Here is a 115,000-nt window from a genome sequence, read left to right as displayed (position 1 = left end):
ATAAATATAGCTGTAGGCAGCAATACACGGGATCTAGTTTAGTCGTGTCAGGTACGTAAGTATTACGTACCTGACATAGGTTTCTGAGCTTCCCCAAAACACATTGTTTTATATCGCCACCAATTCTGGATTTCCCAATTATTCAATCCTAAATGTTAGAGCTGTTGAACTTTTTGGATATATAATCAAATTAATTGTCTACAAGATTATAGTTTTCAGGGTTTTGTGAAACGCGGCGCGAGTTACAGTTTTCAGAGTTTCCATGAAACGCAGAATCGGCTCGGGTTGTCTGTCTACGCGGAGCAAACACTATAACTATGACAAACACTGACTTATGAGCGACAAAGCTTGGACAAATATAACTTTGGATGATGATGTCACAAAGCTGCCCCCTCCTCAAACTAATCATGTCGTGCCAACGTTCTTCAGTCTCCAGTCAATTTGCAGGTTTTTCACAAATTTCTGCTCAAACTCGAACAACATGTCTGAAACATTCTGGTTTCAACGAGACTGCAACCATGTCTGTGCGTACTGCGGTTGCCGTGTTTCAGATACTTTTACCCCGAAAGATGCCAAAAAGATTAAGAGTAATAAAAATCATTGTTCATCGGCTTTATTGCACACTGTTGTTTGAAGTAAATATACAATATGATCATTTTCAAAAGGGGTTTCACGTAGGTAAATTTAGCACAATATGAGAATAATGACTCAATTTTTCATGTATTCTTCCTCGTGTTTTAAAGATGCAGTGTGTAGAATTTAAGGAACGGACTTGGCAGAAATGGAATATAATATTTATAAGTATGTTTTAATTTGTGTATAATCCCATGAAAATAAGAATTGTTGTGTTGGTGGTACCTTAGAATGAGACGTTTTTTATCTACATGGGGAGTGGGTACGCTTCACAAAGGCTGCCATGTTGCACCGCCATGGTTCTAGAGTAGCCCAGAACGGACAGTCCAAACACTGGCTCGAGAGAGAGAGGGCCTTTAGCGTTTTTTGTAAGTTTGGCGGCCACCGTCTCTTCACGGAGGTTTCCGTGCTGGGGAGGGGTGACGCCAGGGGAGGGGTGACGGCAGAATTTAGTGGCGTCCCGCTCACTGCGAGACACCACTAAATTCTACACACTGCAATAATAAATAATATACAGGTTGTTTTTTTTAAGTAAATAAAAAATGAAAAAAGTTGTTTTTCTATACCAAAATGAAGCATATTTCACATTAAACAATTGATAAAACCAATAGATTTATTACTGTGAGTTATATGAAAAAGTTGGGTGTTTGTGGATATCTAACACCTTTAATCAAGTTCAACACCAGAATATGACACACGAACAGATGATTAATTTATTTGAAAAGTTTTGAGGAAGGCTGCAGTAATTCACCGGCTCCGGTCAGAATAGCAGCTATGCGTTCATCAAAATAAGCTCAAATATCACACTGAAAGTGCAAATTACTTTTAATAATAATGTAGTGTTTTGCAGGATAGTGGTGTGTCTGGGGATTATTTAATTGTGAAAAGTGTGCCATGGCAGAAAAAATGGTTGGGAAACATTAATAAACTCAATCATCCCGTTACCACAGCGATATGGACTGTGTAAAACTATATACCTTGTAATTTGGTTAATCCAGCAGCATGGATCATCAGTCAATGAGATAATACACTTAACTTAAAATAAATAATAATAGATGTGATGTGGGTATTTCTGTGTTTTTTTATGGCCCTGGTATTTTCCAGGTGTATTTTCCAGGTTTTTCTCTCTACTGCCATCATGCAACAATGTCATGGCCACTCAAAATAGAATCCCTGTCTGATCGAAAATAGTCAAAAATAGTCATCTGCACTTTATATGAGGCTACTTTGCCTCCTATTGAACAGAAAATAATTCAAAGGACATTTAAAATATATTTTTATACAGTATGGTGAAAATGCTTTAAGGGGATCTGTTCCGCAAAACTCACTTTTTTCCAGGGCTTTTGCACCTACATTTGATGGGCCTACTAACACACAAGCTGTGAAATAAGACAACCTAGTCAGTTTTTTCGTGGGCAGCGATCTCCATTCTGCTGTGCGATCCCCTGCACATTTCTCCAAATGAAACCAATAAAAACGGTGTGTTTTTATTGTAGATGTAATTATTCCATCGTTTTCCAAATTTAACGAAACAGAAAAAGCCCTGAGCGTAAAGGGGTGATATAGAGAGCCCCCCCAAGAGGTAAGAGCGTCCCTATTACGCACCCCCATTGTTTCGCCTCATATGGAAACGGAATAAAACAAAATAACCTACATCTAAAATACACACACTGTTTTTGCGGGCCTATCGCGGGCACCCAGTCCCTGGCGTGCACATAGTTGGTAAAGCGTCGGAGAGGGAGACAGGTGCGCAGATTGTGCCCAAACGTCATTATTTTATAAACAGGGTTTATTTACTTAGCTTTAAGCCCAGTTCCAATTCAAAAAAACTTGACAGACGTCACTTCCGGTCGTACTGTCGGAGTAGAACATGTCGCATGAGTGAAGAATTTGAGTGCATCCTGGAGCCTCGATCGAATGCGGGAAATTCCGCACCGCAGCGCGTCACAGCTTTTCACATCCGGAGTCCGCCTCTCCATAGGAATGAATGGACTACCGGTTTGCTCCTGTCGTTCGTCATATTTGGCGTGATGCGAGCTTGAGAGTGAAGTCAGGAACCCTCGGGGGAGAAAATCTTCAGCAGATAGGTGGTAAAGCAAAAAATAATTCTATCAAGGACTTAGAAAGTCTTGGTGGAAGACAGGTTGGATGTGAAGAACAGGAGGGAACAGTTTGTGCTGGAGGAGACGTGATAAACCACATTTTCCCACTTCCTGGAGCCACTTCCTGGAGCCACTTCCTGCGCCCGACCCCACTCCCCTACTTTTATGTATATGTATAAAGATAAATTCATAAATTTTCTCTCTCTCTCTCTCTCTCTCTCTCAGGCAGGTGTTCACCTCTCTCCAACTGTTCATCTCCCTGCGCACGTCCTTCTCCTCTCATTTTCTCTCTCTCTCTCTTTCTCGCTCTCTCTCTCTCTCTCTCTCTCTCCCTCTCTCTCTGTCTGCAAAATTAGAAAAAAAAAAAAAAAAATCTACAGCCCCTGAAACACTTCCTAAACGCTGCCTTCCTCTGGAAACGATCGCTCGCAATTACACGTTACCACAAAAATAAATAAGCAGAAGAAAACGGCCCAAGGACACCAGACAACAAGCATCACAATAAGAGGTTGATTCCCCTCTCCTGTCAACGACGCCCCTAGTGCGAGCGGGGCACCTGCTACACCCAAGTTGTTTACGAGGGGACGCCCGCCGAGCTGCCAGGTGCCGCACATCCGCAACAACTCTCTGGATGTGGCATTCACGTACGGGTGAACAAAGATTGTGACAGAATGTGAAAGGTTTTATTTGAAATAAAATAGCTGATCTGCCATGAGTGTTGAACAAACATTTCAAATTCATAATAAAAACGTATTATAGGTCATTTATAATAAGGAGAAAACCCAATTCAAATATGAAAGAACATTCTACAGAATATATATATATATATGTGTGTGTATATATATATATATATACCGTATATACTGTACATATATATATATATATATATATTAGCTGCTTTATAGGTGTTGACCAAAACAACAAGTTGGCCCAAACCAAGTACTTCTCTCTCTGTTGATGAGAGCAGAACGAGTTAAGTTGTGGAGACCACCAGACCCAATAAATCAAGAGAGAACTGAGCTGACTTTCTCATCTGGATACACACACACACACACACACACACACACACACACACACACACACACACACACACACACACACACACACACCACACACATATGCGCGCGCTTGGCAAAACTTCGACTTCCAAGTAAGTTGGAAATCACGGTATGGGGAGACGAGGGCATGGTGTTTTGTCAGTAGAATGGAGGGATGGCGACCTTTCACCCCTGTGTCTGGATCTCCACTCCTGGGGGGTGGGAGGGGGCAGCCCGGCGGGGGCCCCTCATTGGACGAGAATGTTGGACACATCACCCCGCAGGAGATGTGATTGGGCCACGGGCCCGATGGTGAGAGCATTCCAGAGCAGCGTGACGGGAGAGAACAAGAGACGCAAGCCGCCGCTTCAAACAGAGAGAGGGAGGGAGGAAGAGAGAGAGGGAGAGGGAGATCAAGAGTGCAGATGAGAGACAAAAGAGAAGCACAGAGGTAAAGAGGTGGAGAGAGGGAATGTGGGAAAGAGGGGGATAGAAAAAAGAAAGGAGCGAGAAGACAAAAAGTATGTGAGATAGAGGGAGAGATGGAGAGAGAGAGAGAGAGAGAGAGAGAGAGTGTGTGTGTGTGTGTGTGTGTGTGTGTGTGTGTGTGTGTGCGTGTGTGTGTTTGTGCCCGCGCCAAAAAAGAAAAGCCCAGATAGCTGTGTGTCAAGTGCGCTGTCAGTCACTCATCCATCCAGCTGGCTAATTGGCTCCTTACCCTCTCTCCCCCTCTCCCCCTCTCCCCCTCTCCCTCTCTCTCTCCCTCTCTCCTTCTCTCCATCAGGCGTTGCTCCTAACTGCGTGCCGGAGGCCAAAATGCAGATGAGCTCTGCCTCGCGTCAGGGGGAGCTTCTGCTCTGCTTAATTATCTGAGAGAGAGAGAGGGAGAGAGAGCGAGAGAGAGAGAAAGAGAAAGAGAGAGAGTTAGCTTACCCAGCTTACTTGCCCACACACACACACTCATGCCATAGCTACTGCTACTATGCTAAACAGCAAGGCATCCTGGGAATTGCAGTGACAGCTCATTTTCGCAGTCTTGTTTGAAAGCTGCTGAGCTCCCCATATATATATACACACACACACACACACACACACATACAGACACACACACACACACAAACACTGACATACAGACACACACACACACACACACACACAAACGCCCGCCCGCGCGCGCGCGCGCGCGCGGTCGCGCACACACACACACACACACACACTGACATACAAACACATACAGACACACTGACACACACACACACACATACACACTGACATACAAACACACAAACAGACTCATTGACATACACACACACACACACACTGACATACAGACACATTGACACACACACATACACACACACACACACACACACACACACACACACACAGACTCTTTCCCTTTCCACGGTGCTCATGGGAACGGGTCCGGGGCCTGTCACTAAACCTACGCCCCCCCCATCGCCACGGTGACAGGGCTTGTTGACAAACGCCAGCAGTCATCAGGGCACCATGGGAAATCTTCTGCCACCATTTTGTCAGCACAATGACAGAAGCTGTTAATGTCTCGCCTCTTGCCCTGACACGAGACGCTGAGGCTGACAGCTCCTGACGCGCGCCATACACACTCGTGTGCCGAGCTACATGTACGAGCACACACACACACACGCACGTGCACATACACATACACACACACACACACACACACACACACACATATATACACAGTTCGGCTGGCACACATGTACATAAAATGCACACCTGGGTACATACACTCCCTTACACAAATGTCACACTGTACAAAAGACGCAAGTACACAAACACACACACACTTTAAAAACATACACACACACACACACACCGCTGGTGTCCAACAGTGCGCCCCCCCACCTCCACTCCCAACATCACCCCATCTCACTCAACTGAGGCAATCAGTGTTTTGGAGAGAGAGAGTGTGTGTGTCTGTCTGTCTGTCTGTCTGTCTGTCTGTCTGTCTGTCTGTCTGTGTGTGTGTGTGTGTGTGTGTGTGTGTGTGTGTGTGTGTGTGTGCGTGCGTGCGTGCGTGCGTGCGTGTGTGCGTGCGGGTGCGTGTGTGGGTGTCGGACAACCAGATATATATTTAGTGTATGCCGGCGGAGTGTTAACAAGGGTGCGCGTGCGAGTGTGTGCGGCGTCTAATTGCGTGTGTGTGTGTGTCCCAGGTCTCGTTATGGATGCGGCGTCTGTGTTCGATCAATAACATTTACAATCCCGATAGGGGAGCGAGCCTGGCCGACGAGCTCTAACCGGCCGTTATGAGAACATGATGAACTCCGGACAGAACTCGCTCGTAAACACAAACACACGCATACGCAGCACGCGCGCACGCACACGCGCAGCAAACAAACGCACGGGGGAGCTTCTCTGGTCAGCCAATTACCGATGCTCATAATCCACCAGCTCCACACATGCAGCTTCTGCCATCCACGTCCACCTGTGTACCGGCTTGTGTACAACCGACAGACACCGGGAAGCATTTTGGGGTGTGTGTGTGTGTGTGTGTGTGTGTGTGTGTGTGTGTGTGTGTGTGTGTGTGTGTGTGTGTGTGTGTGTGTGTGTGTGTGTGTGTGTGTGTGTGTGTGTTGCACACTCGCAGGCTTCAAGCGGCTTTCATGGAAAAACATCCACGTTCTGTCTAGAATTCGCAAAGCTGCCCGGATCAAATCGCCGTCTGTATTTTTACCCCCATTTCGCCGCATAGGTTAACTCGTACCGTCAAGCGTCTGGTACTTTAATCTGAGCTATAGCCTACCTGCAGGGACATTTGATATAGGATGTCGAGGAAGAAATCGGGCATTCAAAGTAAAGTTGTATCATTTCTGCGATACAAGAAGAATGTCCGTGATGTTTTGTGCATCTGTGCTGAAAGACCGTAAACTTCTAATAATTAGATTAGATTCCACTAATTGTCATTGCACAGAGTACAAGTGCTGAGGCCACAAAATGCAGCTCTCTGCATTTTGCCATCCTAATAACTGACGTGTCTAGGAGCAGTGGGTTGCCATACAGCCACGCCCAAGGAGCAGTGAGGGGGTTAAGTGTCTTGCTCAAGGACACATCAGCACGCCACCAGGACGAACCGGTAATCTTCCCATCACTAGACGACCCGCTCTACCTCCTGAGCCACTGCGGAGATTGCGGGGTTTTTGGGAAGAGGACAGGAAAGCAGGTCCGTAGACCACTAACGACGGTGAAGCCGGAGGACGTCGTGGTGAAGAGCGCCCTGTTTATTTTTTTCGCAAGACCTTTAAAAACATGAATGAACCTCGGCAGGGGCTGAAAATACTGGTTCGATCGGTAATATTCCACTCCGGGATTTCGAGTCAACCCATGTGGTTTTGCTCGTCAACCCACAGTTCCAACTATCGGCTGGATTATTGCCTGGGTGGAGGCAAAACATGGCAGGACTTTCTTTGACTACACCAAGCCATTATGAAGCTTTTCTAATCACATTTTAGTGAAATAACCTCCTAGTGCGAATGTAAAAGGTTAACGTGAAGGCAAACGGATTCCTGTGCCATAACCACAATCTTTGGTCTGAGAAAACGATTCGCGCGCTATCGCGTGACAGACGCCGCGATTTGAAATGAAACTTTCGTCTCTTTATTGAGATTTGGTTCTTGACGAGCAGGTCGTCGACGAGGGGTTCCATGTTCTGGCTCACGGTTGGTGCGATTCAGTCGGCACAAAGCCCCGGCGAGCGAGGGAGAACGATGAACGAGGGTCAGTGGAGTCTGTCGAAATGATTTATTGAAAACGCACGTGAAGTTCCGAAGTGCTAGTGGCTCCGACTGTAGGTGTTGTGTTTCCATGGCGATGGAGCTGGACTCGGCAGGTGGTCCTTCACAAAAAGTACAGCGACGACAGCAGACAGCGTGGGCGTCCGTCTGTGTGGTGTGCATGCGACAGTTGTTCTCATTTGCGTGAATTTAAGGTCCCGTGGTCTTGTAATGTATATTCCATGATGTGTTCAGCCCATCTCAGTGTCTTTTAACAGCCTTCAGGTTTTTTCTTTTTCTTTGCCGCCGCCGTTGGATGTAAACATAAAACACCTGGCACCGCATGATACGTCACCGCGTGTGACGAGAAGGGTTAAAAAGTGTCATTTTAATTATAGCCGCGAAATGTCGCATTTTTCCTTTTAAAATCCATGAATTCTGTTCTTTTCGAGAATTTAGGTTCCGTGAAATTGAACAAAATTGACCTGGAATTGGGTGGGGGTCGAATCGTGACGAATCGGTCGCGAGTCGCCAGCCAGAAAACAGGATCAACAGCCACCATGGATGAAGGTAAATGGAGTGCTTTTATAAATCCACCAAGGCCACTCAAAGTGCTTTACATGTCACACGCCTCACATCCACCCATTCACACACAGTGCTGGCAGTGTCAGCCGTGGAAGGAGAAAACCAGCTCCTTGGGAGCTCAAAGGGGTTGGGTGTCTTGATCAAAGGACACCTCGGGAAATTAGCCGGGAGGAGCCATGGATCGAACCACCAACCAAACACCTAATGAGCCAATTCTACATTAAAAGCCATGCGATTGGGGTAGCTTCCAGGGGGAAGTTGCTTCTGGCAGGTTCATAAATCAGCTTTCACCTTTGGCTGCTGGACACGAGGCTGCAAGGCGGTGCAACCTGCAGGCCTCCATATTGTGCTCCAACCGCCCCTGCAACACCTACGCGCCCAAGTGAACACGCGGTAATCCGCGCACACCTCCGGATGTCGTGCACGCTATTACTTGGGCAAAGTTGGGCGTTCGTCGCGGGAACGTGCGACGGGGCGTGTTAAAACAACTTTGGATGTATTACTGTACAAGTGTCAGTGCACACCCACTAAACGGAGCAGGTGGAGGAGCCGGAGTCAAGTGCAGCTTTCAGCAGGTGTGAGCGGAGGAGGACGAGATGAAAGGGCCGCTCCACACTCTCCCTCTCCCCGACACACACACGCACACACACACACACACACTCTCTCCTCCCTGTGAGCGCGGTGAGGTAGATTTGTAGTGACAGCAGCGGGTGCACGCGCCAGTCACACCCCATGAAAGGCTTGGCGTGATCAAAGCGCCGCTGAGGCGGGAAGTGGCGGGAAGTGGCGCGCAGAGACGCCCGCCACGTCGTTGCGCGTCTGCGCGTCTCGCAGGGCTGAGGCGGTTTGAAGGTTTTTAAAACTCAAAAAAAAAACAAAAAAAAAAACCTGCTATTTACATTTGAGCTCCGTTTTGCCTTGCCGGTAAAACATTGTGTTATTCTTTTTTTTTTCCTACTCCCCCCCCCCCGCCTGTAAGCCCGCCATGACAGGCCGTGGCTGCATTTAATCAGCTCCAACGGCTGCACTCCACGGGGCGCACACCCGCGCACGCGCATGCCGAGTGTCAGGGATTTCACCGGAAGAATTAAATCTTTAAATGCGTTTTAAACGGAAACGTCTCGCTCTGAAGTTATGTTAACAAGCCTCCGCCCGAGAGTCGTGTGTGTGTGTGTGTGTGTGTGTGGGTGTGTGTGTGTGTGTGTGTGTGGCAGGGGGGGATTCCCCAGACAGCGTTGAGGGGGAAAAGCACGCACACCAAAGTGTGTGCGGTTAAGAAAAGAGACAATCTGTTGATATAAATTTACCTATACGGAATAAATTAGGAGCAACACTTTCTGTCAGAGACTCCTACTGGGGGAACAGGAGACAGGTTTCGTTTTTTTATCTTCCACCACACACTCCTCCCTGCATTCATTCAGCTTACCTCCAACCCACTGCCAGGTGTGTGTGTGTGTGTGAGAGAGAGAGAGAGAGAGACAGAGAGAGAGAGAGACAGAGAGAGAGAGAGACAGACTTTTAAGTCCTCTGCCAGTCATTTCCCCAATTTTCCATATTCATGGTTATTCTGATTCCGGGAAGCTTATAGAATTATCCCGCACCTCCTTATTGACGTTCAACAAACTGGAATCCAACAACAGTAGAGAGATAGGAACCAAACGTTATCATCATCATCCACAGCTCACCAAATGGATTTTTCTCTAATTAAACTGAATTACCGCGTCGTGGTCGTGCAGTATGCCTCCACCAACCAGTCAGCACACGTTATGTGTGCTGTATGGGCGGGGTTCTCCCTCTCTCCCTCCCCTGGCTCCTGGATCTCAGCTCATCCTACACCCGCCTTCAATCAGCTCATCACCTCTCCAGTATTTCCTCCCTGGCTCTTCACTGCTCCGTCGCAAGAGCGTTTTCTCAGCTACAGTGGTAAGCAAACCGCCCTAGTCAAGTGTATTTTGAGGACCACGCCTCGTGTTGTTGCCTTGCTTTTTTATTCATCGACTTTCCCCTCGTGCCTCAGGATCACCACTCACCTGCCTGCCTCTCTGCCTTGCAACCCTTGTGCAAATGTCAGCCCGTCCATGCTCTCACCCTCGTCCGTCTGTCCTGCCGAGCCCAGCTCCGCCATCACACATCAACCCCTCTGCCAGCCATCCTCTCCGCCCCGCCCCGCCCCGCCCCGCCCAGCTCCTGGCTGTCGGTGCCTGATTCCCAGTGTTTTGCATCTGGATCTTTGTCTTCCAGGAGCATACTCTACATATCTGGCATACATTCATCCCGGGTATCCCACTCGCTAAGTCAACCATTGGTGGAAGGGTGTGGACCCTGGTGGAACTGGCAGCTCCCAACAAGGAACATTTGTACAGGCTATGTTTCAATGGCTCAATGCTTAAATACTGGGTTGCTAATAAAACATAATTATATAATAATTATTGTGGGAGTAGGTAGTGAAATGTATTAACTTTCTCTACAGCTGGTGAGGAGACACTGCCGTTGCTGCCGCCACCCACTGTCCCATACAGAGGTCACAGTGAAAGCAACCCGTCATACGCTGGCATGTCATCTGTGGATGCTGATCCCGAATGAAATACATCATTTACATTTCTTATTTTCTCCGGTGGAAGCCCAAGATGACCAAGAGACAGTGTATGTATGCTCAGAGAGAGCTTTGGGGGTATGCTTTACCTTTTTCTTTTTGTTAACAATTTCATCCAGATTTCTATTTGCCCATCTTTACACAGATGGTGAGTGTGGACACTTTACTGTGATTGATTTATCTGTAATCACTTGCGAATGGCACATGGGACCAATAACTGCTTCAAGTGCTCTCTATCCAAAAAATGAATCAATTGCTTCCATTGCTATGATGGTATGATTTGGATTTTGCAGGAAGAGGGAAATCGTCCCCTCCCCGAGCCTATGGCATCCACTTCTAGGCCAAGAGGATCCCAAGTGGTAAAGCATTAACCTCCATTTAAACAGGGTAGTCAAAGTGACATTTGCATCTTTCTTCAAGTGAGCCTTGCAAAGGGACAACGCTTAAATGTCAAAGCAACTGCATCATTTGTTTTATTTGTTTCGGGTTGGAGCCGACAACGTGAGGTCTCTCTATACACGAGGACATTAGAACTGAAGATGAACCATTCTCATCAAAAAAAGTGAAGCTCGAGTTGGAGAAACTCGTGTACGAAAAAGACCCTCTCGCCATCCGTGGGGGACCTTCTAGCCATGTGGCGATGCCATTTTCAGAGAGAATTGATTTGTCAGCGGGTGGTGCTTTCATACGTGTTGATCTGTTATCGGCAACAGAACCTGCCCCGGAGCAGGTTAGGTGTAGCTGTAGGTGTGCAGCATAAGTTACCGTGGCGATGTACCCTGGTGAACCACCGTCATGACACTGAAAAGCCACGGTTGAACCTGAACTTCCTACTCCTCACCCCAAATCCTGCTTCGTAGCTGAGGCTTTGTTAAGCTTTGTTGTTCTGCTCTGTCTGTTAGTGTGTAAGTTCATGAAGAACAAACAAAAGAGTCCAATCCCTCCTATGTGTTCACATGCTCGGCCAATAAAACTGATTCTGATAGAACAGTTTAAGCCGTGACAGTAGAAGTCACAAATTGTAAAACATGGCTGCTTCACATCTTCAACCTGGCAGCAGAGAAGATCTACTGTATACAATCAACAGTTTCAAGCTGGTCACCCCAGATTAGTGTCGACAATTCAGTATTTGACCAAATATGAAATATGGTCACTATCTCCCCTTCCCTTCCTGAGTTAAGGCGTTGAATAATGGCCAGAAGTGGTTTTGCACAACGTTATGTCACAGTAAAGTTGACCTTTTGGAAATAAAATGTCATCACTTCATTTTATCCTATTAGACATTGGTGTGAGTTTTTGTCATAATTAGTGTATGGATTTTTGAGTTACAGCCAAAAACGTGTTTTGTGAGAGGACGGTGACCTTGGCCACCAAATTCTAATCAGTTCATCCTTGAGTCCAAGTGGACATTTGTGCCAGATTGATGAAATTCCCTCCAGGCGCTCCTGAGATATCATGTCTACGAGAACAGGACGGAGTACGGATGGACGGACAAGCCGAAAACATAGTGCCTCGGCCACGGCTGTCGCCGGTGCATGGCATATAAAGTGTTCTGATGCTACCTCATCTATTTACTAGTTAAAAAATAAAAAAAAATCTGCATTAATAACAAGCACATAAACAATATTTTATGGTTAGCATTGAACCATTTCATTTCCAACAGATTTGGTAAGGACGAAAAATAATGTTCAACCTTATTTTATTTATTTATAAAACATCATAATTAGCATTCTGCTTTCCAACCCTCCCTCCCTCTATGTTACACTGCAGGCTCTGTGGGATCTAAGATGGCCAATGTTGTGTCCCGCGCCTATAAGAGCAGTCAAAACCAAAAGCCGACGTTACCAGAGAAGCGCTGCGATAATTTACGCTGGGAAAAGTTACAGTCACATACAATCCCTATCACACACACACACACACACACACACACACACACACACACACACACACACACACACACACACACACACACACACACACACACACACACACACACACACACACACACTCTAACTTCATCCCGTCCTCCCTCCCCAAACTCTTCATCAAGGCATAATGGTGCTGGTATGTACAATCCGCTGTATTCATGCCGAAGCGTGTGCAGTCGTGGTGTTGGAGGCCACAGAATGGGCCGGAGGTGTCGACTGCTCCCGGTGCCTTACTGCGGGTAAGCCTCGATCACCATGGCGTGGCCCTGCAGAGCGACAACGAGAGGGAGGTCAACGACGGACTGGGAAACGATCAGGGACAAACACCGTGTGGCCTGTTTGATGGACTGAAGGTTTATTTTGCCGTTATTATTTGTCCCCTACCTGGCCTCCAGCCGCGCACGCCGCCACCAGCCCATACTGCCCGCCCTCCTTCCGCAGCCGGTGCGCTGCCGTGGTAACCAGCCGGCATCCCGTCGCTCCGAAGGGGTGACCCAGGGACAGGGAGCCCCCCCACAGGTTGAACTTCTCCATGGGTGGAGTCCCGACCTGTCGACAGTTTGCAAAACCGACACTATGACTACAAAAAGTACATCGTCGCCCACAAAGCAAAGCCGCTGATAAAAGCTGATTCATACGCAAGAGACACTGCTAACTGGTTCCATTATCATTCCATGAAAAGAGTTCATTAAGGCATAAAACAAGGTATATTTGAGGGCGTTGCCTTGATCGACCGGACTCTCAATTGCGTTCCAACAAGTCAGAGCCGTTTCTGGACCAAACCGCAGCCGGCGTAAATCCAAACTCGAGGCTACAAATCGTCCCTTCAGAACCCGACGGGTGACGTCACCGACGCCGCGTCCATTTTTACTTTTTCACTATAGCCTCTGACTCACCGCGGTGTGGGTCTTTGTGACCAATTAATTAATACGCAAGATGTGTCGTAGCAGTTCTCTCTGCTGGAAACACAACTTGACTGCTCTTCGCTCAAACATGTGACTGTAAGGAAAATAATGAAGACACGTTTCGGACCCGTCAGCAGAATGAAATGTCACCTCCGTCTCCAGTGATGATTGGGAGTCCAAAAAAAAAAAAGACTATTTCGAAACGCATTGCAAAATATTGGGGGAAAGGTCACTTGGCAGCCACCACTGGTTGTTGTTTGGACTTGAAAAAAAAAAAAATGCCTTGTTCACCTGATGACTTCAAATAAATGAGGACGACTTTTCCTATATCAAAACACCAGGAGAAATACGTGTCCTCCGAATGACAAGAAGGACGCGCACAAAATTAATTCCCTCTGCGATCGATGACGATTGGTTCGAGACCACTGCAGCACACCTGTTTCCCAGGTACGAGGTAAGGTTCTGTCGGTTTTTTTCCCCCCACTGAGCATTGTATCACGATGATGAGCATATGGGACCAGCACTTTAATTGTTTAACATGGTATCAGGTCATATTTCCCGACGGCTGCTTTGTTACCATGGTTTGTCCTGTTTTTTGCTTTGTTTCCAGGATTTTGTGAGTTAAAAATATTTGAATTATTTGCTACACGACACTGTTAACATTCATAGTTGTGGCGGAGTGATATAGCCCCAGCACGAATACAAAAAAATCGATAAAAATCTGATTTGGCAATTCTTCCTCCCTCTTTAAAATCACGTGAAACCAGCTCAAATACAACAGGATGTCATGAAATTAAAACACTATAATGTTCACTTGGATCAAGAGTTTTTGGAGATAGATGAAGTTTTTTCTTTTACTTGCAATATATAAACTGAAGACCACAATGCCAGAATTTATATCGAATGAATTATTGTTGACATGGCATGAGCAAGTATTTCATTGCTAACGTTACAATACACGGGACAAATAACTTTGGATTACCTTGAAAACCTGATTTGTTGAGTAAATTCCTTTCTGAGAGAGTAAACAGTTCTGACTTTACAGCATTTCTTGTCACTACTTCAGCAGCCCTGCCCTTCATCTTTCTGCCGCTCTTAACCTCATGATATGGTGTATATTAGGGGAGGGACTCACCAGGGATCCCACGATACGATAATATTGCAATTCTTTATGTTTTGCAATAAACCAAGTACCTCGATACAATACTGCCATATATTATTAATTTCTCCCTCACCTGACTGCAGCTAAAAATTTAAAACGCATAATTTTTCTCCCTTTTGGATTTGTTGAAAACACTGATGTCACGATGTGAACTTGCGCGCCGTCAGTGTGGTCAGAGCGCAGACATCAAATGAGATACGTGTTATGTTTGCATCCAACGACGACCTTTTTAAAATACTCACTCCGTGCGAGATGAGCTCGATGACGCTTTCCCTTTTTCCATCCATTTTCACCAGTCGTGTTGTGAATATTGATATAAAACCAACCTCTTGCAATGGAGGTGCAACCAACAGGTTTATTAATATGTCAACAAACAAACAGCGTGTAGCTGGTAATGAAATTGAAACCTACTCTGTGGCTGTGACAGCTGCTTATATACATAAATGAACAGAGCATATTCCATACATACTCCATTGGGAGGATTGGAAGAGTGCGTATATATATATATATATATATATATATATATATATATATATATATATATATATATATATATATATATATATATATATATATATATATATATATATATATTTTTTATTTTATTTTTTTTTTATTTTTTTTAATTTTAATTTTTTAAATTATTATTATTCTGGTACCAAAAGCTGTAATTCGTTTTTGCAATTTATATAAACTATCGATGCTTGGCGTGTATCACTGTATTAAATACTTGTGTATTTTTTACCTTGGACTTCTTGCCCATGTAGTTCTGAGCGAACCAGTCTGAGTCCATTGCTTTTAGATTAGCCATGATCTGGCCCTGGAAAAAAAACAATAACAACACATTAAAAGCACAGAGCTACCAAATTCCCACAACAAGAGGACGAGATAACAAATGATTTTCTGAAGTGCAAAGAACCACTTTGTAAAGCCGCAATTATCGCTAAAGGAATAAATATCTCCACTTTTCTTGCATATATGGGTTTTAAGCAGGTTATTCACCAATAGTGGACAAACCAATGGCTGTGGTAAACACTGTGTATATAACCTACGATTACGGCTGAGTGACAAAATGATGAATAGGTACATAACACTTAATTACCACACACACCTTCTAACCTCCTGCTAGAAACACCCCATGCTTACTCACAGCAAAAGCCTCATGAAACTCAAAGACATCGATGTCGCTCATGCTGAGGCCAGCGCGCTCCAGGACTTTCGGCGTGCTGTACGTTGGCCTGGAAGGGGTCAAATGGAGGTCAGCTTGTGTGTCAGTGAAAAAAGGATGGATTCAGCAAAGGAAGAATTGCTTTAGTTCCATAATCTAAATGTGAAGTTTATAAGGGAGTGGTGTGATAAGGACTCACCCCAACAGCAGCTGGTCTTTGGGGTCCTGGGACACGTAGACAAAGTCCCTGCGGAGACACACACAAACACACACATCAGCACAGAGACTGTGATAGAATACAGAGTACTGCAGCCAATAAATTAAAATGTGCTTTAGAAAAGGTTGTGGGTTTGTTACCTGAGGTAGGCTTTCGGCTTGTAGCCCATCGCCAGGGCCTTCTCCTCCGACATGACCAGCACGGCCGACGCCCCGTCAGTCTATGGACAAATACAAAGGGTCAAGTGTCGACGTGTCGACACACACACACACACACACACACACACACACACACACACACACACACACACACACACACACACACACACACACACACACACACACACACACACACTTAGTGTTAATAGTGTGTGTGTGTATTCTAACCAGGAAGGAGGAGTTGGCAGCAGTGACTGTGCCATGTGGCTTGATGAAGGCCGGCTTCAGCTTGGACATCTGCGCCATGGTGGACACGCGGATGCCATTGTCCTGAGATACAATGTCACGGCCTGGTAGAGGGTGGGTGGAGAGAAGACGTTAGTGTCTCAATATCTAAGTTTACTTCTTCTGAGGTGTGTCTTTGTTGTGATTTTGAAAATGATCTTTCCATAAAGGGGATATTAAGGCTTAAAGGTCACCACGAGAGATGCACTGATTGATCGGCCGGTGACTGGAATAGGGTTTTTCAGCTTGATCGGCAATGCCCGGTGACCGGCCGATCCGTGTCAGATACATCCGATTCTGTGGCGGTGAAATTTACATGCATATGTACCGCACGATGGTTCATGTCATGCTAGAGCTGGGCGGTATACTGACTTTTTACGGCATATCGATATATTTTCAAACGAGATGTCAGACGAGACAATATGTTCTTATGGATATAGTTTGAGGTTTTGTTAAAATACATAAGCTGTTTCTTCCGTAACACTGTGCCAGTGTTTGCATCTCTCCTCTCTCTCACACTCCGCGTAACCCCACCCGCGTGCAGAGGGAGAGAGTCTGCTTATAATACAATGCTAGGAACAAACTCGCGGGTCGCAGTTTTTGGGCTCGTTTTAAAAAAAATACGGTTGCTTGTTAAATGGTACCTCGCCCGGAATAGGGAAACCGGGGCCCCCTCCTGGAGCCAGACCTGGGAGGGGAGCTCGCTGGCTGTGTTGGAGTTCTCCCCAGTGAACGTGAGGGTCGCCTCTATGCGACTACAAGTTGCTAAGGGGAAAAGTCTGACTGTTGTGTGTGCTTATGCACCGAAAACCAGTTCAGAGTATGCGGCCCTCCTTGTCTCTGGGTGGCGTCCTGGAAGGGGCTCCGTCGAGGGACTCTATAGTCCTTAGACTTCAACGTTCACGTGGGCAACGATGGAGAAACCTGGAAGGGGGTGATTGGGAGGAACGGCCTGCCTGATCTGAATCCGAGTGGTGCTTTGTTATTGGACTTCTGTGCTAGTCATGGATTGGTCGCCATAAACACCATGTTCGAGCATAGGGTGGCTCATAAGTGGACGTGGTACCAGTCCACCTTAGGTCAAAGATCGATGATCGACTTTGTAGTCGTGTCATCAGATCTGCAGTCGCATGTCTTGGACACTCAGGTGAAGAGAGGAGCAGAGCTGTCAACTGATCACCACCTGGTGGTGAGTTTGATCAGATGGTGGGGGAGGCTGACAGACAGACCTGGTAAACCCAAACGTGTAGTGAGGGTGAACTGGGAATGACTGGTGGATGCCCCTGTCCGCGAGGTCTTCAAATCCCACCTGAGGAAGAATTTTTCACGCATCCCGGGGGAGGTTGGGGATATGGAATCCGAGTGGGTCATGTTCAAAACCTCCATTGCAAGAGTGGCTGCTAGGAGCTGTGGTCAGAAGGCAGTCGGTGCCTGTTGTGGCGGTAACCCAAGAACCCGTTGGTGGACACCAACGGTGAAGGAAGCCGTCAAGCTGAAGGAGGCCTTTCGGGCTTGGCTGGCCCAGGGGTCTCCCGAGGCAGCAGACAGGCACCGGCATGCTAGAAGGGATGCGGCTTCGGTGGTCACTGAAGCAAAAACCCGGGTGTGGGAGGAGCTCAGGGAGGCTATGGAGAAGGATTTTCGGTTTGTCCTCAAGGAAGTTCTGGCAAACTGTTCGGCGACTCAGAAAGGGAAAGCAGGGCTTGGCTCAGGCTGTGTTCAGCTGGGGAAGAGAACTGCTGATCTGGACTGGGGATATTGTCGGGCGGTGGAAAGAGCACTTTGAGGAACTCCTGACCCCAATACCTCCTCAGGGGAAGAGGCAGAGTCTGAAGACTTGGGGGAAGTCTCGTCCATATGCCTGGCAGAGGTCTCTGAGGCAGTTAAAAAGCTCCTCGGGGGCAAGGCACCAGGAGTGATGAGATTTGCCCTGAGATGCTCTGGACATTGTTGGGCTGTCTTGGTTGACACACCTCTTCAGTGTCGCGTGGATGTCGGGTACAGTACCTGTGGAATGGCAGACCGGGGTGGTGGTTCCCATTTTTAAAAAGGGGGACCGGAGGGTGTGCTCCAATTATAGGGGTATCACACTAATCAGCCTCCCTGGGGAAGTTTACTCCAGGGTGCTGGAGCAATGCGGATTCCGTCCTGGACGTGGAACAGTGGACCAGCTCTTTACCCTTGCAGGGTTGCTGGGGGGGGTCTTGGGAGTTTGCTCATCCTACATGTGTTTTGTGGACCTGGAGAAGGCTTTCGACTGTGTCCCTTGGGGAATCCTGTGGGGGGTACTGAGGGAGTATGAGGTACCGGGGCCATTGGTACGAGCCATCCAGGCCTTGTACAACCAAAGTGAGAGCTGTATTCGTATTCTCGGCACAAAGTTAAGCACGTTCTCAGTGGGTGTTGGACTCCACTGAGAACGTGGTCCCCGATTCTGTTTGTGATATTCCGAAAGTACAAGATCGCGAATACAAGCTGGCTGGGCTCAGCCTTAGAGATAGGGTAGACCCACAACACGCTGGAGGGATTATATATCCCAGCTGGCCTGGGAACACCTTGGGGTCCCCCAGGAGGAACTGGAAAACGTTGCCCGGAAGAAGGGGGCCTGGAGTTCCTTGCTCAGCCTGCTGCCACCGTGATTGGCCCCAGATAAGCGGAGGAAAATGGATGGATGGATGGTTGCTTGTTCCGAAAATCTGACAAGCGACTTTGTTTTATTACATATGGTCGCTATTTTCCCCAATGCAGAGGTTGCCAGACACCAGGCTGTGGACCAGTGCTGGACCGCAGGGCACAAGAAGCAATCTCAGCTCTGATCACATTGGAGCGCTGGATTTTATTTGTACAAAAAAAAACAAAAAAAAAAACAGCTCTGTCCAGTAACATGGAGCACTTTTCTATTTTGAGATTTGTTGAGTGAGATTGACAGAAGGTCCTGGTGCAGTTTTGGAGAAATTGTAAAAGTTATTTAACAGTCAATGTTATGAATTATTATGAAAATACTAGGCTGTGGGGGTCGTGCAAAATTCCATTCCATTATCCTGCTGAAAGCCCACGCACCCAGCCCACGCACCAATTTGTGCTACAGTAGCTCTTCTGTGGGATCAGACCAAAGGGGCTAGACTTCACTCCCCACGCGCATCAATAAGCCTTGGTCGCCCATAACCCTGTCACCCTGTTCACCAGTTGTCCTTCCTTGGACCACTTTTGGTAGATACTAACCCCTGCGTACCGGGAACACCCCACAAGACCTGTGGTTTTGGAAATGCTCTGACCCAGTTGTCTAGCCATTACAATTTGGCCCTTGTCAAAGTCGCTTAGATCCTTACGCTCGCCTAGTTTTAAGTGGAAAAATTCGAACTCATTTCCGGGTTTTAGGACTCATTGCTACAGCACTCAGGTATATATATATTAGATGTAATTTTCTAGAAAGTTACGGGCATTACTTGCCACAGGATCCACAATAACGTTTACGGTATTAGTTTGTTAGTTGAATATTTATCAGATAAACTCCATCTTATCAACACTCTTAAATAATGGGAGAGTAATGAGAGAATGGGTGGTGATGTCCCAAGAGTGTTTCTTGCGGCTGGTTTTATAGAGATTCACAAGAAGTTTACTGACTTGCCGTGAATCACAGAAGCCATTTCACCTCTGCCCCTGTCCAGCATGTAGCCGGAGTGGGGCGTGGGGAGCAGCAGCTCATTTGCATTTACAGCTACAGACACACAGACAGCTGGTTGAGAAAAGGACTGAAACAGAGGAGTATAGAGGCCTGCTAGAACGGCTGGAATGCATCATCTGAGTGGTATTTTCGGAAAAAAATGTCAAAAGACATGTTTTGGGGACCTCAGATACCTATATTAACTTGTTGAAAAGGAGTATATGTATGATGAACATTAAAGGTATATTTAAGGGTGTTGCCTTGATTGTCCGGACCCTCATTTGCGTTTGAGCAAGGTTAATGTGTTTTCAACCAAGATGGCAGCGAGAGTAAACCCAAACTCGAGGCTTCAAATCGTCTCTTCAGAACCCGATGGGTGATGTCACAGATGCTACGTTCCATTTTTCTTTTTCCACTACAGTCTATGGTGTGTACCTGGCACTTTGAAGGAGATTACGTCCTGGAGCAGGCCAGCGTCTTGGGCCTTCTTGGCCAGGGAGTGTGAGCGCACAGCAAACTCGTCCTGCTCCACCCGCGACACCCCGAAGGCAGCGGCCAGCCGGTCGGCGCTGTGGCCCATGGTCTCTGCTGTAGAGAACTCTGCCACGGCTGGGAGCTACAAAAAGTGCAAAGTACATATTGACAGGGTGCTTAAGGAAACAGCAGATGATCACTCTAGTCAAAAAGGCACAGGCTGTGGTTTTGACATCCAGCTGAAAAGGGTGTCACAGATTTGGTGGGGAACGTTATGGAATATAGTACTGTCTCATGAGGAATGCCATGACACTGTACACCCATCTGGTAGCTGAACTGTTGTATCTTGATGAAAATTCAGTGGCCAACATGGGAAATGAGGGGGCTGAGTTCTAATTGAATGTCTTTTAGTGGTATTGTATCGTAATAAAATGAAGGCATTGTCATATTGTGACGCACTACGTTGTTGTCTTGATTACCATAGATAAGAACTAACATTTGTTTTTCATTTTCAAATCGTACACTATGATATTACCATTTAGTTTAATATAGGGAACCTCAAATTTGATTTGGTTTTAAATTTTTGAAATTTGCGGTAAAATTATGTAATTATGACATAAATTCTTCCATGGTACCTTGCTGAGATTGTCTGAAAATAAACTTGAAGTGGTTATACAAGGTCACCAAAGCATGGAATCTTCCAGAATACTTGGTACTAGGGCTGCACAATTTATTGTATATTGATCGCAATGTCGAAATTGGCCTCCACAATCCATCATCTGCATCGTCTCAGCATTCACAAAAAATTTTTTGCTAATTATATGCCAGCGCAAATACGCCAATAAAGCTTTGCAGTTGAGTGCATTTTGCCAATGTTTTTGGTCTGATCGTCTTTTGTCCGTCTTTCGTTTTCTTGCAAAAAACCTGCAGCTGTAACTGACCTTGTCTGGGATAAATTATTTTTATTTGGTGCCATGTGGTGGCCTACTTTCTTTTAGTAAAATGTCATTTATATACATATAAGGTATGTATAATACATATAATATAGCCTTAAGAAGACTGAATTCATGGGAAGAAAATCTTATTTTGATTCAAAGATTTTAAGTTTATTTATTTATAGGTTTATAAAATACATAAATGTGGTGAAGGCAGTTCTCTGTTGATTTACAAAGTGCAATGAAATAATTGTGTTCCCCAAAATGGAAGAAAAATTGTTATAAATAATTGTGATCACAATATTGAGGAAAATAACCATGACTATCATTTTAGCCATAATCATCAGCCCTATTTGGAACAGCAGCCTGGGTACTGAATTTCAAAATTATTTATTGACAAAATTAAACATTTTTATAGTCAAACCCATGCAGTGGCTCACAGATGCCCCCCTTCTCCCCTCAGTTGAATCCCTGCATGTCCAAGGCATCATCAAGTGGTCAGAACCCCACTATCATCCTGTGTGCCACCTCCTCCAGCTGCTGCCTTCAGGGTGGCACTAGGGGTCACGGCCAGCCACATCATCCCTCTTCAAACAGCAGCTGTTCCCCCACAGTCGCTGAAACCTACTGGCTCCCGACGTTTTTTAATGCCCTGTTTATCAATGCGCGTGACATTCATCAAATCTTAGTGCACGTCTACTTATCATGGATTCAAACTAGAAAATTGTCAATTGAAAATTGTCAATTTATCAAAACATTGCTCCTGAAAGAGTATTGATTTAGGGCCAGTATCAGTGAATACATGAGAGTTCTATGTGTGTGTGTGTGTGTGTGTGTGTGTGTGTGTGTGTGTGTGTGTGTGTGTGTGTGTGTGTGTGTGTGTGAGATTCCGTGCACCCACCTCGGGGGAAAGGTGTGCCAGGCGAATGCTGCCGATAAGGCTGAGCCGCTGGCCCACTGACTTGGCCTTGCTCAGCGACAGCATGGTCTTCCTCATCTTGCGGCTGTGACGGATGGGGACGTCCGACATAAACTCCACCCCCCCGGCTACCACCGCGTCACATTGGCCTGCTGCGATCAGACCCACGGCTTTTTGAGGGGAGGGAGGGGTTTGACAGAGAGGAAAATGGGAGAGAGACAGTCAATAGAAGTTCAAACAGGGGGTAAACATGGAGAGGGCAAAATATTGTGGTATCATTGATATTCAAGGTCTTCGGTCAAAGGCATTGTGATATTTGATGTTGGGAATACTCAAAATGCAGCAAAAAGAAAGGAACAAAGTGTAGAATAAAAGACAAATCAGTACTTTGAGTACACATACATAGAGCTGGGTGACCTTGGCTAAACTAAATATCACAATAACTCTTTAAGAAAACCACAGATGGATGATGTGAATATCAACATTATTGTGCGGAGAATTATTGGTGCTTACATACAAATGTGCTAGGGATGTGTGATACTGCCAAAGAAATAACCCTTTCAATACAAATTGCCAACAAAACAATTCCATGGAATGTATTGTTTGTATTGTATTGTTTCACTCAGCTAGAAAAGTCTACTTGGTTCACAAATTGGACACTCTACTCTAATGCAGCTTTTGTGGACGGTGCTTTTACAATATGCTCCTCCAATTAAACTTGTGAATTACACATATGCTAATATTCTGTGCATATGCTATGTTTTGGGGACGACCAAGCAAGAAACAAAACAGAAAAAGACCCACCTGAGGTCATGGCCTGGTTGGAGGAGATGCAGGCCATGGTGACTGTGTGGGCTGGGATCTTATCTGAGAAGCCTGCACCCAGAGCTGCCTGTAAACACACATGTAAACATCAGTATTATCGTCAATAGAGTGGAGTCCCGGCTTCACTCTGTAACATATGTTACTTAAACAACACCTGCAGTATTACAAAACACAGAATTGACGCTATCTCCTCAATGCCTGAAAGTGTTATACTGTGGCTACTTTTTTCAGGAGCGATTCTGCTCATCACACATTTTGAGTTTTTATTTGATTTGTTTGGAGAAAAGATCGCTAAGATCAGCGCTGTGGAACCCTGCGGTACCGTGCGTAATGCGCCTCCCCCGTACCAAATTAATATATTTGGATATTAAAAATAATAAAGCATACAAATTTGATTGGGATCATAGAGGAATATCTGCAGCCCTAAACAACAATAAGAAAAAGAATAAAGATCTCTGGAATCTGAATAAGTATTGGTATCTGCACATATGTATCGGAATCGGAACTGAAAAACAGTGGATCGGTGTATCTCTACTTAACACTGATGTTAACGGTTTCATATCAATAATGTCAGTGGGAGAATTTCTTTCTCCCAAGAAATGGCCAGGTTTTCCTCATTCAACACTGACTAGGCTTAGCACTGTAAATCACAGCAGGTGAGGTGGAGCTGTCTCTTCCAGACCCAGGAATGGGCTTAGTAGCTTAAGGGTCAAGGCTCAGCAAAAGCGTAACGCTTGTCTGGTAAAGTTAAGCATAGGTTTAACGTTTGAAGGTTGTAAGCCACACTGCTCAATGAATCCATGAGTACACAGTAGTATAACTGTGTGTGTGTGTGTGTGTGTGTGTGTGTGTGTGTGTGTGTGGGTCTATTTATACCTCTCTCGCTACGTTACTTGTTTTGACCTCCTGAATGACCGTGCCGTAGATGATATAGTCCACAGCATCTTTAGGCAGCGATGTCTTGTGGAGAAGACCCCTAGGAATACCCAAAACGAAACACCTTGAAAAAACTTGATTGACACAAATGTTAACTGTTATTACAATAGTAATGGGACTTTATGGTCCTGTAATAATAGTTTTCCATTATAAATTCTCTAAAAACAGAAACACACACACACAAGTTGAAGACTAGATAGGCTGGTTCAAAAAACCCACTTACTGTAGAGCTGCTCTGGCCAGGTCATGGGGCATCAGGTCACTGTATCTGTACCAGAAAAAAAGCAACATGGAGGTCATCAAAGACCAAAGCCTATAAAAAAATAAAAATAAAGTCCCAGTCGGGTGCTGCCAGCATACTGAACCACTTACGTGGTCCCGGAGAGCAGGAATGGGGTGCGGACTCCTTCCACCAGGACGATGTTCTTCATCCCAGGTCGGGCCAGCGACTTCTTGCTCTTGGTCTGGACTGGACAGACGAGAAGAGAGGAGAGGAAATGTCATGAAAACTAGAGTTACACTGAAATTTGGCAAAAGATTGTTCTGATTGGGATTAATCTAGGACTGCATTAGGATTTTGTTATTTTCCTTAAATATTTTTAAGTGGCATTGTATGCAGGTGTTATATTGTGATACGCAACCTTTTGGAGTCTAACTCAACCATGAAAACAATACACAACCTACACTGAGTTTTGATCTGGTATCATACTTTACATAGTCATAATGGAATGTACTTAAGATTAATCCTGAGATAGACTGAAATTCATTTAAATTAAATTCAAATGCAGGCAATTATATAAATGTCCAAAAAAATTCCCGAATATAATGACAATAATTCTTCCACTTCACTCAGCTGTAACTACAAAAGACAAATTGCCATATGGAAGCAAAATTCTGATTTAGACCTCATGAGCTATAATTAAATGACCCCCTATCAACCATACATCAGTTCAAAATCATTATTATCAAAATTCATGACCAGTGGTAAAGAAAGCAAAGGCAGAGAGGTTAAACATAGTTCTAAAAAACTGGAAAGTTATACCTGCAATTTTGCACATAAATAAGGAATGAATGCTGTTATCAGCACCTGATGAAAATGATGACGTAATTATTTACAAAGTAGGGAATCGTATCCACTGTATACCTTCTGGTAAAAGATTCCCACGTGGAATTAGGACTTACCTTGAGCCTGGAGATGAGCTGATGTACTGAGTGAGCGAGCCGCTGTACACCAGGCAAAAAATAATAAATAAAGCATAATTAGATAATAAGGTTAACACTTTAGGCTTTGGCATACTATCGTCATTGATGTTAGTAATGTGTGAAAAGGACCCATACAAATCAACAAATCAATAATCTATGAATTATCGATCATTCATCAATAAACACATTGGAGGAAATAACTGAAAAGCAGCAATGAGAATCATCTGTTGTGTGTTGCATAAGTATACACCAGGCAATAAGGAAATTGAGGAATAATGAGTAAGTATGGAGTGTACTCACCACACTGTGCAGCCCAGGCAGGGCTGACTGGGCAGCTCCGCATTGAGTTCAGCAGCATTGAAGCCATTTTGTTCTACAAAGTAAGAGATCATATTTACTGGAATTATAATTAACTTCATTGTCCCTTGGTGACGCTTAAGCTTGCAGCCGATTCGTAGTATCTGACTTCATGGTGCGTTCAAAACGCACTATTTTTTAGTAACATCCTGTGTCTCTGATAGACATAACTATAGCATATAGAAAAAAACAAAACAAAACAAAAAAAAAAAAAAAAAACACACATTGTAAATGGTTTGTGTTATTCTATTGATATTAAACACAATTTCAAACCTTATTTCAGATTTGTGAAACCTTCATTCTATTTATGAAAACAGGAAAAAGGTGTATTTCATTATACGCCCCCACACTGACCACTTGAGACCAGGTCTAGATAAAAAACCGACTATACTTATGGTAGTCAAACCTGGACGGGATTATAATAGTCACATGAGAATGCAGCCGATACATGCTTACGGTTGTGTCAATAACTTCTATCAATACCGGGAACACCCCACAAGACCTGCCGTTTTAGAGATGCCCTGACCCAGTCGTCTGACCATCACAAATCGGCCCTTGTCACTCAGATCCTTACGCTTGCCCATTTTTCCTGCTTCCAACACATCAACTTCAAGAACTGACCCTTCACTTGCTGCCCAATGTATCCCACCCCCTGACGGGTGCCATTGGAACGAGATGATCAATGTTATTCACCTCACCCGTCAGTGGTTTTACTGTTGTGGAAAATCGGTGTACATATAAAAGTGGTGGCGCATGCTGCGTAAAACGATGGGTCTGGAACTGCTGAGTCTAAAACTAGGGCTCTCCGGCTCTGCAATTGATATTGGAGGTGGGAGGTCAACAAGATAAAAAGGTTCTACTCGTTGAACCTTTTATTTCGTTTATTTTTGAGTCGGTTCAAATATGGGAACCAATGTTCTGACCAAGTCCCGGAGACCCCCGTGGTACAATAAACAAATAAAACCCAGCGAGATCAAAGTTAGTGGAGAAGGATATTTCCGTTATATCGCTTCACGTGAGGACATCAACCAGCCCCGCCTCCTACACCGACTTTGACCCTTCACCCAGATACCGTTCCCGGAGAATGACAAGGGCAAAAACGCAGGAATACCAGGTATGACACAAGAACAGAACCAAACTCGGGTTTGCACATTAGTCCAAATACACTTTCCTTCCATGACGCACAGTTAACAGACCCGACCCAACACGTTATGGCCATGTTTGACGGTCATCTGCCTCTATGGTCGACTAGCTACGTGCCATTAGCTGCACAGCAAGTTACGTATCTGTTTAGCCGGCGTTTCCGCTCCATCTAGGACACCTTTTCTGGGGGAGCGGCACGCATTTCGGACTGCGCGTGTTACGGTCGCCGGAAAACGACCCTTACCTCCGGTTCTGTTGCGCTTCTGTGCGAACTGCTCGCCTGTCAACCGGCACGGCTCTGCCCTACCCAGCAAGTGACTACAAAACCCGCTCTGATTCGCAGGACCCCCCCCCCCCCTGTTTTCTGTTGACTAAAGATATGCCTGACGAGAATACTTAAGCAACTCACCATTTGTATCATAAATATTGTGCTAGATTAAGAAGCAATGCATCCGTTCCATCTATAATATTGTAACAATCAATAAATGCGATAACATATTTGTATGCTTGTGATTCATACAACCTTTGCGTTACGGTGAAATTGGCGCCGCCTCTTCCTGGGGACAAACGCCCGTCGATCGACCCTCTCGCGCCCCCAGCCGTCAGTAGTGCCTTGTCTGAGCGTCTTGGTTTGACATGGCGGCGGTACGTGCAGCCGGTGTTCTTCCCAGATTTGCTGCGAGCAAATACTGCGCCTTGTCGACAGGTACAGTATGTGTATTGTTCTGCGTTTGTTTTCTTTGAAACGGCTATTTTCCTACTCGTTCAGTCGCCCTGCGACCCCTTTCATTGAGTCAAGTGACCAGGCATGAACTTTCCCCCAGATCAGGGCTCAAGTTCCCTCGAGTGGCCGCCTGGTGGCAGCGCTGAGCTGCCTAATGATAGGCTGAAGTGGTTGGCAGAATCTGAGATAATGGGCTTTGCATGATGGATAACCAGCGTACGAGATTTCAGATGTGTTTCTTCTGATTGAGTGTTGAATTTCTTTTGGACGCCAGGCGACGTAGAGTCCCTTGGTTCCTTAAGCCGATGAACCGTTGAGCAGTGTGTCTGTCTGTCGATCGCAACTGAACCTGGCTCACATCTGAGGGTTTGTCATCTTGCACAAGGTCATCCAGGGTCATTGGTCCTCTCTCTCTCCGTAGGCCATGGCAGCCGCAGCCTCTCAGCGTCTTCCTCGATGGCAGCAGGTAAGCGTCACCTGACGATGCAGGCCCACGCGGGTGACACAAACTCAACGGTATCAACTCGATTGATCATTCACGAAGGCGGCGGTTGCCACTTTTCCCGCCTTGGGACCGCAGTGTCATTACTTCATCGCATTCAAAAGTTTTGGAGATTGAAAATATTTATTTGTCACGTATTGCACTGCACAGCATGTGGTGAAATGTTTCCTGGCAACCTCCAGAGGCATAGAACAAATTGAAAATAATAATAATAATAAAAGACTAAAAAAATCTATCAACAAGAGAAAGTATATATATATTAAGGTACATTGTGCAATATTTTGCAGTGTTTGCTGTGAAATGTAGTGCAATGTTTAAGAACTAAAAAAATATAAAGGAATATATTGAAAAAACAAGAAAACAAGTGTTAGGGCAATGAACCCAATAGTATTCTATGTTATGACAGAGTTGAGTGTACTTATGGCCTCTGGGGGAAGAAGCTCTGGTCTTCAAGGCCACAAGACCAAGGCCATAAGGACACTAATCTCTGTCAAAACATAGAGTACTATTGGGTTCATTGCTTTTGGGATGGTGCGGATCCTTAATAATCCTCTTTGGTTCTTCACTGCCTTGTAAGTTCTGTAGGGCGGGTGAGCATGATCGTTAGTGATTTTTATTGGTGTCTCAAAAGCATTTAAGACGGCAGTTTGATGACTTTAATTACTATTATTGGAGAATGAAGCATGCGTCCTGCATTTGCAAGGGCTAAGCTGAGAGAGAGACTGAACCAGGAGCAGATATTGCTGGAAGATCCTACCACACAACCTCACGTAGGTGGATTGAGCAAAGTCATGTCAGTATTTAACCTAACCTATCAAGGCTACTTCATGTTTGATTTTTTACGATTTCTAAGAAAGGAGCTTTTTAAGAACAGCTGGCCAACACAAATATTAACAAATAATAACCGTCATACTGGGAAGTACATCCTTTTTAGCTTAACATTGTTCAAAATGTCAAAATAATATTTTTCTTTCAGAACTGAGTACTCAGATTTGGGTACCTGCAGATACTGAGTACTAATGCAGTTGCAATAATGACTGAGCTTTTAAGACCCTGCGAGTTTATAATTAACAAAAAACTTTTTTTTTTTACTCTAAACAAAATGTAATACAACACGGAACTGTCACAGAGTATGAAAAATAAAATATGTAAGAGGAAGTCAGTGAAACTATGTCAAATACACTTGGTATCTGTTGTAGGTATTGGAAAACAAGAGCTACACACCATAGGCCCTCTTTATTTGTGAATGTCTGTTTTAGTGCTGGGCAATTCGAGTCTCTTTGGTGATTCGTTCTCGAATCAGTAACTTAATATTTTTACATACATGTTTTTTTACGCTTTTATCCAAAGCGACTTACAATTATTCAAACACCGACGGACGCAGCCATCAGGAGCAATTAGGGGTTAAGTGTCTTGCTCAAGGACATTACAGCATGCTAGCAGGAGGAGCCTGGGATCGAACCAGCAACCTTTGGATTACTAGACCACCAGCTCTACCTGCTGAGCTTTTTTTACTTCCCTTGATTCAATTTGTTTTAACAAGGGTTCCCTCCTGCCCCCTCCCCAATCATACACACACACACACACACACACACACACACACACACACACACACACACACACGCACGCACACACTTTGGTGTTATTATATTTTTGGGGGGGACAGGTCTGAGCTAGTTTTTGCCAGATGATATGACGATGCGCCACTGCTGGCCCTTTTCTTCCTCCTGACTCCCTCTCTTCCTTCTCCCCCAATCTCTCCATCAAGCTCGAACACATGTCAGCTACCAGCTCAAGGATGATGTGGCAGTTATACGACTCAACGATCCGACAGCCAAGGTGTGTGTTTGTGTTTTGGATTTGAGTAAGAGACAATATGCGGAAGAGAGACAAGCGACGGAAAATAGAAGTGAAAACATAGTTGGTTGACTGGAGAGAGAGAGAGAGAGAGAGAGAGGGAGAGAGAGAGGGAGAGGGAGAGGGAGAGAGAGAGAGAGAGAGCTATGTTTGTGTCAGAAGGAGAGATTGTTTATTTTTTTCGTTTTTTTAATTCAAGTGACAGTCTTTTGTCTACCTGTCTGTCTTATTTCCTCCCAGTCTGACAGATTTGACATTATTAAACAAAGGGTGTGTGTGTGTGTGTGCGTGCGTGTGTGTGTGTGTGTGTGTGTGTGTGTGTGTGTGTGTGTGTGTGTGTGTGCGTGTGTGTGTGTGCGTGTGTGTGTGTGTAATTTTGCGGTGTGTTGTGTGTGTTTCAGGTGAACACGTTGTCGGTGCAGATGCAGGCTGAGCTCACCGAGGTGATGGGGGAGGTGTGGTCCAACGGAGCGGTGAAAAGCGCAGTGTTCATCTCCACCAAGCCGGGCTGCTTCATAGCCGGGGCCGACATTAAGTAGGGCCCGCAGGGTTGCCAGTGAGATGTTAGGCAGGATAACCTCCTTGTTAGCATCTTAATCGCTTGTCGGGATTGCAGTATCCCGAATCCAAAATCTGTAGCAGGCAACAGGTTGGAAGAGATAATGTAGTAATGTTTTTCTCACAACACATACCATACCATAAATCAAGCGTATTCAAATTGTGGGGCGCACCACCCTAGTGGGCTGTGGAGGAATTGCAGGGGCTGCGAAAAAAAACAAACCCAAAACAAAGTGCGTTTAACCTATATTTGAAGCAGGGAGAGAAAGAGGTTGTATTTTCATCAGTTCATTGAAAATAATACAATTTGTTCATATTTTAACGTATTAAAATGATTTGTTTTTATTATCATTATTTCTTTTTCGTTAGTTATGCACCTTTCTGCCCCTCGTAGCCGGTATGAATAGGCAATAAAAGCCACAAATGAATGTGACTGCTTGACCTGGTTTACTACAAACCATGTTAATTTGCTCATGACACATTTTTTATTGGTACTTTTTGGGAGAGGGGGCAGGGGTAGAGTCCCTGAAATGGGAGGGAGGGGAGGGGGGCTCTGCAAAAATCATTCATGCCACTGCCATAAATGCTTATCATTAACAAACACAATTACCAAACACTAAATTTGCAGTTTGCAAGATTGGAAAAAAAGTAATCTAATTAAAACAGTGGAGTAGAACCTTCTGTGATATCGGCTCCTCTGCTCGTTTCACGTCAGCATGATCCAGGCCTGCAAGAGCAGTGAGGAGGTCACCAGTCTCTCGCGGGAAGGTCAGAAGATGTTTGACAAGATCGAAAAGTCGCCCATCCCCATCGTTGCCGCCATCAATGGCTCCTGTCTTGGCGGAGGCCTGGAAGTGTGTGCGTGTGCGTGTGCGTGTGTGTGTGTGTGTGTGTGTGGGTGGGGGTGGGGGTCTGTGTTTTCTGTGTCATTTGGTGTTCAATTGTGGCTGATTGAATGGATGAACTGTTTATTTTGTAAGAAATGTTTTTTTTAACTTGTGTAGACTTTAAGCATACTTCACACCAAATCCCTCAAACGCCAAGAACAAATCGGAAGCCCATTCATTCAGATTTCACACCTGAAAAGCTGTGAGACGCTGCGGTGCAGAATTTCTGCGGCTCCAGGATGTGTTCAAAATTTTCGACTCATGAAACATTAAAAAAAACTTGACTGATGTCACTTCCAGTCGTAGTGTTGACCAGAAGTGATGTTAATCAGGTTTCTTTCTTCAAATTTCTCCTGAAACTAAGTAAATGAGTCACGTATATAAAATAACGACATTATTAATGTTAATGTTGGATGTGACAGTGACCGGTGTTTTGGGTCTCGTGTCTCGTGTACGCCAAGGGGATTTTTCAGTTTTTTTTATGGAGGTGCAGGTTGTAAGCTTTCAAATGATGTGCCATACATTGCAATTTGAAAATATTTGAAGAAGATATGCTTGATTGAATGTTGGTACACCTAATCTCCTCGAGTAGAGAAAATGCCCCTCAAAGATCCCAAAGTTTTTCACACTTCAGAGGCAGGTAATGGGTGGGAACAATAAATGTTAACTCCACCCCCAACTCCTCTCCCACTAGACTACCTGTCATTGTCAGTGGGTTAAAGTTGTAAAGTGTGTAGAGTATATAAAAATCATACTTAAAAAAATGTATCATACATATCTAATAATCGTAATTATTTATTTTTGTTATTATTTATTTAAATCATTAATTTATAAAACAATATTGAAAAAATGCATAATTCAAGTTAAAAAAATAAAAAATAAATCAGACCCAAATGAATGTGCACAAGCACTGAAAATGTCAGTTTTGCCTAATAGGTCACCTGTAAAACAACGTTCGCACTTTGCAAACACTATATAAAGACAGCTTTAAACTGTCATTCATGGGACATGGTTAATGTCCAGCTGATCCAGCTACAGGAAAAACAAGCTCTCCCATTTTCCTGACATTTTGTGATGCGACACTCAGACGCAGTTCATCTGACGGCCACTAAGTGGCAGGCTCTGACTATCGGATGCGATAACGGATTCAGTGTGAAGTAAGCATAGACTTGTTTGGACTTCTTTGACTTTTGGACTTGACGCTATCAGCTCATCCTGGTGTGTGTGTGTAGTTTGCGATAGCATGCCAGTACCGTGTAGCCACCAAAAGCAAGAAAACCATACTGGGCACACCGGAGGTGATGCTGGGACTGCTGCCTGGAGCTGGGGGGACGCAGAGGCTGCCAAAGATGGTACATGCAGTACACACACCTGCACTCACAGAAATATCTGAGTGGGAATTTCATTAACTTGAAGCCCATACATATCTAGAACCACTGTTGAACTAATTCCCACATCACTGTTCAAGTTATTCCTCAACATTTTCTCGGCTTTGTACTCACACTGAAATTTCAATTTATAAAAGCAGGTGACCTTGCTTAATTGGCTCTTTTTCCATCACTGAATCCATATCAAAAGGAAGAAAATATCAAATTGACAATAAAAACTACATTTTGAGATCCATGCTGCAATCACACTGCAGATGCTCAAGTTCCTTATGATCATTTAGGTTTATGTTTGATTTGTCCAAATATTGAAATAGACAGGAAATGTATTTGTTGCTGGTTATGATTATGATTCTGCTTAGATGTTAAAAAATAATAATTTGTGAATTCAATGCATTGAGTTTGATGTATTTTGCATTTATTAAACAGCAGAATACAAACTATTATATATTTTGTATATATTAATAATATGACTGGAAAACCATTAATAACACTTTTTATCTTCATCATCAATAATTATACATCAGTGATAAAAAAAACCAAACATACATATTGCTAAGAACATGCAGATATGTTTTTACTCAATGATTTATCTTCCCCTAGTGGCTTGTGGGCAGCAGCACACATTATGAATAGTAATATTGTCTGTTTGATTTAAAACCTTTTTCTCGATCAGACTTCAAAAAGCGTACTGGCTTTGACCATAGTGCCTGCAATGCAAAAAATTACATTTTGAACCAGTAAATCTATGTTGAGCTTGGTTTTTCTAGTATACATGTACAGATACACACACACACCTAGACCTACCGTGGTGTGTTAACGGCTGCTACCGAACTGAGCCAATGTACTGGATCGTTTGTGGAGCTGCTTAAGGGCACGTCAGTTACAGTGAGGTGTTGAAGGTACATGCCGGGGTGCAGCCCAACACTCTGCCTTTATGTGTCGGTGTGAAGGTGGGTCTCCCCGGAGCGTTTGACATGATGCTGACAGGCAGGAACATCAGGGCCGACAAAGCCAAGAAGATGGGCCTGGTGCACCAGCTTGTGGACCCTCTGGGTGTGTACAGCGTGTTAAACCACATCGTGTGCTATTGACATCATGACACATTGTAATATCTTGACAGATTATAATGAGGCAATTTTACTCCAGATGAGTAAAGTTGCCGCCGATAAAAATACATTGAGACAAATAAGAGACAAATGCTACTTTTGAATGCAGACAGACTTGTTTTATTAGCACAGCTATTAAAAATACATTATTAATGCGCATAATTAACTGAGTACGTTAGGAGAGGAGAGCTAAATATGGTCGTCCAACAATAACAATGGAGAGGGGTCGATAAAGTGGCATTACATTAACATAATATTGTGCATTGTGCACCCCCGCTAGTATGTTTTCCCCTTTCGAACACGTGTGTGTGTGTGTGTGTGTGTGTGTGTGTGTGTGTGTGTGTGTGTGTGTGTGTGTGTGTGTGTGTGTGTGTGTGTGTGTGTGTGTGTGTGTGTGTGTGTGTGTGTGTGTGTGGCAGGTCCCGGTCTGAAGCCTGCAGAGGAGAGGACCATCGATTACCTGGAGGAGGTGGCGGTGGGTGTCGCCAGAGGGATCGCCAACAAGAAGGTCCCCCTTGCGAAGGAGAAAAGCCTCATGCAGAGTGAGCAACAGTTTTTATTTATTTTACTATAAAGTGATACAGTATATGTCAAACATTGAGAGGCAAAACTTTTTGCTCAGAAAGTGCTGGGTTTATATATATCCACTTAGCTAAAAACAAATGAATAATTACCATATTCACATTGAACACCTCAACTATTCGAATTTGACCAAAGTACTTTGTAGTTTACTGTATAAGCCTGAAAATAGAACCCCTAAGTATCACATGAAATGGTCTGATATATATACCAAGACGTGTGCACGTACACCTAAGGGAGGTAACCTACGTCTGTGACGTGCACTTTTTTTTTTGCACCGCTCAGAGCTGCAGGAAAAGGTGATGAACTTCGGCCCTGTGAGGAACAAAATCTACAAGACGGTCAATGAGAAGGTCCAGAAACAGACCAAGGGACTCTACCCCGCACCCGTCAAAATCATCCAGGTCAGGAACCTAATGGATGGATACAATAATGGAATTCATTTTATTTTCTTCTTCAGCATTTAACGTTTAATTATTTGTTCACATACAACACTGTGTATAAGAAAAATACAATGTGTTTGTGTTCGTGTATGTGTGTGTCTAGAGTGTCCAGGCTGGTGTGGAGAAGGGTGGAGAGGAGGGATATCTAACTGAGTCCGAGGTGAGTGACTTGAAAGCCATTTATAAATAAATAATTCAATTGAAGGAGAGATTATTGTTATTGTTGTTGTTATTATTATTATTGTTTTTGTTTTTTTCTCCCTGTCCCACAGAACTTTGGGAAACTGGCGATGACATCGGAGTCAAAGGCTCTGATCGGCCTCTACCAGGGTCAGGTGGCCTGTAAGAAGAACCACTTCGGGAGCCCACAGAAGAAAGTAGAGTAAGAGCTGCTCAGTTAGTCTGGGGCCCAGACATATATTTGCACTGCGTCTAAAAGAGGAATCCACATGTCAACTCCCACCGATACTGATTTTTTTTGTTGTATGTCGTTGTTTAGGAGACTTGCCATCCTTGGTGCAGGGCTGATGGGGGCAGGCATAGCCCAGGTGTCAGTTGATAAGGGCTTGACCACCATCCTGAAGGACACCACAGCAGGGGGCGTTGGCCGGGGGGAGCAGCAGGTCTACAAAGGGTAAAACTTTATACACACTCACACACGATCTGTGTAGCTGTATTAATAGCGAGAGCTGGACTACACTGTATTATGCTTATTTGTTGTTTCATTGCTAAAATGGTTTAAATGTCAAATGAAACCAAAGTCAACATTAAAAGAGAAGCAGTTGGATCTTTTGGTTCCCAAAACGGGCCAGAGTGTCCCAAAGTTTATCCATTTATTTACTTTCTCCCCCGAAATAAGGAGTGCCCTTCATGTGGAGTGTAGCGAAGTGCCTCTGATGGTCACACGCTTTCACACGAAGTTGCAGTGACAGAGCTTCTCCACTAGAGGCCGCTATTTAGTCACAAATAAAGTCACAAATCCATCGGGGTGAACTTCATTACATTACATTACATTACATTACATTACATTACAACTTCAACCAAGAAAAGTGTAAAGCAATATTACTGGGTATATAAAAAAAGCTGCACGAAAGAGCAGTAAAAAGAAAAAAACATAATCATGTCACAAGTATTTCAATATTGAATAATTAAATGACCAGTTAATAAAATACCCATATATTAGGAGGTGAAGCTTGAAATCTATTATTGACACTCATTATTTTTATCTCATTTTATATTTAGTGCTTGATATTTTGTAATTTTATGAATGGCATACTGGACTATATGTACTAGACCTTAGACTACTATTTCACATTCCTCTTTGTATTTTATTATTTATGCCAACCTACTGCTTCTGCTTACATTGTTGACACAGCACTAGAGGCAAGCATTATATTTCTAGTGGGACATTTACTGTACTGGTATGCACATGACAATAAACTACTTTAAATGTAATATGGTAAAATTAGAACCGCGTACCTTTTTTTTTTTTTTTTTTTTTTTTTTCAATCCTGTGATGGTTCCTCAGCCTCAACGACAAGGTGAAGAAAAAGGCCCTGACGTCGTTCGAGCGCGACGCCACCCTGTCCAACCTGTCAGCCCAGCTTGACTACACTGGGTTCCAGACCGTCGACATGGTGATTGAGGCTGTGTTCGAGGACATCAGCATCAAACACAAGGTCCTCAAGGAGGTGGAGGCGGTGAGTGGGTTCACATTAACTGGATTTTCATGTCTTCAATTAGAACCGCTGTATGTGGTGATACACTATTAAGTGGAAAATCAGACTGTGAGAATTTGATAAAATAATAATGATAAGGATAAGAATAAGAATAATAACAATGTTATTGCATATGTTAAATTTGTTAACTCCAAATGGTGTCCATCTGTCTTTTTATCAAACCACATCTTGTCCTCAGGTGATATCTCCCCACTGCATTTTTGCCTCCAACACCTCGGCTCTGCCCATCAAAGACATTGCTGCTGCCAGCAGCCGCCCTGAGAAGGTCCGTCTGCTTGCCTCACACTCTCACAATTCACAGAAATGCACACAGTTTAAGATTAATATAACTCTCTCTCTCTCTCTCTCTCTCTCTCAAAATAAATGTCTATTTTATCCTTAGTTGTTATTATCGCAATAACCCACTATGGCCACAGGGGGGAGCACCTTCTCTGCCGCATCGTGTTAAGCCCAAAACGATAATAATCATTTATTTCTGAATAAGGCAATGGCCAAACATTGACATTTTTCAATGGAAAAAAAATACCAATTCTTATATGTCATTGATTGTGAATCAATGTTTTGATACCATTTTAAGAATAATATTATTACAATTCCTAAAATCTGTAGATTGTGTCTGTATGGTGCATGGTGCAGCAAATGTCCCACCAGTCACTGAAGCTCATTGTATGGAAATGTATTATTATTATTTTTTTTTTCAGCCTTTCTTAATTGCCTCCACTGTGGTTTTGTGTGCGTTTGTACCTGTGTGTATGTGTGCAGGTGGTCGGCATGCATTACTTTTCACCAGTTGACAAGATGCAGCTGCTGGAGATCATCACCACGGACAAGACATCTAAGGACACCACAGCCGCGGCAGTCAGTGTGGGCCTCAAACAGGGCAAAATCATCATCGTTGTCGGGGTGAGAGGCCCCCATGTTCAACCAACATTTCAGAGTAACTGTTGTAGTTTTAGGTCTAAAGAAAAGGTATAACCTCAACCCATATCCAAAAATATGTCTGAAATGAGGAATTCACTATAAAAGAGAGAGTTTTGTCTTCCAATAACCATATACAGTACTACAACTTATTGAATTGCATCTGGATTCTTTACCATGGAATAGTGAATCAAGCAGACATAGTGATATTTATCAATAATTTGTCAATATTTAGCCATTTTTCCATTCCTCCTATATATAAACACTATGGAACAATGTACAAAAAATTAATTAGGGGCTTTAAAAAAGTTATTTTACAAGACACTATTTTGGGCTCATATTTTACAATTTTTACTTATATTTGTCCATATTTTTTATTCATATATATATATATATATATATATATGTATGTATGTATTTATTTTTTTCATTTACTACATTTTCTGCTGTCTCTGCCAGGATGGGCCAGGATTCTACACCACCCGCTGCTTGGCTCCCATGTTGGCGGAGGCCGTTCGCATTCTCCAGGTGAGACCCATTCCGCAGCTGGGGAAATGCTGTAGTCTGATTGGTTGGAGGGCTTCCTCAATTACATTTTTTTACCCTTTTGCACGTGGACACCTGCTTTACTTTATTTCACTGTTTTATATGAATGCAACATTAAGAGTTCACCTCTCTGTTCCCAGTCGCACACAGGAATATTATCAATGGCTTTTTAAGTAGAGCTACAAGGTAGCCATGGAGGATTATGGGAATTGGTACTGATAAATGTTCATGAATACTGTTCATCTCCAATATCTCAAAATAATCTCATTGGTCGACAACTTGAGCTTTTAATTATATTGTGATGGAAATAGAATACATATCAAATTAATTAGTTAATTAATAAATTATTTTTTTTTGTCCATTTTTCAAACATGGAGTATAAAGGCAGGCCTAACATAGCCAGACACAGATATATACATATTTCACATGGGACTCTTTATCCAGCAGTGAAATAAAAATACTGCAACTGCTCGCAATGTCTTCCGCTTTCAGGAAGGGACAGGACCCAAAAAGCTGGACGCCCTCACAACCGGCTTCGGATTCCCAGTCGGTGCGGCAACGCTGGCGGATGAAGTTGGCGTCGACGTGGCGGCGCACGTGGCCGAGGCGCGTACCTTGACAACATCAGCGTGTCCATGAGAAGTCAAGTGAATGGTCATACATGTATTCAAAACAATATCACAATTATATTTCCCTGCCTCACGTAGGACCTTGGCAAGGCTTTCGGTTCCCGGTTTGGGGGAGGGAACCTGGAGGTTCTGCAGACCATGGTGCAGAAAGGCTTCAAAGGTGAAAAACTGGTTTCAGCTGGTAGATTTGGACCAACTTCCATCGCTGCTCACAGTCAAAACGCAACTCTACTTCCTGTGTGTGCAGGGCGTAAATCGGGGAAGGGCTACTACGTCTATGGAACGGGCAGGAAGGGCAAGAGCGTGAACACCGACGCGGAGGAGATCTTGAAGAAATACAAAATGGCAGCAGATCCCGCAGTGTAAGACCCATTCATACTGTACGATCACTCTCTGATCACTGTACCCCCCAACCCCCCTACATTTTGTGTGTGTGTGTGTGTGGGGGTGTGGGGGTGTGGGGGTGTGGGTGTGTGTGCTGCAGCTCCTCAGACTCTGACATCCAGTACCGACTCGTGTGTCGCTTTGTGAACGAGGCGGTGCTGTGTCTGCAGGAGGGAATTCTGGGAAACCCCGTGGAGGGGGACATCGGGGCGGTGTTTGGCCTGGGCTTCCCTCCCTGCTTGGGAGGTATCTCACTCACACACAAATACACACATTTCGCACATACTGTATACTGATGTCCCAAAAATATTTTCAATAATCCAGTATTGACAGTTATCTCTCTCTGCCCGCAGGTCCCTTCAGGTTTGTGGACTCAATCGGGGCCGAGCGTCTGGTGGGTATGATGAGGCGCTTCGAGGGGGTCTACGGAAACCAGTTCACCCCCTGCCAGCTGCTGCTGGACCACGCCAAAGATTCCAGCAAGAAGTTTCACAATTAGAGCGTCACTCTTACCAAGTATTGATGCTGTTTTGACATTTTGTTTGTTTAATTTTTTTTTATTATCACTACCGCAAAAATAGTGTCTCATGCTGACCAGATAGTGTGGAGACTAATGTCAGTGTCTGACAGTGTCTGGTGGTGTCTGACACATTTGACTATTCATCATCAGTCGCTCATTGGTGTACTACATACTACATTTAGTATGCGAGTAAAAAGAACAATGGGCATTCTACACCGTCATAGAGCCACTCCACTTCCTTTCAGCGCGTTGAGAGCTGATGGCGATGCTGCATAGAAAGATTGCAGTGCCTTGTGGGATACACTTTGTAGTATGCCAACAAGATACTTTTCACATACTACCTTTTGCGTTCTATGGTTTCTGACTTCTAAATAGAATGCTAGACTTGCTAGTACATCGCTTCAGATGGCGCAATTTCATGCGTGTTTGTGCCAACCTGCAGCAAAGACCGGAAGACTTGTGGATTTATACCAAAAGCCATAACTGGGTGGACTGGACTCATGAAATAAAGGGACGTGCTTTGCTTTGGTTGTGAGATCCTATTTAAGTGTCGCAGGACCAAGATGGGACAGTGGAACTCAGAGAAGCCTGGACCCCTGCATGACTTTGTAGTTCACCACTCAAATACCGATGCAGGAGGAAAAAATTATGAAATAAAGTTCACTTCAACTTGGAGGTCATTTAGCTTCTATATATTTCCCTCCGTCTTTTTTTTTTTGTTTTTTGTTTTTTCCTTTTCTTTGCTTATGGTGCCCCTGTGCCCAGATCATGACTATAGTGACTTCACCACCGCCCAGTACAGAGTACACCAGCATTCTATGGATTTATACCCAAGTGGGGTCTCATCAAATAACCTCACATTGCTCACACACAGCGAGAGACCTTGTGATGACGACGAGACTCTCCAGCTTCTTTTGACAAAATGATTTAATGTGTCGACAGTAGCTAGAGCCCCCTTTCTTGAAACCACCGTAAAATCCTGCAAAACAAATTTCCTCACTGACTTCAATGACTCATAGAATTATATTTTTACCTCCGTCATAGCCTGTTGGAGAAATAGGAACATTACAAAAGAAGGTGTTTGCTTCCTGTGCCGTGAGATGTACCCATGCCAAACATGATCACATCAGGCTGTTGACCTAGGTTTGCACTTTATTCCAATCATCAGCACATTACTCATGCGATCAGTCTACACGAGGTTGAACATTTTTAGCTTCCTACAGGATCGTGCCTGGGTGGTGCACCGCTTGTGTCCACTGGAGCATGTGACTCGAAACTCATTTAATCTGACTAAATCGCAGAATTGGTGACCTGAGGTTTATTTTGAGAATATATTTCTGTGGCAGTTTTGAATAATTATATCAGCCCCACGGAAAGCTGCTCGACATCGGGGGTCATGGGTCAGCAAAGAGATGTTCTGCGCTGCCCAGGGAAGTGGATGTTTTTAGCCGTGGAAGGACCGCGTATGTCCTTCAAGGGGAAGGTTCTATGTTGTACTCTAATAGACAATTTGAACTTCTGTCCAAATTATTTACGGTGCGTCTCAAACATAAAGCAACCAAGTGCATCCGCTTCGCCCCGTGGTTCAGACATATCTTCGCACTGTGGTACCGAAAAACAAAGGAACAGACCTCCTATTGTTTCAAGGCGAGCCAGCAACACCTGTTTTGTTTGAGACTGTTTCATACGGATCCAAAAACCCACAACTTTCTTTTTTTGGCCATGATGTGCTTGATGCTCAAGGTGTGTTGTCTCCCTAAACTCATTGTCAGGTAGCACAGGGTAGCAACTCAAAGCACGACTATTCTCCTGTAGTCGTTTGTTAGTAAACAAATCCCCTTTTTCTGACCTCTGCACGGCAGCCACGCTGAGGTACATCCCACCGGGGGGCGTAGTTTCCCCCCATGTGGGAGTCTCTGCTCCAGTCTCCGGGGGCTCAGCGGCCGATGGATCCCAGTAGAAGGCACATTGAGGACGGCTCAGCAGCCAACAGGCACATTATTAAGAAATACATTGTTCAAGAGTGTGTACCTCTATGCACACAGTATTAGTGCATTTGTATGTTTGATTGAAAAAAGTGTGTGTGTGTGTGTGTGTGTGTGTGTGTGTGTGTGTGTGTGTGAGACTGTGACTGTGACTGTGTGTGTTAGATCTTGGGCCTCCAGCCCTGTATGAACTGCGAGATCTTGGTGACATGGAGTCGGCTCAGATGAAAGTCATGTGACAGGATGTCCTCGGTCAACTGCACCAGAAGGCTGCCATCGATACGCTCCTGCTGGAACACGCCGACTGCCCCCTCGGACAGGCCGATGAACCGCAGGCAGGCAGACACCTCCTCCAGCGAGAGCGCCGATAGGTCGGCGGGCGGGCGCCAGGCAGGATCGCCGGCCAGGGTGGAAGCTTCCCCAGCCGTCACCAAAGTCCCGCCCCCTTCTGCGCCTCTGGAGGAATCCGATGGGTGATTGGCCGAGGGCTCGGGGGAAGGGCAGGGTGACTGGCGGTTGAAGGGATTCAGCGCTCCAAAGGGGGCGAAGCGGCTCTGGGGAGGCGGCGCCCTGAGTCGGGGGACAGAGTCGGAGGCCCACGGCTCCGCCCAGGTGGCCTGCGCCGTCTGGGGATTGGACGCGGCGTCCGCGGGGAGGCAGGGGATTGGCTCAGGGCTGGAGTGGGGGGGTGTAGGGACGGGGCAGTCGCCCCAGGAGCAGGGGTAAAAGTACAGGGACGTGTCCGGAGAGGGCGAGCAGCTGGGACAGGAAACAAAATGACAGCAGTTACGTACATTACCTTGCCATTAGGAGGGTGTGTGCGTGTGTGCGTGGGTGCGTGTGTGGCTCACCTGTCATGCAGTCCAGAAGAATAGAAGGACAGGTTTGGTCTTGGGGAGCCGGAGAGCTTAGGGAAGCGAGGTGGGACCGGGGGGCTGGGGGCTGGGCTGGAGACGGAGCCCCCTTTGGAACAGCGAGGGGGCACGGGAGGGGCGATGAGGAACCTACACTCCTCTCTCACCTATATATACACACACATACAATGTACACCAAGTGTGAAACAGAGTGAGTTAACTCTCCAGACACAGAGGTTTCTGTGTGTGTGTGTGTGTGTGTGTGTGTGTGTGTGTGTGTATGTGTGTGTGTGTGTGCGCGGTTGGGTAAATGGCAAACTTCATGGCCTTTACACCTCAAACACATTCCCATACACTCCTTGCTTTTCACATAACCTCCAAAAACACACATGCGCACGCACAACGCACACAAATGAAGAATTCTGGGTCTGACATCTCCACACATCCTTTCTCTCTGCACACACACACACTTGTATCCAACAAGTAAAAGAAAATTATGCCATATGAATGAACCTCTCCAAAGTCTCAACTACCATTGTTGAGCCACACATGAATGAAACTAACCAAAATGATCACACATGGTAATTAGTGTGGTAATGAGGTTCCTCTCAGCATTATGGGACAATAACAAAGGAGGAGGAGAGACTCCCAGGCGGTCAAGTGTTCCAGCATTAAAGACTGCGCTTGGCTCGATGTCTTCAGTTGAGTTCAGTTTCATTAAGTCACAAATATGAAAAATGTGTTCTAATGATGATATATGAATGTTATATGACACCACAAATTCAAACTACTAAGATTAATAACTCCTTTCCTAATTCTGTTTTCCTAGTGCAGTAAACAGCACAGTGTTCCAGCATGTATTTCAAATGACTGTGTGTGTGTGTGTGTGTGTGTGTGTTGTTCATGTGCAATACGCTTCTATAAGTGTGGAAGCAGTTCCAGGAAGTGTGCGTGTGTATTTGTGGTCAGTGAGGTTTAAAAGCTGTAATGTATGAATAATTCAAGCCAGGCATCCTGACTTTTTAACAGCCGGATGCCGTCTGGGGCTGAGACAGACAGATAAGGAGAGACAGAGCAAAGAGAGAGATAGAGAGAAAGAGAGCAGAGACGACTCACAGCATCAGATTTTGGAGGTATGGGTGGAGGCGTGGACACTCTGGTCACCACAGTGCCCAGTGAGCCGTCCAGTGAGGAGGAAGAGTGGAAGGAGATGAGGTTGGGCTCCTTCCCCAGCCCCTCTGCGTTCTGATTGGTCCACAGCTCCTCGTAGGGGATCTCCTCTCCGCCCCTCGTCTCGTCCTCGGCCCACTCGGGCATCACATACTCCCGCTCCTCCCCCGGACCCCCCCCGAGCCCCTCGCTCACCAGCGAGTCCCTGCAGCGCCTCGATAGGCCGTCCGACAGACCGCCACCGCCGCTGCCGCCGCCGCCGCCGCCACCGTATCCGCACAGTGAGAGGCGCTGCAGGGCGGGCGCCAGCGAGTCCGACACCCCCGACACGCAGACCCTGGAGCGGCGGGGGCTCACACACTCCTCGGCCACATACTCCAGCTCGGGCCGCGTCTCTCGCACGGCGCGCGAGTAGGCGTCCGGGTCGAAGGCGTGGCGTAGCAGGAGGCTCTCCAGCCCCGCCGTGTGGACAGAGGCCTCGGCCACGCTGAAGCGGGGCATGCAGCGCAGCAGCAGGAAGTGGGAGGGGGCTACTTCCTGCCGGCGTAGCACGAGGCACAGCACCACTGTCTTGCTGACGATGTTAAGAAGCTTGTAGCGGTGGCCCTCGCGCACGGCGTGCCGGTCGTAGGGGTTGCGGGGCGGCCGCGACGGCACCGACACGTTGACGGGGAGGCGCACCCTCTCGATGATGCTGCGCACTGTGTGCTCGGCTCCCAACATGCCCTGCTCCAGTGGCGAGCGCGTGCAGAAGCGTCCGCGGCAGGCGAAGGGCAGGCTGACACTCTGATTGGTGCGGTGGTTCATGCAGACCAGACAGGGGGTTTTACCTGCATTAGGGTTAAATAGGACACCAGCAATACCAATCAATTAAAACACTATCACACAGTTTACAAGCATTCAATAACCACAACCACATTGAGCTTGCCAACACAACATGAGGCCTCCCACAATGGGGAACTTTTAATTTGAAATATAAATCAGGCTGAAAATAGTAATCATATCTTATTTAACACCTCTTACGGTTTGAATTGTTTCTTTTGCAGCAATCAATTGCTTAGTTCATTGTTGCCCTGAAAACACAGTGTAACATTACATGATCTCAAAAATATTATATCAATTCTGACAGACAATCTCTTTTTATTATGCATCGTTTGAGTTTCTTTTATCCCCACTGGATATAAGAGTAGAACCCAACAGGTGGATGCAGTGGAGGTGGATGGAGCGCAGCAACGCAGCAAGCAAAAAGGCAAAAAGGCACGTAGGGGAGGAGGGGTTGGCTGCTTAAATATGCTCATAATGGCGTGGAAGTGCATGGCGTCATCGAGATGTCTGTCAGAATAAGATACGCCTCATTTATATTGTATTTTTAAATCAAACATACACTTTGATCTGGTTTTATTATGCATATGCTAAGAGTTTCGTTGTATTATTTTTCATCTTTGAAAATGTTTTATGTGTGTTTTCTGTTGGCCCTAGAACCACCGTTAAAGGATAGTTTCACAATGTTTCAACCCAGGCCTCGACATTTAAATTCCCATGATTTTTCACTGTTGAACTGAGATGTGGCCTTCCCAGGCTAAAACTTTGCTCACCAAAGCACGGCAACAGCAAAAAGTATTTTGGCCTTACTTCGGGGAGTCTTCCCAAGGCGCCTCAGGAGCGCGCTCAGTCCACTCTTTTCCCTAGAGGGCGCGGCACAGAGGAGCTCCGCCTTCCCCATGAGTGACAGCTCATCTCCAGCCTGCAGAGTGAAGCTGTACTGCTCACTGTCCTCACTGAACTCCCCCGACACCACCTAATCATACACACACACACACACACACACACACACAGACACACACACACACACACACACACACAAACACACACACACACACACACACACACACACATACAGGTTCCGTGAGTATCCTAAAATATAAAGATCTAGCACCAAGGACCATAAGATATATATTTCTTAATTGCTAAAATGTATGCTTTTGGACAAATAGAAGCATGTTGTGTCTTTAACTCCATCATAAAATGGATTATATTTGATGATCTGTGTTTTTGGATATGGTGTGAAGCCAGCTTAACACGTTTTTTTTGTCAAAGGTACCTTTATTTTGTTGTATTTTGTATTTATTATTTTCATTTGAAAAGGCACCATTAAAAGACCATTGCTTTAACATGGAATTAATTAAATGTTACAAAGGTAGGTTAATAGAAAACAAAAGGGCTAAATAAAAAAATCCCAAAATGTGAGCTATCAAGAAAACAAGGATGATGGGGATAACACAAATGGGGATAATGGAAAATGTGCGTGCTAACTAATCAACAGCCTGCATGATCCTTTTAAACTCAAGATTTTGATGGGTGGAGGAGAGGCCACCTTGACGCTGAAGGTGATGGCCTCCATGACAAAGACGCGGTCGGGGAAGGCTCCAGCCACCTCCTCCACGCTGGAGAAGTACTGGATGGGGTCCCGCACGTCCCGGTCCTCATCCAGCAGCTTGAACCTCCCTGCGGGGAAACCAGAAAGAAAGACGGAGGAGGAGGTGGTTGGACGGTAGGGGTGTTGTTGCCTGTTATTCTTCCTTCTTTCTTTCTTTCTTTCTTTGGTTCTTTCTTTCTTTCTTTCTTTCTCGCTTGCTTGATTGCTTTTAAAGTCTTTCTTTTCCCCCTACTTTCTTTTTTAATTGCCCACTGTGTTGATTTGAAAAGACACACACACACACACACACACACACACACACAGAAGTAGAAAAGAATACAGACACACCTCGGTGACCTGTGACCTGGCTCTTTCTCCTAACCAATCCCGACAGCCCACAGGGTCGACATGGAAACCAGTAAAAGGACCCCTTAATTCTCAAGCAGAGCAGAGGCACATCACCATGGAGACGCCCAGCCATACACACACACACACACACACACACACACACACAGACACACACAGACACACACGCACACACACACATATACACACACATGTAACCCTCTGGTTCTCTCTCTCGTTTCCCCCCCTGTTCATTCCTTCATTCACCCCCTCTCTAAATCTCCCACACTTCTACGCTCCCCTCGTCCTCTCCCTCATCCAAGCGGAAGCAGTCCGGATAAGGGAACAACCGCCATGGCATAACCTCCACACAAACGCACACCACACACACACACACACACACACACACACACACACACACACACGACACACAGCAAATAGTCTCTGTGCAGGGGAGCAATCATTACGTTTTTGGAGGGTTGTTTGGAGGGAGGGAGGAGTTGTTGTTTTGTTTTGGTCTGAGAGGCAGAGCAGAATAACAAGCAAGCCCCCGCAGGGCCTGGACCAGCGTATCCCTGGACCAGGGAAAGCAAATTCTGCCCCCTACACAAGCCCCCAACTCCCACCTCAAATAACACCAGTATAATACAGTGTGGGGGATTCTGAAACTGTTTCACCTCTAAAATCAAGTTAAATTGAGGATAAACCAAAACAAAAGCCCTATTTCATTAGACAGACAGACAGACAGACAGACAGACAGACAGACAGACAGACAGACAGACAGACACAGGAATAATGAATAATAATAATAATAATAATAATAATAATAATAATAATAATAATGTTATATAATATGTAAACATATTTATATATACTATTTTAACAGTAAAATTTCTAATTTCTTATTTTTATTTTAGGTTATTTTCACTGATTTGTTGCAATATTTAAAAATGTTCAGTTTCATTTGTGGTTATATTTTTACCTTATTGTAATCCGTTTGTTTGCTAGAAACGGGTCATTGGGTGAAGGCATCTTTGTTTGAATTCAGACACAGACATCCAATGAGAGAAAGGCAGAGGGGGTGAGAGAGGGAGAGAGGAGAAGGAAACATCCTGTTGTCTGTCCCCAGGAGGGAGAAAAACCTATATTGCTTCTCTTCGTGAGCGTATTTAGACTTCCGCTGTGACATCAGCTCGCAGACATGAGCTCATCCTCGACGGCTGCCGCTTGGCCGCAGGACTCGACCGCCTGGCTCACCCCGAAGCCTTAAATCATGTACAACTAGCAGCATACGCACAGAGAGAAGGTTCGCATAACGCAAAGTTGTGCAAAGTTGTGTGTCAGCAGAGTTTACTTATACTTGACCCACGTATGAGTCAAAGTACTTCTCCAATGAGCAACTTGTGTAAGAACTTATTCAACAGTCAAATAGTGACACAAGTACAAGCTCCTTTCAGCAAATTCAAGCTTATTATATCTTCACATTGTGGAGAAAGATAAGATTAGATAAAATATGATTAGATAAGCTATAACACACACACACACACACACACACACACACATTGGACCCTTAGATCAAGCAAAACTAGACAATCAACACCTCCATCTGAAACAATGGAGATGATTTTGAACATGTCTTCATAGCCAAATATCAAGTCGCAATGTTGAACAATGAACAATTACTTTTATGTCTGAATTATTATCAAGTCCTTGAATAGTTTTGCTTTAGTGGGTTGTTGAATGGACGTTTTACTTCAGTCAGAATAGTGTTTGACCATAATTCTACAGGTGGTGACTCCTATTTTTCATTGGGTATTGCTGAAATAACCACAATTTTCAGTCACGCAGAACCTTTAAGGCTCTGTTACACTGAGACGCGACTGGGTGGATTAGCTCCAAAAGCTGTTAGGGAACCGAGTGACCCAGCCCCAAAGAAATTCTATCAACAAGCAGACCACAGATGTTTTGAAAAGACATTATCCTGGAGTAAAACTGAAAGACTTTGTTCTACAAAGTTCTTTAATGTTGGTCTCCTCCATTGGGCTTGAAAACGAGTTCAACTTTTTTCTTTCAGTTCTTGGGGATTGGGAGCCACAACGAAGGCAGTAGCAAGGGGACATCAGCACAAATGTGTGTGCGTGTGTGTGTGTGTGTGTGTGTGTGTGTGTGTGTGTGTGTGTGTGTGTGTGTGTGTGTGTGTGTGTGTGTGTGTGTGTGTGTGTGTGTGTGTGTGTGTGTGTGTGTGTGCGTGGGGGGTGGGGGTGCGTGGGGGGGCAGAGCAAAAGGCATTAGGATCCAGTTACGGTCAGGGAATAGCGCTGGCGGAATCAGGGGCACCTGGAAGACCAACAATGAGGAAAGTGGGGAGAAGCTCCTGGTGAGGTCATGACTGTTAGACTGGAGGGAAAGCCAGGTGAGGTCGCATTACAGTGTGTGTGTGTGTGTGTGTGTGTGTGTGTGTGTGTTTGTGTGTGTGTGTGTGTGTGTGTGTGTCTGAATGCACATCGTAGTGAAACGCAGGTGTCGCAGTTTGTGGGAGGTATGTGGAAAAGTTTGACCTTCCGTTGTTAAAATGTATTGTCGCATTTGTGTGTGTGTCTGATAAATACAAACGGTATATTGATGATGATGATAATAATAATAATAATTATTATTATTATTATTATTATTATTATTATTATTATTATTATTGTTGTTGTTGTTATTATTATTATTATTATTATTATTATAATTCTTCTTCTTAAGTAAAATAATGAATAAATAATAAAATAAAAAATATATAAAATGTGGTGTGTGGAAATTAGAATATATGTATTTGTTTCATAGGGGGATCTATATTCCTGTGCGCGTGTGTGTGTGTGTGTGTGTGTGTGTGTGTGTGTGTGTGTGTGTGTTACCCACCCTGGTACTGCAGAGGTATGTCTATCTTGGGACCGATGACGTAGTGTCCCTCCTCCAAGCTGTGTGCTGTCACTGTGGTCCACTGGCGACAGGAATGTAACAGCACCACGTCCTCCTCCGCCAGGCCCTCCACACACTCACCTGGAGCACACACACACGCACGCACGCACGCACGCACGCACGCACGAACACACACACACATTATGCAGTAAAACAGTATATAGAGTGTAAATCCTATCTATTGTTTCCATGGCTGCCATTAGCACCCTTTGCACCCTGTGCTACTTAATTCCTGCTCCATTCCCCCCACGGACATGAATACAGTGCAACTCATTCCAATCCCACTCAAGTGAATCATCAACAAACCGCTCGACTGGGGAAGCCGACATTTGTTGGAAGACGGCTCCACTGTCCCCCAGTTCCTCTGCACAGCACAGCCTTTTTTCAGCCATCTTGAAATCAAAAGTCTTGACATTTTAGTTTATCCATCTTGAAACCATCTACAGACTTTTCTTTTGAAGCTTCATACTTCCAATCTTACATCCCTATTCAGACCTTTATTTGGAAGTTTCAGATTTTCCATCTTACGTCCACGTTCAGATTTCTATTTTGGAGTTTCATATTTTGAAATACTTCATGGCTCGTATTTCCCCAATTCATGTCTCTGAGTGCTCACACACACACCGACCCAGATACCTACACACATACACACGCAGTCCAAAAAAGTTGTGATCGTACACAAACAACGGTTGCGCTCTTAAAGGGCCAGTGTGACAATAGCCTGGGATCACACTGAGCAGCGATGGCACACACACACGCACGCACACGCACACACACACACACACACACATTCAGTGCTTGTCTGTAGGGACCAGATAATTACCCCCCATCAGCAATGACTCCCCACCCACAATCCTCTCATCAGCCTCTCGCACCCCCTCTATATGACAACCCCCTATTACACAGCCCACATTACATACATACACACGCACACAGTGAGAGGCCGTTTTTCCCAGCATGCACTGGGGCCATCATGTAGTGGAGCAGCATTGATTTCTGCTGCGAGCACAATGGTACAATTCAATCACGTAACACAGACACATGCAGCTCCCCTATACTGTCTCTCCCTCGCTCTCTCTCACGCACACACACGTAATACACCCACACCTATACTGCATATATGAGTGCATACCAATCACACAGACGGGAGTTGGTTTGGTCTTCATTTTTGGATTTGACAGCCGCTCCTCTCAGGATATTTGGCCTGGCGGTTTGATCGGCTAGAGAGACAAAGATACCTACTATTGTCTCTTTGGGAACAAGGGCTTTCCGACGATGTTGACAGGGCAGGGCGGCCAAGACACGAAGACGGGTGCATTGCGAAAGAATCCCTCAGAGGGTCCCAGTAGGTTTCCAACGTCAAACAATATTACACAATTTCTCCGAGTCCGATCAAAGCACTAATAGGCGTTCTGCAAAAACAATTCATTGAGATCACTTGTGTCTTTTTTCGGAGGCGGTTTCATTCTTTTTTTTACACATACCATAACCTTTATCACTGACTGAACGAGGCGCTACTCAAGTGAGGCAAGTGCTTAGGGGAGGGTTTATGTAAATGACAAGTCAAAGACGATTGGCTGCAATCCAGGAATGATGTCACACTTGGCGCCAATTTTGATTGGCTGGCAAAACTCCCTGATGAAGTGTTTGGGGAAAACCTGAATTGAAAGATAAGGGATCGTTAAAGCCCTGTTGCCCTAACGATGAATTGAAATCTTGACATCCTTTTTTGTTATTATTTCGTCACGTGAATCAACTAAAACGACATAATTGCTCCACCCTCGTTGTGTGTATCTCTTTGGCCACTTGTGACCTTGAAGGCATTGGGACGAGAGGACTGAGGGCGGAGCCGGGGAAAAGCTATCAACCCCCTGTCCAAAAAAACGGACCAAAAACTTTCATCTTTAACCTGGAGGTGAAGAGCTCACGCATGACTTCAAAGATGAAGAGGGATCATCTATTTTTAACTTCACCCTGTGAAAAAGCAAAGTGGATCAAAAGTGGCAAAGTAGGTGACGTTAACCCGGTAAAAACAGAAAATCCCTGCCGTATCGTGGAATGAGACTGGATATCGACTGGGATTTTGGTTATCGCGATATAGTGGAATTTTGTCTTTGAGGCTGGATCACAGAAAAGTCGACTTAACGTAGATCGCCTTCCAACCCACGCCTCTACCTGCTTGGCCGTAATATCCACATCCCTAATGTTCATTTCTCAAAATATTCCATGTGTGTTGATATCTTATTACACCAGAAATGGTCATCGCCACAACATCGTCATATAATCTACATCGGGGTATTGGTCAAAAATGATTGTGATGATTGATTTTGTCAACGTGGCCCCCTCCCCTGCCGCGGCGTTGGTTTGATTTCCATCTCGCTGGAGTTGGTCCTGTTGGCTGTGCACAGTCTGTTTGTTTACTATTGACGCGTTATTATTTTCTTATCAGCGCCATGAAGAAGTGGAGATTTGAGGAGGACCCGGTGGCACGACACTGTAAATAAATAACGACCATCTGGTTCGGCCGCCTGAGCAAACAGCCCACCGGTCATGCAGGGTAAACAAAGTCCGGTTAATAAACACCCTCTTGTGCCCTCTCTTTTCAGCTCTCTCTCATTTCTTTTGGCTGTCTCTCTCTCCGTCCTTTCTTTGGTCTATCTCTCATTTCTTTGGGTCATTTTCTTTTTTTTTTTCCCATCGGCTCCCTCTCTCCATGTCTTTTTGGGTCTATTTCTCTTTCCTTGGTGTCTCCCTCTCTTTTGTCCATCTCTCTTTCCTTTGGATCTATCTCTCTTTTCTTTGGCGTCTATCTCTCTATCATCTTTGGGTATCCCCGCATTTCATTGGGTCACGCTCTCTCTCTCTCTCTCTCTCTCTTTCCTTTGAGCCCATCTCCCTTTTCCTCTCTTTTCTTCGGGTGCATCTCTCGTTTCTTTGGTTCTTTCTCTTTTCTTTGTGCCAATCTCTCTTTTCTACATCGCTCTTTCCTTGGGATCTATCTCTCTTTCATTTGGGACAATCTCTCCTCTCTATATCTCTCATTTGATTGGGTCTCTTTTCTTTGGGTGCAGCTCTCGTTTCTTTGGTTTTCTCTCTTTTTTTCCTTTGGGTCAATCTCTCCTTGATATATTTCCGTTTAATCGATCTGTCTGTCATTTAGGTCACTCCCTCTTTTTTTTTCTTCGAGTCTAACTCATTTTTTTCTTTGCTCTTTCTTCTCTCTCTCTCTCTCTCTCTCACAGACGCGCGCCCACGCCGCTGAGGTGCGTTAATTGGGCGGCCGCGGCGGGGACGCGCATTGCGCGTCCAGTGGGAAATGTGGAAAAGTTGGCTTGTTAGTATTCACCACATTCTCCGACAGATTCCACCATTTGCATATGAAAAGGGTCGAGCGGCACTTTATCCGCACAACAGACACTTTGTGGCTTTCTGGGCAGCCAAGAAACAACTTTGGCAGTGACGCCCCACATTTAGTAAAAAATAGATAAAAGGACATAAATTCAATAAATAAGTAAAACATGAATTAACAAGACGCGTGAGAGAGTTGAGTTGCGCAAGGTGCGGACGGTGCATCGCGGACTGGACGCGTGTCCGTCTGTGCGTAAGGAGACAGAGACGCGGGGAAGGAGGAGGACGGAAGCAGCGGTGTCCGCGGTCCAAGGTTTGAAGGTTTGAAGGTTTGAAGGATTGGAAGTTTGAACACACGCGTGTTTTGTCTCGCTCTGACCTCGGGGAAGTAGAAACCCGCACTGGAAAGCATGCGTCCTTACCGTGAGAGAGGCGCACCAGAGCGGGCAGGCGGACCTTGCTGACCACCGCGTCCAGCGGCAGGGCCAGCGGGCTCCAGCAGATCTCCGACAGGCTCGCCGAGAACTTGTCCATCCTCCCGGGTCATGCCGGGCTCGGCCCGACGGTGCCGGAGGAGCCGAGGGACGGAGGTGGATGCGCGGCTGGTGGGGATGGAGGGGCGCGGAGCCTCGCCATGTTGGAATACACAGGGAGGGCAGTGCGCGCGGCCGCCGGCTGGGCGGGGGCGCGCAATCTCTCTCTCTTTCTCTCTCTCCCTCTCTCTCTCTATCTCGCACGCACACACACACACACACACATACACACACACACACACACACACACACCCTACAGCTGATCCGTGGCGACAGCGCTCCTCCTCCCCCTTCTCCTCCTCCTCCTCCCCCTTCAAGTATGTATTACATTTCACTGCATATATGTATGGAAGTATGTATATGTATGTGACAAATAAAAAATCTTGAATCTTGAATCTTGAATCTTCTCCTCCTCTCCACCTTCTCCTCCTCTCCACCCCCCTCCCCTCGCCACCTCCTCCTCCTCCCCCTCCACTTCTCCTTTCTCCCTTCCTCTCCTCTCACCCCCCTCCTCCTCCTCTCTCCTCCTCCTCTCCCCTCCTCCTCTCCACCGCCTCCCCCTCCACTTCTCTCTCCCATCCTCTCCTCTCACCCTCCTCCTCCTCCTCTCATCCTCCCCTCTCCCCTCCTCCTCTCTTCTCCCCCTCCACCTCCTCGTCCCTCCTCTCCGCTCCTCCTCCTCCTCCTCCTCCTCCCCCTCCACTTCTCCTTTCTCCCTTCCTCTCCTCTCACCCCCCTCCTCCTCCTCTCCTCTCCCATCCTCCTCTCCTCTCCCCCTCCTCCCCTCCTCTCCCCCTCCTCCCCTCCTCTCCTCTCCCCCTCTTCTCCCCCTCCACCTCCTCCTCCTCCTCCCTCCTCTCCTCCTCCTCCCTCCTACTCTTCCTCCCCGTTGCCTGGTGCACGACATCTTCTTGGGAGAGATGCGAGCAGACAGGCGGATCAGGTTGGAGACGGAATGGAAGATAGATGATGCACTGCAGGACACTTTCTGGCAAACTCATGTGAAACGTGTGACCTGCATCTATCAATCATCACCCCCCAAAGTAAATGAAAATAACTGGTGGTTCTTTGTTTTACTCTCTTAGCTTTGCCTCCATCTAAATGGCATACAATTATCAATATACTGAATGCAGGCCGGATTTTCTCGACGTGGGGTCTTCAAGAGGTTCCAGGTAAACACAGTTATGGTATAAATGGTTGAACTCCACCATTATTTCATTTCCAAGACAGAAGCACCATTAGAGAATGTACGATAACGACTGTTTTGATCCCTTCACTGTTCCCTCCCTAACTACAGCCAAGAAGTTTGGAGTAAATCATATCTAACTATAACTTCTGGGACTGAGGTCCCAGAGTCAACATCGTATCAAATGGTGTCTGGCACCATAATGAAGGTCCTTGATATGAAAAAGGTTGAGAATCACTGGTCTCAACTCTCAGACCACTCTGTAGGACGACTTTGAAAATCCCAGAACCAAATATAATACAAAATAACAAATTCAAAACTCCTGTTTTCTCGTACGGTAGCAAGTCTAAACAGATCAGTCCAATTTTAAAACAATTCACTGTGCGGCCACACAGGAGGGGAACATTTCTCAAGTTGATACCCATAACAACCAGCGTGCATTTAGCTTCCAAAAAGCAGAAAATCCCTGCCCACACTACATAAATAACTAGTCTCTGGTATCATCACTTGATGCCTGTGCCAGGAAACGTCTCTACGTCAACAAGGTTTTTGGTTTTCCCTGTCCCCTTTTGCCCTTTTTCTTTTTCTAAACAACATGTGATACTCATTCCCGATTGTTGAGGACTTCAAACAATATTAGTTTTGATAAAAACAAACTGCTCATTTTCCACCATTTCTCCATCACATGTAGCGATTCCTTCCATGGTGAATGTCGGGTGACCTGAGATGTGGAGAGGTTCCCTTTTTACTGCAGGCGATTGCGTGTCGAAGGTCAATTATACGGAGGTCTAACTGGAATCGTAAACATCCCTTGCGTGCCTTTGCGTTTAGAAAAGTCCTGACCACTAATTCAATGCGGGGAACAATGCACACAATCAATAAAGGTATAGGACTTTTCATTTGCATGCATTGTTTCCTGTATTGAATGGAACCTATGGGACACACACACACACACACACAGCTTTAAATGTAGCACAAACAGGCTTTGGACAGCCTGCTGGGGCATGTTGCGTCTGCCCTGAAAGATCATGGACAAAGATTCCCTTTTCTTTTATTTTGTCTCGACAACGGATAGGGGTCCTCAAAGAACCCCCGTAAGGAGCAGCCGTAGCTCAGCTCTTGTCTTACGCTGATCTTTCCACTTTGGATAACGTGATGAGGACACGGCTGGGCCGTGTCCTCAGCAAGCAGAGGCCACAGCCTGAGGGCGGCTGGTCAGCTGCTGCACACTATCCCAAGCTATACGAGATATTATCTACGGAGGGATCAATGGGTTGATTGAGACACGCCAATCTATCCTCTACGACAGCCTCTTCGCCCTTTTCCTTTGCGGTAACGGTTAATAACTAAACTTCCCCATTATTTAATTCACAAGTCATAGCACCATTAGAGAAGGTATAATAACAGCTGTTTAGATCATAGCGTCACCCTTATCTCCATAATTACAACAGACAGGTATAGGAGTTTGGACTATATCATAGGTAACTATTTAAATCTTCTCAGGTCCGAGAAACAGAAATCAAATTAGTGGTGGTGGGGGGGGGGGGGGATGGGTGGGTCCATGGCTTAATGCTTATCAAATAAAGGATCTGTAATATGTAATAAAAGTTGAGAATGACTGACGTAGCGCATAGTGACATTTGCAGTGATGACCACTACAGTGGACATTTTTTCAGCTTCCTAATAAGTGTGTTCCATTTCATGTCACAATTAAGATCCACAATATAGAAAATACATATTTGCTTAATAAGAGTGATGAGAAGGGATTCACAAACTGACCTAATGTTCCTGTTTGCTATTTGGGATGTACTGCCTTGGTGGGTCGTCTAGTATGTGGGGGAACAACGCCCCCTGTTGGTGAAAATATAACTTTTTTTTCCCCACTTAGGTCCCCACAGCATCCAACTCAAATTGAAAGCGCGCCCACGCAGAGAGGAGTAAAGGTTAAATCTGATTTTTTTTGTGTATTATTTACCTCCATCTCCTAATATAAATTGCATAGCATTTTGATGACATTTTAAAAAACATTAAGGAGTTGCTTAAAAAAAAGCAAAGAATCATTTAACAGCAGACAGAATTGAGGACAAACAAGGTAACTTTTTTTTTTTTTTTTTTTTTTTTAATGGATCTGCAAAATTGTTTGAATTTCCAAAGAGAGCCTTTTTGAAACGCCCGCCCACAGTAACCCCGGTGGCAAAACATTACAGCAACGCTTCAAACCCAAAGAAATCTGCATGCAGGAAAACAAAATTAACCCCCGCAAAAAAAGGGAAAATTTCAATTAAATCAACGAATTGAAAAGAAACCATAGAGAAAAAAAACAACAAAAAAACTAACAAACAAACAAACAAACAAACAGGACATTTAATAATACCGTTCTCTTAGCTGGAGGAGAAATTCAAACGCTTCCGCTTCGGTTCCGTTTCGCAAAGGGGGTGGAACCAGAACCAGAATATTAAATTGTAATTTTCATTGGGTGGTTGTGGCTCCGCCCACCACACAGCCCCGCCCCTGTCTTCCATATAAGGCACAGGACAAAATAAACCCCACATACAAAAGCAGCTGGCCACGCCGCCGTTACTTGGTAACAAATCCTAAAATGACCAAATACGGTTAGACAACAGAAACCCCACTAGTGTACAAAATGTGAATCCTACATTTGTCATTTTTGTTTCTTCTTATCATTTTGTCCCCCCCCGCCCCCCCATCATATTTCATATTTTCTGCCTTTGACTGAATGTGAGTGTCAGGGGTGGGGTGGGGTGGGGTGGGGATGAAGTCAGGCAAAGGAAAGATTAAAAATTATGTAGAGCCCCCCTCGCCACACACGTTTTTTGCGACCTTTTAAAACAAATGACAAGAAACACGAGATGATTTCTCTTTTTATCGGAAATAAAAAATCATCGGAAAACCAGTGATCGAATGGGGGGGGGGGGGGGGGGGGTCAGATGAGAAAAGTAGTTGTTGTACTGTTGGTTTTGACAGAGACAAAGACTGTGTGTGTGTGTGTGTGTGTGTGTGTGTGTGTGTGCGCCTGTGTGTGTGGGCATGTCGGTCTGTGTGTGCAAGAGAACTCATGATCCAGGTTAGCGGGAGAGAGTGTTAGTTAAGAGTTAGCAATTAGAAATGGAAAGAGAGAGCAAGAGATAGAGGGAGAAAGAGGGAGAGTATGTGCGTGTGCCTCCGTCTGTGTGTGTTATAGTGTGTATGCGAGTGCGTGTACACGTGAGTGACACAAGAGGTGAAGCCGTTCAACTGCAGCACTTGCTCTTCCAGCCTGTGACTCCGCCCCCGCTGCTGATGTCGACATTTTCACTGTTGGGCTCTTTTACGGGTGTCTGTTGGGAGAGAGAGAGAGAGAGACAGAGAGGGAGGGAGGGGTTAAGCCTGCTACATCTAGTAACAATAGACACACATCAGAACGGAGACCCACCTTTCTGAGGATGTCTTCTGCTAACGTGAGGAAAGCCTTCTCGATGTTGATGTTGGCCTTAGCACTCGTCTCAAAAAACCTAATGCCGTGCTCCCTCGCGATCTGCAGCAGCAAGGGAGGAAGGGAGAGAGAGGATGTACACGTTTAGGATAGAGCTACATGATACTACCTCAAGTTCAACAGTGGAGCCTAGGCTGCTGTCTTTCTCCATTTCATGTATATGTACATAATAAAGATATATTTTAGGTTTACATATATATATATATATATATATATATATATATATATATATATACACACACATTTTTATTTTTTATTATTTTTTTTTTTTAAGTGCAATCATACATCTCCATCTACATGTTAGTCCATATCTTATTTGTATGTATATATTTATTTTATTTAGACACTTTTTTTATAGCGATTTCAAGTATTAGCATTATATATTTCCATTTTTTAAGGTTATCATCATTCATCTGTATACATATTTTTAACTGCAAAGTTAAACATTTTCCATTTAAAGAGAGGTTATTTTGACTCATCTGTATTTTAATGGCAATGCTTACACTTATTTGAGGTCATCTATACTCACTCGTATTTTGTTTTTTGACAGCAACACTTTTCCTTTTTAATTTTCCGTTGTAGTTTTCTTTTCCATTTGATTTGGCAATGTATGCTTCCCATGCAAATAAGGTATTTTGAATTTAATTTAATGACGAGAGAGAGAGGGGGAAAGAGATATCAATGAGAACATTTGCAGAGATGCAGTTCAAAAATAAAGTGGCCTCCTATGCAAAGCAAGAGATTAGATAGCCACACATAGATCAAGCGTGAGAGGAAAGTGTGTGTGTGTGTGTGTGTGTGTGTGTGTGTGTGCATCGAGTAGGCAGATATGTATTTATTTCACTACAAATGGGCTTCCTCCAGAAGTGACATCGGCGACAGCTTATGCAATTCCGTGCACAGTTTAAATTCAGGCTTTTGACCCGTGGCGGTCAAACCATCTCACCTGCTCCCCTTTGGCCTTTGGTACCACCCGCTTGTCCTCCATGTCGCACTTGTTGCCTAGCAGCATTCTCTCCACATCCTCATTCGCGTGCTGCCAAAATAAAAAAAGCAAAAAAAACCACATGACACTATTATTAGATTCAGTCTTTCAGATCAACGAGAAAGATCTGGGCTCCATCTCATGTCTCCGTCTTCCACAGGATAGATGAGCGATGAGCTGATGTGACTACTTTGTGAAATGTCATTTCTGCTGCCGCCTGACTCAGCATTTCCACAGTTAATCCATGAGTCATGGTCCGTCCACCTAGACGGACATTCGAGCCCAGCAACTGGAAAGCGTCAATTAAGGAATTGGCCGATAATACGGGAAGCACTCGTGAAGAGAGGGATCCAAAAACTACATAAAGCTGGATGTTGGACACAATATATTTTGATGATGCCAAGCTAAGAAGACACAAAAACAAGTAGACTAACTTCTTGAATTTGCATTATTAAAAATTTTAGATGGATACTTAAGTGTGACAAAATACTTAAATGCACCAATCGATTTGTGGCCTTTAAGCCCTCAATAACAGTTTAAGTTTTCTATTAGAACACTGGAAATCCATATTAGAAATCTACCTAAAATAAAAATCACACTTAGTGCTCAATTTCTAGGAAACAGTCTTATTGGACCATCCTTGACCTCGTTGTGAGTCTCGACAATAGGAAGCACACAGAGAAAGTCTTTCACAGCACGCATTCCAAACAATCCCAGCACCGACTCATCTCAGCCAATCTGCAGCCCTAAATGCACAACACATGGGAGGCGCAAATCAACAAATTGTTAAAAATTTTATAAAACATTGGTTACTGGTAGATCTGCGAGCATATTTGCTGCTGATGCCCAGTAATGCCAAAATTAAGCAGTCCAGACTTTTACATTCAGATAATGTTATTCCATCTCATTAATTTGACTTGAATTTGTGCTATTGACTCTAGTGTTAAACAGGAAATGTAGACTTCAAGGAGAAGGGTGTGCAGATGATCACAGACGTTCAGGGCCAAAGTAATGACAGGAGAGACAGCCGTTTGAAGATCCACAGCAACTGGCGCAGGAGGGTCCGGCCTTAGCAGTGTGAACGCTGAATGTCGCTCACACGTAATGTGGTTTGAGTAGTGGAACCGTTCTATCTCGCGCTGTTATGACACAGCGGCTTGTAAAGCGGTCATTGCTCTATCCGAGGCACTGTGGCTCATTTCAGTGAACACCAGTGTCCATTAGGGCAGCATTCCTCTGGCCTTATGACCATGGAACACAGGAAACAGAAAAACACTCCTTCCTTCTCAGACACGTTCAATCCTCTTTTCTCCGCAGAGGGCGGTAAAGGTCTCCAAGGCTCCGGTAGCCCTTGTGTGGAGAGGTCTTACAATGATCTTTCCTGCTATTGCAGTGAACACGTTCCATAAGAAGGGAAACGTGAGAAGACTTGAGCAGGAGAGCGGTTGAAGTGAAGCTGAAGTTGAGTCTGTTCAACTGTTCCTGCACATGGTCTTCAGCTAGTTCCAAGGCTAAGGTCTTGAGAAGATGACTCCTTATATTCATCGACTGTCCTCATAAACAGCACCTCAGGCTCAGTCCTACAAGGACTATAAGGGCTGTCTTAGAGACACCGATTTGCTGCCAGAGCGTGACAGGTACGGTGTTTCCCTTGCTATGGCTGTACAATAGAAGAAAAAAAAAAAGAAAAAAAAAAAACTACACAAAAAACCCCACCCATTCCAAAGTTCACATCGCCCAGATGAATCAGCTGGCGAGTCAGCCACATTGGCTGAACTATCAAAAAGAACAGCTCATGCAAAAGTAGCTGGATGGTCTTTTTAGAGGAGGTAGACACGTAAAGACTCCAAATGTTGGATGACTTGCTGCTGTCGTGAGATGCCATGATACATTCTGTTGGGATTCTCGCCAATCAGCAACACTAATCAGCCCGGCTCACACGTGAAGGCAGATTTTCTTCAGCATCACATGTGAGCCGGTCACATGTGATGCTGAAGAAAATCTGCCTTCCTTGAGCAAACATCACGGTATCGCTGTGCAGAGGTTTGCTTTTTTTGCTTCCTGAAAGTGCAGGAAGTGAGAGCAGTAGGAGATGTTTCAAGTGTTGAAGAAAGAGCCGATCAGCCATCTGACACCCCAAATGACATGAATATTCAATCATATTTGAATGGGGCCAAAAGCCAATTCATCATACACTATATACATCAAACACTATCAATAAATTTGACTTGCACGACATTGCTTCTGAGCTACATTATTCCATTTCATGTTGCTAAAACCATAAACCCAGTGCCAGGCAAATGAGTCACATCACACATAACTACATTTCAGTGATTCTTGCATCTCGCCACGTGAAATAAGGGCATGTTCGCGATTTCGAGCCTACATATAAATAGACTGCCGTGCGCCGTTGCTTAAGACGACGAAGCTTACAGCCAAACCTCAGATAGCAGACTGACTCACTAGATATTGACTCACTATATAGGTTTTTTTTTTTAACCACGGTGAGAGCTCTGTGCTGTGAATGATTTTTTTTAAATTCCACTTTACTAAACAAAAAAATAATAAAATGTTTTAGTTATACTCAAAAATCAAAATTGCAAGGGTCCACTTGTTAATATATTTGATCAGTGTCCGCCAGAATACCAGAACATGTTTCAGCATCACTATTAGTAGGCCATAATAATAAGCACGGTTATACACATTTCTGACGTTTTTAGTAATAGCCGTGGGATTATCATTGCAAAATGTGTGCCATCGCAGAACAACGGTTGGTAAACACGGCACTAGATCAATATTAATATCACTATTTATCTCTGCTACCAGCAAGAAAGGTTTGTCTTCCAGTTACAGACTAGGAGCCATGTTGACAGCTTGACAATTCCACAAGATGTTCATCTGGCCTTTTAGATGAATGGAATACTGTTTGATGAAATCCACGAGGAAAGTTGAATACCAAAATGACCTCAAACTGCCATTCCAGGCATTTCACGGTACTTGAAAATGACCAATGAAAAAAACATATCAAAATGTGTCCAGTTCCTATATTGCACATTAATATCCTTTTTCCTCCCGCTATATCAGAGGAAGGTATCTTACCTCGTCGATGTTGCGCAGCCATTTGCTGATGTTCTCGAAGCTCTTGGCGTTGGTGATGTCGTAGACCAGCATGATGCCCATGGCTCCTCTGTAGTAGGAGGTGGTGATGGTGTGGAACCGTTCCTGGCCCGCTGTGTCCCTGGACACACGCACACAGCACGTTAGTACATCAGAAAAGGAACTTGGGACCCAAAATGACCAGGATAACAATTTCATCGAGCTACGACTGGAAACAATAAAAAACAAATGTGACCGTTGTGGGCAAATGTCTTTCAACTTCCACATTAGCATAAACCTCAGCCATGGAATTTGTCGGTCAGGGGAAGAGAAAACCCCCCCCCCCGCCAAAAAAAAAAACCTTGCCAGCATCCATTTAACACTGTAGCAAACAAAAATGTAGGGAGCACTGGGGTTCATTTGAAATACATTGGGGGGCATTAACTGTAAGCCCCCGCCCCCCCAAGTGAGATTTTCTTACTGGCATTGTGATCTGCTGGAGCCGGACCACCCCAAGAGTAGGACGTTTTTCCAATAGCAATACTGGGTGTGCTGTGAACAGTTATAAATTATGGAAGCCGATATGTTAATGAGTGACGAACCGATCCTTTCAGTACAAATGACTGTTTTCTTTCTACTTGGCATGGATTCCACACGATGCTGGAAACATTAATCTCCTGTTCTATCACATCCCAAAGGTGTTCTACTGGATCACATCCAGTGACTGGGAAGGCCACTGACGCACAGGAATGCATTGTCATGTTCACGACTTTTGCTTTGGGACATGGTGCATTCACTATGATGCTGGAAGTGGCCATTAGAAGATGGCTAAATTGTGGCCATGAGGGATGCGCATGGTCAGCAACAATTCTCAATAGGCTGTGGCATTCAAGCGATGATTTATTGGTATTAACGGGCCCAAAGGGCGCCAAGAAGAAATTCCCCACACAATTACACCACCAGCACCAGCCTGGACTGTTGACACAAGGCAGGTCCGGGTCCATGGATTCATGTTATTGGTGCCAAATTCTGACCCTACCATCGGTGTGCCTCAGCAGAAGAGATCAGAACAGGCTGTTTTCAAGTGTTCAACTGTCCAGTTATATATTATACAGTATATAGTGAATATAATATGTATGTATGTATCAAAGTTGCACATTTCAGTATCATGAGAACACCAACACATACAGTCTATTCATGCATCTGCATTTTTGTGAACTTTCCTGCGGTTCATCATATATTTTCTTGGGATCAATTTATGAACCAAAGCAGTACTACAGATCCTTTTTCACCAAAACATTGTTCCATTCACCAATCCACATTTCAATTGAACATTTGTTACATGGAAGAAAAGGAAACATCCTAGTTAGGTTGTGTGATTGTCAGCCGAGTAGAACACACTCTTGTATTCAGTTGTTGTCTACACTCACGTTGTTAAATGTCAAGTTAAAGCAGCGTGGAACCCAAGTACCAAGCAGCTCGGTGTCAGTGATATATTTGAAAATTTGCAGTAGGAGTAGTTTAGTGAACACTATGAATATTGACTCTTGCCATATTTACCGTTTTGTTGTTTAGCATTTAATTTAAGCAGGAGATTGTCCTATAACTAAAAATAATAATGTCTTTAACACTGACAGAGAGTCTGACATCTCTGCATGAAAAGCCACATAACAGATAGACCACAACTACTGTATGTGCACTCTGTGGTTTGCACAAACTCTTATCATTACATGGAGCCATTACATCTTTTATAGCCGGAGGCATGTGGGCAAGGAAGAAGAAGAAGAAAAAAAAAAAATCATTAAAATAACATTGAGTTCGGCTCAAAGTCTGGTGTTTCAAATGTAATAATAATATGGAGGCCACGTGCAGAGTGTACCATACTACTAGTCTCATCAGTTTCTATTGGCTCTCAATTCACACAATATAAATCCCTCCTATAGGCTTCACTCTAAACCGCCATGTTTCTTCTACACATACGAGCCATAACATTCATGCGAAGGCCGTGGTGCCCTTTATATGATAAGATCTCTGGTTCTGAGTTGATGTGTGATCCGTTTTCTGATTTGAAGGATTTCTTTGCGTTGAGACTCCCCACACATTAACAATGGCCGACGTAGCATTCGCCCTGCTTCACAGAGCATGGTTTCTCTTGCCGCGCACACACACACCACTTCACGGACCACTTTATTAAAAAAAAAAAAACAAAACAAAACCCAAACCTGTCAAATGAAAGCCTTTGCTGTATAGAGGACAATGCATTTGTTCCTATTGTAATGTTCAGCATATCAACGGCAGTGCTTCCCTTCCCGTCCCACACCACACACCCCCACACCCCCACACCCGCACACACCCACACACAATGTGTTTGGGCCGCACGTGAAAGCCCATGACTACAATGCCTGAAAACAATGCCATCCACTCACCATATCTGTAGTTTGATCTTCTTTCCCTGTAATTCAACTGTTTTGATCTTGAAGTCTATACCTGCAAAACAACACAAAAGAAAGAAGGCGTAAGTCAGTGCAGGCACACGATTACTGCATAACTTTACCTACTTTTTTGAATAAAAGTAAAAGAGCGAGACTTGAGGTGGTAGAACATAAAGAAAGAAGGACAGAAAGCCTGAGAGCGAGTTAGAAGAATTAAGGCAAACGGACAGAGAAAGAGGTGAGAGAGGCCCAGGGATGGATGGAGAGAGAAAGAGAGACAAAGATGGAGACCTCGGGGGGGGGGCTGTGACAAGCGTTTCCAGCGACGAGACAATAACGTTATCTCTTCCTTGTTCTGCCGTGTCATGCACAGACTCACAGCCTCTGCCTTATAACAGCTCTGGGATCAGAACGAACGCTAACTGACGCTAACCCAAAGGGCGAAATACCCTGATGGTATTCAGATGCAAAACACGTCGGCCAACAACTTTTAGCTCTTTTAGCGTTTGAGCTCTGAACTCTTCGTAGTTTACCATCTGACGCTAATGGGGAGGGGGGAAGGAAGAGAAGGGATAGGTACATTCGCTCGCAAACCGGCGAGCTGACAGCTCAGCAAATCCGGTCAGGAGTTATGGTGAGAGGCGGCTGGTGAGGAGGGAAGAAACAGCTGTGCTCTAGGCGGGGCAGGGCTGTCCAATAATGAAGGGGCCGCCTGCCAAAGTGTGAGTCACTGAACCCCCCCCCCCTCCCCAGGAGAGAGGGAGGGACAGAAAATAAAAGCGAAATGTAGCAAGTATGATCTGAATCGATACTTCACCACAAAAAAAAAAAAAAAAAAAAAGATCACGCAGGAGAACAGACACAGCAAGAAAGTCATCAAATGAAGGCTGATGTCATGGAAAAGGCATATATCATATATTCAAATGCTTCACTGCAACAAGGCAGACGTTTTTCCCCCCACTTAGATATTTGTTTGATCTGTTGAGTTAGGGACTCCAGTCATTTTATGCTTTTCGGGATGAAGGTTTTAATAATTCACAAAAGTGATATTTTGAGTATGGGAACTGAGGGACCTAAAGACAGGGGTTTCACAGTACACAACACATTCACGGTTTGGTATGGGAGGCTAAAATGTTTGTAATTCAAATTCACTACTCTTCATCTATCCTTAATGTAAGTCACTGGGAAGCCATAGTGGTGCACTATGGCGACAGCTTCTTCTAAAGCCTGTTGCACCCTGGGCGTGTCGGCTCCTATCTTAATCAATGGGTGTTCTCACACTGGATGCACAAGGCACAAAGGCTTATAGATTTTCAACACTGCTGTCCATCCTCTGTTCCATCTCTTCCCTCCTCACTCGCAGCACTAATTTTTGGTAATCCACACACAATTCACAAGTAAACTAGTGCACTCTCGAGGGGATTATCTTGTTTGTGTTTACCCAGGCAAAATATCTTGATTCGCACAGGCCTGCACAGCTCAATATGTTTCCGGGATAAAATATGATGATTAGGAGAAGCTTGTTTTAGGCCAAATTAATTTTGCATGATAGCCCCCCAGAAGCACGTAGCTTTACCTAGTTATGGATTTAACCCAGTAACGTACCATCATACATACATACATCTGCACTGATTACATTTTCAAAAGGCAGACATTATCATCTCTTTTAACAAAAGACCACTGTTTCAGGAATTTGATGCAGCTTCCACATCAGAAGACATTATGTTATGGAAGTTTGAGTATATACGTTAATGGTTTTCCTTGTTAAAGACGTTCTCAACACTCAAAGCACAATTCAGTGCAACAGAAGCAACTCTGCCTGGCAACTTCACAGTGGTTGACAAGCACATCCATGGTAGTTGGACTGGGTAGAAAAAAACCCCTCTGTAAGTGCACCGTTCAACTTGACGCATCCTGCATACTACTTGTTTTATCTTTAGGATTTGCAATAGATGAGACCTTCTGTGAGGTGAACTAATACCTTCTCATGTGTCGACACTCAAGAGCTGGAACTTAAGAGCGCCAAAAAGCAACGCTCAACAAATGCCGCTATTGCTCGGTTTGTATGTCATGCCGAACAGCCAAACCCTGTGAGAGAATGGTTGAGTACAAACAAGAATATGGCAACACCTTTTATTTGACTGAGCTCTTTTCATAGGCTATGGGCTTCATATCATATCATAGCTAATCCCAATTACACAAAGTATATATGGAGGAGGCCTAGGGCTCATTTGGGGATGTCAGTCAAAACACTTGGAGAGCAATTTCCCTAAAACATGTATGAAAGGGGCAATCATACACTCAGCCACCCTAATTTTCCAAATAATTAACTCAATTTTGAAACAGAATGACAGTTTTTTTTCCTTTAAGCTGGCGGCTCTACAGTGCAGCGAGAATAGAAAGTGGATATGGACAACATTTTAAAACCGAGATAAATATGATCCTTCCTTGTAGGAATTCCACTGTGTTTAAAGAGGAACTAGTATGAAAAACACTTTCTCAGTGCTTGTGCACATACATTTGGGTCTTTGATGGGCCTACTAACACACAAACTGTGAAATAAGACAACTCAGTCCGTTTTTTTGTGAGCTGCCTATTTCAGAGAACATTTGTCATCAATATCAGATTTGTGACCCTTTCTCACATCACATGGGGCCTCAGTAGAATTAGAACAGCCCTCCATCTGAGTAACTTCACCCACATCTGGGGAAATAACAAGCGCCGCCGGACACAGGGCAATTGCTCTGTTGACTTCACAGACTAGCACAAATCATTTAAAAAAAGAGGAATTAATACCTGTCCGTGACAAAACTGCAGCCGAGGGAAATGGAAGTATATAAAAATAATTCTGCTGTGTTTCTTCCTAAAAATATATATATATATATATTTTTTTTAATATATGTGGTGGGTTGACTATAGGCTGCAAAGCACCGCTGCGGGTTTCTCCAAACATAACCAATAAAATAGTGTTTTAAATGTAGATGTATTTATTTAACGATGTTTCATAATTTGAATGAAACAAAAAAGCCCCATGCAGTTTCCACCACAAGCTTGAAGCATGGCCAGGATAAGTTGGCACAAACTTTTAAATGAGGCCTTGTAGATCTAATATGGATTCAGAAACTGGATTGCTTATTTCTTACCTCAAACTTGTTCAGAAACAGATGATGGTGGCCTGCTAAGGTGAAATAAGTGAAAGTTTACAGACTCCATTCAACGGGCTCACAGAATTGGGGCAAAAAGTTTTGGCGTGGGCGTGGGGAGCAGCAGCTCATTTTCATTTAAAGCGACACAAACTGAAACAGAGCGTCAGGGACAGGAGGGCTTTTGAGGCATGTTAGAATGGTAGGAATACATAATCTGAGTGGTATTTTCAGCAAAAACAAAACAAAAAAAACCTTTGAAAACATGTTTTGGGGACCTGAGAAACTCATATTAAAGTGTTGAAAAGGAGTATAATCGGTCCCCTTTAAAGAAAGAGTGTCCGTCACACCTGTCTGGGCGAAAGTTTTCACTCAAACAGATTTCTGAAGGAAAAGATCTCCAGACAGAGTTCTCTGCCTATTCATACAAGAGGGGCGAAAAGAAAGAGAAATAGAGAAAGAGTGAGAGGGGATTTTGAGAGGCTTGGAAGGGAGGTGTTGGTGGTGGTGATGATGATGATGATGAGGGACAGGGGGTTTCCGGTGGGGGTATTTTGAGAAGCAGCTGTGCATCTCTGTCTCCAAAGGTATGAGTGCTGCGTCAGAGGAAGGGCTAATCACACACACACGCAGTGCAGTCTGGCCTTGGCTCTGTTCAATTGGGCTTTGCTGCTCTTCTTTCCTCTGTCGCTGTGCATTAAAAAAAATAATACAGAATCTGTTTACCACATGCCAACTAATGGTCTGAACTGATATTTCAGTGAAAGGGCTCTTTGACAGAGCTGACCATTTCCCTCAAGGAAATTTGTAGTGGTTTTATCTATGTGTCAGCTTTTGTTAAAATGACATCCAAGCACATTTGGAACGTGGAACTGCTACCAACATCACAAAACAGGAATTTAAAAAAGCCTAATTCCCACTTCCTATTTGGCAAGAAAATTGCCCATAGCTCACCCTGGGCTACGCCAACGAGGTAGAATTAACTCATCTATAATCTTAAGTTTACGCCTCTACAAAGATATATGGCCACTTAACGAACAGCAGCACTTTGATGCATCGAAATAACAGATGTAAGTAAAAGCGACCATTGGCGGCAAGACTGACCATTTCTACAATAAGACTCCAAATGCTTGCCACTAGGGATGCTCCCACTGCCAATTAGGGATGTAACTAACTGTATGAAATTTCACAGTACGGTATAGTATCTACCAAAATACTGCGGTATTTCAAGGTATTCATTTTCCCCCCCTTAGTTTTCTGTACATTTAATTAATAAAATCAAAAAACAAAAACACATGGTAAAGCCTCTGACGCAACGCAGAACGGGAAGGCGCTTGTCAGGGCCTGTCAAATTCACAGGAGAGGCAAAATATGCGAGCAGAACTGCTTTACAGCAATGTTTTACAACAAGGCGCTTTACATTACTTGCGCGCACATGGGAGCAAGTGTAAACTTGCTATTCAGGTTGTGGACTTTGGGGAGAAAACAGCCCCACTCACCCCCATCACCCTGTGTGACTCCCCAGTCGACTCTGTGGAGTCCTGCCGCTTCGTGAGAACCATCATCTCCCAGGTCCTCAAGTGGGAGCTGAATGTCAGCTCCATCATCAAGAAAGCCCAGCAGAGGATGTACTTCCTGCTGCAGCTGAGGAGGTTCAACCTGCCAGAGACGATGATGGTGTACTTCTACACCTCCACCATTGAGTGCATTCTCACCTCTGCCATCACCATCTGGTACGCTGCTACAACACCAAGGACAAGGGCAGACTGCGGCGTGCCATTCGCTCCGCTCAGAAGGGGATTGGCTGCAACCTGCCATCTCTCCAGGAGCCTGAGGCGTGCAGGTCAGATTGTGGCTGACCCTCCCACCCCGAACACAAACTGTTTGAAACACTTCCCCTCTGGCAGGAGGCCGCGGTCCAACAAGGACAAAACCTCTCGCCACAAGAACAGTTTCTTGCCGTCTGCAACTCGTCTCATCAACAAGTCCCGGGACCCCCACTGAAACGGACCCCCCCATAGACACTACATTGACCTGTACGCCTTGAACTGAATAATAATAATAATAATAATAATATGTCAATGCATTACATTAACGCACAGGTCTCTGAACTTCCTTCGATTGAAGTGTGGACAAAACACAGATCCTGATCAGTGTTTACCCCACTGCAGCCTTAGTAGGCAGGCTGTCCAGAAATACTAAATACAAGCCTGCAAAATGATAATATGGTCATGCGTGTATCAAAAAGGTGTATTGGCCCACTGGTCCCCAAATAAATGTTTTTTTTACGTCACCTGAATTTTGACCAACATATTAGAACAACCGGTGCCATCTTGCTCTTATCAAGAAAGGAAAGGTGCCAAAATACAATCCATTTTGACAGCCACGGTTGTGGAACAAGTCATTCCTATTATTGTATTTCTTCAAAACTTGATTGATGTCATTCATCATTTAGCTTCCTCAGTGACTCAGTAGTATACAGTCTTTGACCAGTGCAAATTGCAGCTGCTAAATTCCTAACGAGGGCCAGTCAAAAACCCTGAATCGCACCCCCTACTACACTGGATTCCAGTTGGGTTTATATATTGCTTGTCACATCCAAAGCATTGCATGGATTGACACCTGTACGAGTCTCTCGACCCTCCTCCTCCTTTGACAAGTAGCTCCTTGCTGTCCCTTGTGCCAAATGAAACACTAAACCCCAAACTTATCTAACTGGTCTGCCTTTTGACAGTGGATCTGCTGAGTCCGTTTTACATTACACAGGCATAAACATGTTCTTAGTTTCTGATGAGACTGCCTGTTTCTAGCATGTCATTTTATGGCTTATGCAGAACGTAAGGCTTTTTGTTTAGCACTTAAGGACACTTGTCAAGAAAGGTGCTATTGAAATAAAAGATTGACTAACTTCAAGACCATTAGTTTTCAGTCAATGGAAAGTAAAATAATTGACATAACCTGCTTCTATTTCTATGTGTAAAAGAAGTTGAGAATCAAGTTGCCCTCCTTTAAGATCTGACATGTTTCATGTGACTGTCGGCATCAGACTTTGGTAAAAGGGATAATCTCCAGCACTCTATACTAACTAATACCTCACGGTGCATCCCTACTTGGATTCCTGACTGTGACTGTGCAAAACAGACTGGACATTGGGCTCACATCAGCCAAAACTACTCATAAGTAACCATACTGCTCTACAGCCATTTTCCACACCACAGCTACATCCTTCAAATTTCTCTTGAATACGCAAACAACAACGTAGCCAATTTGCAAGAATCTGTGCGGTCTTCTTTTGCAGAAGCTCTACCACTTTTCCTATCAGGGGTTTTGAATGGTGATATTTGCACATTAACTCCCGATTCAATGCCCAATTCCAACGTATTGTGTATGGCATATCGATTTGTGGTGAGAAAAGATGAGTAAGCATCACAAAGGTATAAGTTAGGTTCATATGGGATTGACAAGCGCGACAAAATGCATTCACCGAAACTACTGATATAGAAATAACCATGTAAACTATACTCATTAAGTTCAAATGCGCAAGAGCTTTCAAATTAATTGTACACATAAATGACTTTGTCTGGCTACAAGATTTCATCTGATCTCAGAACCTGGATTCGCAGAGCTCATATAGTGTGGCTTTCACTAATTAAAAAAATAATAAGTTAAGTAACATAACTCTTAATCCTGAATCCATCTCAGAAAGGCATACACGCCCGGTCTAAAGCAAAAACAAAGGAGTCAGAAAGCATCCACCACGTACTTCACGACACAAACATGTGACACCAGCCTGTTCACTGAAAAGGATTTACATCTAGTTACACGTGAGAAATATAAATGTTGGCTCATGTCTCAGTCTTTGTCTGCGTTGTTAGTGAATTCAATAAGTTGCGTATAATAGTAATATAAACTACCAAGAAACATAGGTGACATTGAAATGCAGGAGCTACAACTTGTTTAATATATTGTACTAGTATTGTAATTAGTTATAGAGTTCGATGTGACTTGGACATTGCAATGACTCAATAATGACAAATCCCATGTACTTGGCCCAATTAACAGCTTCTGATTCTAACTTCATAATAATTTCAACGTACTCATCCATTGTTATCAATGCCCGTATTGCTGTATACATATGTGTTCCCACCATACAGAATATCCCATCTATATTCACACCAACAGCCAACACTATTTAGCAATGTTTGTTTTTTCATTTTGTTGTTTTTTGACTGTCATGAGTAACAATGCACCAGCCCTAACCAAGACGAAATCCATGCATGTGAAAATGCACTTGGTCAAATAAACAGATCCAGATTGTGATTCTGAAGGGAGATGGTGGCTTGGACGCGGCTGCACACAGCACTCATAACTATTTCCACCTCATACAACTCGAGTAACAAGTCGCACCGGGGACAAGGGAGAATTTTGACACTTGACTCATGTGCGTATAATGCTGCGCGTGCGCAGACCGCACCACACAGAAACGGCAGAGCCGGTGACGCCACCGTGATGAATTGTTTATGGTTTGTCTTTGATTAGCTTGCTAGTTAGCAGTGGTAAACCATTACGAGACGCACCAAATGAGCAAATGTGATTAAAAAAAAAATAATAATAATAACAACAATAAAAGCCAAAACAAAATATGGGAGTTCGAGCCCTCGGATAACACTCCGGGTTTAACCCCTCCGTGGCCTCACCGATGGTGGAGATGAAGGTTGTGTTGAAGGCGTCGTCGGAGAAGCGGAACAGCACGCACGTCTTCCCCACGCCCGAGTCCCCGATCAGAAGCAGCTTAAACAGCAGGTCGTACGTCTTCTTCGCCATCGTTGGACCAAATTAAGACAAAAACAAAAACAACAACAAAAAAAAAAAATAATAATAATCTAGCGCGGTGAGATCGGGTCTAAAGCCAGCTCCTGAGCCAAGCCGCCGGATCGCTCCCTAACAGTTGGGTAGCTGGCTAGCTAGTTGGCTAAATACCACCCGAATACGAGTCGGAACAGGGTCCGATAAGTAACGTTGGCCGACCGGTTCCCCCCTACAGCATGAGAGCAGACGGCAAAATTAGGATCTCCTCCCGGGCGGTTCCTCTTTTCCACTCTCTCTCTCCCACACAGTCGGGACAAAATGGCTCCCTTCTACCCCACTCACTCTTTCTTCACACTAACAGCGAGCTGATTCAAATTCTCGGCACGCCCCGGCATTCCAGCCCCTACCGCAACCCTGGCCGAGACTGATTTGGGGGGAAAAAATGTATCGAAGGTGACCGCTGAATCGGATTGTGGAGCCGTTCGCGATGCTTCGCATTCGCAGAGGATTTAGAAGCCGAAATACAGACGACCGCCGTCGCCTCCGAATGGGAGCCACCGCGGCGACACCCTAGATTCCAAGACCCGCCTCTCCCCCCGCCCCTTCTGTCAAATCGGAGCTCGTTGATTGGCCGGTGCCACTGCCCGTCGACAAAATCCACGTATGCGATTGGTCGGTTTCCGCGACACGGGGGCGGAAAGAGGCGCGTCAAAAGGGGCACGGGAGCGGGCGAGCGACACTGCGTTACGGCGCCGGCCATGCGGGCTCCGACTCGCCCACTGCCCCAGTTCTGGAACGGCGCCGTTCGATCCAAGATGGCGGCTGGTTTCTCGCGGATCCTCCATGTGTGCCTAATGGAAAGCTCGCCACGGAACGGTGACAATCCCAGCTGTGACTCAAGCGAAGTGATGTCATAACTTCTGCAGCGCAGCCCGCTACGGGCGTTTCCTACATCCTCCCTGAACTTTTTTTTTTTTTTTTTGGGGGGGGGGGACACGTTCTCCGGACGAGGCAGAGTGCGTGTGCGCGCAGTGATCCCACTCTTCTCCCGCATGTTGTCACTTCGCCCCCTGGCACTTCCAGACACTCCTCCAGGAATGCGGGGTATGCCCGTGCTCTCGGCGGCCATGTGCAGACTTGACGCCGAGAGGAGGGAGGAAGATAAAGTAACAGTGGGAAGGAGAGGAAACGAGATGCCACACTCGGAACGGGGAAAAACACACACACACAAAAAAACAAAAAAACAACCAAATATAAAACAGATGTTAACGAGGCCATGGGACTCAGATTTCTAGAAAGCTACAGCCACACTCCCCAACAACTGCTGGCTTTATTACTCTACTCTTGCTTTCATAATCCATAGATAGATAAATAGATGGATAGATACTTTATTCATCCCCAACAGATAATGCAATGACCCAGCAGCCCACATAAAAAAATACTTATACTTCCAGTAATACTTACAAACAACAGAAGAAAAGGGTCAATATGTTGGGGATCGCAGCTAACTGTACAGGGCAGAATATGACAGGGTAATGGAAAATAAAGCTGAAATTTGAAAACGTTAGGCAATACAAACCTGAAAAATTAACTGTTACACAATGACATAAAATGGCAGGATAATGGAAAATGAACCTGAAAAATGAACCCGATAATAAATGAATAATATCATAAAACATAATATTGCCATAATTTAATCTCTGGACAGATTATACTGGTGTAAAGCCCTATGCTGTGTCCTTGCCCCACTGTCAGTAACGATTGATCCTATGCATAGAAACCCACAATCACTATGCAACCGGTCAAAATATCCTCTTTCAGAGGGGAATGGAAAGCAATTCTAGAAATTCCAATGAAGCAATGGAGGACAACCTATGGCAAAACGGCTCAAAGGGTACAAATTTAGGTAAATAATGAATTTGATAAATTAGCCTTTGTAATTAATAGTTCAGAGAGACAGAACATGGCTGATAGTTTAGATACATTTTTCAGACTGAATAGCATTTCTTCTCTAGTGACTGGAAATTTCCTATTCTGATTATTTCGGGGGGGTTGGTGGCGATACAGGTACAGAACAATACCAATGGCCTTCACATGTCAAATTCAAGGCCTGCAGTTTTGATCTGGCCTGAGGATTTGGGGTTTAGACTGTGATATTTCAATGTCTCTCACTCACACGGGGCCTTTGGAAAGATTACACCTCATTTGTAGATGTCCATAAATAAAAAACACATGTGAATATGATTTTTATTACAGTCTGGGTTTTCCCTGCTATCTTTTACTGGAAATGCATTAAGGTCTAAAATTCCCTGTGGCCATCCTTTCACTTCCCCCAATGGGTAGAAAGAAAGCTGCTCAGTAATCTGTTGCCCTGTTCCTTTTAGCCTTTTTAACATTTCCATCCTTCCATCCATTTTCTAACCCGCTTGGTGGCAATAGGTCCAACATTTAACATTTCCATTCGAGACAAATTCAAAGTGACATGGATTTGGTTTAAGTTTCCTTCTTTCAAATTGGGTGATGACCTCATCAATTCCAAGACCAGAAAGAACTTCCCTTTCTATCAATAACAACTGTTTATATCCAGGATTCAAGTAAAGTACCTTGCCTCACCTTTGATTTGTCACCATGGCTCAGATGACCTGTCCATCATGTTTACCGGTTCAGTTATATTATAAGCCCATAAAAACCACACCCGAACATCAATGCACATCAGCATTGAACATCCTGTTCAATGCTGCTGTATCCCCTGATGAGTTACCACAATACTCTATTCTATGACACATGCCTATTATGTTGTATTCAAAGCAACCTTAGCTATCCATCTTTAAGCCTCCTACTTCCCACTGAGTGTTGGCAAACTGAAGATAGTTTTATATCTGTATAGTGAAGATAGTTTTATATCTGTATAATCAAAGCTTTCACACAAAGTCTTCTGTTCTCGCTTGGTCACATTCTTGAAACGCAAACCATCCCTCGCACTTCAACAACAACCCAGCAGATGGTGCTATTTCATCGTATTTGTGTGCAAGGGCAACCTTAATTTCACTTCAGCCAGTCTTTCCCCTATAGGTTCTTCAATAATATTGCATCATTTTAATTATAATATTATGTATGTTATATAAACAACAGAAGATAATCTGATGTGTCTGTAAAGTAAAATCGAGCACAGATTTAATTGGGAAACCCGGTGCCAATAGGTCACAGCCCTGGTGTTCACTAGGATGTTCAACGCCTCCCTGGCTGAGTCAGTGGTCCCGTCCTGCTTCAAGAGGTCCACCGTCACTCCTGTCGAGAAGACCGCCCCTCCAGCCTGCCTGAATGACTACTGTCCGGTGGCCCTCACCTCGGTGGTCATGAAGTGCTTCGAGAGGCCGATTGAGCATTACATTTGGACCCCCACCCCAGTCACCCCTGCACCCTGGACCCGCTGCAACCCCATCATCAAGTTTGCTGACGACACCGTCGGGTCAGGCCTGATTAACAACGACGATGAGAAGGCCTACTGCTAGGAGGTGGCTGACCTGACACTCTGGTGCCAGGACAACAGGCTCCTCCTGAACGTCAGCAAAACTAAGGAGCCGATTGTAGACTTTAGGAGGGGATTACAACCAAGGACGCATGCGCATTTGGTGACTAATGGGACTTCTGTCGACAGGGTGAGCAGCTTCAAGTACCTGGGAGTCCACATCATGGAGGATTTAACATGGACTACACACACACACACTCTGGTGAGAAAGGCGAGGCAGCGTCTTTACCACCTCAGGCAGCCATAGAAATTCAGGGTGTCGTGAGGATCTTCAAGCCCTTCTACTCTGGAGCAGTGGAGAGCATCCTGACAGGCAAAACTGCCTGGTTTGGGAACTGTACTGCTCAGGACAGGCGGGCCCTGCAGAGGGTGGTGCGTTCAGCCAAACCTACCACTGGACCCACCCTCCCCTCCCTGCAGGACTTATACACCAGGAGGTGTAGTAGCAGAGCACGCAGGATCATGAAGGATCCTCATCAGCCCAACAACGGACTGTTCCAGCTGCTGCAGTCAGGCAAGCGCCTCCGCAGTCACACAGCGAGAACAGAGAGACTGAGACGGAGTTTCTTCCCGCGAGCCATAAGAACTGTCAATGCTGACCTCACCAGGGGTCCTAACAAAAAGCACTGAGTCACTCACACAGGCCCCACTGCCTTACTGTACTGGAAGTCGCATGCTATACTACATACTGTAGTACTGTTCTGGGTTACTGCATACTGCACTGTATTACTGTTCTGTTCGGTGTTACTGTATTGCTGTGTCGTACTGTTGTATACTGTACTGTATATTCCATACTCACTTTATTCACATGCACTTTACTGCACATGTCTGTATATACAAATAGCCTATCCCATATACATAACTCTATTCCCTTTACTTCTATTTTGTACCCCCACTCTATATTACCTTTTCGAGTCGTTTTATTTTTTATTTTATTGTATTTATATTTTATTTTATTTTATTGACTAACTGCATTACGTTATAGGAATCAGTTAGTTTCAGTTAGTTAGCTAGGTAGAAATTAGGTTAGCTATTATGTTGGGTTTAGAAACTATTGTGTATAATCTCCGGGTACGTTGTAAAGACATTTCACTGCATATATGTATGAACCTATGTATATGGATGTGACAAAATAAACCTCTTGAATCTTGAACCTTTTATCAAACATCGACATATACAGCCTCACATAAGCTTAGGCTTTTTTAATTGCCATTCATGACCATGACCCCACACACACTGTGGAGGGCCGGAAGACGGAACAGAAAGGACTTATTTTTTAAAAATTATGTTAATAACTAATAATAAATAACAAAAACAGCAAATCTATTAAAGCTATAAAGCCTAGAATATATGTATACAACACATTTATAACGTTTCACTGTTTTTACACATCCACAATACAGATGATATGGAGATGTATTGTTTATTTTTAGGGGTATTGCTCATTGTGTATCATCACATTTTTTGTTTTCGTTATCTATCCTCATAACTTCCACATGAAATATAAGGCCATGTAAAATAAAAAAAGTAGACAAGCAGAAGACATTCAAACAGAGGACGTTAACACCTGACAACTTTACAAGACATCAATAAAGGATTTGACGAAGAAAGCGACGCAAAAACATCATATCCCGTGAGCCTCTGTTCCACTCCGCAGTGCTGTTGGGTGTGGTTTGGGTACCGTACGTTTGTGCGTGCGTGCGTGCGTGTGCGCGTCGCTCGGAGGAGGGAGCCGAGCACCGCGCAGCCAGAGCGCGTCCACCCCCCAGCAGTGAGCGGAGGGACAGCGGTGGTGCGGACGGCGGTCTGCATCCGAAGCAGGGGGACACGCCGGGTAAAACGCGCGTGTGGGGTCGATGGAATGGCACGTTTTGGGTTCGGGCGTTTCATCGGTAAAGGATCCGTTTGGAGATGCGTCTGCGCTGCGATGGAACGCCGACCTGAGCGCGTGAGAGCTTGTGACCATTTACCCCAAAACTGATCGTTATCAGCGTCAGTCAGACGAGATCACCATTACGACGAGTGTTATTTTACAATGACAGATAATTCATCTGTCGTCAGAGGATCGAGATTTCAACAGGCCGTTCGGGCTAATTTACACTCGAAATCCTATCTTTTTGGAGGGGGTCGGTGGGCTGTATAGGAAATATAATTAAATCAAATCATGTCTAAAAATAAGAGCAGCGAGTCGGTGAAGGTGGTGGTCCGCTGCCGCCCGCTGAACCGCAAAGAGGAGGCTGCGGGTCCGAGCGGACGCGTGGTGGAGATGGACCTGCGGCTGGGCCAGGTGCTGCTCCGGAACCCCAGAGCGCCGCCCAGCGAGCCGCTCAAAACCTTCACGTTCGACGCGGTGTACGACGCCGGCTCCAAGCAGCGAGACCTGTACGACGAGACCGTGAGGCCACTGATCGACTCGGTGCTGGCCGGGTTCAACGGCACCATCTTCGCGTATGGCCAAACCGGCACCGGGAAGACCTACACCATGCAGGGGGCTTGGCTGGACCCAGAGAAACGGGGGGTGATCCCCAACGCCTTCGACCACATCTTCACGCACATCTCCCGCTCCCAGTCGGACAAGCAGTACCTGGTGCGGGCCTCCTACCTGGAGATCTACAGGGAGGACATCAGGGACCTGCTGGACCCCAACCACGGCAACGCCCGGGCCCTTGATCTCCGGGAGAGCCCCGAGACCGGGGTGTACGTGCGTGACCTGGCGTCGTGCGTGTGCAAGAGCGTGAAGGAGATTGAGGAGGTGATGAACGTGGGGAACCAGGCGAGGGCGGTGGGGGCCACGGACATGAACGAGCACTCGTCTCGCTCCCACGCCCTGTTCCTGATCACAGTGGAGTGCAGCCAGCCCGGGCCGGACGGGCGCAAGCACATCCGGGTGGGTCGCCTCAACCTGGTGGACCTGGCGGGCAGCGAGCGGCAGGCTAAGACCGGCGTCCGCGGGGAGCGCCTGAAGGAGGCGGCCAAGATCAACCTGTCCCTGTCGGCCCTGGGCAACGTAATCTCTGCCCTGGCTGATGGACGCAGCGGGCACGTGCCCTACCGGGACTCCAAGCTCACCCGGCTGCTGCAGGACTCCCTGGGGGGGAACGCCCGGACGGTCATGGTGGCCACGCTGGGTCCGGCCCCCCAGCACTACGACGAAACCCTCACCACCTTGCGCTACGCCAACCGCGCCAAGAACATCCAAAACCAGCCGCGGGTCAACGAGGACCCCAAGGACGCCCTGCTACGGGAGTTCCAGATGGAGATCGCCCGTCTCCGGGCCCAGCTCGACCACAGGAAGGGGAGGAGCAAGCACAGGAAGGAGGAGGTTGAGGGCGAGGGCTGGGAGAGGGAGGACAGGGAGGAAGACACGGAGGGTGAGGAGGAGGTGGAGAAGGAGGCGCGGGAGTATGTGAAGCAGGAAGAGCAGAGGCTGGAGAGGGAGAAGGAGGCCATCAGGGAAGACCACTCCTTGTTGGCAGATGAGAAGCAAAGGCTGCTGGGAGAGAAGGAGAGGATGATGGGAGACCTGAGGAAGGAGCAGGAGGCTACGGAGCAACTGACTGCCAGGTACAAGGTGAGGTCCAAGCTCTTTGTCTCATTCAGTGTCGCAGCTACACTCGCCATCAGGTGATCTGAGTCTTTTGTCTCGAGTATCGTCTTTTGACTGAAATTCCACCTTCAGGCCATTCAACAATAAAAACCCTGGTTCCCTGGGCCATGTGGTGCTATTCGGACCAGAACCATGTAATCCTACCCACCCCTCTCACACACACACACACACACACACACACACACACACACACACACACACACACACACACACACACACACACACACACACACACACACACACACACACACACACACACACACACTCAAACAGAAGCAAGTGAACCTATGTCTTCTAGTCAAACAAAAAACGTCCTGCAGTCCATGAGATAATCACGTGAGGTATCAGCTGAGCCGCTGTTACAGACATCTGTTTGCCTGATAATCAAATTACCAAAGCAGTGTTTTTTTTTATGCACCCATACTGTACTCTTTTCAAAGCTGCTCCTGGTTCCAAGTACTAGGCCTGAGGAAAACCTGGCTATCAACACCCCAATCCATTGTACCACCGACTGTATTACACACAGTCTATGGTAACACAATTCTCCAGGAACAACACGGTTTTAGGTTGGCCTGGTCCTGATATTAGTGGGACTTTGTTGATTTGGGATGACTAAAATTATTTATATTCCCGCTAGCCTTTACCCATAGAATATCTGTTATTCATGTGCGGTTTGGAACTAAAGCCATTGTGACTTAAGTGTTACCTCACCCACTCACATAGCACCCCACCCCCCCTTAAGCACTCCACACACACACACACACACACACACACACACACACACACACACACACACACACACACACACACACACACACACACACACACACACACACACACACACACACACACACACACACACACACACACACACACACACACACACACACACACACACACACACACACACACACACACAGTGGGCATCGGAGATTGAGTCAGACTTGCTTTAATTACGTGCTTTGATTCATACCCATTTCAAGTCAATAAGTCATTCGTGCAGAATGGCTGAATGCAGTCTACCACTAAAGCCCAAGCCAGGGCCATCCAAAACAAGATCAACGCACTGAACTAGAAACTCTGCTGAAAGTAGAGCTTACAATTTCAATCTATGAGTAGAGAAAATAATAACATCACTAGATCAGGCCTTAGATGAAGCAAGAAGCAACCAAAGAAACAAGCAATAAGGCTCCTACTATAGTGTGCCAAATATACCCAAACAACCTAGTCCTTTCAGTGCACTCGTGCATGCCCTAATACATATGAGGGGCCATGGAAGCGCTTGGGTATTTGGTTATTTCTCATTCAGTAGGCAGCAGTTTAATGCCATGCCCAATAGTTGCTGGCCTGTTAAGGTCTCTAGTTTAATGAAGTCTTCCAAAGAAAATAGTTTCATACCCGGTCAACATCACAACAGTTGGCATTAGTGAGTAAACGCTTCTCTCAGAACCGCCTCATTTGATGAGACTTTCAGTGACAGTTTATCCTTTTCCAGGTGTCCAAGCGACATACCTGATTGCCGTTGAACCGTGCCGACATACCAGTCTTTATCCAAGCCACCAAGCTTTGGCCATCGATGATTTAGTGGACTGGAAAACCATGATGCTCCCAAGCAGGAGACATGAAAGACAGAGCTGCCCAGAGCTCTTCTACTTCCTGCTCCTATGGATGCATGGAAATGTCACTCAACCTCAATAAACAAGGCTATACATGAGTTATCACTCATCAAAAGTTGGAGAATTGTTGCACGTTTGGCAAAGTATTGCTGCGTCTCCAAGGGCTGGAAATCTCATTATTCCGTGCTGCATTTGATCGAAGGCAGTGCTTGATGACTTCAATGGAGCTTCCTGCCTTCAAATGAAACCTTAGCGAGCACAGTCCTACAGCTTAAAAGAAACGAGCAGTTAAAAAAAAAAAAAAAAAAGACTTCTCATATGTCCAGCTACAACCTCCATTAGAATGAAAATGTTAAGATTGTGACCCTGGTGTTCTTGGCATTTCGGAATGCATTGTCGTTGATCCGGAGGTTGTGCAGCTCCTCCAGCATGGCAGAGATAGGGTGTCGCGTCAACTTTGTACTCCCGAAAAAATATGAAATGGAAGCCTTGGGTGTCAGGCTGTTTCCGGAGGACATGAATTGAGCCGCTCGCATCTCATGCATCATGACGTCCGTGTGTCTCCGGATTGTTTTAGAAGAGGTCTTAGGCAGAGAGGGGGAGTTTTGTGGAGTGGTGGGGCGGATGCTGCTTCCAGCTTATGCAAACCAAAATGTGTGTTAAAAAAAACAACAAAAAAAAACAAAACAACAACAATCAGGAGAAAAATCTTATTTGATCGCAAGCAACAGCTCAGACAGTCTCAAACACTGCCTGGGCGTCTTAAATGAACACTGCACACAGAATCTGATAATACAGCGAAGAAGCGTTTCCTTTCCCGCCTTTGATAAGTTTGGTGTTTTTCTGAGCGGCGGCGTTCTGGAAAATCCCCCGTCTGCCATCAAAAGATGGGGCATCTCCTGTAAAACCAGAGCTCTGTTTTTACTCCACCATGCCAACTGCGCTTCCACGCTGCCATTCTTTGGTGCCCCAAGGGCCGTCCATAGCGGAGGTAATGGAAAAACCTTCACCCCTATGTGCCAAACGTATTCTCAAGGGGCCTCAACTCATAACACTCGATAAGGCATATCATTCTATTCATTTATAATAATGGATGTATTCATATATGAACAAGTTCATTAACTATATATGTATATAAGGACCATATATGTATAAAAGGATTTTCAAATAAATCACATGCGAGGTGTTGATATTTATTAAACCATCATTTAAAACCGTCGATACCCCTGAAGTCGGCACTGAAACTCGGACTTAATTGGCCGGTAATCAAACAAGAGGCAAAATTATGATTATTAACAAGCAAGCAAAAGTGCAGACAAGGGTGTATGTAGTAAATGCGCTAGGTCAACTGAACTATCATCTCCAAAAATAAAACTCCAACCGAGGCGAGAGCGACACGCGATAAGAGAGCGGCAGGCTGAATTTATGCAAGGATGACGGTAAAGTGACGAGTGGGGGATGGTTCAGCTTTGGTGCCATAAACAGCCTCCGGTGGGGATTTAACATTTAAATTTGTCCCAATCTTGTCCGGACAAACTTGTGCATTTCTTGAAACTCTGTGCGCATATAATTACCGGGTGCACATGTAATTGAGTTTTCATAAAAAAACAAATAGTGTTATATCATCACTCTTTTTGTTCTTCAGGCCAGTTAAATCTTAATGGTAAGACTGACTTGTAGATTTAAAAACCTAATCTTAAATATCATCCTTTTCATTTAATTCTTTAATCCTCTACACAAATGAATCTTTAAGATCAGCATATTGTCACGTAGAATTACTAAGGTTAGGTTGAGTTAGAGCAGACCACCCACACGCACAAGCATCCTTTTGAAGAGAGAAGCAGGTGGGCTTCCAACTGTGAGACTCAAATGCTTCCGCGATTCTAACCTCTTGTCGCCGAGAATGCCTCAATCCAAACGCATTTTATGGGGTGTCGGGGTCATACCCATCTCATTTATGGGACAATTGAAATCCCGTAGTTTGGGGATTGCATATCGACGCTGTCGGCTAACCTACTGTCTCCGCACTACACTTTACTGTACGGTGTCTCCACTTGCTGTTACTTGGGTCTGAAATCTTTTCTCCGATTGGCTCGCGCTGGAATTAGTCCACCAATGAAAATGCGCCGACCTGCGCGCAGTGTTTTTTCCTCTCTGCTCCATCTCTCACGGGGAGGGCGGTTGCTATGCAGAGGCACCGGAGGCTGAGAGAGAGGGGCTTCACACGCTGAAGTTGCCGGCTAATTAAAATGATCAATTAGACACGTTTTTTCCCACCAGCCTTTGTCCTGCGTCTACACACACTTATGCTTGCACTCGCGTGCACACAGCTACATACACACTCTCACACACAAACACACACACACACACACACACACACACACACACACACACACACACACACACACACACACACACACACACACACACACACACACATACATACATACACACACATTTACACATGCAAGTAGGTCAGGAGCTAGTCTTTTCCAAGCTGCATTGAGTCAGCTTGTATCTCTGCATGCAGCGCTCATCTGAACCATCCAAGGTGGAGGGCACCATCTGCGACATGCAGCCGGTGTTGGTGCAACCCTTGTTTGTTATAGTGCCATGCTAAAATAAAAAAAAAAATAAAAAATAAATATATATATATATATATATATATATATACACACAGTATATATATATATTTGTGAGCCATAGAACATTTACAGTTTTGTAATGCATTTTGCTTTATTGTTTCCAACACTCCCCTTTGCATGTTGTTGATCGCCATGAATAGACCGGCACCGGAAATTAGGCTGAGCACGTTTTCTCGCGCAGCCTTGTTTCTTCCTATGAGTTTCCTTTCTTTGAACCGCTTTGCCTTTTTGAATCAAGAACGCCACACTCTATAGTTTTGTTGAACATTCATCATCGGCAGGCTCATTATTGATAGGATGCCACCCAAAACAATTATAACTTGAATAATCAAACAAACTGAGCGGTGTATGTGCATTGTAATGCTTTAGTTTTTATAATACTCTATGCCTATCTGCATTTGTCACTGCTGGTGACAGGTGCGAGTTCTCCAGAAAAGGTGGGTCACACAAGCTGGACAAAACGGACCTCTGTCCCATTTAATGATGTCCCATTTTCCCGATAGATATACAGTATATTTATATATAAACACATATAATATATATTATATAATAACTTCAGCTTATTATGAAGCCTCTTCTCACGGTAACAGCCCCAGGGGACCTTACAGACCTACATTGCAGAGGTCCCATATACTGTCAAGTAGTTGGCGCCCACTGAGCTGTCCTGTGTGCACCCGACACAAGGTCAGAAGGGCCTTTTCTGTTTTCTTTTGTGTTCTTCTAAAAGCAATAACCAACAGCCGTGAACAACTTTTATGCAAAAAATAGTCCATGTGACCGACTGAAGCCCATAAAAGTTGCGGTTGTCCGTAGCCTTGAGAGCGTCAATGACGATGGGCTGGCCCTCAGTGCCGTCTGACAGGAGATAACATTTCACGTGAGGCTAGAGGGTCGAGCTCACGTTTTTGTGGTGTCGGTGCTGTGGCGCCTTGACGTGCTGCTACTGAGACCCTTCTGCATCAGGGCAGAAGCTGAAGCTTCACGCTGAAGAACAGTGACTCGTCACAAGCGAGGCTGCTGAGTCCGGCCCCCGAAGCCAGCGGACTATTCTTGGAAGTGGGTCAGAACTTCTCCCTGTCTTACTCCCTCTTTCTGTCTCTCTCTTTTTTTATCTTTCTGTCTCTCGTTGCTTCGTCGTCGGGCTACATCTCTCTCTAAATCTGACGTTGCATTGTCAACTTTTCCAGCTCATGGAAGTAAGTTGTCTGGGCCGCGGCGCTAATGATAATGGAATTGAATCTATCTCTAATGTATGGCCACGCCTACAGTATGTTTATCTATTGAACGTATAAACACACCAACATAGTCTGATGGATCCTGTGGGTTCAAACGGTGGATTTCTGTTGTATCGTGGCTGGAAGGAGGCTTGGAGAACGTCATGCCAGCTGCCTTTCAACCAATCACAATGCAGGTCCACAACAATCGCATTACCTCAGGGGAAATATGTCCTGGATAAATACACTTATGCACACTCCCATGGGCGCACACACACACTCACACATGCACACACGCACACACGCACACACACACACACACACACACACATAATGCATACAATAATGAACACACTGTAACACATTGTTACGTTGGTACAAACATGCACAAAATCACACACACAGCCTTGTGGGTAGAATGATTTTGTTTCCTGTTTATATATCTCGCCTTCCTGTCTAATTAGACGAGGGAAAGAGCCTGAATAGGGAGGAGGGGTGTGTGTGTGTGTGGGGGGGCAAGCTGAGAAAAGCTCATCGCTCTTCTCAATCTTTCAGCACAGAAGGCTGCACCGCTGAAATATTTATGAACCATCTCTGTATGTGTCCTTGGCTGTGTGTCTGTGTGTTTGTATGTGTGTGTGTGTGTGAGTGTGTGTGTGTGTGTGTGTGTGTGTGTGTGCGTGCGTGTGAGTGCGTGAGTGTGTGCTGAGTCCATCAGTATGTTTACATCCACACATATATCCGAATAAAGGTGAATAACCAGAGCAAGACGATTTTTTAAGGCGCTAACCCTGACCCTGCATTTTTTATATTCCTTCACCCAATCGAGTTTACATGACTCAATCAGTTGAAATATTCAATGGGAGTCTGACTGGTAGCAGAGGAAGGGAGCTGTACGTTCTTTCCAATGAGGATGAATCGGATATTTCTGTTCTGTCAGTTGGAATGTGACCCTGGCTTTCTTCTGATCACAAATACAGTGTTTAGAGGGCAGTTGCAATATTGGGAATATTACTTTATTACGCTGGGACAGAGAAAGACAGGGGTTGAGACAGGGGTTGAGACAGGGGCAGTCATAGAGATGATGTTTTCAATCAATCACATCAAGATCTGGACCTTTGGATCGTACGTCAACGTTGCCACCATATTGGTCATGGACTAGGAAAAAAAACTTTTTTTCTACTCCAGGTAGATCATAAACCCTTGAATATAAAAATGAGTCATTGAAATTGGTTGAGGAAGGGAAACTGTTTAGTGCTTTTTATCCAGAAAAACCGCAGCTCCCCCGTTTACTTGTATTTGTTTACCGGCTGGTCTTGCCCATTCCAATATGGCGCCGACATTGAGATAGGATTATTTATGTTTTAAACCGGACACAACCGGCAAGCCGAAGGACATATCTGTGTGTTTTTTAATCCGCATCCGGTGATTGGTTTCAGTGTGGCGCTGCACGAATAGAACTACAAATGCCAGTAGCTCTATGGCGGGGCATATTATATACGTCGGAATCATGACGTCTTATTTTGAGAACCAACACAGATGAATGGCTGCTTCAATCCGTGACTGTTTGCCCAACTCACACTGCAAGGTTCTTATTCACGCACTGCGCTTCACAGATTAATTATTTTCCGAGTTGAATTCTCGAGGAGGCAGACTATTAAATGAGCTAAATAAAATGGTGGGCTCATAGTCCAGCGCAAACTATGGCATGGGATTTGGATCAGCACATGGATCGGCAACGTCAGTCCGATATCCGATGCGTGAATGACGTCAGTATCGGCGTCTGATACCGGTATTGGATTGGATCGGTCCCACCTATCCCACACTCTTCTCCTTCAAAGCCTTTGTTTTTCCTACTGTTTTTGCTTCACCCAAGTCTCTCGTAACATCACAATTGAACGCCGCCAGGTCGCTGTCTGCAACGGTTCCAAATCACAAGTTTGGTTACATCACGGCAGATCAGTTCCACGGGGGCTGGGGAGTTGAATTTCTTTAATTTCGTCACTTCAGGCGTCATCACTGGTGGTATTTTTGTTTTTCTTCTGAGAAGTAAACTGCCTACTTTAGTCTCAATCTGGCTCTGACTTTCTGTCTGTTTCTGTGGTCAAGGACCATCCGGGGGAAGGGAAGCCCTAAAGATTGAAGACTTTCGGGCCCAAGATTTCCGATACACAACAGGACTGACAAGAAACAGAACACAACACACTTAGATGTAGTTAGATAGTCCATCCCTGTTTAAGGGGAACCTTCACATCTATAGTTCCATTCAACAGCAAAGTTTCTGCTTGTTGCATTTTTCATTAGGTTCACGGCCTGTGTTAAATTAACCAACATTTGTAAACAAATGACACGCAGAAAACCTCAGAGGGAATATTCATCCGATCAGCGGTGATGTCACCGTTTGCGCTTTGCTGCGCTCACCCGCTGTCATCTTCCATTGTATCAGCGTGAATCACAATCACTAGAAAGCAATAACGCAAGCAGCACTCCAAATGTCCGCGCAAAACTGGAAATTACAGCAGTTGAACTCAGTACAGTGACGCTGATCAGGCGCACTGACTGTCTTTTTCACGGTCTGTGATGATATAGCGTTCACACATCCATTGTCCAATGTCTTGGATCTTTACTCACGACCGCTGGTCTGTTCCGAGGTGGAGTCTGGTGTGTCCGTAGAGGCGCTTGGCTTTTCATTCATAAAAAAACTCTGCAGTGTCCAGTAGCAGTGAAATCCATCATCATTTTTTTTACTTATGTAGTGGCATATACCTCCCTTTTAACATGAATGCTTGTAATGCCACTGGGGTGGTGAGGAGGGATCATTTCAACGTATAATCCAGAAAAAGAAAAACATAAATGAGGGAAAAATCTCTTTCTCTTGCAAAATCACATTGTCGAAAACAACGGAGCGACAGCAGCGTATTGCAACCGCGATCCTAGATTACATTATTATGATTTGGTGTTCTGACCAAATAAGAACAGTGGAAACACAAGTGTCAACATCCGTTTTCAACCCACAATGCACTGTATTATGGTTTGCTTCCTATATTTGGTCCTATATTTAATCGTTCTCACATGTAACAAACCAAGCCGTGGTTCACTTGGAACCGGACCGAGGACCATGGTTTGATTGTTTGGTCCGCACCAGAGTTCGAATGCGTGTTCTCACCTCTCCAAACGAACCGGACTAACGGAGTAACACACCACGTTCGATCAAAACGAACCAAACAGGGTAGGTGTGAAAGTGCCTGTATAGCACATAGCTAGGTTACATTCCAGCAGCAGTCCAGGCTTTTCTCCATGTTGTCCCCCATTACTTGCAAGCAACAATGCAAGTAATCGGGGACAAATCCACATTCTTCTTACAGTGCATCAACTCACTCCATATTTCAGGCAAAGCTACCAGTTCAATTCATCTTCGTCTCATTGTCTCTTACTGTTGGTCTTTCCATCACTCACTCTGTTTGTTTCTCTCTCCTCTCTCAGGCTGTATTATTTTCTTCCTCTCGGCCTCCCTTTTCACTGCACACCCTTTTCCTCCCTCTCTCCTCTTCACACACACACACACGCACGCACGCACACATGCAAACATACACACACACACACACACACACACACACACACACACACACACACACACACACACACACACACACACACACACACACTATGTCCCTGTCACAGTGTATTTATAGCTGCATGGAGCTTTTTTCCCAGCAGAGCTCAGTGTTGCTGTGACTGGCTGGTGGATACGGAAAGGGCCAGCTCACCGTGCATCAACCCCCTGTTGTGTTCACCTTCCCGGCGGGACCGCCTTTGCCATTCAAAGCCAAAATAGTTGATGTATACACACACACACACACACACACACACACACACACACACACACACACACACACACACACACACACACACACACACACACACACAAATATACATCTACCAATAATACAGTTTGTACAGTGTCCAAATTTGGGCCAATCTCAAACTGCAGCACCCACTTCCGCCCACCCTGGCATGAGGAACTGGGTCAGAATGGAACCAAAATTAACCCCAACCCCCACATTTACAAAAAGAGAAACGCTAGAGGACAGCTTGAAGATCCATGCCCATGGATCCATGCCCACGCACTGATACACATTCAATACAAAGACAGCTTTATGCATGTGGCCTGACATAGAGAAAGGCACCACAGGAAGAGAAGAGAGAGAGAGAAGGATTGTGGCAGTGGGATGGTAGGTAGGGGTCGGGAGGGGGGTGGGGTTGTACTGTCACTAAGAGACTTTTATTGACATCGGAATACAATATCTCACATCCGCTGACCTTCCCAGACCATTAGCTCTCTGCCTCACTTTGTGTTTTGTGTGTGTGTGTGTGTTTGTGTGTGTGTGCGTGCGTGCGTGCCTGCGTGTGTGTCTCTGACTCAAACATGGTTTTGCCAGGAAGCACAGAAATAGAATTAATGACATAATTGACAGCAGGCCATCGCTCATTTGTTTATGGTTGTGATGGCGGTGGTGATGGTGGTAGTGGTGGTGGTGGTGGGGGAGGGGGGGTCTCTCTCCAGGGATATACACAAAGAGCCATTCCAACAACGGAACCCCCAACCCCCTGAATGTTTGGTTGCAAATTGGAGAAAAATCCTTAAACCTGAAAAAAAAATACAAATCAAATACAATCATTAAGAGTGAGTTAAGAAGTGAGCCCCAAACCTCACAATTTAAGTACACAAATAGTGACAGATTCATTGGTTAAAGTAATAGTTCAGCTTTTTGTAAGTTTGTCCCTGTTTTATACTTGTCCCTCATGTAGTACGCAGCTGGGTTTTATTCTCAGGGCAGTCCAGTCTTTACTCCATATTGTCTCCCTTACTTGCAAGTAACAATGCAAGAAATGGGGGACAAGTAATGAATAGACATAGAAACAGAGAAGTGTGTGTGTGTGTGTGTTTGTGTGTGTGTGTGTGTGTGTGTGTGTGTGTGTGTTTATAAGTGACCGAGGGAGGAATTGAGGGTTTGAGAAACAGAAAGCAGTGGGATAAGCATAAAAGCCACGAGATGAATCGGCCTTGTAATAAAGCCGAACCCATATGACGGATCACAAAGAGCAGCAATCTCCCCACGCTCTCTCACGCGCGCACACACACTTTCCATGCATACATGCGCACATAGACGCACTACATTACCAATCAGAGAACACAAAGATAGCTCAGAACAAAGGAGCTTTCTGTAAAGACCTGCTACAGATTCTCTCTGGACATAACTGTATGCACTGTTGTCTGTGTGTGTGTGTGTGTGTGTGTGTGTGTGTGTGCGTGCGTGCGTGCGTGCGTGCGTGCGTGCGTGCGTGCGTGCGTGCGTGCGTGCGTGCGTGCGTGCGTGCGTGCGCGTGCGTGCGTGAAACTTGTTTCACGTCCTTGTTTGCGCAATCCCAAGATTGGAATGTGACCCATACAGAATGGAAGCCTTTCTACCCTTCTTTGGCCCTCTTTTTTTAATCTTTCATCCCCCCCCCAGACCCTGCTCTTTTTTTCCGGCGATATCTTTTCTCACCCTCCATCCATCTCTCCCATTCACACTATTCTCTCTCTCTCTCTCTCTCTCTGTCTCTCTCTCTCTCTCTCTCCCTATTTCCCTTGATTTTGTTAAGTCTTCCTGCCCTGCAGACGTGGCTCATGCAGGGGACAGATAATGACATAGCTCGGTGTGTGTGAGTGTCCCAGAGATGCTTCCTTGCAAGTCTGAGTCAAGTCTCGAGTCTCTTAATACTCGTTCTATCTGCTGCGTGTCAGGTGTTGTTAGATCACTACATAGCAATTGTTCAGGAATTCACAGTATGTATACATCATCACACATTTATCTATTAGCATATCCGAGTGGAGTTATTCAAATCAATGTATAGATAAGGAGTCTACGCAAGCTTTACTTTTGAAGTTGAGAATTGTATTGCTCCTTGTACATACTACTGCATGCCCGTTCAAAATGTCATTTTCGAAGACATTTTAATGGCACAGTTTGACAAAATGATCAATGATTTAGTCCCGCGTTCCACAATGGAGGATGAGACTGACGGTTAAAGTCATACACCGGGGAAAGATGCTCTTTGGGACTCAGAGCCCTGAAGCCCCGCCCTGGCTCACCGTTGTCTATTGACTGTTTACTCATATTATCAGTGTTGCTTGTCCAAATTGCAGCAAATTCAACACTGGACGTCCTTGGGTCCCCAGCAGTACACCCGCCAAGTGTGAAGTAGATCGGATGAACCATTGTCGAGATAATCAAAGGACATACATACACACATACAGACACACAGACATACAATGATTTCTTCCTTTATCGTTATATAGATAATAGATTATAAGATTAGATTTGACATTTTAATGTTTTAGCGTTTTTTTAATCCTTTTTAAGGATATTTATTTTATATAATTTTATACAATTCTAATTCTGATTTTGATATAGTAGTATAGACCAAGTGTACATGATAATGATTATTACTTTAAAACTTTTTCTTTAAATTTTCTCTAATTGCCGTATTTTTAAATATAAACCGGTATTCAAATCAAAACAGGGCCTCTAATGAATCCCAGGGGCTTGGTCAACACAAATAAATACAATCCCGCCTTAAATACAGTCGGGGGGAAAAACTGATCGGAGCTCAGCAGCTCTATCAGAGCGATTTTTTCTCCAAACAAAGCAAATAAAAACATTGTGTTTCTATTGTCGATGTATTTAATTTACTCTGTTTCCTACTGCTGCGGAGCAGATCACAGATCGCTTCTTGGAGCAAATGCCCTGCTTGGAGCGCTCTCGCTCTCCATCGCTCTAAGCAGGAAGTGGTGCGTTCAAGGGAAACTCAGAACACTGTAATCCCCTCATCTGCTACCACCACAAATGCAACTTTTAAAGTAGCTACAAGCTTTCTCTTTTTTCACCATACATGTCTTTGCATGGTATGCCACCCAGAATATGATCAAATATACTTAATAAACAGAGGGAATAAGAAATAAATATAAGCCTGCTTCCAATAAAGGCCCTTCAGGTACCCTCTGCAGTTAAGGTAACTATTTGAGGAAATATGGTAGACACTGCGGTGGATAGTAATTGAGCATAGTTAGCAGTGCAGGGCATTCACACCTTATCAGCAGAAACCCAATGCTGACTGCTGGAGAAAAAAAAAGCAGCCCCTGAGCACTTTCCCCACGTATCAAGCTTTAATCTGAACTGAAATGTTCTCCACTCATGGGTTATTCAGTTGTGGATCCAAAAGTTGTAAAGTGTGTTTACCAACTGTTTCTTTTTGTAATTATCATCACATAAACATGTGCCCATTCGCAATTCTGCTGTAAGGTATGTATTTGCATATTGTATGTCTATTGTGAAGGATGGAGACCCGTGAATGTGGACGCAACCTTTGGTACGGAATACAAGGAACCTAAAAAATAAACACAAATGAGATATCAAATGCCTCAGTGGTAAAACAAAACAACCCAAAAAAACCTAGCTGACCTGTCTAATGGAGCTTTTGTCTTAATATGCTGTGCTATGTGACCTAAGGCCATGGAGAGCAAGCTGCTTGTGGGGGGCAAGAACATCACGGATCACACCAACGAGCAGCAGAAGATGCTGGAGATGAAGAGACAAGAAATTTCCGAGCAGGTACGTTGTGGCTGTCAGCCCAAAATGTTTTTTCCTTAATCCATGTCGTCCCAAAGGTAAAAAAATAATCACCGGTGATATTACATATAAATTGTTGGATGGGTTGTGCCCACTTTGTTCCAGACGCGTAATGAGAGGGAGATGCAGCAGCAGATGCTGGTACAAGACGAGGAGACTCTGGAGCTGAGAGAGACCTTCACCTCGCTGCAGCAGGAGGTGGAGGCCAAGACCAAGAAGCTCAAGAAGGTAACAGGCACGCGAGCGCACACACACACACACACACACACACACACACACACACACACACACACACACACACACACACACACACAAGCACACACCCACACACACACACACACACACACACAAGCACACACCCACGCACGCACACACACTCACACACACAAACACGTGCAGGTACATCCACGTACACATACACAGATATTCCTTTTTTTTCTAATGTCAGTGTTCCCTCTTTATCCTTTTCCTCCTGTCCCCTGATCCGGACCCAATCACCCCCTTTCCTCGGACACAAACACCGTCCGGACGCACTTGTAAAAACTAAGTACCTCAAGGTTTGTCCTGCCTTGCCCCCCCCTATCTCTCTCTCTCTCTCCCTCTCTCTCTCTCTCTCTCTCTCTCTCTCTCTCTCTCTCTCTCTCTGTGCCTCTCGCTGTCGGCCCTGGCCACATCGTGCTCTCTGCTCTGAGAGGTCCACCCGGCAGGAACCTCCCAGTGACCCTAACCTGACCCTTAACCCCAAACACCCCCCCCCCTTATATTGACCCCTGTTGCTCTCCCATTCCTCTCACCTGTACCCCTTTCCCCCTGTGCCAAAAACCCAGTAACACCGCTAACATCTGGCATTTGTCATCAGTGGGAAAGGTAACACCAGGGTTTCAGTCCCGGGACAAATGACCCTGCAATAGACACAGGTTTTTATCAGCTCCAGCTTCGATCGGCTCTGATGGAAACACGACACCTGGGTAAACATGCAAATTTTTGGTCCACCCCCCCCCCCCCCCCCTTTACCGGCGCAATGCAACGCGCGTTGAAGTTACATTGCCGCATAAATAGACAGGAATATCCGCACATTTTTAGCGGGTTTTTCCACCTTTAAAAAACCTGAATATACCGATATCAAAAACGATATCACTTACTTCCTTTCTCTCTCTCAGAGCTGCCTTGACCAACCCAGCCGGCCTAACCTAAACAATCTATTGTGTGTGTGTGTGTGTGTGTGTGTGTGTGTGTGTGTGTGTGTGTGTGTGTGTGTGTGTGTGTGTGTGTGTGTGTGTGTGTGTGTTGGTTAGAGACTAATGACCTTGAGGTGATTTTTGCCCCTCATCCCCATCCCGTAACTAACTCTGCTTCAATGCCAACACCTCTCTCTTACTGCATGGTTTACCCCGCCCTCTGAAGAGGACGCAAGCATGAAAGATGACCATTTTTTTCTCCACTGTCTAGATCAAGGGTGGGGAATCTTTTCCCTGTTTGGGGCCAGGTCAATAAAAGCATATTTGATAGTAGGCAATCCTCTGTCCATTTGCCTTGAATTGCAATTTGATATCTCGCATGAGAGACGCTGCTAGATTTAAATTGATGCATAGTTCTGTCGTAGCCAATCCAGTCATATGAATGTGGTTATTAAAGAAAAGATGTCGGCCATGGTAAGGTTTCAGCATTTTGTTTTGAAGATTGTTTTGAGAAGCTCGGACTGACTTTTTTTTTTTTCGAAAGAGAAAAATATGTAATGGCCATATCAGGTCTAGGGAACATCCAGAGGGCCGTGTAACATACACTGGAGGGCCGTAATCGCCTCGTTGGCCAATTCTAGATTGACACTACAGAAGACAGTTAGATACCTGCGCAGTGAAAAGGTATCCACCTTTTAGAATGTGCCGGCATGCGACCCAGGGCTAAGTGCCAAGTCAGCCCAGGGTTAATGGGGCAGTCAGCCGTGGGATGGCTAAAAGAATGTGCAGTGTGGAAGCCAGGAGTGTGTGTGTGTGTGTGTGTGTGTGTGTGTGTGTGTGTGTGTGTGTGTGTGTGTGTGTGTGTGTGTGTGTGTGTGTGTGTGTGTGTGTGTGTGTGTGTGTGTGTGTGTGTGTGCGTGTGCGTGTGTAGGAGGGGAGACTGGAGTGGGTCAGATGGAGGGGAGGGTCGCCGTGCGCCAATTGGCTGTTCGTTTCCCCAGCCACCAGCGCATGGATCCCATACTGTTGCCATGGGTAACCAGAGCTGCGTGACATACTGTCTCTGTTCTCCCCCCCCCCATCCTTCTCTAGCTGTACGCTAAGCTGCAGTGCATAAAGGCGGAGATCCACGACGTGAACGACGAACACGTGAGGAGCCGACAGGAGCTGGAGCAGACTCAGAACGAGCTGACCAGAGAACTCAAGTTCAAGTGGGTGGAAGTGATGTTGTGATTAACTGTCATGTTACACCCTCCATGCAGAGCCAAGCACGGTGCACACCGCCTCAGCTGCCTAGCACACGTGCCCGACTTGAGAGATACAGGCTAGCAATGTCCTTTTTAAAGTTGCACCAGTTGATCATTTATCTCCCTGTACACTATGATACTGTATCACAAGATGACTGCTGGCCTTCATTGCCTGCTCGGAGCACATAGTAAAACTCGCAGTGGGTCGGATGAAATTTGAAGCCTCTTCTCAGTTTGCTGCCATAGCGCAGTTCCCTCTGCAACACTTTGCCCTTGCTTGACCACATCAATTACTCCGACTGATGTCTGTAATTTAAAATATTGGTTTATTTTTAACACATTAAAGCCACTGCTCTGCATTGCTAAGCACTGAGAAGTAAGAGCTGCGCTAAATGTAGCAATCACTCTTATGTGTATTACACCAGACATAGTGACATTTTGATTTTGAAAAATAAATAGATAAATAAAGAAAAAGATTCAAATCATCTATGCATGCAAATCACTGATTTTATGATAGACTAGTCCTCCCCCTAGTGGTCGTGAACAGCACATACAGTGTCCTCCTGATGAGCTAGGTTCTTCAGATAGCTGGAACACTTCCAATTGCATGTGTTTAATAAAAAAAAAGATTATAATTTGCCAATGAATAGTCACTTCCATATGTACTGTATGTCAATTTGTTTTGTGTTTTCACAGGTATCTGATTATAGAGAACTTCATTCCACCGGAGGAGAAGAATAAGATCATGAACAGGCTGACGTTTGATGCCGAGGAGGACCAGTGGAAGTTCCAGCCCCTGGTCCCAGCCGAGAGGTGCGTCAGTGGCCACTAAAACCATCGTGGGGTTTAAATACATCCCCCTCAGAATCTCTGTGCCGGTGTTTCATGAGTAAAGCTTGCTTATCTTGCTCGCTGCGGTATGAGGAGACGAGCTAAGTCGGCATTTCCAATATTGATTTCCTTTGGACTGTCCTTCCCTCTCACCTTTTAGTAAAGTCTCCCAGATGAAGAAGAGGCCGACTTCTGCAGTGGGATACAAACGACCGATCAGCCAGTACGCCCGGGTTGCCATAGCGATGGGGCCTCATTCTAGATACAGGGTGGGTTTGATCGTATATCTGCGTGTGAAAACGTTTATACAAAGAAAGGGCAATTGTGACAGAGAGTCACCAATGCTGCTGTATACTGTATGTGTGTGCGCATGTATTTCTTACAAAGGCCGAGAACATCATGTTCCTGGAACTGGACATGACTCCGCCAACCACCGCTTCGTTGGATCGCTCATCGGACATGGAGACCGACCAGAGCCACTCTCTCGACAGCTCTCCGACCAAGGACAGTGCCGGCCGTGTCCGAAAGTCTCGCTCCTGGTAAACCCTTAACCTGCCACGGCGATTGATGGAAAATGCAGATGATGCAGATGCAAATGGCATCCATTAAATTCCTCCTTGTGTGCTGATCTATTGTCAACAGGGCGATCATGAAATTTTAGCTGCAGATTAATTGACATACAAATAATAACGCTTAACAACTGAATCTTTTTTTTGATAATTTTATGCCACTTTAAGTCTATAATAGTATAATGACACATATCTACCTTTTGAAGAAGAGACATTGAATTTCAGAACATACACATTTTGGTTGACTGCCAATTTGCCTGAACCCAACTGTTGTAAATGCAAGAAATTCTAATTTTATTCAGAGTTAAATTTCTTACTTTGTCTTAAAGTTCATCATATAATCATGAAATCTGAGGATTTTGTAAAAGGATGTACAGTAAAATTGTGATTTAATGATTTAAAATGCTCAATTACTTAGAATTATGTAACAATTGTGACAGTTTAGGCCACACCTTCTTTGTAAATACTTGAATATACATGTTTTTTTTTATGATTGCTTTAATCTTTTAAGTCTTTAAGGATCATTTTATTTCCATGTTCAGATTAACATTCCAACCAAAGTCCTACTGGAACTACTGGAATGGCCTCTGGTCACTTCACGGACCGTAGTGGAGGTTTTTTTTTCATGATTCCAGCTAATTCTCATTGGTTTAAGTGGTTTAGGTTTCATTCTCAAACTGGATCATTTGGGATTAGCCACATCCTCTCCAGGCAGCCCTAATCTCCACTTGCATCTCCTTAATGGCCCTCAATGGCAGTTCTTTGACCCAATCGCATTAACCTGTGCCTCCCTCGCCTGGAAAAGCAGAGGCTGTAATTTACTTTTCTCATTGTAATGTAACATTTGTTTGAAACTTCAAATAACATAAAAACGTTTGTTAAATCCTCCTTATTTCCTCTTCCTCCTTTGCAGGTGCCAGGCCCCGAAAAGCATCACTTCCTCCTCCTCCAACGCTTCCCTGGCGAGTTGCCACGTCTCCACGGCAACCACCGCACAGTGATGAGCCGCAGCTCCAACCAGGGATTGGATTATTAGTTTTGTTTATGATTATCACTATTTGATTCTTTCTTTTTATCTCGCATTCCCTTTCAGAAGAATCTTTTGTAGGACTTTTATTTATGTTTTTTCGACAACACTCTGGAAACCCTCCCCAAAGACTCCCAGAGCACAGGCGGCCTGACTGATGCCACCCGAGGAAATTACGGGACCAGCGGCCATTTTAAGGGGGCGGAGTTCACGAGAAAATGTATTTATGTCAGGACCATTAATGATCTTATGACAAGGCTGGAAACAAACTTCAGAAACTCATTGCCTGCATGTATGAGAGGAGGAGAATACACTCCAGTCGTTCTCCATTCTCTGACCTTCAACCTCAATCCGGCTTCACCGGAAAGTCCAACCAAGCCACGCTACTGTTGTGTGTTTGTGTGTGTGTGTGTGTGTGTGTGTGTGTGTGTGTGTGTGTGTGTGTGTGTGTGTGTGCGCGCAAGCGTGCCTGTGTGCGCGCGCGTGCGTGTGTGTGTTCTATGTTTTTCAGCGTGTGCTGTAAGCTTGGAGGTTTGGAGGTCGTGAACGTGTTGGGACCTTTCAAAGTCCATGAACCAGGCACCGACACCAAAACGGCTTGGAGCCATTGTAATATACTGTATGAGTTTACATGTCCCTGGTCTTGAAGTGTTTAGGGGTTGTTTCGGTCTGTACTGTGGGCAAAAGGGTATCATTGACTTTGTCTTCCATATTAGTGTAGTCTAATTTAACAGAGATGCCTTAAAATTCTCAAGAAAGATGAGTTGTCAGATGTCCAAGCTCCAAATTATAATTTGACTTTGTGCTAGTAAACAGCCATGAATATTCCACTGAGTTGTATTTGAGCAGTGTAACAGAATTCTGTCTTTCCTTACATATTGCCTTCTCTACTTACAGATTCACCAGAAAAGTAAAAGTAAGCAGGTCTGTGCTTGTCCAGGGTGTAGGGTTTAGTGTCCCGGGGTTCTTTAATGGCTGGCCTGGAGGTTAAGAGGAGCAGACAAGGGCGGACTTCTCTATCACTGTATTATTGATGCCGGAGCTCCAGTTGCAGCTGGTCTCCCACCAAGCCCAAGGTTTAAAATATTGCTCTTGTCCAGACCTCTCTGGGCTTATTTTTTAGCCAATTTGTTCATACTGTTGTTGACGCTGACTGATTATTTCCCAGGCGACCAAGGTGTACTGTTAACAACACATTATAAGAAGGTCTGAAGTATATGGAATTGTCTTGTTTTTTTTGTTTTTTTTTAATGCAAATTTGCTCGGTCAGATGTTACATTAAACTCCCGCTGCCTTTGAAGGCACAATTATCATCAAAAGGCTGGCGTTACACCAGATTTTTTTCCTGCAACTTGGTCGTATGCATCTAAATTTCATTGTTGGACTAAGTTTTGCTGCCTATCACCCTCTCCAAGTAGCTGAAAAAATTGCGCGACACTTATTTGATACAAGTTAAAACTATTTCCAAGTTTTAACGCCTGCTGTCATACAACGGTCAATCAAAATGCTGATATCCTGGCACATGATAACTTGATGATGATGACTTGATCGACTTTCAGTTGAGAACTACCTCAGTACTGCTATGACCAGCGGATATCAGCCTATATTGTTAGTTCTGACCGACAACTCTTAGATTTAATTTAAAATGATCTCTCTTTATCGTCGCATTGATTGAGTTTGCCGCCACGGCTCTACTGTTCATCGCCTCCCGTCGAGGTGTACAGCCAACATAGGCCTAGTGAGCTAGAAATATAGGAGTGATGAGGTCGTATCTCCCCGTTGGATATAAGAGTAGAGCCTAACAGTTGGATGCAGGGGAGATGGAGGGAATGCAAAACGGGGTGGGCAGGGGGGTTTAAGTAGGCTGGCTCATTATGGACGTGGAAGCATGTGGCGCCATCAAGTTGTCTAACAGAACTAACTTCATGAGCTATACATGATTAAATAACAAAAACTGACTTATGTCTTCAAGGTCTTCCATTCCATCTGCCAAAACGAGGGCACATAAGGCTTTGGTTTCATTCAAACATTAATGTCATGACTGGTAAGTTACCCTTTCCATCATCTCCCATGCAGTAAAATTGTTGCATGTGGTTATTTGCGTGTAACTGTAAAATTAGATGAAATAAGTTGTGTGGTAAGTTTCACAGTGTAACGCTAGCCTCAACAATTTAGAAAAAAAACGTGATTGTGTTAAAAAAAATGTTGAACCGTATTGGTGAGTACAGCAAAATGTAGTTGACAAAGCAGGAAGAGCCATAAATTTGAGCGTGATGAAGTTTTTACGTCGCTAATGATTGTGGCAAACCTGAAATAACATTCCAGAAGCATTGACGGATTCTGCTTTGACTCAATGTCAGTGTGTGTGGCGACACCTGCACCACCATCACTCGTCTGTGTTTTGGCACATGGTTTCCCAAATATCTTCTTATTTTGGAGAGGTCACAGCCAATGAAAAATGTCTTGACTCTGAAACCCATTATCTATATACCCGAGGCAACAAATCTCAGCCAATATAGATAGATGTGTATTATATCAAGAAGGGGATATACAAGTGTTTATGCATTTTATGGAACATAAGCGGATGGGTTACATCTTGTCGATGGAGTTTCATTTACATTTTTAATTGAATGCATTACAGATAGGCAATGCTATTGTATGCGCACTGTATATAATGAGTTGGAACATTTGCTGTAAATTAAAAACAAACATCAGCACAGTGAAATTCATAGTGGGGGGGCATTCAGCCCCAGCAAATTACAAATAAAGACAACCCCTTTAAGAAACAATGGACATGTGAATAAAAAAAATACTTTGATATGTTATATATAAAAAAATACACTCGCCTACATTAAATAAACTGCCCATGTGTCTGTCACTATAGCTGTAAAATAGTGTACAGATCTGTGTGTGAAGGCAGGGGGTGGGGTGCTGATGATGTGTGGTGGGGGGGGTGAATTCCAGTCTATGGAGGAGGAGGATGTGCACGGTTAGCCTGTTTCCACGGTAACGTGATCATGGGGGTGGGGATGGGGGGGGGGGGGGTGTCTCAGCGGTCTGTGTATGTGACGTAGTTGGCTTAATTCACGTCTGGTTGACTACTGAAAGAAATCAATAAAGATATTGTCATGGACACTCCTAGTCATTACATTCTTTTAGAGAAATAACAGTTTTAATTTCATTGAAGATTGGTTAATAACGTGTATCTTACAAACAAGGATGGAAAATATATTTTGTTTTGGTTTCGCTTACATTTTTTTTTTTCCGTGGCTATACTCAAGAATATAGAAATGTTTTGAAATTACCATTGGGTAATCAAACAGTTAATACACCAAAAATGATACAAAGAAAAAAAATATATAATAATAATTATAAATATAGCTGCAGCTAGCAATATTTCAAACACATACACAATAAATACATGTTCCTTGTATAATGTAATTGCTTATGGTTATTGTTACCCATAATTATAATTCAGAAAGTTTGTTTACATGGATATCTCCAGAATGTGTATAAATTCTGACAGTGATGGGATTGGGGTTTTTTTTTTGTAGAACTTAATCTGGTGTGTGCCAGCTGTCCTCAGAAGCGTATATATTTACGAAGATTAATAGGGTGTGCTTTGTTTAGTCCAATTTTCTTCCAGTAGTATTTTAACTTTATTTTTTTCAAACATAACAAAGGTTAATAGTTATAAAATAATACCTGTGACTTTGTAACTTGTATGGTTTAGAGTTCTTATATCTTATATTGCTTTAGTTAAGTCCAATCACGACTTCATCTGTCACGTCATCTGTGTACTCTTGTCAGCTTGCGCATTCGCACTGTGCGCCATCTTGGTAAGCGATTGTTGACCACAAACTTTATCCACAATAGTGAACCACTGATCTGGATGAAACTCGTACTACGCTATGTTGTAACCGAATAGACATCTTATTCAGATTTGCTGTGGGTTCTTTGGACCCATGACATCCATAATGTTGTGACCTCATGTTACATCTGCATGTCCCACCATCTTGGTGAGGTCCTGATTGTTGACCAATTACTAGACTGCAATGCTATCATGTGACCCGTGTGCACTGCCATTTGTCCATGTACACGCGTTGTGGTGATGATGAAATACACAGTTTTTTGCTAAATTATTCCACAATGATGGACTGATCTTTATCAAACTTGGATGACGGCATTTCAGATCTGCCCCAAATACACCTTTATTCATCTTATCTGTGAGTGCGGTGGATTCATGACATCCATAGATTATCCGCCCCTTCGGGACTGGACCTCTAACAACAATAATAATAATAATAATAATAATAATAAATATAATAATAATAATAATAATAATAATAATAATAATAATAATAATAATAATAATAATAATAATAATGATAATAATAATAATAATAATAATAATAATAATAATAGCTGCAGGCAGCGTATTACAGGTTTGTATGTATTACAGGTTTGTGAGGTTCCGTAAAACACATAGAGTCTGCATGTCTGCATGTCCATGTCAAGGTTGGGTGCTGTTTTATTTGATGTAAATTCAATGTTTTTGAAATAAATTGTGTATAAATAAAGACGTGTACTTGAGATTAAGCATCTTATTTTTGGCCGTTATTGTTAATGTTTTAAACATGTTTTTAAGTATGTTGGTTAACGGTGGTTCATTGGCTTACGTGTTCAACAATCACTGTGCACTTACGTTACTGAATGTTCCTCTTGTGCCATTTAGTCCCTGGCCTGGGGTTGGAGCAAAAAAATTACGATCGCTCCTGGATCATGCAGTGTGGACACAAAAGAAAGGGACTGTTCTTCTAAAGGTTCTCAGAACTTCCTGCAGTGCAAAAATGCCTTCTGTGACCGATTATCATTTTTGGGGTTTTGTGAAACACAGCACAAATTACAGTTTTCCTATTTTCTGTTAAACGCAGCATTGGCTCGGGTTGTCTGTCTACGCGTAGCAAACGCTTCGCAGTCCACAAGGTGCAGGTCGCAGGATGCAAATTATTTCCGAGAGACGAAGCTTGGACATATACCTTTGGATGATAATATCACAAAGCTCCTCAAACGGATCAAGTCACGCCAGCGTTCTTCAACTTCCGGTAAATTTGTTTTCAAATCAGTTAAATAAAGTAAATCATTTTTTCACTTATTTCTGCTCCAAATGTACATCGATATTGATTAAACTTGAACCACATGATGTCTGAAACGTCCTGGTTCCAACTTGGCCTCAATCACTGATGATCTGTGATTCAGATACATTTCGCCCTAAAAATGCCAAAAAGATCAATAATAACAAATATACCAGCAAAAACTATAGGGTTTCACCCCTGCAGGCTGAACCCCTAATAATACATTTGCAATTCTATCCTTGCAGCTATCATTTAATCAGAAGTCCCAGTTATAATATTGGCCTATGTTATAAGGCTACTGTCAAATGTGATCCTACTACAATGTTGAATGTTATTCAAGTTGCCCACACCTGACTATACTACAGTAAGTTTGCATAGGCTAACAAAGATAGTATTGTGCATTGGCCTAATCCTATTGCTTATCTTTTTTTTCTTCTTAAGCAATACATGTCTCTGTAGATAAACCTTTCATGGTGAACCACCAACCAGACATGTTTTTCCCTACCAAAGGACTGACATTGAAAATTTTTTGAAAGATAAGTTAAGACAAGATATTATAATACTTTATTCATCGCCACCTTGTGGGAATTCAGGCGTTGCGTTAGCTCGGTGAGGCACATGAGATACAGAGTGAGAAGATAAAACACTATATTCAAAAGATATACGTTCAAAGAAAAGGAAAAAGAAGAATTTAATGTACAGCTCAACAAGTAAAGTAAGTAAAAGGTAGTAAAGTAATAAGTAACAATAAGCTAATTAAAGCGCTGCTTATGAAAGATTAATTCGATAATAGGATTATAAACGCTATGAAATATGCATTCATTTATTAAAGAATAGCACCTGTTCAGTGTTCCCACCTTCTACTCTCACGTGTACTTTTTAGACCACCTGCCACCACAAACTGTCCACGTTTCCCAAAGATGTAGCTGTGTTTCACGGCCATCTGCTGTCCAGTAGGAGATGATAGATAGAAAGAAAGAAAGACAGACAGACAGACAGACAGACAGACAGACAGACAGACAGACAGATAGACAGATAGACAGATAGACAGATAGACAGATAGACAGATAGATAGATAGATAGATAGATAGATAGATAGATAGATAGATAGATAGATAGATAGATAGATAGAGAGATAGAGAGATAGATCTCAACAACACACCTCCACAAAATGCGCAACAGCGACCTCTGCGGTCACACATTTTCCTTCTTTCTTTCTTATCATACTGGACAGCAGATGGCAGTGAAACACAGCAACATCTTGGGGGAACGTGGACAGTTGGTGGTGGCAAGCGGTCTAAAAGGTACAAATGAGAGTAGCAGGTGGGAACACTGAGCAGGTGCTACTTCTTTAATAAATGAATGCATATTACATAGTTAATCATTCATAAGCAGCACTTTGTGTGTGCTTATTATCACGTATTACTTTACTCCCTTTTTTCCTACTTTACTTGTTGAGCTGTACATTAATTCTTATTTTTCCTTTTCTTTGAATGTATATCTTGTGAGTAAAGTGTTTTATCTTCTCACTCTGTATCTCATGTGCCCACTGAGCTGCTGCAATGCCTGAATTCCCACACGGGGGATCAGTACTAAAAAGTACTATAATATCTTGTCTTAACTTATCTTTCAGCAATTTTCCAAAGCGTCAGTGCTTTCTTTTGTTTTTATAAAACCTTTTTAATTTTTCGCGTTGATCTAATGAAAATAAATTCTACCTTGTAAAATACTTACGCGGCACAGTCTGCTTATCACAGGAGGCGAGGAGTCCATAGGACACCTTAGCTCGGGTCTAGATCAGGACCTGTCTCCCTCCATGCGCAATTAGCGCCTGTGTATAACGGGGACACTGTGTGCTTTCTTTTCAGATACTGTGGGGTCAAACACTGTGACCAGCTCATATTATCTGCTGTTTTGACTTGACATTGAAAATTTCATCCATCTTATATTCACATGGTCTGAGAAAGGAGGGGGGAGGCAAATTTAGGCAGGGAATAAAATACACATCTGCCGGATAATGCATCCACATTGCAACTTTATTTCTCGATGAACCAAATGGTTTTTATCAGCATATATTTTTGTGCTTTGTGACACTTGCACAAAGAATGAAAGAAAGAAATATATACAGGTACTCCTCATTTAATGACCGAGTTACATTCCTACAACCAGGCCGTTAAGTGAATTGGTCGATAAGCGAGGACCCGTGTTATTTCACAGTAAGGGGGCGTGGCCATTAGTGTAAATATATATAAATATATATTTACATATAGTGTGAATAGTGTACTATATAGTGTATATAGTATATCTAGTATATATGGTATATATAGTGTATAGATTATTTATAGTATATATAGTGTATTTAGTATATATAGTATATATAGTGTATATATTGTATATATTGTATTGTACAATACAGACTGAGCTGGTCGTAAGTCTGAACGGTCTTTAAACAGGTAGGTCGTTAAGTGAGGTGCGTGAGGTCAGGGTTGTGTGTGTGCAGGATGCGTGTGTGGTGATCACACAACAATGCTGAATTTCCCAACGGCTTTCCAAATACGGTAGCACGTGTGTCTGTGAGAGAGCGATGGGAGGGAGAGAGAGAGAGAGGGACTGAATGAGCACATTAATTGTATCGAGCTCAATCACGTTAACTAGATAAACTTTATTTATAACTCTGCGTGACATGATATTTATGTTGTCATATCATTGTCAGATATTTTCTTTGATTTTGGTTATCGTGATGTATCCTATCTTAAACTGAATAAAAAAGATCCCTTGCGATCAATTTCCCGAGGATAATCATGACCGCAGATCACAGGGTTTGGTTCGATGAAGATGTGGAGGGGTAGACTGATGTGCACCTTACTACTGCTGGAATAAACTGAAAGTATGCCACATAAGAATCAGTCATTCCTGTGGACGATGACTTTAAGGTTGTTTAAGGTATGTTCTGCCTTAACGTCAGACTACTTGACAAAATAAAAAAAATATTTTTATGTGTTTATTTATGCTTGTTTGTTTGTTTATTATTATTATCAATAATAATACTACAAATAATAATAGATTTCACTGAGTTAACGGTAAACAATAAACCTCTGTGTTAACAATTTGCATTTTGCCAAAAGTAAGAGATTGCGCAAGTTTTCATATGTATATACAGTATATATATATATATATATATATATACACACACAATTTAATCTTATTGTTGTTCATATTAATACAGATTCATATGAATAATAATTATGTTGTAATAACAACAACAACACTTAGAATAATAATAATAATAATAATAATAATAATAATAATAATAATAATAATAATAATAATAATAAATATAGCTTCAGGCAGCAATACACCAGTTACAAATTTTCGAGTTCCCATGGAACAAAGCATCAGAAAATTACATTTTCTGAGTTTCCAATGAACGTAGCATCGGCTCACGTAATGACGAGTTGACATGGGTTTTCCGAGTCCTGGTGACATGCAGAATTACTACAAGGAAATACTTGTTGCGTGTTACAACTTTATCTTAAAAATTAGAAGGTGGCCATGGTTCCTGGATCCCTCACGGTGTCTCTGTGGAAGGCAATCACTGTGTGGACGTTCCCAACAACACGGTTCCATTCAAACAGACTAAAGACTGCATGTCCCTTAGAGACATTTCATCAACTTTTTAAACTTTTGGGACTACAATAAAACGGACATGATTCGGACCCGTTGCTTTGGAGCTGCAAGCAAACTCCATGTCTGAGGACACAAACACTGAATATGTTTTGGACTGTTTTGAGTTCCTTCAGTTTGCATGTTAGAACTGGCTCGAATGCCGCAGGAGGTACATGGCACCGGGTTAAACGGAACAGACTGCATTTGTATTTACAAAAAGGGTAAAAGAATAAAATATCAAATTAAACGCCTTGCCGGCATCAAGCAGGTAATGCGATATACAACACACACTCACACACATGCGCAGTTTAAAAACACTACTGTAAGAAGTAAGTAAGTAATGGATAATGGATTAGTAAGTAATGGATTAGAGGAATGGATTCTACACCACGTAGCTTGCATGGTGCAAATGGATGTTCATAGCCACGACCTGAACATATAAAGTAAATTGGATGATGATGTCAGAAAACATTTTTGAACGTTGGTGTTTTCGGCGATGCATGAACGTCTGGCTACTTCTGGTCAAATGTATTTTTTTGGTCTCCTGGTTGCTCGTCTCACGGAGCAACCACTATATGGTCAACACAGCGCAACCCTCTGGCCGCAGACTTATATAACATCAATTCATGATGTCACAAAGCGCCTCGCTTCAAAACTAATCAAGGTACACCAAAGTTATTCAATTTGTGGTTCATTCGTCAGGGCTAATTCCTGCTACATAATTATGTAGATCGATGTAGCAAAAACGTGCACAAGATGCCTGAAATGCACCGGTTCTAATGAGATGTCAACCATGTCCAGGGATTGTCATGTTCCAGATACTTTTAGTCCTAAAAACGCAAAGAAATTTTTAACTAACAACTGAGTAACTGAGTTTACATTTAATGCCGCATCATTTTTTTTCAAGGCTTTTTGAGATTTGTTTGGTACTTTCTTTGACATGAGTGACTAACCTCTAAGGATGGATGTTCTATCCACTACTGACGGTCAATGCTTGGTCGGTTCACATTGAGTAAAACCTGTGGTGATTGAGAGTCGCTCCGAGTCCGCCTTGTCCACTGCGAGGTTGAGTGGAGGGACCCTGTTTTTTTTTTCTACATAGATTTAATGTTTTGAAAACAAAATGTGTATAAATAATGAACTGATTACTTAAAATAAAGTATTTTTTTTTTCTTTTCTTTTTTTCAATCATTGTGGACTTACGTCTGGACCAATCAACGTGCACTTACGTCACTGAATGTTCCTCTGGTGTTGTTCAGTTAAAAATGTCCCTCAAGAACGGTGTTTTAACGATTACGATCGTTCCTGGATCATGCGGTGCGGTCACAAAAGAAAGGGACAGTTCCTCCAAAGGTGCGAAAACGCCTTCTGTGAACGCTTATAGTTTTCGGGGTTTTGTAAAACGCAGCGCGAGTTGCTGTCTTCCGGGTTCCCTTTAAACGCAGCAGTGGCTCAAGTTGTCTGTCCGGGTGTCGTACCCGCTGGACGCGAATGAGTTCCGAGAGACGAAGCTTGGACTTGCGTAACTTCGGATGATGTCCCAAAGAGGCCCGCTCCTGAAACAAATCAAATTACTTTTTCGTTTTTCCACCAATTCCTGCTCCAAACGTAAATCGATGTTGACAACAAGACGTTCCGGTTCTCACGAGACCTCAACCGTGTCTCTGCATATTGCGGTTGTCGTGTTTCAGATACTTTTGCAGGCTGGACCCATAATAGTAATAACAATATGGGTTCCCTTTTTTCTATTGTGCAGCTAATTGTTATGTTAAGTTGGGAGGCCACTTCTTCCCCCATAGGCTAGAGATCAGCTCCATCCCACTCGGGCACACCATCATGATATTTGATCTCGTCAAGGTGGTAGTAAATTCTGCTTTTCCTCCGAGTAGGTCCACAGGCCCCGGCCCGTGGAAGGGGAGGAGTGACTTTATTTCAAAAAGCGCACAGTACACGCTACACGCACCGCACGGTAGCGCCGGCACGGACACCACGGAGGGCTGGACCGGGACGGCCGCGGTGCTGTGACAGGGAGGGGGTGTCACGGAACTCGGGACCGGAGCGAAGAGGTGTGGAGCGAGGACGGTCTGCAGCGAGGACGTCGTAACTCGGCTCTCGGGCATCTGCCACGAATACCTGCCCCCCAAAATAACCCTGGTGAGTAGCACGCCATCGCCTATTATGGGAAACATACAACGCGTCGACACGAACGTTAGAATTGCTCTCGTTTTAAACTCGCGTGGGCGCCTTCGTGGATCTCCGGGACTGCGTCGGGCGCCGAGGGGTTCGCGGTGGACGCGTCGTGTTGTGTGGGGGGCTGGGGGGGAACGAAGTTAACAAGGTGAACAGCGGGTTAAAGCTTTTCTGCAATATGGCCGCTCAGACGTCACCGCGGCTCGTAACGGCTCCGACTCAACGCCGCCCCGTGGAAACACACGCGCGGACTTTCCCCGCGCGGCTCCCGCCTTGGTTTGCTCCGTGATTTTCTCTCTTTTGAGGTTTGAGGGACGCGTCGAGATTTTTTTTTTTTTTTTTTTTTTTTTGATCCGTTCGAGGCGGTGGAGCCGGAGCGTTCCTCGTGAAACCGTTGGATATGAATTAAAGGGTTACAAATACATGGAGATATGGCCGAGACTCGTCCGCTGAAACTAGAAAACACGATTTCCACACGAAGCGACGGCGACCCGGCGAGCGTGGGAGGGCACGTACGCCCTCCCCCTCCTCCACCTAAAAGACTGTGCCGTTGTAATTGTTTTCCGGTGGCACGCGCGGGTGGGGTGGTGGTGGTGGTGGGGGTGGGGGTGGTGGGGGTGGCGTGGGGATGTTTACGTCTGACGAGGAGGACGCGCGGCTCTCCCGCCCCTGTCTGTAGCTCTCGGGAGAGTGACTTTTATTCTTTCTTTTTTATTTATTTATGTTGCGAACCAAGCTCTCTGGACTGCTGTGGAAATTGTAGTTCCCCTTTTTATTTTTCTCCTTTTTTTAAAATGTATTTATTTGATTTGATTTGATTTTACCTTTTATTTATAACCACTTCGGCACTGGCCAAAGAGCCCACTATGTATATGAATACGACAATGTATTTTGCATTTAATTATGAAGTCCCCCCCCCACACACACACACACATTCTCACACACACACACACACACACACACACACACACACACACACACACACACACACACACAAAACCTTGTTGAAGCTTTTCAGCCTTAACGTCTCTCCAAAGGGAGTTCTTAAGAATAGAATCTTTTGGAGGACAATCATTATTCCCGGCTAAATCAGAAGGGGAGGCCCTGCCCTGAGTCACTGTTTTTGAGGTGATCTGAATTGTAGATGCGACCACTATTTACTTTTAACCGCTTCGGTGATCAAAGGCAGTCGTTCCTATGCATGGTATAAAACGCAGATGTAATTTGTTTCTTAATGATGCGTTCGTGGTGCAGTTGTGTCAAAAAAACATGTTGCGTCGTGGATCCCACGTGTCCCCGTGTACATTTTACAATCCCCACTACATCGAAACGTGTAAACAGAAATGGATTGAAAATGTGTTTCTTTAATCTGCGTGGGAATTATTCCCAACGCTTCCTGAAAATCGGGGCCCCTCCGTCACGCCACCACGACAGCGCCAAAAAAGCCGACCGACTCTTTCGCTTTGTCTGTACTTTCGTTTCTTGCTGTGGTTCCTCTTCTTCTTTTTGTCTTCCGCAAAATTTCCGCGTACAGCCTTCTCCGACTTGAACTTGTGCGTGTGTGTGTAACCAGAGATTTGTGGCTGCTGTTTATACCTTCCAGCAGACCTTTCTGGGTCGACATGGGTTAGCCAGGCTGTCTGTACGCCAACCTGGGGCCGTCCCGGGGGTGGGAGGTCAAAGAGCAGAACCAGGAAGAGGGTGTTGGGGTTTAGCCCAACCTGATCAAAGACGCACTGTGGAAAGCCAATTTCCTTTGGAAAATAATAAGGCCTGAGTGGATTTTATATACGTCTTGTTTAAAACAAAAAACAAAAAAAAACCTGCCTATATCTGGTTCACCGTTTAATTTGTTTTATTTTGATATCTGTAATGCAGTGAACATTTTGGGATGAATATCAGTATTTTCTTTACAATATTTTATGTAAACTAAGGAATTCGATTGAACTCACTCATTCAGAACACTCAACTGTGGCCAGAGAATGGGATCAAATTTCTATAATACAACTTTTAGGACCAGGGGAAAAAGCAACATAACATAAACTAATAACCTCAAAAAATCAAATCATGAGTGTCTTTGATTTTCAACAGTGTCTTTGGGTACCTCGAAAAGTGCTATGCAAATAAAAATGTATTATTATAATATTGATACATCATCCAGCTGTAATCATGTATGTTTTAATAGAATTAGGTGTTTATAGGTATAGCTCGCCTAACCCACCCCATTTCTGAGCTTACTGTAATGTCGCTGCGATGAAAAAAGCTGCTCAGAGGTATCCCAAACATGCCTGGTGTATAAAGTTACCATGCATATATCATCTTTAACACAGACACACACACACACACACACACACACACACACACACACATGCACAGACGATGGGACTCTGGCCCTGTCATGGCACAAGATGAGAATAGGCAACAGCTGCAAGTGGTCATGTTGTCAAAGCATGATGTGTCTGAGAGCGTGTGTGTGTGTGTGTGTGTGTGTGTGTGTGCGTGTGTGTGTGTGTGAGGGAATTTGCGTGTGTGGTACAGTGAGTGGTAAACGCCCCTGGTTGCCCCTCTTGAGTGTCCCTTCGTCTGCCTGACTCCTCGACCGTTTGTGCCTGTCAGTATCTGGGGGATCGCCATATCCCCACCCTCTCTCTCTCTCTCTCTTTCTCTCTCTATTCTGGTCTCTTCCATTCGGCGAGGCGGTCGTCCCGTACTTTTTGTCTCTGAGATAATCGGCCCTGACGCTGGTGAGTGTGTTGAGGTGTTTATTGGTATGTGCTTCACGTCAGGTGTCAGTGCGCAAGGCCCTCGTTTCAGAGTTGCCGTGGTGTTGATATTCTGCCGTTTAAGGCCGAGCGAGTGGCGGTACATCCGCGGCGACGGAACGCGGGATGACAGGTGTGTGCGTGCCCCGTCGCTTTGTGAAAACACATCAACGTTTGTGTTCCATTGGTGTCTGTTTGTTGTAATCTGCGAGGTCACAAGTGTTGTGCCTGAATAAGCTTGGTTGGTGTGAGGTGGTGAGTGTGTGGGGAAAGTGTAAGGTGTGTGTGTGTGTGTGTGTGTGTGTGGTTGTGAGTGTATGTTGGTGTGAAAAGGGGGGACATAAGGGGGGAAGGTGGTCTCTTTGGGTGGTCTGCACTGCGTCGATGTGAAACCCATCTCCCCACACACAAACACACACACACACACACACACACACACACACACACACACATCCATACACTCTCTCGCTGGGAAACAAAGGGCTCCCATATAGTGACAGGAGTAAAAAAAAAAAGTTTTTGTGTGTGGATATGTGTGTGTGTGTGTGTGTGTGTGTGTGTGTGTGTGTGTGTGTGTTTTTGTAAATGGGTCACAATGTGGCCCTTGCAGCTGTGGCACCCCGAGGTGTGCAGCAGGTACAATGGCCTTAATGGACTTATTAAACTGTAGTGGGCATTTGATTTAATAAGACCAATTCCTCACCCTCTTTTCCACTCTTCCAAACGTTCCCTACCTGTCTGAATGCTACAGTAATTACGTGGCATGTGCGCTCAACATTATTTAACACGGAAAACCGCTGAGTGACACTCCTGCTGGGGGCCATTTTCCACCAGAGGCTCCCCTCGTGGGGAGGGTTGATTGTGTTTACAATCACAGACACAGTGGCATCTCACTGAATCTGTCAATACTTTTCTGTGGCTGAACAGGCAGCGCGCATATTTTAATTGAGATATTTGACTCTTGTCATGTTACGCTAGAGGATCTGTGCTTGTCAAAAATGTGACAAAGCTAAAATATTAATATAATTCAGTATTATTTGGCCACCCTCTTTATAAAGTCAAGGTATTTGCCACTGATAGAAAAGCACCCTGTGCCAGAGTTGGGGTTGGGTCCTGAATTTTATGGATTGTCACTTTAAAAGATAAACAATATTTTACAAATGAACACAAATAGTTCCGTCGCCCAGTGAGTCAACTTTCCACTCGTCGGAAAAGTCGACTGTGTGAAAGGAAAGGCTGTCTTCAGGGAAACCATGGTTGTTACATGGGAAAGTTACCGTTATAACCTCAAACAGCAAAATACCAGACAGTGTGTGACATTCCTTCACCTCCCCTGAATGGATTTATGATTATAGAAATGGGAACAGTGATGATTTTATGCATCAGATTCTGCTCAGGCCTTTCACTCCTCTCATTGTCCAGAGATGTAGAAAATTGAAAATGATTAAATGAAGATGAAAAATGATTAAATTAAGATATAAAATGATTAAATTAAGATATACAATGATTAAATGAAGATATAAAATGATTAAATGAAGATACAAAATGATTAAATGCCAGGCCTAAACATTTTGAAAAAGTGTGAAAAGTGCCAGCAAATGATAAAATAAATTCATTTTTTATTTATTTTGTCAACTGATTGGTTATAGAGAAAATGATGTATTTTTACAATTTGTTTCAATTAATTCACTGTATTTTATGTTTTTGGGTTGTCTTGGCTCATCAGATTTGTTTGGGATTTCACAGTGGATTTGGATTTAGATGCTATAGGTTCTGTGTTGACGTTCATCAGGCTCAGTTTTGAGGTGTCAAAATCTAAATTGTGTGGTTTAAATGAACCAGATATGACTTTTAAATTCAGAATACGTTTGAAACATATCTAAAATGACGGGATGTTTTAGGCCGAAGAGGGTTTGTGTTTTTCAATGTTTTGAGCTGTAAACTGAAATACGTGACACAACTTGAACTTGAACACATCAATCCTGGTCAAAATATTAATGTTTCTTGTCAGATATTCTTTACGGATGGTAAGTGAGGCTTAGCGCCGTCTACTGGTTGAAAATCAGCGCAACGTGTGCAGGGCGGATGGATGGATTATTACTCTTAGTGGCTCTCTATGTCACAAATTATAAAAAAAATAAAATCTAAATCAGACCAATTGTGAAACCTCACTTATTTTTCAACTTTTCCGAACCGTTAACCTTGACACACCCACCTAACCAGTGGGTGTGTCATACGGCAGACACGCACCCTCCTTACCCCGACCCCTCTGCAACCTTTTGGTATTTTTCGTAGGCTTCGTAGGCTAAGAATTTTTTTTTTTTTTATTCTTCATAAAATCACTGTCTAACGTCAAATGCTTGAGGATGATATATATATCTATAAACTGTATAGTATATGTATATACATTTTCCACGTATTTCCCTATGATGACTAGCCCAGTCCTTCTGCAGGGTCTGATCTTTCATTGCATTGCATTGCATTGCATTTAGCAGACGCTTTTATCCAAAGCAACTTACAATTATTCAAATACCGACGGACGCAGCCATCAGGAGCAATTAGGAGTTAAGTGTCTTGCTCAAGGACACTACAGCATGCTAGCAGGAGGAGCCTGGGATCGAACCAGCAACCTTTAGATTACTAGATGACCAGCGCTACCACCTGAGCTACCACCCCCCTGAACATGTCTGTCTACAATAGTCTGAAAAGAACCAGTCAACCAGTCTTTCTTCTTCTCTGTCTCTATTCACTAGACGTCCTTTATCGTGGCTCATCTGTCCCCTGCAACCCCCCAAACACAGAGAGGTAAGACCTCACACACACACACACACACACACACACACACACACACACACACACACACACACACACACACACACACACACACACACACACACACATACACATACACACACACACACAAACACACACACACACTGTCACACACACACACACACACACACACACACACACACACCCTGTCACATGCACACACACATACCTACTTAAAGACATGCAAACATGCACTCACTCAGAATTCACAGACACACACGCACGCACACACACACACACACACACACACACACACACACACACACACACACACACACACACACACACACACACACTCACACACACTTTTTCTTTGTCTTGTGATGGATTCATTGGTAGAACCTCAGCCCATATTCATTTAGTTTGGTATATTAAAACCTTTATTTTAAGACAACCTCAGGCTAGTGGCATCTCTCAGAGAATCAACGTGAGCCTCCCGCCCACTATGTAGTAGGACTTTGTGTGTTGAGCGGCTGTTACTGCTGGTTGTGCGTTTGTTTTCCCAATTGCTCGGCAAACGTCTTAATAGAACACCGCGGTGCTACCGGGAGCCTCCACCAACCTATCTGCCCTCGCTCCCTCTGCTTCTCTCTCTCCCTCTCTCTTTCTCTATTTTTGGCCTCCCTGTAGCAGGGCTCTTTAAGGGCAGGTGCTTTTTACCACCAGAGGTCTATAAACAGCCGTCAATCAGTCACCAACAGTTGCTCAACTCTCAGGCGATTGTCCAGAGACATGAGCACATGCCTCTGAGGCTGTGTC

The 115,000-nt window shown here is 44.4% G+C and overlaps 6 protein-coding genes across 12 annotated transcripts in view; 3 read left to right on the top strand and 3 right to left on the bottom strand.

The window, feature by feature from the left end:
- Positions 1 to 12,585: 12,585 nt before the first annotated feature.
- Positions 12,586 to 27,571, bottom strand: hadhb (hydroxyacyl-CoA dehydrogenase trifunctional multienzyme complex subunit beta). Of its 2 annotated transcripts, none has more exons than XM_079996806.1 (16): positions 27,508 to 27,571; positions 25,785 to 25,857; positions 25,464 to 25,505; positions 24,654 to 24,750; positions 24,505 to 24,549; positions 24,222 to 24,321; positions 23,325 to 23,412; positions 22,503 to 22,690; positions 20,628 to 20,808; positions 16,472 to 16,593; positions 16,226 to 16,305; positions 16,068 to 16,115; positions 15,851 to 15,938; positions 15,446 to 15,520; positions 13,018 to 13,182; positions 12,586 to 12,899 (listed from the first exon to the last, which is right to left on the bottom strand). In XM_079996806.1, the coding sequence occupies exons 2-16, from the start codon at positions 25,849 to 25,851 to the stop codon at positions 12,864 to 12,866; spliced, it is 1,422 nt and encodes a 473-aa protein (XP_079852932.1). In that variant the 5' UTR covers positions 25,852 to 25,857; positions 27,508 to 27,571; the 3' UTR covers positions 12,586 to 12,863. The 2 variants fall into 2 exon arrangements, with proteins under 2 accessions (XP_079852932.1, XP_079852931.1); XM_079996805.1 differs by lacking the exon at positions 27,508 to 27,571 and adding an exon at positions 27,229 to 27,303.
- LOC307227468 (trifunctional enzyme subunit alpha, mitochondrial-like) lies at positions 27,545 to 40,455 on the top strand. The gene is made up of 21 exons (XM_079996804.1): positions 27,545 to 27,690; positions 28,130 to 28,174; positions 29,979 to 30,049; positions 30,469 to 30,602; positions 31,341 to 31,479; positions 32,745 to 32,864; positions 33,851 to 33,953; positions 34,426 to 34,548; positions 34,871 to 34,989; positions 35,132 to 35,188; positions 35,301 to 35,410; positions 35,528 to 35,662; positions 36,557 to 36,728; positions 36,946 to 37,032; positions 37,530 to 37,670; positions 38,145 to 38,213; positions 38,724 to 38,837; positions 38,939 to 39,020; positions 39,108 to 39,222; positions 39,345 to 39,490; positions 39,598 to 40,455. The coding sequence occupies exons 1-21, from the start codon at positions 27,621 to 27,623 to the stop codon at positions 39,741 to 39,743; spliced, it is 2,298 nt and encodes a 765-aa protein (XP_079852930.1). The 5' UTR covers positions 27,545 to 27,620; the 3' UTR covers positions 39,744 to 40,455.
- Positions 40,456 to 41,910: 1,455 nt separating this feature from the next.
- gareml (GRB2 associated, regulator of MAPK1-like) lies at positions 41,911 to 53,377 on the bottom strand (the record flags this gene model as incomplete). The annotated part of the gene is made up of 7 exons (XM_079996853.1): positions 41,911 to 42,508; positions 42,601 to 42,770; positions 43,720 to 44,603; positions 45,406 to 45,571; positions 46,148 to 46,278; positions 49,436 to 49,576; positions 53,266 to 53,377. The coding sequence occupies 7 exons, from the start codon at positions 53,375 to 53,377 to the stop codon at positions 41,911 to 41,913; spliced, it is 2,202 nt and encodes a 733-aa protein (XP_079852979.1).
- Positions 53,378 to 57,452: 4,075 nt separating this feature from the next.
- On the bottom strand, positions 57,453 to 73,076 carry rab10 (RAB10, member RAS oncogene family). Its single transcript, XM_080021321.1, has 6 exons — positions 72,409 to 73,076; positions 64,563 to 64,623; positions 62,140 to 62,278; positions 59,002 to 59,091; positions 57,996 to 58,097; positions 57,453 to 57,900 (listed from the first exon to the last, which is right to left on the bottom strand). The coding sequence occupies exons 1-6, from the start codon at positions 72,533 to 72,535 to the stop codon at positions 57,814 to 57,816; spliced, it is 606 nt and encodes a 201-aa protein (XP_079877447.1). The 5' UTR covers positions 72,536 to 73,076; the 3' UTR covers positions 57,453 to 57,813.
- A 5,137-nt stretch (positions 73,077 to 78,213) lies between these two features.
- Positions 78,214 to 97,630, top strand: kif3ca (kinesin family member 3Ca; the record flags this gene model as incomplete). The annotated part of the gene is made up of 8 exons (XM_079996720.1): positions 78,214 to 79,620; positions 92,685 to 92,786; positions 92,910 to 93,032; positions 95,075 to 95,193; positions 95,926 to 96,042; positions 96,221 to 96,329; positions 96,448 to 96,599; positions 97,543 to 97,630. 8 exons carry the CDS (start codon positions 78,214 to 78,216, stop codon positions 97,628 to 97,630), a joined length of 2,217 nt encoding a protein of 738 aa, XP_079852846.1.
- Positions 97,631 to 108,364: 10,734 nt separating this feature from the next.
- dtnba (dystrobrevin, beta a) overlaps positions 108,365 to 115,000 on the top strand; it is a 29,242-nt gene continuing 22,606 nt past the window's right edge. For 5 of the 6 annotated variants that reach the window (XR_013844753.1, XR_013844754.1, XM_080024088.1 and 2 more), the window contains exons 1-2: positions 111,230 to 111,391; positions 114,163 to 114,214. The gene's annotated coding sequence lies outside the window, so the exon portion shown is untranslated. Of the gene's footprint in view, positions 108,612 to 111,229; positions 111,392 to 114,162; positions 114,215 to 115,000 lie in introns of those variants that run through there. The other variant, XM_080024087.1, reaches the window with a different exon arrangement.

This window comes from Zeus faber, assembly GCF_960531495.2.
Source record: "Zeus faber genome assembly, chromosome: 2".
Taxonomy (NCBI): domain Eukaryota; kingdom Metazoa; phylum Chordata; class Actinopteri; order Zeiformes; family Zeidae; genus Zeus; species Zeus faber.
Note: the sequence above shows the minus strand (reverse complement) of the source record. Positions and strands in the feature narration are given on the sequence as shown.

Bases quoted from the DNA above. Each gene is read 5' to 3' on its own strand.
- LOC307227468 (XM_079996804.1), top strand. From the start codon at position 27,621: ATGGCGGCGGTACGTGCAGCCGGTGTTCTTCCCAGATTTGCTGCGAGC. The intron at 27,691-28,129 runs GTACAGTATGTG...CTCTCTCCGTAG, and splicing joins ATACTGCGCCTTGTCGACAG to GCCATGGCAGCCGCAGCCTC. The intron at 34,990-35,131 runs GTCAGGAACCTA...GTGTGTGTCTAG, and splicing joins CACCCGTCAAAATCATCCAG to AGTGTCCAGGCTGGTGTGGA.
- rab10 (XM_080021321.1), bottom strand. From the start codon at position 72,535: ATGGCGAAGAAGACGTACGACCTGCTGTTTAAGCTGCTTCTGATCGGG. The intron at 64,624-72,408 runs GTGAGGCCACGG...GTTGTTTTGCAG, and splicing joins AACCTTCATCTCCACCATCG to GTATAGACTTCAAGATCAAA. The intron at 57,901-57,995 runs GTGGGTCTCCGT...CTCTCCCAACAG, and splicing joins CAGAAGACATCCTCAGAAAG to ACACCCGTAAAAGAGCCCAA.
- hadhb (XM_079996806.1), bottom strand. From the start codon at position 25,851: ATGGCTTCAATGCTGCTGAACTCAATGCGGAGCTGCCCAGTCAGCCCT. The intron at 16,306-16,471 runs GTTAGAATACAC...ATTTGTCCATAG, and splicing joins CTGCCAACTCCTCCTTCCTG to ACTGACGGGGCGTCGGCCGT. The intron at 16,116-16,225 runs GTAACAAACCCA...GTGTCTCCGCAG, and splicing joins AAGCCGAAAGCCTACCTCAG to GGACTTTGTCTACGTGTCCC.